Source organism: Propithecus coquereli, unplaced genomic scaffold (assembly GCF_000956105.1).
Source record: "Propithecus coquereli isolate 6110/MARCELLA unplaced genomic scaffold, Pcoq_1.0 Scaffold122, whole genome shotgun sequence".
Lineage (NCBI taxonomy): Eukaryota > Metazoa > Chordata > Mammalia > Primates > Indriidae > Propithecus > Propithecus coquereli.
In genome coordinates, this window is record NW_012136303.1 from 2286502 (window position 1) to 2408431 (window position 121930).

The following is a 121930-nucleotide window of genomic DNA, read 5'->3' on the forward strand; positions in this document are numbered from 1 at the left end:
ATATAGATGAAGCTTCGCTTGCTTGCCCGCCACCACCTCCTGCTGTGCGGCTGGTTCCTAACAGGCCATAGACTGGTATCGGTCTATAGCCCAGGGGTTGGGGACCTCAGTCTTAAGAGGATGCTTATTGTTTTTTAAATAATATTCTGCTCTCTTTAGTAACTTTCCTTTGAGTTTTTCTTTTCCATTTATATTTGATGCTGCCTTTCTTAGTGAAGGTTTACCTTCAATATCTGGTGATCCTTTGCTGTCCTTTTATATTTAAGAGTGAGTCACTAAATAGGTGTTTGGAAGCTCTGTGTTAACAGGAAGCTTGTCAGTTGGTGGGTCTCATTGTATCCACGATAAAGTGGATATCAAGCTGTTTTCTTGGGGAACCTTCAAGTATCAGTATCAATAGATCTTTCCTTTGGGTTTATTTAATTTTAACTTCCTCCCAAAATTAATTCTCCAATATCCTACCTGGAGAATATAAACCTTGCTGTTAGCACTCTTAGAGCAAAATTCAGCAGGACGGCTGGGTGAGTTTCATCATTCAGCATGTAGATGATTCATCTAATCTCTGTTTTCAGTCTAGTATCCTCCTAACCTCGTCTTCCCAGCTATTATCTTTAGCTGTGCCTGGTATCTCAGAGTCTGGAGCTTCTCTAGTTCAACTGTCACAGAATAAACCTGCAGGGTCTGTCAGAGAAATGGAAGGGAGTTATCTAAGTGAGCAGGATGTGGGAAGAGATCTGGTAGTTTAACTTCCTATGAAGACTTTCAGCTAATCCCCTTCTTTTCAGCCCCTCACATCGCCTCTGCTTCTGTACCATCTGTTCCCTCTAATTCCTGACATTCTAGTGTTCTGCAATATGAACCTGATTGTCTCTTGTTAGTATGTCCCTCTGCAAGCATTTAGAATTGTTTTCTCAGCTCAACTATGGCTTTCCACCTTCCAAAAATGTGTTGATATCATCTGCTACTGTCTTCTCTCTTATTCTCTTCATCCTAGTAGGCTGGTAAACCTAAAAATTTTAACTCACTGTCATTTTAGTAATTTGGGGGAATGAACAGGGATACATATTTGTGTTTAATCTGTCCATGCATAACCAGAAGTGCAAGAATGTCAAGATGTTCACTCTTTGCTCCTATAAAAAAAAAAAAAGTTAGAACCAAAAAATTCAGAGATAAAATTCTGCCCTCATTGGCCAAAGTGGAAAAAGCAGGAGTCTGAGAATTTTATACTGTGTTCGAGTTCTATTCTTATAATTTACTGGTTGTTTGATGTTAGGTAAGTTAAATTTTCTGACAACCTGTTTTCTCATCTCTAAAGTGGTGATAATTGTCCCTATACAGTCTATCTTACTTGTAATGACCAAGATAATTGATATAAATGCATATACATCATATATTATATATCATGAACTCTATTACTAATAGGCATAGTCAAATACATTTTGAAAGGCACTGTAACATAGTAGTAGAAAGAATATAAGCTTCATAGTCACACAGACTTGGGCTTGAATTCTCTGTCATTTATTGTGTTTTCTTGGATAAGTGACTTAAACTTTCTGAGTTTTATTTTCCCCATTTATAAAATGGGTATAATATTATTAACTTGACAAGACTGTTGTATTAAAAGAGATAAGGCATGTAACCTATCTGCTACAGGGCCTGACACTTACTAGGTACTCAATAGATGTTAATTCTTCCTCTTATCCTCCTAATTTGGGACCAGCTTTCTTACACTAACATGAGAATCCTGAGCTTGTATTTCCTCAGTAAATGCTAAACCACATTGATAATTAGCATCTTAGATCATCAACAATCCTCATAAAGGCTATTTATTTGCTGTTTTCCCGGAACCAAATTATAAGGTGAACAGCCCAAATTGAAAGGGTTCAGCATACCAAATCCCTTGAAGTGGTAACAGGTTACTACTGAGGCATCTTTAAGAACGTTTTGGTATGACATAAGACGCGAAACTTGTAATGAATATTAAGAGATGAGGGACACTAGAATACCAGGAAAAACTACTACTTAAAAAATTATCTTAATAGTTGTTTTTTGTTGTTGTTTTTATTTGATCCTCATACAAATCCAGAGCTTGCAGGCTTTATGACCCCATTTGAAGATGATGAAACAAATGAGCAAATTGTTTGAGATTCATCAGTCATCAAGAACCACCAAAAACTCCAACCTTGGTTTTTGACTCCCAATTCAGTGCTCTTTTTTAAAAATTTATGATAAAATACATATACCATAAAATTTACCATCTCAACCATTTTTTAAGTGTAAAGTTAAGTACATTCACATTGTTGTGCAACCAGCTCCCAGAACTCTTTTCATTTTGCAAAACTGAAACCCTACCCATTAAACAACTCCTTTCCCTTCCTCCTAGCCCCTGGCAACCACCATTCTACTTTCTGTTTCTATGAATTTGACCACTCTAGGTATCTCATACAAATGGGATAATATAGTATTTGTCTTTTCGTGGCTAGCTTATTTCACTTAGCATAATGTCCTCAAGGTTCATCCGTATTGTGGCATGTAAGAATTTCCTTTCTTTTTAAGGCTGAATGATATTCCATTATACATATATACCATATTTTGCTTATCTATTCATGTATCACTGGATACCTGTGATGCTTCCGCCTCTCAGCTATTGTGAACAATGGTACTAAGAACCTGGGTGTACAAGTATCTCTTTGAGACCCTGCTTTCAGGTTTTTGTTTTTGGGATTTTGTTTTTTGTTTTTTGTTTTTTTTTTTTATATTTACCCAGTAGTTGAATTGCTGGATCATGTGGTTATTCCTTTTAAAAATTTTTGAGGAACCACCATACTGTTTTCCTTAGTAGCTACACCATTTTACAGTTTTCCCACCAGTACACATGGGTTCCAATTTCTCTAACGTGGGTCATTTTCTGGAGTTTAAAAAAAATTTTTTTAAATAGCCATTCTAATGGGTGTGAGGTGGTATTTCATTGTGGTTTTCTTAAGAGTTTTGAAGTCTTCTGTACTGATGTCAAGTTACTAAGTAACTCTGGGTAACAACACCACAATTCATAGTATTAAGGGCCTATTAGATTTAAGATGCTGTAGGATGCATAGTTTTAACATATGGTTCTTGCTCTCAAGGATTTTATAATCTAGCTAGAAAAAAAGACATACGTATTTAAAAATAAATAACAATGCAAGACGGCAAAGTCTAAATGCTCATCAATGACATTATTGAGTATTACATGATGACAGAGAAGGGTAAAATTATAATAGGCTGGGTTAATTAGTAAAGGCTGTAACTGATACTTGAGGATTGACTCACAATAACCAAATTCATAAGAGACTGCAGTGTAAAGTATAACTCTAATTTACTAATACACATTCATTCATCAAATACTTACAAAGAATCTACTTTGTGCTAGGCATTCTTCTAATGAACTAGGGAAACAGCTGTGATTAACAATTTCCTGTCCTCACAGAGTTACATTCTCTGTGGAATATAATATAATGTAGAATGTATTTTTCCAGTGACTAAAATATTTGTGTTTGCTGTCCAGAGCATTTCCTTCTCAGTGTAAAGGTACGAAGGAATCTAAGTTGGTAATCAAAATATTGTTTGGTGAATGATCAGAAAAAGATGGTATTAAGATCCATTTCATTCAGGCGACAGGGAAAGCTTATATATGCCCTAGAGTAAGTTTACCTAATGACTAATTTAACAATGTTCTTTGAATTCATGATTTCTCTATCCCGAACAGTGCTGGATGGAAAAACAGATCCTGGCTTATTCCTCTTTCTGGGTTCCAGGTGAACCATTTCAATTCTAACATATTTTTTCAGACATACTACAATACAATTGATTTTAATTATGTTAGCTTTAGTCATTTTCACTATATATAAATAAATAAAGGCTCCAACTTCAACTATGTCACTGTAAGCAATAATGTTGTAATGTTGGATACTACTGGATTTTCCTCCATTAATTCAACAAATATTTACCAAATATTTATTAAGTTCTTATGATGAGCCAGGCACTCTGCTAGGTACTGGGAACATTGGAGTTAACAAAACAGATTTTTGTCCTTATCCTCAGGAAATGTACATATATTCTCGTAGTGAAGATTAAGAAAATCACACTAATTAGCCGGGCATGGTCATGCATGCCTGCAGTCCCAGCTACTCGGGAGGCTAAGGCAGAAGGATCGCTTGAGCCCAGGAGTTCGAGGTTGCTGTGAGCTATGATGAAGCCACGGCACTCTACCCTGGGCAACAGAGTGAGACTCTGTCTCAAAAAAAAACCCAAACAAACAAAAAAGAAAATCACACTAAGTGCAGTGGCTGTTAAAAACAAACAAAACAACAACAAAAACAACTAAGAAAATCACCAGTAAACAACAGACCAATAAACAAATTATGGTGTTATGAAGGGACAAGAGGAAAATGTTGAAGTATTCAAAAAAGAAATGACAATCACATGGACTATGCTAGTGGCAGTGGAGATGGAGATAAGTGGTTGAATTTGAGATCATTTTGCACAACCAATCAACAAGACTTAATAATGAGTTGGATGAAGAATGTGAGGGAAAGGAAGGAATCAGGAACTCCTGAGTTTCTAACTTAAGCAACTGGGTAGATAGCAGTGCCTTTCACTGAGATGAGGAAGACTTGCTGTAGGAAATAGAGTTCTGTTTTAGACACAAAAACTTTGAGATCTCTGTGAGACAAGCAAATGTGGAGAAGTAGGTACTTGGATATGGGCATCTGGAACGCAGAGAAGAGGCTTGGATTGGAAATACGGATTTGGAAATCATTGACATAACAATGCTATTAGAGAGAGTATTTCCTGGTCAACTTGCTTAGAATTAGTGATTTCTAAATTCCCCCATGCCACATTTAAAGATAACCTCTTAAGTCATTTCTACATATGATTCAAATTAATAATTAAGAATTAATTCTTGTGATGGTATTTGGAAGTTAAAAAAAAAAGGGAGGGGGGAGCATTAATTCCTACCAGTGTAGTTCTCAAAGGATGATCTCATGCCAGATTTCTTTAGGGGAGCCTCACTGTACCTTCTGTCTACTATATCAACCCAAAGATAAACTTAGGGTTACTAGATGCTTTTCATTAAAAAGAAGCTCAGTTACGTTTCTCTTTTCTTCACCAAACCTAACTCTTAAAGCCTTAAAGGGCCCATCTAATGAGGTACTCATAGACAAAAAGAGTTGAATAGGTCTGAATTTCTACATGGATTAGAACTCTATCTTAATTCTGTTTTCTGTAAAACATGGGTGTTAAATATCACCCATGAGGAGGTGTAGCCTTGCTTACCAAGTAAGAAAAGAACTGGACTAAGAATCATGACATCTGGGCTCTATTTCAAGTACTGTCATTATTTAACTTTAAGTCCTACTCTCTATAGACTTGCCATTTCATGGGTCAAGTAAAGACTTTGGAATATTTTAATGCCAATGAAAACATATAATTAAGCATACAATTGAAGCACTATCATCATTAGCTTACTGTTGGGCAGCTGGAGATCTGGGGTGGTGCTCTGCATAAAGAACGGCCCAGAGTGAAGATTCCAGTAGTCTGTTTCTAGATTTCTCACCATTTTTTGTGGACTCCATAATTTGGCTTCTGTATTAATAAAACAGTAAAATCACAGTTATTTCTCTTACACATATGAGAAGAAAATTAATAAATGTCTATATGTTTTGCAGATTCCTAGATGAAAGAAGTTATGAAAATATAAGTGATCATTTGTATTGATGCTAAGTAGGCTCTATCTCTTGGAAAACAAGGAAAAGCTTAGCTATCATTGCTTTGTGACTTTTGCCAGTTCCCCAGGGAATCTTGGCTTTCCCTGGAAAACAAACTACTACCTTGGAGGAAGCCTAAAATCTCTGAAGGAAGGCTTCTTGTAAGTAGCCAGTTCAGGAAGGTTATACCTGGTACCATGCTATAAAAGAAAAGAAATCTTTTCATCAAAGTGGTCAAGACTATTTGCTAAGCATACCAACATTTCCCAAACAGGGAATGGAGGTGCAAAAAGCCTTCATTAAGACTTTCTTAGTGTGACTTTGTTAGTGTGAACTGAGTAATTTAAGGGTGATTTCCTATGAGCTCCTTTTTTTTTTTTTTTTTACCTTTATCACTTCTCTTCTCCCTTTGTTTTTTTCTACTTCATTTGTTTTCCCTTTCTCTATCTTTATTTTCCTAGTTGAACAGGCTTTTTAAAAACTTAATCCACACTATTTCCCTCTATCCTCTTGGAGCCCTCCCCCCTTAATGCAATTTGAGCACGCCCCAAATGTTTGTTATCTCTCAAAGGTCCAAGAGGAGATAAATGGTGTATACCAGTGGTTCTCAACCAGGGGTGATTCGCACACACCACCCCCCTGCTCCGACCTGGGACATTTGGCAATGTCTGGAGACATTTTTGGTTGTCACAACTAGGGGGAGGGTACAATTGGCATCTAGTGGATAGAGGCCAGGGACACTGCTAAACATCTTACAATGAACAGAACAAAGCATGGCCCAATTTGTCAACAGTGCTGCTGTTGAGTAACTCTAGTATGCGCAGATATTGATAGCTGAAGATGACTGAGGTTTGGAGTTAGCAGTCCAGACTCCTTAGGGATTCAGATTCTCAAGGTGGTAAAGTGGCAGCTGCTGGCATCAGATCGTCTGAACTTGGTTAACCAAGTTCCCTGTTTTGCTGAATGTATATGACTTTGGATTAATTATTCAATACCACAAAAGCAGTTTCCTCATCTGGAAAAAGGGGCTAATAGAGTATTTATCTCACTAAAAATGTAAGCTCCTTGGAGGCAAGGACCTGCCATGCTTACTTAGGGACTAGTACCCAGTAGAGAACACTAAATATTTGTGGATTATCTTACGCAGTTGTTTTCAGGCCTAAAGCAGAGAATGTATATTAAGTAATACGGAGTACAGTGAGAAGAAATGCAGCCTCAGATAGCAGGGAGCTAGGCTGGCACTATCAACTAGGATGTGCTGCCTTATTGAACATAATCAGTTTCACAGGACATCAGCATTAGACAAGGCCACTCTGTGAACATGATAGGTCAAAACAAAAACCAAACCACTCCATAATGATGTCTGAATACAAACAAAAAAAGAGGAACATTGTCCCAACCACAAAAAATGACCAGATATCCCCCATCCCTAACCTTTTTTTAGCAATCACAGCTTTAGCCTCACTTGGTTCTTCCTTTTTATGTAAGAATTATTAAAATACCCTATCATAGAATTACTTCCACCTCCTGATAGCATCCAATCTAGAACCTTCCCCCAAATTACATAACAGAAGCCCAAACCCTATAAACTCTTTCCAACATTCTCTTTCTGAAATGTCCCGGGGCCCCCAGGATGTACCAGCCCCCGCAAGGAGCCCATAAGCCCAACTTTGTCCAACCATAGGAGTGTTCTCACGGTCTTTGGTTGGAGGACATTGGCAATAATGAGAGCTCCCTAAAGAGTAGCTGCTATTAGGCCTCAAGGGAAATTGCATGATGCACCGAGAGCATTCAATCAGACTTCATAAACCGGTATTTTGAGGCTTCTCTACAACAGACTGTCTCTTGCCCGGCCGTTTCTCCTCAGGGTACACCTTCTCTCCTCCTCAGTCTACCCCTGAGGGGAGACTGGGAGGACACTTTTGATTTCCCACTTCCTAAGTAGAAAGCCAGCATGTTAAATTTCACGAGAAGTAAAACCCCTTAGTGAGGTTCGCGCCTTCAGCTCCAACTTAAAATTTCCTCAAACAGAACACCCCAGCGGCATGCGGGAAAACTAAAGCTCTGACAAGTTCACATTACGGAATGTCTTACCCACTACCCTAACCCAGGAGGAATAGCCTCGAATTCACTTTACAAGCAACGCAAGACTCTCCGAAAGGCTGAGGCAACGGCCATGATCCGCAGCCGAACCTTCCGGCTGCCTCTCGTTTAGACGTCGAGCACAGGTCGCTGGGCAGCTACACGGCAAGTGCCCGCCTCTTCTAGACAGACTACAAGTCCCGGCATGCCTGGCGCCGCGGCGTCGCCTGGAAACTCGCGCCACACGAAGCGCGCTAGTTTGGCTCTTCTACGCGCCTGCGCCCTGGCGGGCTGTGCGCAGGCGCATTTCCAGCTCTTCGAGGAGAGGGCGGGGTGTCGTTCCCTTTCGCTGATGCAAGAGCCTAGTGCGGTGGTGGGAGAGGTATCGGCAGGATCCGCGCTGCCGCCGGGGCCTGGGGCTGACCCGTCCGACTTCCCGTCTGTGCCGGGCCCACTCGAGCCGCAGCCATGTCCGGGGACGAGGTGAGAGTCTGAGCCCGGCCCTAGGGCTAAGGACTGAGGCGAGAAGATGAACCCACCCCAGTGTGGGAGACCGGGCCTGCGGCCTACCAGCCGGCCGCCGCCATGTGGGGCAGCCGGGCCTAGGCAACCCGGAGCGGTAGAGCCGGCGAGCACTCCGGAGCCGCTGGCTTGGCCGCACCCCACTCACCTCACGGTGGCGGCTCTGAGGCGGACCTCGTACAGTGGCTGGCGTTTCCGGAATGGAGAGCACATGTTGGGTCTCCCTCCCTGAAGGGGCTTGAGTGCCCAGTTAATGCCCGGAACGAGATTGGGGCTGGCGACCGCTGCATTCCTTTCCGCTGGGCACTGCAACCCCAGCCCGCCTCCGTGGGTGCACGGGGTGCCGCGAGGGGCCTCCCTCGGCTCCGGTAGAGCACACCTTCCTTAAAAACTTTGTAGGCTGGCTTGTCCAGGCCGGTGTCCTTGCCCATGTTTTCCTCTCGAGCATTTTTTTTTTTTTTTTAAAGGACGAAAGGGTGAGAGAGAACAAGAGAAAAAGATCCTTCAGCCTCAAAAAGTGACTAACCTTCCTGGAAAGTTTCCGGGCAAGAGTTTCTGACCTTCCTTTAACAGAGTGCTCATAGCGATGTGAGCGGGAAGCCCGGGCTGCGAAGCTGGCTGGATCTTTTACTAACTACCGTGGTGATTGGATCTGAGCGAATTTCCTCAAATTATTTTTTCCCAGATTTGTTCTAGTTGATGTAAAATCAAACGACTTAAAATGAAGTTGATGTTAAGTGCTCTCAGGTATTGCTTAATATTGGGGGGTGGGGGGAGAGTTACAGCTTATTGGTGGGTTTTTCCCACCCCCAGAAAAGCTTATGAGGAACTTACAATTCACTTGTCCCATAGGGCCTTGGAAAGGAATAAGAGTAAGAATTCGAGGGTCTCTAGAGAGTTGTCTAAGTTATGAGAATGGCAGTGTTTCACGCTTTAAAAAAAAAACTAAAAAAACAGGGTCTGGCTCTGTCTCCTGTGCTTGAGTGCAGTGCTGCGGTCATAGCTCACTGTGATCCTGGGCTCAAGGGATCCCCTTGCCTCAGTCTCCCAAGTAGCTAGGAGTATAGACATGCACCACCATGCCCGGCTGATTTTTTAAAATTTTTTGTAGAGACGGGTCTTGCTGTGTTGCCCAGGCTGGTCTTGAACTCCTGGCCTCAAGTAATCTTCCTGCCTTGGCCTCCCAGTTTCACACTTGTTTTGTTTCTTCTTATTTTCCAAACTTTTCATAAGCTTTAGCAAATACAGTACTTAATGTAGGGCAAGATACTGTGAGGTGTTATTCTGTGTATGGTTTCTATGGTAAAGTGTTCACAGTGTAAGGTAAAAACTAGTCGCTGCAAGAGGTAGAAATAGGGCTATCAACATAGCGATTTGGGGGCTGGAGGGATCATTTTTAGAGGTGGGATCGGGCTTTGAAAGAAGTGGAATATGAATACACTACTGAAGGATGAACAGGATTTTGTTAAGCAGAGATGGCAGAACCAGCATTCCAGAAGAGGACTTTGGAAGCTAATGAAATATTAAGTAGCTTGACACTTAGGTATACCAGTGCAACTTCATTTTATATACAGGAAAGTAGGGCTCACCCAGGGAGGTTTAACTTGGCCAAGGTCATACAGCAAGTTACTGGACCTAGAATCCTGGCCTTTGGCTTCCACTATGTCAGGTGGAAGTTAGGGTTAGAGGGAGGGGTGCAGGTTCTGATTCCTCTCGTGCTCTCGACTGGTAGATAAGTGTTATTAGGCCGATCCCTTGCCTTCTGGCAACTTTACAGACTTGGAGGATCAAATGAGAATCTGTACTTGGAAATGATTTGTAAACTCCCAGGGACTTCCCAGAGGGAGGTTCATACTGCCCAGTCTCAGGATAGAGGATCAGAGACCCTACTATTAAAAAGTAATTTTTCCGTTTTTTTCACATTTCTTTTTCCTTTACACAGCTTGTTGATATATAATTGACAAAATAAACTGTACATATTTCTTTTTAAACCTGGTAATTAAGCCAAAAAATAACCCTTTTTAACTTAGTGGAACCATAATCTTTAAAAAGCAATATTCTAGAAAACGGGTGCTATCTGGTAAGGAAAAAGTCCTCTAATCTGTAGGCATTCAATATTTTTCAGACCATTTTAAAATTTTTTATTATTTTTAATTTTTTTTTTTTTGTCCTGAAAATTCCGAGCTTCAACAGACCTTTTTTTAAAAAGTTCTGTCAATATTTAAGACTTGCTTACTACCAGAACCCATTCACAAGGTGTCAGGACATTGGGTTTTCACACAATATGGTAAGATGTTTTTGAAAAAGCTTTAAAAATTTCTGATTAAGAATGGAATGTGTTTTGTGTGAAGTTTATGAAACACAGAAGAATACAAAGAAAAATATCTCCCAGAATCCAAGTTGGGCATGATGGCATTTGCCTGTAGTCCCAGCTACTCAAGAGGATGAGGTGGGAGGATCACTTGAGCCCAGGAGTTTGAGGCCAACCTGGGCAACATAGTGAGACCCCGTCTCTTAAATAAAAGTCCCAGAATCTTATCACCCAGAGATGACAACACTGTTAACATTTGTTCTGCTCATCTTTGAAAGGAACTTTAGATCAATGCCTTGCTTCTCTGTGGGCTCTTTGTGGACTCACACCTGCCTTCTGGGTGTAGACCATAAAGTTGATTTTATGGCTAAGGTATGATGAATGGGAGGAGGTTTCCAATTTGAGAAAGCACATCAGGGTAATTGTCGCTGATATCCCTTTTCCTTGCCTTCTCCAACCCAGCATGAGAAATTGAAAATAGAAACTTCATGCTTTTGAAGGCTTTGTTGTGAACTTAAAAAAAAAACTCAAGTCATTCTGTAGTTTTCCATAAGTGTACTGTCAGCAACTATTTGCTTCTCAAATCCAAACTAGTCTCGTAAAAAAAAAAATTGGGATGTCAACTGATAATTTAGAAGTCAGATAAGAAAACATTAAAAAGTCACGATTTAAAGACTGACATGGCCTTGTTCTTTGGGGAGGTCTCCTTTGGGTGCTGCTTTGAGATCCCTGGTTTCCTTATTTGTAAACCACTTTGCACGGTGGTATAAATAAAATGAGACATGAGTATAGGTTAAGTATCCAGAGACAGTAATTGAGAGAGATATTAATTATTTCAGTGTTACAATTCCTGCGTGTTTATTATCCTTTACAAGGCTGCAACCAAACTGTTTACCTGTAGACCTAAATAAGAATGTTTTTCAAAGGATAAGAAGGTTGTTGTGAGACTGTCCTCTGAATTCAGGATCCCTCCCATCTCTGGTGTGTTTCGCTAAATAATAGTAGAAAGGCAATTAATATTCCACAGAACCTGATGCTTGAAAAAATGCAAAAAATGGATTGTAAGCCCTGCCAGAACCAAATTTATAAGTCTCTGGAGTGCTGTCTGTTCTATTCCCAAGTCTCCCTATTTCAAGAATGAAGATAACTATAGGCTGGTCCGAAGGTAGTGAGTTATCTCACTTGATTGTTCACAGTCAGTTACAGATTGAACTCCTTGTTCTACTACTTAACCCCCCTCCTCACTACTGCACTTGACTAGTCTTAAAAAAAAAAAAAAGATGAACTATAGCTAGCTCCTTGTAACAGATTGTTGTACTGGATGTAAGGTGATCCAAGGCCCAGTAGTAGGTCAGCAGTGGGAGACTCCTTTCTCTTTGCTCCTCTATCTTGGAAGGAACATTTTAAGCTTGTCATGTATGTTCTTCAGATTGACTGCATTTCAGAATTATTTATACAGTTGGCTCCTTGTTAAGGGGGAAGAGAATAACTTTGAAATGAGGCTATATAAAAATTTCCAAGATGTTTTATAGGTACAGTGCTTCTCTATATTGGGTGAAGACAAAAACTACCCTCCCTTATTACAGACTGTAGCTTGGTTTCAGTTTAGCTTAGTTTCCTTAATATACTTGGGACATAAAAGAAATTTAAGTGAATTAGAATCAATTTTGGGAATTTTTTGAGTTTCATGATATGTTTGGGAAATTAGATCACTTAAGTTGAAATTTCAGTGATAGAAATCAAGAGATATCATTCTTTGTGAACTATAAAGCATTATATAAATTAAAATTGCCAATATTTACTGAGTACTTATGTGCCAGGCAGTATGCCAAGGGTTTTATATTTATTTACTCATTTAATCCTCCCAATAACCTTGTGTGGTTTTGTTTTAGTTCTACAACTTACTCCTTACCTCTCTCTCTCTCTCTTTTTTTTAAATATCTTCCCCTATACTTACCTCTGTTTTATAGATGAGGCATGGCGTAACAAAGGGATGAAACAGGATTTGAATCCAGATCCAGTCAGTTGGGCTCCAGACTTGTGCTTTTCTTTCTTTCTTTCTTTTTTTTTTTTTTTTTAGTTAAAGAGGTAGGATCTTGCTCTGTTACTCAGGGTGGAGTACAGCTATGGAGAGCATAGCTCACTGTGACCATGAACTCCTGGGCTCAAGTGATCCTCCTGCCTCAGCTTCCTAAATAGCTGGGGTTACAGGGTACCGGCGTGTGCCACAACATCCAGCTAATTTTTTATTTTTTTGTAGAAATGGGGTTTCAGTATGTTGCCCAGGCTGGTCTCAAACTCCTTGTGCTCCTTCCACCTTGGCCCCCCAAAGCGCTGGGATTATAGACATGAGCCACCACACCCAGCCATAAGACCTGTGTTTTAAAATATTTCATTATACTGTCCACAGCAGGAGCATGGTAGAATGTGGACAAGGATTGGTATGGAGTTCAGGAAAAAAATACTTGGGGTTTGAATCCAGTTCTGTTTGACTTCAAAGAACTTGATTTTTCTACACTGTCTGGTGTCTGCCCTGTATGTTGTCTAAAGTAACTACTTTTTTTTTCAACTGATCAGTGCGAGGAGGTAGTCTACAAGTTATAAATTAATTTCTCACTTACTCTGTAGTGGACATTTAGATAAAAATAACCTAAGAGAACTTTTAATATTCCACAAACAAAAAGCAGAGTAAAAGGTTGTATGGAAGTCTCTCTCAGATCTTTGCTGTATGAAGGGTTGCTGATGTAGTTCCTTAAAAGTTTGTCTGAAATTCAGGATAAAATTTTTAAAAAATTTTTTATCAGATCAAGTCTCAAGTATCCTGGCGTATCAACCCCAGGTTACTAACCTTGAATATAACATTCATAACCTGCTTAGGCATTGGTTTTCTCATCTGTAAAGTGAGGGGCATAGCATAGGTTATTGCTAAGGTCCCTTCCCTAAATTCCATAATTCATTCATAATGTCCAAATTTGTTCATGAAACTAAAAGTGAAGTTGCTGTATCTTGTGATACTTTACAAATTTAAAGATGTATACATGTGTCAGGACCCGTCCCCTCCTATGTTTAATAGTATAAAGAGGTTTGGATGGACACTTTATTTTATTTTTTGGTAAAATCCTTTTTGGTATTTTGCATCACATAGTCTTTTAAGAGTATGCTTTTTGATGATAAAGCATAGGGAATGTGAGCATCATTAAAAACAATCACTGGGTCTCTTTTTTCTTTTTAATTGTCTTTTAAACAGATGATTTTTGATCCTACTATGAGCAAGAAGAAAAAGAAGAAGAAGAAGCCCTTTATGTTAGATGAGGAAGGGGATGCCCAGACAGAAGAAACCCAGCCCTCAGAAACAAAAGAAGTGGAGCCAGAGCCAACTGAGGACAAAGATGTAGAAGCCGATGAAGAGGACAGCAGAAAAAAAGGTGAGTGGTTGATGTGAGAGAGTCACTGTTGTCCTAGGAGCCCTAGCTCCATCAGTGTTTTGTATTTTGTATATGCAGTGACTTCTCAGCCTTATAAGGCTGTTGCAGTGAATTAAAGGCCATCAGTAATCTGTGTGCACTGGACTTTTCCAGATTTCTGATAGGCTTGTTGCAGGGAAGTTTCCACTGAATTCACAAGTTGCAAAGATGATGAAACCTTCTTGTTCCAGAGCTGGTTTTCCAGTCTAACCTGTCAGATCTCTTCTCCAACTTTAATGGTAATCGTGTTTGAGTGTAGGCAGAAAGAAATAGAACCAAGATAGGCAGTTTGGTAATTTAACAAGTCTGAGAATGTATATGAGAGGTTAAAATTATAGCCTAAAATGTTTGGGGTTAGACCCCAGCTTTAGTTATTCACTCCTATGCTGTAACATAGACATAATTTGACTATTAGAAACAAACAATTCTGTAAATATTATTTGCATCTGTTGACTATAAGACTATGTCAGATAGGGAAAACTGACATTCATTGAACATCTACCCTGTGCCAAGTGTCTTGTACATGTTTAAAACAAACATGGAAAGTAAATTATTCCTGTGGTAATAAGACAAAATGAATTCATAAATAGCTCTTTGAAAAACTTTGTAGCAGAGGGGTCCTAAAATATTCCTGGTTTATAACACAGCAGAACAAATGGAAAGCTTACTGAAGAGAACCTGTTATTACTCATTAATGATCAATAAAATTTCATTGATATTTGTATTTACTGTGCAGCCTAGTTTTAAGGAATGTGAAATAATTTATAAGGCCTTTTGATGATTGATTGATTTTACAAAATGGTGAGCTGGGCACTAGAGTTTAGGTGAACAAGGCATAGCCCCTTAGGGAGATAGATAAGCAAGCTGGTAATAAATACCTCAGCTGGAGTAAGTGGACGGTACTATCTAAGCACCCTGGGGACACCTAACCCAGTAGAGGGGAAAGGATAGGCTTAGAAAAGGTTTCTTGGTAGAAGTAACTTCTAACCAAGATCCTATGAGATGGAGGTAAGAGCTGTGTGGGAGGACCCATGGGAAGGCTTGGAGGTGAGAGACCACAAATACACTGTACTAGGAACTGAAAGTAGTTCAGTAGGGCCGCAGCCAGGGATTGAGGTATGGGAAGTGAAGGGGTCAAGGCAAGTAGCAGAAGTGGGGAGATAAGGCTGGAGAGTCTTAGAAATTGTGTGAGGAATCTGACTTTGTCTTAGAAACAGTGAGGAATGATATGGTCAGGTTACTATTAATAAATAAATATCTTAACACAGTCCCCTAACCAGATTTTTCCTACTAAGCTTTGAGTTGACCTGCCATTGTTTTTTAGAATCACAATTTTTGTGGTTGTGGAGGGAGTAATGCGCTACTAATTAATACCCAATCTTTCTTTTCTGGTGATTTGATTAATTTATAACTGAAATGTGTTGGCTAATTCAAAATTTGATGCTTTGCCTTCTAGTTAATATTGTACCTCAATCTTTTTAGATACTTCTGATGATCTAGATGACTTGAACTTCTTTAATCAAAAGAAAAAGAAGAAAAAAACAAAAAAGATATTTGATATTGATGAAGCTGAAGAAGGTGTAAAGGTAGTATTGCTTTCTTGTTAAAGGTAAAATTTGACTTCTTGAAAGGTTGCTAATAGCTGATGTTTCTCCCCCTTTGTCTAATCTCTTACTAGCTTTGCTTTTGTTATTAGTGCTTAATTGCCACCGTTAAAGTCATTTTTGGGGAGTGTATCTGCTAGGTACCTTAAAGGGATTATAGTTCAAGGAATATAAATTTAGGTCTTACATATTATATTGTATTGTGTGCCATAAGATGATTACAAGATTCCCCTTGTCCTTAACCATACTGAGATTGTTTGGCTGAGAAGAGAAATCTCTGTAAGGAATCCTGTGGAGGAAATAGTCCTGTGGTTTCTTCTCTTAAACTTTTGGTAGCACGTTGAATATGCACAAGTTTTTGTGTGTATGTCTGAGCGGCAAATAAGAGCCCAGCAGTGGTGTCTTTGTAACTCACTACAACCTCAAACTCCTGGACTCAAGCAATCCTCCTGCCTCAGCCTCCCAAGTAACTGAGACTGCAGGTGCGCTCCACAACTCCTGGCTAATTTTTCTATTTTTAGTAGAGACAGGGTCTCACTTTTGCTCAGGCTGGTCTCGAACTCCTAAGCTTAAGCAATCCTCCCTCCTCAGCCTACCAGGGTGCTAGGATTACAGGTGTGAGCCACTGCGCCCACCCTCAAAATTCTTTTGAATAAAGAGTAGGTAGATAGGTGAGCAGGTAGATGAATAGGATGGTAGATGGATAAGGGGAAGGAAAGTCTGTTCTTCCCCCACTTAGAGCTATAACTTTTAAGACCCTGTCCAGGAGTCACTTTAGCAGAGCCCACACATCTATTTATAAAGCCCAGGATAACAGCAACTTTATATATATGCGCACACACACACACACACACACACACACACACACACAGTGAGTGCAACAATGAGAACACACATACCAAATATCCCATTTTGTGCCCTCCACCAAAATTTTTCTTTAATAAGTAGTTTATTTGCTCAAACTCAAGTAAATAAGGTGTATCCCACATGTAGCAGGACATATATACAGGAATTCATTGAATTTTAGAAACAATGTCATTAATTTTGATGACTTGATTAATTCTGTAAATATGTATTGGTGATTACAGTAAGTCCAGCATTGTGTGCAATTGCTAGGGTACTGAAATGAATAAGATATTTTTCTTGTTTTCAAAGATATTTTACCTCAAGGATAATTTTTTTTTTTAATTTTTCTTTGGCATTGTTGTTGCTGCCACTATTCCTACCCTCCCCAGACACAACCCAGCACCGCTCTAGTTCAGGGATAATTTAGAATTCTTTACCTGGATTCATCTTGTTCTCTCTCTGTTTGGGGATTCTCTTCTTTTCCTGCTACTATAGGGAAATTGCGAAAGAGAAATACTCTTATACCGAACAAATGGGATTTAACTATCTTGGGTAACGAGGTGACACACAGAGATGTACCACAGAAAGTCTTGGTTAATAAGGCTTTATTGGTTGATTCCTCCGGTGGCTTTTGTCCTGAAGAGTCACTGATAAGCTCTACTCTTAAGTTAAATGCTTGGGTACTTTTTTCTCTGCTATTGAAGTGATGACATAAGTGGGTGTTACAAGTATCCTGGTCATCAGGCAAGGCGTGGATGTTAAGCTTGAAGCTGAAGTATTTTTGAGGTCTTGGGTTACTCTTCCACCTGAATTTTTAGACCATTATAGGGCTTTTAAAAAGCCTTGAAAAACACTTTTTGCTATTCTCTGCCCTTTGCTCTCTTGGCCTCAGTTTGGAAGTAGATCTTATGGAATAAAACAAATAATAGTATAGGACTAGCAGTTGGCTAGTGTGTGCTAATTTATATTCAGCATTTCTAAGTTTTTGTTTATTGATGTAGAGAATAGGTCAATATCTGGTTTGCTGTTTGTATGATATCTAGTTAATACCATGGGCTAATTGGTCTTTGATGGCCAAATGTGGCACCAAGACTGTTAGAGTGGAAAGGCTAGCAGGTGCTCACGGCACAGGTGGAGAAAGATTTCTCACACAGAAATTAAGATATAAAAGTTAAAAAGTTGATTTTATCTTCTCAGAAGGATAGAATGAGAGAGTGAAAGAGAGAAGGGAAAGAGGGGTGGGGAGAGAGCAGGGCGATGATGTGGCATCCCAAAGAAAGAAAAGGGAGATGCCAGCAGCAAAGCCAAGTGGCTCACTGATTTCAAGGGGGATGAAGAGGAGAAAAATCTTGATGGCTGTCAGTTGGTCACAAAAGCGGCAGCAGGTAGATTAAAAAAAACCGCAAGGATGTCGAAGTCCAAGACTTATTACTGGGGATGTGACTCTGTCTTTGAGATATGGTTGAGGCTGTAGCTCATTCTCCTGCCATTTACTCAGGAACTCTGTAAAAGCAGATTCTCAACAAACCATTTTGAAAGAGATTTTCATCTTTTTTCCTTCCATTCAGCTCTTTTCACAAGGTGTGCAAAACAGAATGGCAGGGTGTCTGTTAGAGAACTCATAGGATTGATCTTTAACTGTTACTGGGGAAGTTTTAAGATTAGGTATTTTCCTGTTATTTTTTCAAGGCTGCCCCTTCCAGAGACTACACAGCTGGATTTGGGATTCCAAATCTGAGCTTCACTTACTCCCAGCTATTCCAACTTTTCTGCTGTTAAGATTTCTGAAATTATTGTAGCCGTTGTCACTGTCCATTTTGTAGGCACACAAAAAATAGCTATTAATTGATAAGTAATGCTGACAGCACACTTTAGGTTAGGGAGCTGGATCACTTGGTCAGAGGAGGGAGAAATTAAAAGGCTGGAAACTAAGACTGGCCCTTTTTGCTCTTCTGGAGTGTATATGGCTCATTTTTAGGCTTTTATATACCCTGTTTACATCCTGTAGCAACTAATCTTGGAGTCAAGCTTTACCTTGTCTCCATTCATCACTTGACCCTAATTCTGCATAGGTTCTGCCTTTCTGTCTTTCATAATATCATCTCTTAGAGTGATGCTCAAAACCCTCTCCACAGTCTGGTGCCAGACTGTGGTATAATAAAAAATAAATATTTGGTCTTTGTCCCTAGTTCCTGGCACACAACTCCTAAAACCCTTGGAGTCTTCAAAGTGGAAAATGTCTCTTGCATGCTAATGAGATGATTGGTGGCTAGGGATCCCTAGATAGCTTTAGGATGGGGGCTGGTAACCAGAAAGAGAAAACCCTGATTAGAGGATTGAAACTTTCAATGCCCACTGCCACCTCCAGAGTGGGAAGGAGGTCTAGAGATTCAGTTGAGTTATCTGAGGCTAATTTAATCAGTCGTGCCTGTGTAATGAGATCCCTAAACATGGGTTTGGAGAGCTTCCAGGTTAGTGAACACTTCAAGCTGCTAGGAGGGTTGCATGCCTGCAGACGACGTGGCAGCTCCACACCTCTCCACCCCGTCTGTCCCCCACCTTCATACTTTGTCCTGTGCATGGCTTCCATTTGGCTGTTTCTGAGTTGTATCCTTTATAATAAACTGGCAATAGTAAGGAAAGTGCTTCCCTAAGTTCTGTGAGTAATTTTAGCAAATTATCAACTCTTGGAGTAGGAGTGTGGGAACTTGCCACATTTTTAGCCAAATTGGACTAAAACGTGGGGAACCTATACTTGGCAACTGGCTGTTGAAGTAAGGTCAGTCTGGTGGGACTGAGCCCTGACTACAGGTAGTATGTGTCAGACTTGAATTGGAGGACACTTGGTTGGTATTGGAGAATTAGTGTGGAAAAACACTACATATTTGGTGTCAGCAGGAAAAACCTCTTCTAATAACTACATCAGAATCACTAGAAACTTCTTTAAAATACTCCTGAACCCTGTTCCTACTGAAGATTGTCAATCAAAAAATTCATACTTTTAAAATTTCCCAGATAATTCTGATAGTAGCCTGGTTTGGAAACATGGATAATAATTATAATAAAATTCCAAAGCTAAAGAGTGAAAACAAGGGATAAAAGGAGGGAAGATCCCATGGATGTGTCTTCAAGAATTCAAAGTTTAAATGGTAGTTTCTCTGAGCCAGTTTGACCCATCTGTGAGAGGCATTTCTTATCTGTGACTTCAGTTTTAAATATTTGATATTTTCCTCTCTCCAAAATGATGTCAGCCTGTATCATTTTTTAAAAAGAATAGTCCCAGTATCAAAATGTTGAGACTCGTCTCAATTTCTCAGGATCTAAAGATTGAAAGTGATGTTCAAGAACCAGCTGAACCAGAGGATGACCTTGACATTATGCTTGGCAATAAAAAGAAGAAAAAGAAGAATGGCAAGTTCCCAAATGAGGACAAAATACTAGAGAAAGATGAAGGTAATACTGGGGACTCAGCAGCCTGTTTCTGGGTTACACAAGCCTTCGGCCTTAGTCTTGATAGGGGGGTGAGAGGGGACTTCTTTTAAAAATTTTTTCCTGCCCCTTATTTTTCCCATTGCCTGATAACGGAAGCTGAAAGGAAATAATATCTAACTTGATAATGGCAGTTAGAGATTTCATGGGGGAAGAATTTGGCAATTGTGGCCGGGCGCGGTGGCTCACGCCTGTATCCTAGCACTCTGGGAGGCCGAGGCGGGCGGATTGTTTGAGCTCAGGAGTTCAAGACCAGCCTGGGCAAGAGCGAGACCCCGTCTCTACCAAAAATAGAAAGAAATTAATTGGACAGCTAAAAAATATATAGAAAAAATTAGCCAGGCATGGTGGCGCATGCCTGTAGTCTCAGCTACTTGGGAGGCTGAGGCAGTAGGATTGCTTGAGCCCAGGAGTTTGAGGTTGCTGTGAGCTAGGCTGACGCCACGGCACTCACTCTAGCCAGGGCAACAAAGTGAGACTCTGTCTCAAAAAAAAAGAATTTGGCAATTGTGATTACATTAAAAACATGCTGACTGAGGCTTGGGAAAACTTCTGTAGGTGATTTTTAAATAATGTTTAAAATGTGTTTTGTTTGGAGTTTTATTAGTTTCTAAATGCTATAGAGTCTTTAGAGAACTCTAGTAGAGTCAGCAGATGGGTTTTTATGGATGTGGATGTTTCTTAAGTGTTTCAAAACAGTTGGACTCTTCTTCCTCTAATTATTCTAATGCATTATTTTATCTTTTGTTAAGTCAAGAAATACTTTAGTGTGTTAGTACAAACTCCTAGTTGAAGAGGTCTCTGTTAAGGATTTTTTCTGAAAAAATCACAACATCTCTGTCTCAAAGCGTTGATTGTAAGCCTTGGTCCCTTTATGCTTGAGGCTGCTGTGAATGCAGTTGTGGAAAGGAAGACAAATGTCTTCGAAGCTTTCATTTTTCTAGATCTGCCCCCACCCCCTTTGTATTGTAGCAGGGCCTATCCCTCATTCTTACAGTCTTTGTTATCTGTAGCTCTAGAAGATGAAGACAGCAAAAAAGACGATGGTATCTCATTCAGTAACCAGACGGGCCCTGCTTGGGCAGGCTCAGAACGAGACTATACATATGAGGAGGTAAGACAAACTCCGTTGTGAAAAGGGGCTGAGCTGTTTATTAGAGCTCAAAGGCAAGATAAATGTTCCTTGAATTGGAAGGGCCATTGAGGTATAGATTGATGGTGAAACAGATGCAGAGAGGTCACTTAGCCAGTTCATAACATTTCCTGATGCCCACCTGTGGGGGAGCCTGCCCAGAGTATAGCAGTCGTTGTAGTACTCACTGCCCCTACCTGAATTCATGCAGCCCTCAGGAGTCAGGGGGACAGTGATGACAAAGTAGCTAATTTGGGGCCAGGGTAGTCTGGAGTTTGCTTGTTTGGGCTTTCCTGAATCTTTTCTATGTATCATATATTTTCCCATAGAAACAACAGAATTAAGAGAGACTTGTTCATTTAACTTTGAACAAGAATTGCTGAGCATCCATAATGGACTAAATCCTGGTCGGGGATTGCGTCCCTGCCCTCAAGGAGCTCCTAGACATGTAGTAATGCGTGTGTATATTTAGTAAAAAGTAAAGAATTCTCTGTTAAAGCAAGTGACTCAAATGGGAACTTTATATTCCTGCTATTACTAAGAATGTTCATGAATACCACTTTATAGTTACTGAATCGAGTGTTCAACATCATGAGGGAAAAGAATCCAGATATGGTTGCTGGAGAAAAAAGGAAATTCGTCATGAAACCTCCACAGGTCGTCCGAGTAGGAACCAAGAAAACTTCTTTTGTTAACTTCACAGATATCTGTAAACTGTAAGTTGGATAATGGAGAACCTTGATCCCAAATACCAGATTCTCAGTGAAGTTTTAAGGATGTTAAATGTCCTTATTGTGGACTTTGGTGTAGACAGAAAGAATGCACAGGTGTAGGAGTTAGGTTGAGGGAGGTCACAGTCAAGTTCATCAGTTCTTTCAAATCATAGGTCTCCAGGTTATTTTATCAGGGCATCCAAAGGTGAGAGGAGTCAACTCATGCAGACCCAGGAGGGTGGATCCTAACCAGATGGAGTGAAGAGTGGGGAGGCTGAGCCCAGGGTGTGGGAAGCCTCATCAGTCAGTCTGGGGTGGGCCTGCCAAGCAAGCAGTGAGCTCCTTGAAAGTGGCTGAATTTGGTGTGCCTCTTCCTTGGACAGGACACAATGAGATTTCAGTTTTTTCAACATCACATTCCATGCCAGTGTCAACCCCAGGTTACTGTCTGGGCCTGGCTTTTCTCAGAGCTTCTTGTCTACACATTTTCTGGCCACTAACCTTATCTACTATTTGTTCTTCAATTTGATGTAATATATGCTTGTTGCAGAAAAAATAGTAAACAAAAGGGACAATCACTCAAAATCCTACCTCCCAGGGATAATCACTTGTTTTTGTTACTTATATGTATTACTTAAAATATTTTAGACTTTTTTGCTAATGACAATAGTAGTATATGCTGATTTTAGAAAAATTAGAAAATAAAGACATGCTAAAGAAAATGAAAAATCATCTGAAAAGTCCACCATTAAGGAGTAGGTAACCATATTATTTTTATGTTTAGCCAGTTTTATGTACATATTTTAAAATAAACTGGTATACTGGTTCTTAACCTATTTTCTCAATATATTATGAAAGTTTTACTCACGTCATTAAATAGTCTTTGTGTTTTAAATAGCTACACAACATATTTTAACAGTTCCTTAAGTTAGATGTGGTTGATTCTAGGTTTTTATTATGAGAGGCAAAACTTCAGGGAACGTCTTTATACATGTATGTTTACAGTAGCTCAGAATAGAGCTTTAAGGGCAAAAATTTCTAAAATGAAATTACTGAAATTAAAAGGAATGGATATTTTTATGGTAAACATTGGCAGAGTGCTTTCCAGCAAGCATGTATCAGTTTATACTCCTACCAGCAATGCAGGAGCTTACTTGTTTTATTGTCTTTTCACCAACTCTCACCAACTGCATTTTGGGGGGAAAAAACTTAAAAAATTGTAATAGTATTAATAGTATCTACTTGTTGGAACAAGTTCAAATGGTGTCAGTGTACAGATTTTAAAAGTGAAAATATTCAATGTCATTGCTCTGTATTTGCATTTTTTATATTATGTGTATATGTACTTTTTTGAGGGGTATATAAAGCTGTTTTACTCCAAAAGCAGGATAATACACTATTGAATGGATGTACCATAGTTTAACCACTCCCCTGGTTGGTGAATATTTAAGTTGTTTCCATCTTTCTGCTGTTGTGCTACCATGGAATACTTCTCTTTATATATAGAGTTATATTTTTTTTAAATAAAAAGTTTTAAGTAGAACATATATATGGATTAACATAACAGATATCCAAGTATCTATCACCTAGGTTTGGTGACCTTTTGACACATTTACTTGAGGTCTTTTTACTTCTTTAAGAGGGTTTTACAGTTACAATTAAGGCTGCCTTTGTATCTCTTTCTGATTCATTTCTCCTTCCCAGAGGAAGATGTTACTGTCTAAGTTGGTGTTTACCTTTTCTATCCATGTTTCTAGACATTTATGTGTATATTCATAAAATGTAATACTGTCTTATAGGCACTGAAATGTAAATAAGTGGTATCATATATATCTTTATTTCAGAGTTTAAATAAACTGCAATGAAATTCATCTAATAGCTTAATAACCACAGATCAAAACAGTGAACAGGACGGTGTTTTAGAAATTTGGTCAAGATTTCCATGCAAGATAAAGTTTATATATGCGGTTTTCTTTTTAGATTACATCGTCAGCCCAAACATCTCCTTGCATTTTTATTGGCTGAATTGGGTACAAGGTAAGAAACTATATTCACATTTACATACAGTACTACTGGACATTTCATAAGAACCTCTCTTAACTTGAAAAGGTTATGTAACATGCTTAGAAAAAACATTCACCTGATTATTAGAGGACTTTTTAGGAGGAGTGAAGTCACTTCATTTCTGTGGGAGAGCGTGGCTGCTTAAAAATGGGGTACAGAGTGGACAGCTCCTCTGAACAGGCCTGCTGGTCTGCCAAAATGAATACCACAGTTCTGCCATGTTCAGAGTTTTCTGTGAGTAATTGAATTCTTGGGCCTTTTTATGGAGCAAATATTATATTTTAGAGGAAGCCGTTTTCTTAAGTCAGAATTTTTTTTCTAAATTGATAACAAGCTATTGAAGAAATACAGCTAGTAAGTTGATGAGTGGCATGGGGAAAACCATTGAAACAGGGATCCAGTTTGAAATAGCTACTTCCGTGTCTTCGGGGCTCACCTGTTGAAGGCACTGAGCCAGTCCATCTCCATTCAGGAGGCCAGGATCTCATGAGTTTGACTTCTCTAAGGGCAGGAAGCCAAATGTCCCTTTAAAAATAAGTAATGTAGACTTAGGTCATAATAATGATGACTAATGCATATTAAGCACCTATTGTATGCCAGGCACTGTGCCAGGTGTGTTTTTGGATGCCATCTCAATTAATTTTTACAACAGTTCTGTGAAGTATAAAGGAATATATCCCTGTCTCAAGATATGGAAACAGATTCAATAAAGTGAGGTTGTCACGTAGCTAGTGTCAGTCAAGATACAAGTCAGGTCTGCCTATCTCTGGAGCTTGAGCTCTTAAAAGGTTTAATAACTATGTCTCGCAGGCAGTACAGAATAATTAAGGTGTTCTGTTCTCTTCCTACTCTCTTAAAACTTAGTTTGTTGGAATTTGCTACACTTGGTGTGGGGTTAAGGAGTAGTTGACTTGACCATGGTGGATATGTAGGCTCTGTTGTAGAAGAATTGTATTTAAATATAAATTTGTTCTTCAGGTATAAACTCCAGGAAAAAAATAACATAAATATGTTACAATCATTGTTTATTTTTAACTTGCATAAACTAACGAAGGAGCAAAAGCAAAAAGCAAAAGCTTTCTACCTCAGAATAATCTACAGTTTTTGTAGAGGTGGGGTAAATTATAACAAGCTGTGACCAGTAAACTTATGGTCAGTGGGTTAAACATTATAGGGTTGATGAGAAAATTCAATTTCTTTTGACAGTGAATGAAAAAAATTTCTACATCAAGCATTGGAATCACCATAGCCTGGAGATTAAGGGTTACAGTCCATGGAGGAGGATATTAAACCTTATAGTTAAAGGAGAATCACAGGAAAGGTTCTTGCAAAAGTCAGTTTTATGATGACATACGGAACAAATACAAATTTAACTCTGCCTGACTGAATTTTATTGTTTTACTTTGTGATTTGTAATTTTTAACAAACGATAACATCTAATCCAGAGCTTTGTTTTGTCAAAAGTGCTTGTCAACAGCTTTTTCTCAAAAAGTGTATCATTAAGTACCATTGACAGTCTGTGGCCTGTGATTTCAACTGTACTTTTCTTTTTTTGGTAACAGCTTTATTGAGATACAACTCGTATGTTTAAAGTATACAATTCAATGGTTCTTAATATGTTCACATATTAAAATTAATATGCATAACTACCACCACAATCAATTTTAGTATATTTTCATCAACTATACTTTCACCCATGATTGAATCAAAAATGTTTGGTGCTTAGAATTTTAAAAAATATGTATGACTCCTTTCATATTTTTATATTTACAGCTCCCTCCCTGGCTTTGCCCAATTCAGTAAGAGTTTGTTTTCCTTTGTCGGATGAATGGACTGTCACACAATTAAGGAATCAGTTTGTTTTAGACTTCAAATCAATTTTAAATCTGATTGTTGTCACTGGAGATTTAATTGGTTGAAATTGGATTTAATGTTAGTATAGGTTAGGTCATCAGGCATCAATTACTTAATTAAAAATAAATTTTGAGAAACCAGGTTGTATAGTATATTCCTAGAATTTATCCTACACCATTGAATATATTTTGAATTCATTAAGTATAAAGGTGCTGGAATTTGGTTCCTTTAGTAAAAAAACAATAATAATGGAGATATTTTTATTTTCTCTCATAGTGGTTCTATAGATGGTAATAACCAGCTTGTAATCAAGGGAAGATTCCAACAGAAACAAATAGAAAATGTCTTGAGAAGATATATCAGTAAGTATATAATTTAATTTCATTACATCACTGGAATGTTCTCATCCAGCTGCAGTGTTTGGGGAGAACCTTTTGTTTGTAATGAGCCTGGCCTTCTAGAAAAATCAGGGAGAAAATGATAGTGAAGGGGCAATGGAGCAGAGAGAAGGAGTCTGGGAAGGGGGTTTGGATTTTTTAAGAAGGCCCAGCTGATTGAGGCTGCTGGTTGATTCTAGACCAAGTCAGAGAACCCTGCCTGTGATTCAGCCTGGCCCCAGCCCCGTTTTTTTACCCTCCTAATCATGAAACTGTTGTATCTGTTTATAACCTCTGAGTGGCTCTCCTGTAGGCAGAACCAAGAATAGGCAGCTGGGAAGCATCACAGCAGGCTGCTTGTGTTTTCTTACCCCTAGATTAGCTAAGCTTCCCTGATCTGGATGGGTGTTCAGGTAAAATGTTATCTCAGCCTGGGCTTGTGGAGTTCAATGTAGATGTGTTTCAGAGGGCAGAAACTTCTACCTTGCTGCGGCCATCAGGTGATGCTGTATGTTGCTTTATTTGCAGAGGAATACGTCACTTGTCATACATGCCGATCACCAGACACAATCCTGCAGAAGGACACCCGACTCTATTTCTTACAGTGCGAAACTTGTCATTCTCGATGCTCTGTGGCCAGTATCAAAACTGGCTTCCAGGCTGTCACGGGCAAGCGAGCACAGCTCCGTGCCAAAGCTAACTAATTTGCTAATCACCACCGATTTTGCAAAGTGTGTTGTGGAGATTTGGCTGGACGGTTTGCCATCAGAGTGGATATACCATTGTATTAAAAACAAGATAAAAAAGCTGCCAAGTTCTTTGGCGAGTGGTTGGTTGGTCTGAACTCCTTGCAAGATGCCGATTCTCAAGCTGTTGACATACTCATTGCCTACTTTAACACCTGTCAGAGAAACGTGATATGGGGTAAGGAGGTGCTTTTTTAAAATCGTTCATAGACTTCTGTAAAATGCAAGATAAATTAAAGTTATTATAACAGTGATTCTTTCAATTTGGTTTGTCCTTCAGTTTTCTTTTCTAGAGAAATTGTGCTTGGTGATTTCAGCAAAAAAAAAAAAAGTTTGTGCCTGGGCTCAGGTGAGGTCTCTGTATGCTTGTCCTGAGAAACTGGACACTTGCAGGCACTTAGCTGGGCAGCCATTTCGCTTCTCAGCTTCTCTTGGAATACATACAGTAGACACAGCTTCCCAGGAGAGTGTGGTGGGAACGTGAGATCCTGGAAGATCTGTTTTCACTGTCCAGGAAATGACTACATAGATCTGAATTGTTTTCCTTAGGTGAGGATTATTGCTACTACCTCACTGCCAAGTTCTCCTCCAGCTGTAACCACATGAGGGAATACAAGGTGCTAGGGACCGTCCCTCTTTACAATTTTCTTCCTTATCCGTCACTAAGAGGTCTTAGAAACATAGCCTCTAAGTGTGTCTTGTAACCGACATGCTAAGAAGAATCCTAGCTGGGCATCTCTGTTTGTGAGGAAGTGATGTGTGTGCACCACAGGGAATTCTGAGAGTCCAAGTGGTGATGCTAGAGAAAGCTTTTCTTTTCCTTGCCAACTTGTGTTCCTGGTTTGAAAAAGACCCACCACAAAATGCTTTTATATTTTCTGAAATAAAGGAGCTTTTGAATGTGACCATGAGAAACCAAGAGATGCTGCTTGTGTGGTGGTGTGCCTCCTGAGGATTTGGCCAGAAGGGTACTTCGTCACTGGCGCACGGGGCAGAAGGCCATCTCCCTGTTTGTGCTGTGATCTGCCCTGCTTGCACTTGCTGAGGGCATACATGCTAGCTACTCCTCGCTTTCTTGTTGCCAGACTGTTCGTATTAAAGTGGCCCAGGAGCAGTCACTAAGAATATCTTGACCATGTTGTTTTTAATCACTGTGACCCTTAAAGTACAGGCCAAGTGTTGTGAGTACCTTGGCTGTGAAGCGGTGGAGGGTGCTTTCCTTCCACCCAGTAGGTTCTCTTGAGGGGACCACACACTGGCTGAGCTGCCATCAACTGCCATGATGAAGCCAACTGCTGTTTATGACCCCATTTTCCTTTTTTTTTTGTATCTGTGCCCACACAATTCCCAATGGTGGATATTACTGTGTGAATAAAGCAAGGATCAGTGCCTCTTGTATAATTAGCGCTCTATTGTTTTTGTGTGTATGTATGTGTGTTTTGTTTATTTCTTTACTTAGTGGGACTCCTTAGGGGAAGGCATGATACTTTACAGTTTGACAGGTTGGCAAATAGTTACTATATTGATGATTTTAACCCCAAGTTTTAACATCATTCTCAAAGCAGACTCTCAGAACTGATCCTGCCTCTTTAAGATACTCCAGTTGAGACACTATTTGATTAAAATTGGATTGACTTTATACAGAGCCCATTGAAAATGATGGTTTGCCCTATATTATCCATAACAGTAGCATCAGCCCATTTTATCTCTACTGTCTCTTCCAACCATAGCTCGGCTGGAAGGAACCTGGGTGTGGTGTGACAAAGCAAAGGCAGTCAGGGGATTCTGATCAAGATCAAGAGCTACATGGGGGGGAGGGAAGGGCAACATACGTAACCTAAACATCTGTACCCCCATAATATGCCTTCTGGTTGTGAGAAGGGAACCAGATCATCATTTCCAAAGGGTCTTAGGAAACAAGTTGAGGACTGTTCCTAAATATGCAAAGACAATGGTAAAGAAAAGTTTGAGAATAAGTAAAAAGGTTTCATAACTACCTGAGGAAAGACTTTAGTATGGTGATGTGTATTTTGTATTTTCTTTTTCTTTTCTTTTAGAGACAGGGTCTTGCTCTGTTGCCCAGACTGGAGTGCCGTGGCATGATCCTAGCTCACTGCAGCCTTGAACTCCTGGGCTCAAGTGATCCTCCCACTTCAGCCTCTCAAGTAGCTGCAAATACAGGCACCTGGCTAATTTTTAAAAAATATTCTGTAGAGATGGGGTCTCACTATGTTGCCCAGGCTGGTCTCAAACTCCTGGCCTCAAGCGATCCTCCCACCTCAGCCCCCCAAAGTGCTGGGATTACAGGCATGAACCACCACACCCTGCCCCACTGATGTGTATTTTCATCATCACATGAAAACATACATTTATGGTTCTACGCTTTAGAAAACCTTCTTGATTCCATACCCCTTCACCCCTACCTACATAAAAGCTTAAAAAGCTTTTCCTGAGGTATCTACTTGGCTCACTCCCACACATCTTCAGGTCCCTCCCCACTGGATATGTAAGATACTGTTTCCTTCTAGCCCACTATAATATTAAGTGTTGAGAGCAGAGATTGTTTTGTTCACTCAAGTATCCCCAGTACTGAGAGCAAGCAGTACCTAGAATGTTGTAGGTATTGCATAAAAGTTTGAATGAGTTTTTTAAAAAGGTGTATAGAATACATAGAATTTTGTAGCCCTTCTCCTGTTGTCTGCCATACATCCTGTAGGATAAGTTCTTCAGAAAAAAGGTGGGGCTAGACAGCTTGGAAGAAGTGCTACTGTGGTGTGTGAGGATCTGGCTCTGTACCTGGGCTCTCTCATCCTGATCCTTTGCCCTGACAATGCTGAGGCTTTACAGTGGAACAGAACATTAGATTTTGTAACATGTTCTTAGAAGTTGGGCTTTGTAGAATGCAGTGTTTTTAATTGAGAAGATGAAATTATAATTAAAAATGTTAAATTCCCATAACCTACCTACCATGCAACCTTTTGGTATCAAGACATTTTTCCAAGTTAATACAGTCTTCATAATTTTAAAAGACTGCATAGGAGTCCATCCATGTTATGCCGTAGTTACCCTAGCAGGTGCTTGATAATTTTTTTTAGAGGCAGGATCTCCTTATGATACACAGGCTAGAATGCAGTAGCTATTCACAGGTGTGATCCTGGTGCACTGCAGCCTCAAACTCCTGGTGTTAAGCAATCCTCCCACCTCAGCCTCCCAAGTAGCTGGGACCACAGGTGCACACTACTGCCCCCACTTGATTGCTAATTCTTGATAATGCTATGAGTGTGGGCTTTGAACAGTCCGGAGTGCCCGGCAGTCCTCCTCTACCATTGATTATAATCCTGTATTCTCATCTATAGAATGGGAAAATGCCTACCTCAAAGAGGTAACGGTAAGACAATATATGTAAAGTGCTTAACCCAGGCCTGCATGGCACATAGAACTATTTTTCTTTTGTTGGGCTGAAATTCCGGGGTCAGAGGACAGGAAATTTTTTATGGCTGGTAGTACTTGTAACTGTATCCCTTTTCCCAAAGGGTGATACCAGTTGGCTCTGCCAAGGGTATGCTTTTCACACCAAATCTTGGGCACTGTAGATACTGCTTCTGTTTTTATGGTGATTATAGGATTAATGACTTCAGTTGAAGATTGCTCTTGGGGATTGTTGCCTATCTCAGTGATCCTAATAAACCCTGCCAACTTTGGCCATAGGGACACCAAACTCTTGCAATGATTTGCAACAGAGGTGTAGCCCTTGGACCTCTGTCTCCCTAACCATGGTGCTCTTGAGAAGAGGCCCAAACGCCCCTGTTGGGTCCTCTGTAGTTGCCATGGCTCCTGTCCTTTCAAATCTTTCCTGAATAATATGATACTCTAGAACCCTTATAAAATCATGTCCCTGACATTTAAACTTGGCTTCTGTTTTATTAACACATTTGAAACCATTGGAGGACCAGCTGATAAATATTAATGGATATTATTCATATTAAATAACACCATTTTGTCTGGGCATGGTGGCTCATACCTGTAATCTCAGTACTTTGGGAGGCCAAGCTGGGAGGACTGCTTGAGGCCAGGAGTTTGAGGTTGTGGTGAACTATAATACAACAGCACTCTAGCCTGGGCAACAAGTGAGACCCTGTCTCCAAAAACAAAACAAACTAAAAAACTCCACCATTTTCAGTTTTCAATGGACGTCTTCTAAAATTGTATTCATAAGCTATAGATCTTCATGAGCTTCTAAATGAGCCGGAAGCCAAATCAAAGCCAAATATCACACGAGAAGTTAGTCACATTTAATCATTTAAGTGGCAATAGCTTTAGTATCCTAACTATTTTGGCCTCCGTGAGGTAAGACTCATTTTCAGTCCCATATGTACCAGTGTACTATGACAGATGCCTCTGATATGGCCCAGAATCTGGGATATTCTTAATAATTTACATAAATAAGCCGCTAACACTGCCAAAGTCTTTACTATGTGCCAGGCCCTGTTCTGGGTGTATATACATGTGCACACATAGTCACACACCGCATAATGACATTTTGGTCAATGATAGGCTGCATATACGACGGTCCCGTAAGATTGTAGTGGAGCTGGAAAATTCCTATCACCTAGTGATGTAGCTGAACACAATGCATTACTCATGTGTTTGTGGTGATGCTGGTGTAAACAAACCTATCGCACTGCCAAAAGTATAGCACATACACTTATGTGCAGTACATAATACTTGATAAAAGACTGTTACTGGCTTATGTACATACTATACTTTTTATGGTTACTTTACAGTGGACTTCTACTTATTACAAAAGTTAACTGTAAAACAGCCTTGGGCAGGTCCTTCAGGAGGTCCTCCAAGAAGGCATTGTTAGAAGAGATGACAGTTCTATGCATGTTATTTTCCCTGAAGACTTTCCAGCGGGACAAGGTATGGAGGTAGAAGACAGTGATACTGATGATCCTGACCCTGTAGGCCTAGGCTAATGTGTGTTTGTGTCTTAGTTTTTAACAAAAAAAGTTAAGTTAAAAAAAGTCAGGCATGGTAGTGGACACCTGTAAGTCCTGGCTGCATCGCTTGAGCCCAGGAGTTCAAGTCCAGCCTGGACAACATAGCGAGTCTCCATCTGAAAACAAAAAAGTGAAAAAAAAAAAAAAAAAAAAGGTTACAGAGTAAGGATATAAAGAAAAAATATTTTTGTACAGCTGTCTAATGTGTGTTTAAAGCTAAGTGCTATTATAAGAGTCAGAAAGTCAAAAAATTAAAAAGCTCATTAAGTAAAAAGCTACAGCAGGCTGTTTATTACTGAAGAAAAAAATTTTTTTTAAATTTTAGTGTAGCCTAAGTGTACAGGGTTTATAAAGTTTACAATAGTGTACAGCAGTGTCCTAGGCCTTCCCATTGACTCACCAATCACTCACTGACTCACCCAGAGCAACTTCCAGTCCTACAAGCTTCATTCATGCTAATTGCCCTATACAGGTGTACCATTTTCTATCTTGCATACCACATTTTTACTCTACCTTTTCTGTGTTTAGATACACAAATACTACTGTGCTACAGTTGCCTACAGTATTCAGTACAGTAACATGCTGTACAGGTTTGTAGTCTAGGAGCAATAGGCCATATACTATAGAGCCGAGGTGTGTAGTAGGCTACACCATCTACGATTGTTTAAGTACACTGAGGCATTCGCACAAGGACAAAAGCCAAACGACGATCATTAAATCAGTAAGCAGTACATGGCTGTGTTAACTCATTTACTCTTCACAGCAACCCTTTGAAGTAGGTGTACTATTATCCCCATTTTACAGATGAAGAAATGGAGACTCGGTTTAAGTAACTCACCTAAGGTCACATGGCTGGTAAGTGGTGTAGCCAGGATACAGTTCCAGGCATTCAGGTTTCAGAGTCTGTGTTCTTAACCATTCTGCTATGCTGCCTCTCAGAGACGTCCAAAAGTAACATCTGAGTACCTGTAGCAAAAGGCAGTCCCTGCCTTCCAGGAGTTTACAATTTAGTGGAAACAGCAGGTAAGCAAACTATTGGTAAATATAATCTGGTAAAATCTGTGGTGGAAGTAGCACACAGCAGAGGCAGCTCTAATTTGGGTCAGGAAGGTGTCTTTGAGCAGATGACTTCCAAGCTGAGCTACAAAGGATAGCAAGGGTTAGCCAGTGGGAGAAAGCAAAGCATTCGCAGTAGAGGTAGCAGCACAGTTCTTCCTACCATTGGTTCTATGTAGTTTGAGACTAGGGGGCAGATTGCAATGAGCGGGGAGTTGAGCTAGAGAGGAAGGGGTCAGATCCTGGAGGTCCTGTATGTCATGCCAAGGGGTCTGGATTTTATTCAGTGAGCAGTGACTAACTGATGGTGGTACAGGGGAAAGACTGGTAGGAAGTAAGCAGCAGGGAGACTAGTTAGCTTAGTCCAAAAATCCAAGTAAGACATGAAAAGGGCCTAACCTAAGGCAATGGGATCAACAGGGCTTAGAGCCAAAACATCATGGAAAGGTTAACATGGCAACAATTAGGGAGGAGTGGAGGATGTTGACATGGACAATAGGGTGGGCAGTGGTGCCATTCCCCAAGATAAGGGATTCCTGAAGAAAAAGACTGGGGGCTGGACACGGCAGGGCTCGACTGAAGTTCTTGTGGACATCCAAGTGCACCTGTCAGATGGGCATCTGTGTTTATTCCCCTGGTGTTCTTGGGGAGGTGAGTTAGAGATGGAGATCATGGAGCCATGAGCGGAGTCTGAAGCCATGCATTAGGTCATCTAGGGAGTGAGTACAGAAAAAGAGGGTGGAGAGATGCAGGCATATGGCAAAGAGTCAGCAAAGGAAAGTGAGGCCCACATAGAGGAGAGTCAGGAGAGACTCGTCACAAAAACGGAGGGATTTCGAAGAGTCGTTTATGACGGGGTCGGGGAAAAGTTTGCATCCTGCCTCTACCTCCAAGTGACATGATCTTGGGCAAATTATTCAGCCTTAAGTCTCAGTTTCCCAGTGTGTAACATGGGATGAGTATGTCTACTCCTAGGGCATTACTGTGAGGGGTGAATAAGATAATGCAATCCGTGTAAAAAACTTAGCAAAGCACCCAGGAAATGCTGAACATATATATGGATATGTATCCCTCTTTCTATACAGCCAAATGCTGTAGAAGTGGAGTATAATTAACACAAAGGTAGATGCTGGATTGTTGCTATTTGCTATCTATTTATTATTATTGCCCACACTGCAGTTCCAAGCTCCGTAATTATTTAGTTGGCCAAGTCACACATTCATTTTTAAAGAATGTATGGGCAAGGATGAAAGATAGCCTCTGGCCTTAGGTAGCTTCACTGGGTGGTCAGGGAGATGGACATTGGGGTGGATAGGAGGTGGAGTATACACTGAAGGAGTTTGAGGGATGAGGGGGCTTATTGTTAGAAGGGACTGGAGGGTGAGAAAGAAAAGGGGTCCAGGTCATGGAAAATGGGTGGCCCTGCCAGTGTTTATTCAATTGTGCACCCAAAAGAGCCAAACCCATGCACGTGCCCAAACAAGTCCTGGTTACTGCACCTTCGTGTAGGACAGATGATCTGGGCTCCCCCAGGAGTTGAAGGGGGTAAGGTAGGGTGTGTGCCGGGACCCCACACATCAGAAAGAAGAGGGAGGTATCCATTCACTCAAGCATGGAGGGCCAGCTAGGCTCGCCCCACAGCTTTAGTGACCAACCGACACGCCAATCTTCACTACAAGAACTCAAAAGATGTTGGAACAGCCAAAAAAAGGTCTTGCCATTATCTTCCTTTACCTAATTTTTCTATAATAATATTTTATTCATTTTCTCTTTGTAAGATGCCTGAAATGTTTTCTGGAACATGGTGGGTATGAATAAGTAAGGAAAAAAAAGAGGAGAGGAAATTATGGTCTGTTACCTTTTAAGAGAAAAATCACCTGAATGGGGATTGGATGAGGTAACAGCAAATGCTCTCATTTATTGTCATAATAAGGATGTGCTCTTTTTTCTGTTTTTCAGATGAGGAAGATGAGGCTCAGAGAGGTTAAGTGACTTGCCTAAGTTCACACAATAAATAGTTTGGATAGGAGCTCAGTTCAACACAAATTCCATACTCTTAACTCAGCCCCCTAAAGTGGAGCAAGCTACTTAGCCTCTTTTGGTCTCATGTTCTATCTACCGATCACAACAAATCACTCCAAAACTTAGGGACTTAAAACAGTGATCAGTTTATTATCATCCTTCGTGGTGCTGGGCTTTGACTGGGGTTAGTGAGGCGGTTCTTACTCAGTTCTCAGTCAGACGGTGGCTGGGTGGTTGAGTGGCTGGAGTCGTCTCGAAGGCTTCCTCACTCATATGTCTGAGGGTTGATACTGCTGTCAGCTGAACATGTACACGTGGCCTCTCCATGTGGCCTGGGCTGCTTCACAGCATGGTGGCTGGGTCCCAAGAAACAAGAAGTAGAAGCTGCTAGTTCTTAAGTCCTAGACTGTGAGACTGGCATAGCATCACTACCACCATATTCTGTTGATCAGTCACAGAGTTCAGGTAAAGGGGAGAGGATAGACACCACCTCTCCATGGGGCCATGCTTTAAAACCTCCCATCTATAAAATTTACACAATGGGCATAAGCATACAATGAACGCCTGTTGTTTTTGTCAGCCAAGCCTTGTCTTCCTTAGGGTTCTCTCCTCTCCCCCTCCACCCTCACAGGCCCTATGGCCATGCTCTACCACCACTTAGAGCCTGCCTGAGAATCATCAGATTCCTGATGGCAGCTGTTAAACCAAATCCCCGTGTCTGAAGAGCTGCCCCTGGACTTAACAATTCACCAGCTAGTAAACTTCCTCCTGCTAAAGCAGGTCTTATTTCAGTTTCTATAACTTGAAACCAAAATCCTCACTGTCCACTAAGGGTTGGTTGCGGAGTTTCAAGTGTCAAACGTGCCTTTTAACAGCAGGTGTACAGGAAGTGGTTTATTATTATGAATCAATTTATTATGAAGAATTTGGCCACAGGTAGAGGGATTCTGATTTGCCCAAAGCCCCAGTGAACCAATGATCTGACTGGGATTCAGACCCAGGATGTCCGGCTCAGAATCTTTTGCCTTGCTCTGCCTTCTGTATTTCTGTGGTCTTGTCAGACAGGTGCACTACATATAATGTCCTTATGGGACAGGATGTGAGCTCATGGGTCATCTGGCTGGGATTGGCAAATACCTGACACATACTCACATTTAAATTCCTTGCCCATAAGAGACATTATGAAATTATCATGTTAGTATTTCCAAGTCGTCTAAAAATTGCTCCAAATCCTTAACAAGGACTACTCCAGGCAGCCACTAAATGTTCTGTGTTGGCAAGTGAAATGAGGCCTGAGGTAGATTAAAAACAAATTATGGCCATATTTTGAAGTTCCTCCTATTAGGAGGAATTTCGGCTTAGCCTTGTGACTTGTGTTGGCCAATGGAACCTTACAAGCATGACACAAGCAGGATCTTGAAAAGCACTTGTGTATTGGGGATGGTCCTTTCTTGTTGCTCTTGGAACCCAGTTGTGATGTGAACAATATGGGTCAGCCTGCTAGATGCTGAGACCCTGCAGCCCAGTTGCTCCTATTGCCCAGCCAACCACTTGACATGTGGATGAGGCCCTTTGAGACCAGCCAGCCCCCAGCTCATTCCAGCCACATGAGCCCAGATGAGATAAGAACCACCAAGCTGAGCACAGCCCAAATTGCCACGTCACAGAATCTGGCATTCATAAATGTTTATTAAAGCTACTAAATTTGGGGGTGGTTTGTCATACAACAGTCAGTAACTGATACAAGGCCCATTTGTTATCCCTGATCTAGACCAATCTCTCATTTTACAGCTGAGGAAACTTAAGATCTAGCAAGGAAACAGACATGCCTAGGGTCACCAGCCTGGTTGGCAGCAATAAAGAGGCCCAGGCCTCTTAGCTCACGATCCAATAAACCCACTGGCTGCTATATTCCTTCAAGATGGCTGTAAGGATCACAAATGAGGCTTTAAATCGTGAAAACATTTAGAGACAATTGGCCGTTTGGGTAGAATCTGGTATCATTTCTTCACCATCTCCTTTCAGAGTTTTCACAGGTTAGACAAATATGACAACTGTTGACCAGCAGAATGGGAGATGTCTGTTGCACCCAGGCTCAGAGAAGGAGGGCATGTGTACACAGGGCTTTGGATGCCAATTTTCCACTCGGGGACACAATTGTGAGTGTTCCGAAGAATTCAAGTAGTCCAGGGTCTTCTCTGGGGTGCAAGGATGGGACTCCCATTCTCCCTCTGCCCAGCACATGTCCCGGTGCCAGGGTGATTAAGCAGGGCCTTATGGGCAGAAGTGGGTAAGGACAGATACCTCCTGTTCTTAAAGGTGTCTCTCCTGCTCTTCTCATGGCCCTCCCAAGCTTGGCATACTAAGGAAGCCCACGGTCACTGGTTTACCTGCCCCCTAAACTCTGAAAAGTGAGTGTCTCAGTTGACACCAGGCTCTGGAGATACAGGGACACAATGCCTGGTGCTATATGCCTTCAGCGTAGGGTTCACTAGACTCCAAATCTTTGGATTTGGCCCACGTTCCAGTCCAGGGCAGCTGTTCCCCATGTTGTACGGATGGAGATATCAAGATCCAAGAACAGCTGTTACCTACCCAGTTTACAAGTGGGTCTGCTAGAGCTGGCTCTGGTCTTCTGGGAGTGGAGGAGTGTGTTCCAATGGACCTACCCCCTTCCACTGTACACCTTCTTCATCTCTCCAGATGGAAGCCTTTTGATTTGGCTAAGCTGGCTGGGCCAGGACCCGGCCCAGTTTCCAAGGGCCCATTTCTAACCCCACGCCTGGATCTCTCAGCCTGAAGGCCTCAGCTTCGGCCATGAGGTTCTTCACAAACCCCTACCTGCTCCATTGCTGTTGCCAGGGTCCCTTGGCAGACACATGGGGACTATGATCCCACTGGGCAGCTAACACTAAGAAGGGGCAGAAATACTCCTCCAAATCACACCAAGAGGCAATGCCAAGCAGGGATTGGGGCCTTTGGCTCAGGTGTGAAGCCTGAACTCTGGCTGCCTCAGAGCTGGCCTAGTGATGCCCCTGCCCGCAGAACTCAGGACTGCCTGAGCCCAGAGCCGCACTAGGGCTTCAGACTGCTGGCCTGCCAATGACAGCGGGCAGGAGGGCTGCCCAGTGAGGGAGACAAGAGACAACAAAGACTTCCCTGGGGAGCCTGAGCACTGTCCCAAGCTCAGCCTGCAACCTCCACTTCAACCTTGAGCCAAAGCCGAGGAGGAAGCTTTGGTGAAGGCTATGATATAGAACTGGTGGCCTGAGACGAGATGTTCAATAAGGATTACAGCAGGGCTGCAAACTGAGGGACATGTAAAGATGGAGGGAAAGAACCCAAACCCTTTCTGATGATGGAGTTGAATTCTGTGTGCTGGGGAATGCCTGCCCAGGAGGGGACGAGCAGGTACTGAAGAGCAGTCAGCTGCTCTGGGAGACTTCTCAGAGGTGCTGACACTAGAGCAGCAGCTTCATGCTGAGCAAGTATTTGCCAGGTGGAGAGAGTAGCAAGGGGAGCAGAGGAGTGTGTGCTGGCCTTAGAACAAAGTATGTTTCTGGGTGCTGCCGTCCCACAGCCCCACACCAATGAGACCAGCCTTTGTGGCCACATTTTATGTCCCAGTTCACTGGACCAGGATGGGAACTTGTAACCTATGAGTGACTCAAAAAAAATCTGCTGTGGCAGTTGATTCTCTCTTGGGAACCTGAATGTGGGGAAAACTTATCAATTCATTGTGGGGAATAAAAGGGAAGGGGGTGAGTTAGGAGGACATCATGGGCCATGTTGAGCTGTGAAGAAGTGGAAGTTAGAACGAACCTGGCCAGTTGTTTGAGTGCCGGCAAATGTCTAGACAAGTGGCCTAAGAGAGGGGCAGACAGTCCACATGAATCCTGACACAAACTTCCCACTGCTGGAGGTGGGATCTTTCCTTGCTCCCCAAACTGCCCGGAGTGAAGAACTTGTATGTTTTGTGAGACTGAGGTGCAGGGTCTGCGTGTGGGCAGCAAAGAAGGGTGCAGGCAGGAGACAGGAGAGGCCAGAGCAAGCAGGATCTCGGACCTCATACTCAGGAGGTGGGATTTGTTCTGATGATCAGGAGTCATTTAGTAAAGAGTTTTTACACAAGGAAGGGACATTTCAGTGGTGGGCAGTGGCTGCTGGGAAATGATGTAGGGGAGAAGCTGGAGACTGAGAGGCTGGTAAGAGGACAAAGTGAAAAAAACCACAGTGTCCTAAACCAGTATAGAGAAAGAGGAAGAAGTAGTGGATTCTAGAATCATTTTAAGAGCTGACTTAGTGAGAAGCTAAGGAAAGAGATGAGGCCTCGACTTAACTACTGAGTGACCAAGTGGGTCACACCTGCTTGACGTTTCAGCCAGCAAGGTGCTCATGGGCACCAGCATATCCGACCCTCCCCCAACAGCTCTACTGGCCATTTTTATCACGATTTTAGCTGAGGAAACTAAGGCCCAAGTGGATCAGTATTAAGCACCCTAGACAATGTTCCCTGGTAGGGAGGAGTGAAGGAGATGAGAACAGAAGGGGTACAGCAGACCAGCTTTCTGGAGAGCAGAAGGGCCAGGATACCTTCGTGAGGAAACACAAACCATCCCGTCTCAGAGCAGGTTGGGATCCAATCTCTTTATTGTCAGGGTCCCTCCCTGTGGGCCCCCCTCCAAATCTATAGAAAAACCCCAAGCCTAGGAGTGTCCTGGGGGGAAGGGAGGCAGAGTGTGGGGAGACACTTGTGCTCTGCCCTCTGGCCTGGACAGTGCACAAAGGGAGGGTGCACAGGGAAAGGGTAGGCTGGAAACTCCACCTGCAGAGGATGTGACATTGTCTGGGATGCATGGGGGAGGAGGTGCCTGCTGCCCGCTCTCCTCTGGTACCCGCTGGGGGGTGGCATCCAGGGCGGGTGCCCAGCTTGAGGCCTGGGACGGCGATGCCCTTCTCCTGCTGGTGGCCATTGCTCCTGTCAGGCTGAGAAAGAGAGAGGCACAGGACACTAAGGCTGAGAGGAAAAGCCCCTGGTGCTCCTGATATCAGGGGTAGGGAAGAGGAAAGGGTGGGGTGATGCCTGCAGACAGAGCTTTACCTACACTCTAGCTCTGGCCTCATAATCCTCTGGTCATGTGAACTTAGGCAAGTCTCACCTCCTTCCTGAACCTCCACTTCCTCACAAGAGCCTCTGTGACTCACCTGTGAACTAGCTTAACAAGGGAAAACTTAGCCTGTCAAGTAAAGCCATGAAGTTCCAAGAGAGACTACTTATGCAGAATTTTCTAAACTTAACTGTTCTAGAAGCTCCTGTTGGTGGGGCATTTTACAGCATGAATGTGTCCCATATGAAGACACCTCCCTGGGAGCACACCGGTGTTTGAGATCTTCCTCCACCCCAGCCTGTCTGACTGTGAACATGGCCCCAAGGGAACAGGTCAGAGAGTAGGCAGGGCTAGGTGTGGCCTGGCTTCCCTCCAGGGTAGAGCAGAGTAGTGTGGCAAACCGTGGCCAGAGAATGCGCTTTCAGGCCACACGCCATCAAATCTAGGCTCTACCAATTACTCCCTTGGGATCTTGTGAGACATGTGGTATCTCCCCACACCCTTCAGTTCCTCAGTTTCCACATCTGTTATGCTGGCACAATCATAACCTTGTAGGGTTGAAGGTGAAATCAAAAAAAGCAGGTGCAGCTCCTGCCACACAGGGTATTTCCTCCCCACAAAATGATGAAGTCTAAGCCCCTAAGCCTGGCATGTAATGCCCTTCACAATCATCACCCTCTGATGATGAGTGCATCCTCTCCCTGCCAAGGAGAGCTGGGGCTGCAGCAACAGGAGGCTCGTGGCCTCACCGCATACCAGGGACTGTCACAGCTCTGTGCCTGTGCTAAGGCTGCTCCCTCAACCAAGAGCAGGCTCAGCTACACACAATCTCTTTTACCACCTGGCCTCCTGTCTGCTGTCATCCTGCTCACGTTGGGTAGTTAACAGTTTGTGTCTTCCTCCACCAAAGAGCTCCTCAAGGGTGGAGACAGGTCACGTGGCTCAGAGTGTGCTGAAGGAGCCATTGCTGGGCAGGCCTGGCCAGTCTATCCATCACACCTGTTTTCTCAGCCTGCCAAGTCTCCGCCACAAAGGTGTGGCAGGATGGCTGGACATGGAAAGGGCTTCATTCCTGGGCACAGCGCTACCTTGCTAGGTCTGCTTCATGATACTTCCTGCCCAACCCAGGGAAGAGGCATGGCCTCTACTTCCTGCTTCTCTACCCCTGCCCCCCAGGACCCCATACCTGCTTACTGCAAGGCCCCATCCTCTGCATCTGTGTCCTGGCTGTGCTCCTGATAGGGAGAAGGCAAGAGACCACACATCACTCACTGCAAGCTCCAAATTCTGTCCTGGGCCATTTGTCTAGAAAGACCCCGGGGCCCAGAGCACACCCAGAGGACACAGTCAGAAATGGGGAGGGACAGCCAATGGCAATGCCTATGGGACCAGACAACAAGGGTGGGATAGGATCTTGAGAGAGTGGTCTGAGGGCCCCCCATAGGAGAAGTCAAGGAGTTCTGTAAGTGGCAGGGGGCACATTTCTGTGCATAGAAAGAATTTGTATTGGGGCAGCTGAGAGCTTTATAGATTGGTGAAAGGGTTAGGGCTTTTATGGAGACTACTATGCTCAAGAGAGTAAGATGAAGTATCAGGCTAGGTTCAAAGCAGGAGATGTGAGCTGGGCATGAGGAAGACCCCTTGACTGTCATGGCCATGAGCCCATCTCTTCTCATGCTGGAACCCAGCAGTGATGAAAAGGAGAACATTCCAAACCCAGTAAAGAAGTCTGGGCTACAATCCTGGCTCAGACCTTATTAACTACGAGGCCCTTAGCAAGCTACTCAATCCCTGTGAGCCTCAGTTTCCTTGTGGGCTGAAACGTGGGAACCATAATACTGTGCATGGTACAGGGCTGTTGTTAAGGTTAAATGAAGTTAGAACGTATGGACTGCAGGGCCTGGTGCTCAACGAACATTCTTTAAGTAAGCGAGTAGCAAGTAAACAACAGGTATTTTATAGACTCAGAGTCTGGTCTACCCTCCTTCTCAACAAAAGCTCCCTGTCAAATGGCCTCCCAGCCTCAGCCTGAATAATTCCACTTAGAGGCAGGGAGCTCACTCCCTCATGACATAGCTGCTTCGTGCTCGAGCAACAACGGCTCTTAGCAAATCTTCTGTGGAGGTTAACACCCACTTCCCCATGATTTCCCCAGGCAACCCCAGTCCTGCTCTCTGGAACTCTGCAGGCCATGTGCTCCCTTGTGTCCAATTCTCCCCTTTCTCCAACCCATGTGGAGAATGGAGGCCAGAATGAGCCCTGGACTTGGGTCTGCCCCAGTCCTTAGTTGGGCTTCTGACTGGTATCTGAAATAGGCAACTGCCCCCTGCTCTTTCTTCCCTCTTCTCTACAGGACTAGAAGCCCTGGGAGGACAGAGCTCACAGGGGAGCCAACCAGCTCAGAGGTTCTCCCTGCCCTATTGCCCTCCTGAGACAAGGAGTGCAAAGTCCAGTCCCAGCCCACCCTGCCGTGCCCCTGGCCAGGCCCTCACCAGCTCTTCCTCGCTATGTGCCAGCAATCCCTCTTCATCACCATCATCTCGAGCCTGTGCTTCTCCTTGGGGCGTGCCTACCCCGGAAGGCGTGTCCTCTTTGGGGGCTGGTGGCCGGCTGCTGCTGCCACTATTGCCACCGCCACCACCACTGCTGCTGCCAGCGCTGCTGTCACTCTTCTTCTTGCCATCTTGAGGAGGAAGGGGTGGATCAGGAGGAAATAAAACTCAGCTTGGGGCACTTTAGGAAAAGCTGGCCCTCCAGGTGGGCTGGGATCTGCAGGGCCACCCCAGCCCCTCTCCCCTGTGTACTATCCTCCCACCCTCTGCCCTATGCCTGGGCCACGGAGCTGGGTGAGGACCCTCAGAGGCTGACCTGGATTGGCTTTTTGCTCCTCAGCAATCTGCTCCAAGCGGCCCAGCAAGGCATCAACGTTGGACTTGATCTGCGTCAGCTCTGTCTTGATAGCCTGCAGCTCACTGCTCTTTACTGGGAGTGGAAGGGGGGGACAGGGCTGTCACCTAGGGGCTGAAGGCTTGACACACAAAACCTCAGCCCTATTCTGTCAACTAGGAATGGAGTTCCTTTTTGGTTCTTTCCCTGGTCAGGGAAAAGGCCTCCTCCTGAGACTTCCTGGAGGCCATCCCTACAGTGACCAGCCCACACTTCTGAATCCGGCTCTTTTCCCCAGAGCTCTCAATCCCGAAAGGGACTGAGGATGGACAGGAATGCAGGTGTACAGTGTGCTCTTCTGTGTGCACCTGAGCAAGAACATGTGTCTGCCTGTGTTATGGGATGGGGCCTGTCTTTCAAGGTATACAAATGTAGGTCTTTTGCAATCAGATTTCCTGGGTGCTTGACTGTGGTGTGTGTACACTGGAGTGAATGTGGAATAGTGGGCCTGTGTAGACCTGTCCTTGTCCTTACTAGAGAGGATAGATGCCATCTCCTATCTGGGCACCATGTCACAGCACTAATCTTTCTGTGCCCAACCCGCACCCCTCCTCCTCAAATGTCAGCCTTTTCCTCTTAGAAATGGATGAAAATACTCACTTGGTTGTGTTAGAGCTGCAGAGCTGTGGGAGATTTGTTCCTTTATCTATTTTCCAATGTAAAAAAATGTGATTCTATTATTTTGCTAATGATACGAATACAAATTATCTAGGAAGAAGATATAGTCACTCACACTTGATCTTGGCTGAGCTGGTGGTGACGGCTGTGGAGCGGGCAAAGAGCTTGACAGGTATGGTAGTTTTGACACGCCGGACCAAAGGGACTGTGACCCGGGGTCGCTTCACAGGGACCACCCTGGGCAATGGCACAGGCGACAGGCGGCCCCGATAGTCGAAGAGCCTGTAGGGCAAATGCGCCAGAGGCTACAGCATGGCCTGTGGCCACCAGGGAGCACTGTGGCTGGGAGGCCAGGACTACACACCTTGGCCGGCCCCCAACAAGCCCTGGGGTGAGAAGCAGGGCTTTGTGGACCCTGACTGCTCTTGGAGTCCTCACTACATCCACCTCTCCCACCAGCTAGGTGAGGTAAGGGCAGATGAGGCAGTAGGTGGTAGTGATTACATGCCATTCAACAGAGGAACAAAGTGAGACCAGCCCCACAAAGGTGCCTTTCCTAGTCACTCTGACACCCAGGCCAGCTCTATTCCATGACCTGGCTTCTGCCCAGTCAACTGCCACCCCAACCTCTGGTCAGAGTTCAGAAGTCTCAAAGTAGCACAAATCCCCAGCTGGAAATAGAGAGGTATGAGAGTGAGGGTCAACCCCTGAGCCTCAGTTTCCCCACATGCTTAATAAGGATGGCTACCCAAATTCAGTGTCTACCCAAGTCTTCTGTGAGGGTAGAGCATGAAAGAATGCAGCTAAAAATACACTTTAAAAGATGTGATTAGGTGAAAGGTTAGGGTACTGAGACTCTCAATGCATGAGCCCATAGCCTCAGAGATGTGAGGCTAGATGCTGAGCCCTTTCCTTGCTCTGGGCCTCCTTAATCACCCCACCCTTCCTGCCCCACTTCAGAGACAAAGGCCAGGAGCCCAGTGTGGGATGCTCAAGGCTGTACAGTTCAATCAAATCGGACCCCAGGGCTCCCAGACTGTGTGCTCCTTCCCACAGCCGTCACTCAGTCCTCTCCAGGGATTTGGGGGGTCTTTTCCTGCTGACCAGGCAGAAACACAGTAGGCTGAGAAGGGGTCTCCCCACCATCTGTTCCTACCATCTTTCTGCAGGGACCCACAGCCTTATTGGGTACACACTGGGACCACTTTCCTGATGACAGCCAGGAAAGCTGCCATCACTGGGCAGGCAGTTCAGTGCCCCATTCTTTGGTACTCCCTTGTTCAGGGAGCCTTGCCCTGGGGGTGGTGATGGCTGGAGATGGAGAGTCTCTGGGCAAGGATCCAATCCCAGACCCTGCATTTCTGCCCCCAAGGGGAGGGGGCGGCTCTGGCCTTGGTCAGAATCACTGAACCACAGAATCCCAGAGCTGGAGGAACCCTGAGAGATCACTTGGTGCAAGCACATTTCACAAACTTGGAAGGGGATTTGCCTAAAGTCACATAATCAATCCAGTGGCAGAGCTGAGATTAGCACCTAAATCTTCTGACTCGCAGGTTAGGGCACTTTCCAGTATACCACACTATCTCCTGAAACCATTCTTAGGTGAGAAAAACAAGGCTCAGAGAGGTCCTTCTACCTGGGCCCCTGGGGGTGTGCTGAGCTGGAGGTAGGGAGGGAAGCAGGGAGGAGGCGAGGTCTGGGCTGGTCCCCACTATGACTTCCACTTAAGAGTATGGCGGAGTGGGAGCCCACAGCCCACCAGACTAGTCAGGCCTCCAAATAGCTTCTGGCCTCGTGGCTATAAATATAAGGCCAAGGGGCTCAGTCTGAGCTCTGGAGTTCCTTCCCGCTGGTTGGCACTTCACACAAAGAAGGAAACTGAAAGGAGAAGTATGAGGCTCAGACTCCCTATAACCAGTGCCGTACCCTGTTGTGTATTCCAACTGGCTACGTTTATATAGCCATTGACTGTATCATCTCCTTGAGTCTTACCCCAGACTAGGAGGAAAAGGGCAGCCAGAGTGTCAGCGTGGTATGGTCGATGGGAGCTCAGGCCTGGGCACCTGCAGAACTGAACCCTACACCCAGCTCTGCCACTGACTTGTGAAGCAACCTTGGGCAAATGCCTGTCCACACCTCTGGGATTTGATTCGCATTTGGAGAACTGAGGGGGCTGCACCAACAATCTCTCAGAACCCTTCCAGCTTGGCTGTTTCACGCCTGGGCACGCCCCTCCCCTGCTCACCTGTCGTAGAAGTCGTCCCGGTAGTAATCATAGCCAAAGCTGTAGCCACTGGGGAAACAAAGGGGAGAGGGCCAGAGCTTAGGGACGGCCACTCAGCCCACTCTCCATAGGCCCTCATCTCCAAAGGCCTCCCCAAATTCTAGGCTCAGCACACCATCACATTAGCGTTTACTCCCTCTGTGGGAAGAGGGACCATCCCACCCAGACAGAGTGCCCCACCTGTATATGGCAGATGCTGCTCTCTTTAGCCCCTTGGGTCTGTTGGGCTTGGGCTCTCCAGCCATGTTGATGTCTGTGTGAAGGGAAGAGGCAGAGTCAGAATGCTGCGATGACAGCAAACAAACACATCCCCCTCATGTACACATGCAATTCACGTGAGCAATGATGGAAACATGGACTTTATTCACTGATGTAGCCAACAAAAGTCTTCATACATTAGACTCATACCCAGCTATCACATGGACATGCCTGTTTGTGTGTCCATATACAGACACATCCATGCATGCTCACAATGGTATCACTTACATACACAATCATGTACAACATACATATATGCATTCTCAAGTACATTCATGTAATCACATGTATCAGGTACACAAGAACATATACACAGATCCAGCCTCACACACAAATTCACATGTCCACATAAGAAAGTCACATACACAGATAACATATGTACTCTCAAGTACACTCAGACTTGGCTCCAACATCATATACATAACTGGCCATATGCAAACAAGCCAACGCACATTCACACGGACATTCTACTAAACATCTCAATGCCTAGAACGGTGCTTAGTACATGTTAGGATCTCAATAAATATTTAGTAAATGAGTATGTGTATATCTGTTTACACATGCCAGTATATTCTGACACATACACACACATACAGGTATGTGTTCACATATCTCCACATGTTCAGTCACATTCTTATTCAGAAATACATATATAGATATCCCTTCTCAAACATACACATATACACAGAATTACATGCACACACATGAACAATGCACACACTCCAAGGCATACCAGGATAGACCCCTCCTCCTAGCTCTCAGAAAGTGTTCTAAGTCATCTGTAGCCCAATATAAAAGGCTATTCTAGTCCACTCTGTTCCCTTTCTCAGGGGAATCTGCATTTTAACTGGAGCCCTAAAGCCTGTCATTAAGAAACACCAAGAAGGCAGGGACAGGACAGAACTGTTTTCTAGGAGCTTCTAAAATACTCCCCTCTAGGCATCAATTTTATGACTTGATTTATAACAAATACAGCTTATTTAATTTACAAAATCTCAGAGCAGTGGTAGTGGTGGGAGAAAGAGAGGAGGGGGCTAAGAGGGGAACTGGAGCATGAAGGAAGGATAGCAGCTACCCTGGGGAACACTAGGAGAATACTGTGGTGAGGCTTACCCAGGGTCTGCCCGGCCAGCACCCGCCCATTCTCTCCCAGCACAGCTGCCCGGGCATGGCGCTCGTTGGCGTACTGGACAAAGGCATAGCCCTTGTGCACAGAACAGCCGGCCACACGGCCATACTTGGAGAATATGGTCTCCACATCTGACTTCTTCACCACAGCTGTGTTGAGATTTCCGATGAAGACGCGAGAGTTGATGGATTTGGGGTCATTCTTATTGGTTACATTGCTTGTCTGGATCTTCAAGGACATGGTGGCCACCTGAAGAGAGAGAGCCTCTGTAAAGCTGGGACCATGGGCTGGGCTCAAGGGCTGCCCAAGGCCCACATTCTGGCTAACTAGGTGCTTCTTGCCATCCTACAAGCTTACACCCCTATAGCATCCAGCCTTCCTGTTTCTGCATCTTGTTTGTTATATTACTAACAGTTGTTACTTATTCTGTTGGTATTCACGTGGTAAGCAGAGCACAACACTTCATAAGGGAAGAATCTAACATTCAGAGAGGTCACAATGCTAGCGAATGGCAGTGCTAGGATTTGAACCCTGGACTGTTTGACTTCGATTCTTTTGAGTCCACTCCTTCTTCAATGCTCAGATCAAATATTACCCCATTCAGGATCTAAATGTGAAGATCTACAGCTTTTCTACTGTTCCTCCAATACAGAACCATAGCAAAGAGGTCCCATGGTAATTGCAAGTAATGCTTACTTTAGAACAATACCATATTATGAAAATTGCTCAGTCTGATCCAGACATGGACTTAGCTACTATGTGTTTATTGGTACCAGCCATTTTGGAAAAGGTATGCTAAGTCTCAGAGTGGTGTAAGCTTGGAGTGGCATACAATATTGGATAATCTCAAGACCCCACAACTGAGTGTTAATATTGTCATATTTTACCAGAAACTAAGTTCATTAACTTGCCAACACTGGACATTCAAACATAGGTCAGTCTGTCCCTAAAGCCAATTTCTTCCAACTTTATCACTGTTTCCTGGAGCTAAAACCAACTTAAATACTATAGTAAGTCAGTATATTTATCTGAGAATTGTTTTCAATAAATAAATTTTTTAAGAGTTACCCATTTCTATACCTACTCAAATTTTGTTCTGTTTGGCTTAGAGATGAGAGACTACACCTACTCTTTGCTCTCTATGCTCTGGTAATGTCTTTTACTCCAAAGAGCAGTATGGGGCCGGGCATGGTGGCTCACACCTGTAATCCTAGCACTCTGGGAGGCCGAGGCGGGAGGATCACTAAAGGTCAGGAGTTTGAGACCAGCCTGAGCAAGAGCAAGAGCAAGACCCCATCTCTACTAAAAATAGAAAGAAATTAGCTGGACAACTAAAAACATATAGAAAAAATTGGCCAGGCATGGTGGTGCATGCCTGTAGTCCCAGCTACTCAGGAGGCTGAGGCAGAAGGATTGCTTAAGCCCAGGAGTTTGAGGTTGCTGTGAGCTAGGCTGACGCCACGGCACTCTAGCCCGAGCAACAGAGCAAGACTCTGTTTCCAAAAAAAAAAAAAAAGCAGTACATATTTTTCCTACTCCATTCCTGGACAGGTTATACTTGGGCACAGGCTTCAAGGTGAATGAGGAGAGGCGGCTCAATTTCAGTAGAAAAGGCCTAAAGTTAAGCCTTGGTATTTATACTTTCTGGCCCAGTCTTCTGCTCATTGGCATGGGTTGGTGCAACTCCCTTTTAGGATCCTCCTACCTCAAAAACCTACCTTAGGTCCGTTTCAGAAGGTGCTAAAGGCCCCAAACAGCATGTATAAAACCTCTCATCAGCCTGCCAGCCTATTTACTAATATTTTTGGGCAGAAGGGGCTTCTTTTTAGTGAAATGGATAAGAGAAATCTGTACCCTTTGTCCCACTAAAAGGTAAGAGACCCTTTTCTCCTAGATCCTCCCAGCCTGGAAGTTGGTACATTCTGACCAGCAGATGGCACTGTTTACCAGGAACTCATAGGCTGCCCCTGAGAATGTGATTCTGGGGAAGATACTGCTCCTGGGTCTGGGCTTGCAGTAAGCCCATGGGACAAACTGGGGTCAGGAGTACACTATCCTAGACAAAGGAAGAGGGCTGAGAGGGTGCCATCACTCCTAATGATGAAGGAGCTGGTGCTAGCTACGGAACTGACTTGAAAGGGACAGATTCTTGTTACTCAGTTTATCTTTGCATCCAATCATTTATTAGATTGGTGCAAAAGTAATTGCAGTTTCAGACCGTGAATTTTAAATCTTTATAAATAGGCTCAAACATATCTTTATTAGCCAAAATAGGAACCATTACAACCAACAAATTTTTGCCAATGAGAAATAAGTTTGTTTATTCCTGTAGTGTAAAAATCTGTGCTTCGGGATTTGTGGAACTCTTGGGAAGCATTTTCTGCATCCTGCTGGTTGTGGAAGCATTTTCCCTGCAAAAAGTTGTCAAGACGCTTGAAGAAGTGGTAGTCAGTTGGCAAGAGGTCAGGTGAATACGGTGGATGATGCAAAACTTCATAGCCCAATTCATTCAACTTTTGAAGCCTTGGTTGTGTGATGTGCGGTCAGGTGTTGTTGGCCCTTTCTGTTGACCAATGCTGGCTATAGGCATTGTAGTTTTTGGTGCATCTCATAGATTTGCTGAGCATACTTCTCAGATGTAATGGTTTTGCTGGGATTCAGAAAGCTGTAGTGGATCAGACCAGCAGCAGACCACCAAACAGTCACCATGACCAGTTTTTGGTGCAAGTTTGGCTCTGGGAAGTGCATTGGAGCTTCTTCTCGGTCCAACCACTGAGCTAGTCATTGCCAGTTGTCGTATAAAATCCACTTTTTCTCACACATCACTATCCGATCAAGAAATGATTTATTTTTGTATACAAGAAGATGACACTTCAAAATGACGATTTTTTTTTTATTTTCAGTCAGCTCATGAGGCACCCACTTACCGAGCTTTTTCACCTTTCCAATTTGCTTCAAATGCCAAATGACCTTAGAATGGTCAACGTTGAGTTCTTCAGCAACTTCTTGTGTAGTTTAAGAGGATCAGCTTCAATGATTGCTCTCAATTTGTCACTGTCAGCTTCCGATGGCTGGCCACTGCGCTCCTCATCTTCAAGGCACTCGTCTCCTTTGCAAAACTTCTTGAACCACCACTGCACTATACATGCAGTGTTCATTAGCAGTTCTGGGGCCAAAAGCATTGTTGATGTTGTGTGTTGTCTTTGCTGCTTTATGACCCACTTTGAACTCAAATAAGAAAACTGCCTGAATTTGTTTTTTGTTTAATCATCATTTCCATAGTCTAAAATAAATATAAACGGCAAGTAGTAAGTCATTAGCAAAAAAACATAAAGCGAGAAATGCACATTAAAATGAGGTATGACATAACCATATTTATTTAAGAATGTATTCCAATATCAAATGGCAAATTTTAATAATGCTGAAACCGCAATTACTTTTGCACCAACCTAATACTAAGCACTGAGGGACATAAAGGAGGTTACCTCTGAAAACACCTAACACACTGTCCACGTGCAGCAGAAATGCTCAATGCACATTGGTCTTCTTGGGTGCCCCATTCCTCACAGTTTCGACAGTCCCTCTCCTACCTGGATGACAAGCCATTCAAGGGTTAATTCCTTGTCTATTCATAGGTATCCAAGAAGTTTATGGGGCTGCTGTGTGAGCATCAGGAGATTCTCTCCTGGGTGGTTCAGCTCAAAGTTATCAAGTTTTGGCTCAGAAAGAAGCCACCTGCTTTGGCTAGAGGGAGTCAGTCAAGCCTGGATGGTGGACAGAGATAGCAAGAGTGAGGAAAAATGGTTCAGAGATCTGCTGATGACTGCTAGCTCTGCCACTAACCTGGCAGAGACACGACAGTTGTGGGTTCCCTCAGGCCTCTGCCAGAAGCCTCTAACACACTGAGCAGGAAGCATTTGTTGAGTACCTATGGTTGGTACTGTGATGAGATCAGCACTTGACTAGTAATAAGAAAAGTCTTTCAGGTTTGGCTCTACCAGTCTCTTCTCTCATCACCTGGGAATAGGGACAATGTACATAAAAGGACTTTGCAAACTGTAAAGCCCTTTACAAGATCTAGTAACCTCTCCAGATACAAGTACTCAAACATTGCCATTTGTGAACCCATTCTAGACGAAGATTCAAGGTCAAACTGGAGCACATTCTGTATGATGCCAGGGAGGGGCAGCCAGAAACCATGGCGTGTGAGGATCAGTTTTCTGATCTGTAAAGAAGAGACTTAGCAAGTGTATGTGGCTGCTCTGGGTGAGAAACCTGCAGTATGGAGGAGAAACGCCCACCTAGAGCTCCTTGTCTAAACAAACCCAGACCCACTTTTCAAGGCCTGCACACTCCTCTGGAGGGAAGGCTGTGCTGCTGTTGTATGGACTCACGAAGCCCAAGGGGATAGTTATCTGTGGGGATGTGGAAAGGCTTGAGTGATGGACATACATCTTCATGAGGCTCCTCAAAGTGAGGGATGGAGCCAAAGGTGAGAAATGAAAAGGAGGCGGGCCCTGACTAGGTCTCCCTGAATTGCCAGGCTCAGGTACGAATCCCAAAGGGTTCAATCAAGAATTCTAAATTCAGGCCAGGCGAGGTGGCTCACACCTGTAATCCTAGCACTCTGGGAGGCCGAGGCAGCAGATTTACTTGAGCTCAGGAGTTCGAGACCAGCATAAACAAGAGCAAGACCCCGTCTCTACTAAAAATAGAAAAATTAGCCAGGCGTCATGGCATGTACCTGTAGTCCCAGCTACTCGGGAGGCTGAGGCAGGAGGATCACTTGAGCTCCAAAGTTTAAGACTGCAGTGAGCTATGATGACACCACTGCACTCTACCCAGGGCAACTGAGCAAGACCCTGCCTCAAAAAAAAAAAAAAAAAGAATTCTAAATCCCAGACATGGTATTACAACATCACAATTTGTTAGCTTTACTTGTAACTTTCAAATATTTAGACATATGGTACATGGGTCTCCATGTGTACTCTCAACTCTGCCCTGCAAATGTTAGAGGGCAGGCCTGACAAAACCTGGGGCACAGAAAATGGTCAGTGTTAGGAAGGAAGTGGTAAGGATATGTCCCAGGAGATGGGGCAAGGTCTAGCTGTGCTCTGGCTTAAGTGGTGGGGACCACAGAGGGCAGAGATCCTGGGTACCTTTTTCTAATCTCTGACCCAAACATCCACCTCCACAGACCAACCATCAATCCTTTCTACCCAATTCTTTCTAGCTTTTCAAGGTTTCCCCTAGCTTAGAGTGGGAGCCCTAGAAAATACTGGCATCCTGTTCAGTAGAAGCTCCTTGACTTGATAAGCTATTTCCGCTCACTGGCCAAACTCTGCCTCACAGATTAGCTGTGTAATTGAGAGCATGGTATCTGCAGCCCCGGGAGGCTGAGTTTAGCAATGAGTTGAGGAGAGGTGGGTAGAGGGATTGTTCTCAGTGGTGGAGGTGAGGGGAGGGAGAGAGAACTAGATTTGCCCCTAGAGGCTTCTGCAATGTGAGATTAGCAGGGACCTTAAGTGAGCACGGAGCTTATATACCCTCACTCTGAGGAACAGAAGGTAAGGGATTTGGCCAGGATGCCACAGGTAGTGAGTAACAGAGTCAAGATTACCCATGGGTCCTCTGACTCTAAGTCTAGGGTTCTTTATTATTATTGTTGTTGTTGTTTTACTTATTTTTTGTTTTGTTTTTGAGACAGAGTCTCGCTTTATCACCTGGGGCTACAGTGCCGTGGCATCAGCCTAGCTCACAGCAACCTCAAACTCTTGGGCTCAAGCGAGCCTCCTGCCTCAGCCTCCTGAGCAGATGGGACTACAGGCATGCGCCACCACACCTGGCTAATTTTTTCTATTTTTAGTTGTCTGGCTAATATTTTCTATTTTTAGTACACACAGGGTCTCACTCTTGCTCAGGCTGGTCTCGAACTCCTAACCTCAAGCAACCCTCCCACTTTGGGCTCCCAGAATGCTAGGATTACAGGCGTGAGTCACCACGCCCAGCCAAGTCTAGGGTTCTTACATTCCATTTTCCTTTTGCTCTGTGAGAGACAGGTCTCCAGGACAGTGAGATATGGGAGAGCACACAGTATCTCAGAAAAATGCTAGGTTTGAGAAAACTGGAGACTAGGTCCCAAATAAATGTCTTCACCTTGCCTACAAGAGAAACAATTGCTGCATAAAAGCCGAGTTCTTAAGCTAATGAAAACCCACCAAAGACACAGGTTTTGAAATGCAATTTACAGCTCAAAGGGATGGGCTTGCTTCTCCAGGCTAATAAGAACAGAAGAAATTTGGCAAAAACAAATTTGCTTTTCCCAGTTGAAATATTTCAGATGGAAAGTGTTTTGGACCACAGGAGCCAAGCCTGAACATGTAGAAAAGTGACAAGGCTTTGCAAAGGTAAAAAGGCCCTAAAATGTACCTCCACCCATGAACTTGGGGTAAATGAGACCCCAAGGCAGACACCACAGTAAGAACAGCCCCTAATTACTGAATGCCAACCATGTGTCAGAGACTATACATACTTCACATATCCTCACAATAGCCCTGTGAGGAGGTATTTTAGATAGGGAAACTCTGGCAGGCTCAGAGAGGCAAAGTAATTGGTTAACAGAGCAAAGCCAGAAGTGGAACCCAGGTCTGTTTGATGCCCCAAACAGGAAAACAGGAAGGGGCAAGACTGCATATGCACACAGATGACTTGGGTACTGATTTCCGTGGTGAGAATAAGTTACCCAGAGTCAGCCATGCTCTCTCCTTGGTCCTTGCCCTTCCCTTTTTCTGCTACAGTTCCTTAAAGGAGCACAGAATTTCAGGGAACAAAGCCAGTTTATATCTATTATGGTCTGAAGGTACCCGCTCCCCCAAATCCATATGTTGAAACCTAATTCCCAATGTATTAGGAGGTGGGACCTTTGGGAGTGATTAGGTCATGAGGGCTCTGCCCTCGTGAATGGGTTTAATGTCCTTATATTAATAAAAGAGGCCCCAGAGGCTGCCTTGCCCCTTCTACCATGTGAGGACACTGTGAAAAGATCATGAGCCAAGAAGGCCCTCACCAGACACCAGATTTTCCAGTTCCTTGATACTGAACTTCCTAGCCTCCAGAACTGTGAGAAATAAATTTCTGTTGTTTAAAAACCACCCAGTTTATGGTATTTTGTTACAGCAGTCCAAATAGACTAAGACAATATCCTTTATCCTGACACTGTTAGTCCCATTTCATAAATGAAAACAGCTGAAGATCAGTAATAACTCACTTAAAGGCAAATAGCTAGTGAGGGGAATAGCTAGGGGACCTGAATCCAAGCTTCTCATTCAACACCGTACATGCCACTCTCTCAACAACTGTCCTAAGCCTCTGACTATGCCATGTCACCCCTCAAGGCACTCCCAATCCTGCCTATCATCAAACCTAATATTCAGCCTGAACTCTCAGGCACTCAACTATAAGAAAAGGCCCACTCTCCTGACTCCGTAAATCCTCCCCAGCAGTGGACCTTTCCTCTTGAAATGCTCGTTTCAAAAGAGGAGGTGCTGCTTTTGGTCTTCACGCTCCCATGCCATTTAGAGCCTCTGTGTTGGCCAATACTGCTGGATATCTCTGGCCTTGTTCTCCTGCATGGGTATGAGGGTCACAGCAGCCTGTGTCTGGCTCTCTGCCCTTGGATAACCCTGGAGACATCTGGGTGGTTTCACAGGAAAATAGCTACCAGTGATGGGAAGATTATTTCTGGAGAAAGCCAAGCAATTAGACTGATCAGTGTCCAGAGCCTCCTTGGTCCAGAGGCTCCTGGTTACTAGGTGGCCAGAAATGACAGAACATCCATTACTCTCATTAAACTTACCATGCCCTGGCTCATTATCATTGCCCAAATGATCATTACTGGCCAGACAGGACTAATTTCCCAAGGGGGTGCTCTTTAATTCCTGACCATTCTCCCTCCTGTGAGAAATCCCAGCTCCCAGCATGCTGAACATGGAAGGCTCCTGGATGAGTGGAAGTGTAATGGGTGCACGCTATAGGTCCAGAAGGCTTGGCCTTGGCTCTGCTGTTCTTAGTCATGTGACCTGCAACAAATCATGGAATTTCCCTGACCCTTATCATCCTTACTCTGAAAACAGAAATAATCACTTCCCTGATCTCAGATCTGACACAAGAATCCAACAGGCTAACTGATATGAAACTGTCCTGTCATATCCGTAACATACTATAAAAGGATATGGGATTATACCTATTTCTGTTATTACCCAATCCTGCCCGCTTCATTCATTCAATACATTTTTTTTTCAGATAGAGTCTCACTCTGTCGCCTTGGCTAGATTGCAGTGGTGTGATCATAGCTCACCGCAACCTCAAATTCCTGGCCTCAAGTGATTCTCCTGCCTCAGCCTCCCAAGTAGCTGGGACTACAGGTGTGCGCCATGACACCCAGCTAATTTTTTCTATTTTTAGTAGAGATGGGGTCTTGCTGTTACTCAGGCTGGTCTCAAACTCCTGACCTCAAGTGATCCTCCCTCCTTGGCCTCCCAGAGCACTAGGATGACAGGCTTGAGCCACTGCACCTGGCCAACACACATTTCTTGAGTATTCTCCTCTGTGTGGGCACTGTGGAGGGGCTGGGAAACAGAGCACTCAACAGTCTTGTGCTCTACTTACTTCTCAAGCAGCCCTCTCTCCAGGAACCTCTTTTTTGATCATTTCCTAATAACAAAGGAAAAAGGCACATAAAATAGCAAACACAGCACAGGCTCTGAAGTCAGATAGGACTAGCTCTAATTCAGCCCTATCACTTATGACTGTAATCACGCCATGTTCCTTAACCTCACCTCAAACTCCTTCAACTGCAAAATAGCAATTATACACACCAATCCTGGGATTAGGGTAAGGACTGGAGATAGTATGTGTAAAGTGTTCAGTATGATGGCTGGCACCAGTAGGTATTTAGAAATTAAGAAAATGGATAACTCAAATGCCCTATGAAAGCAAAAGAATCTAGCCTGGCACTCTAGGTCCACCACATTCCAGCTCTAGTGTTCTTTACCCATCTCATCTCCTCGGGCTCCACACTTTGCCTAAAAATAAGGGAGTCAGGGGTAGGGAGGCTGTGCATGCTCTCCCTTGTTCCCAGTATCTGGAACCAAACCTAGAAACTTCATAAAGGTGTCTCCTCCCCATGCTTGTCAGACCACTACTGAATGGGGCTGGGGGAAGAAAGAACACTGGCCAGGAGGCGTTCCAGGCCTTGCTGAACCACTGTCACCCCTCAACTGTACCATGAGGTCTCTAGTCCTATACTGTAGCATTGCTAGGCCCTGAAGGGACCCCAAAGCAGAAACAGGTGGCAGGGTTGGGCCTCAGACATCTCTTCCCACAGTGTGATCTGGTTATAGTCCCTACTTTCCCTGCATCTTGTACACTAACCCCACTCTTGTCTGTAGCCTTAAGCTGAGACTCAGCATCTGGGTGACAAGCTCCCCTTCATAGCTACGGGGAGAAAGGTAACAAAGGGTGGGTAGGTGACAACCTTAGGCTTACAATCTCTGACACTGAGTTAGAGTTAGGGACCTACAAATGACTGTCGACCTCTTTATTTTTGCCAAAGAAGTCATCCAAACACCCCTCTATCCAAACAATCACAATTATAAATATTCAAATATTTAGCTAACTATGGGTCAGGTATGAACAAATGAATCATTCATTTATTGATTTAGCAATTGGTCTGGGACCTGATCTCAACTAACTCCCAAATCCAGCAGGGGACATCCACCCCTGCCACAAAGCACATGTGCCTTGGGATGGAGTCCACTGCCCCAGAAGCAATTAAAGCAAAGCAGTCTGGGAAATCTCACAAGGGATAGGAGAATCACAGAAGGCTCCACCAAAGAGAGTTTAAGATGAATTCCCACTGGGTGGTGACACAGGGCAGGAAGAACTACAGGAACAATGTACAAAATGTGTCCCTCTCTCCTCTTTGATCACCCTATTCTCCCCTTCCTCCCGTAAGCAGGGCTGGAAATGGACATTTGAAACAGGAGAACATCATTGCTGTCTCTTGTTCCCTTGATAGATGCATATTTATTCTTGCCTTGAGAGAGAATAAAAAGGAAACATATGATTTAATATGCAGTTACTTTATACCAGGCACTGTTGGAAGTGTTACAGGTATAATCCCTCATAATCCTAGTCACAACCTAATGAGATAAGTAGTATCATCTGCACTGTACAGATGAAGAAACTGAGATTCAGAAAAAGCTTAAATAATTTGTCCACAGTCGCAGTAGGCAGCATGATTAGAAATGAAAGACCCTATGCTTTTCTAATTCTAAAGCCTGTGTTCTTTCCATTCTACTAGATTGTTCCCATTGACCCCGCCACCCACAGGAAGAATGGTCCTGGCTTTGCTGATGTGCCACATGACATTAGGTTTTGAACCACGTCACCACAAAAGGCCCTTCCAGGGCTAAATGTGTGATCATGATGACAATCATCACCAACATTTGCTGAGTACTCACTACGTACCAGAAACTGCACTAAGCCTTCAGCCATGAGACAGGTGATGAGATGTACTGTGACTATCGCACGTACGAGGAAACTAAGGCTTGGTGCTTAGTCCTACTCAAGCCAGGAAATGGCAGAGCTGGGACAATTACGTGTGAGACCAGGGCTGGTCCTCTTAACCTTGGCTCAGAATGGCTTTGATGCTGAGTGTGCCCTGTATTTGCCTGGAGGTGAGTTTCTTCCTCTACCTCCTAACACTGATCCTCTGGCACAAACTCATGGGGCCTTGCTGAAGGCATGCGCTCAAGTCTAAAAGCCAATCAGCACTTGCTGTGAGCTTGGGGGATGCCCCCTTACTCTCAACGCCTTATGGGGCTGGCTCCTCGCAGTGATAATGTGGCAAGATTAGTCACTGCTTACTGTTGGTTGATTATAGCTATTCTTTTCTGTAAATGAAGTTTAAAAGTCATCAAAGGGTTTGTCAGCTGTGACTGATGAGCCTCTTTCCCGCAGGGAAGTTGGACAGTGACAAATGCCTCTCTTGTTCTGCCATCCATTACAAGCTGGAAGGTGCCATGTTCCAATTACTGGAGACCCCGATGGAGCTCATAGAAAACCCTGCTCCAGGCTGCAGCTATTACTCAGGCCTGGCAGGGCTGCCAGCAGAGCTGCCCTAGGCCCAGGCCCAGTTGGGTAGGAATGGAATAAGAATGTTTTCTGACTTAGTGAGCAGGCCCTTTTTACCCTTTAACTTGTGTTATCCCTAGTGGTTTATCCTAGACACACGTCACAGACAAGTAAAAACACAGACACTATGTGGGCTGTCTCAAAGTACTCAGCATCAAGACTCCTAAGACAAACAGATATGAGGAAATAAGGTCATATTGTCAGGTAGACAAGGTAAGAAATATGACACTCAGGAAGGGGAAACAGTCAATAAAGTACCTAGGATGTTTAGAGAAAGAAGAGCTTGAAAGGACCCTCAGAGACCCACTAGTGTAATCAATGGCCTCAGTATTGAATACCCATTACATACCAGGCCTGTTTAGCTAGATGCTGTGGAACAAAAGATCAATAAAATATAGTCCTCCCCCTGCCACTGAGGGTAGACGAGAAAATTAAGATCCAGAGAAAGTGACGTACCCAAGGTCAAAAAACATGTTAGGGAATTAGAATGCAGATCTCTACCTCTAGTGACAAGGGAGCCTTCCTGTGTGCCAGGCTCCTTACGTAGAACATGCTACATACCTAGCTCCCACCCAATCCCACCTACGTATTTATTGCATGTTTAACTTCTGGCAAGTCTTACAACCTATCCAAAGTCTCAGAAAAATGAGGATGATAAAACTTACCATAGCATTGTGGTGAGTATTAAATAATACACATACAATGCACAGTGGTAGGCACATATTAAATACTAAAAATATTATTTACCGTCAAATAGTCCCCAAAATAACTCCTTGAAGCAGGTATCATTAATCTCATTTTATAGACAAGACCGAGGAGGCTCTTTTTCACATTGTCACACAAACTAAATAATGAATAAGCCAGTGCTTCTCAAAACTATTGTGGTGAAGGACCATGTTTTTGTTTTGTTTGGCTTTTTAAACTTCACTTTTGAGTAGCACGGCTCTAACCCACTCTGGCCCAATCCTGTCAACTTCTATGAAACCAAAGCAAAGAAAGCATGAAGTTTATTTCACTTCTTTCAAGTTCTTTAGCCTGATTTCTTTTAGACTTTGGTATTAGACTAATTTACAAAAACTATCCTAATTTTTTTCCTTTCCTTTTCTCTCTCTCAAGAGAGAAGAGGGTAGACAGACCAAGGATTTGCCACTGAACACTTCTTGTGGTGATTTATCTTGGTCATCTGCTCTAGGTCATGCTATATCCTGCAAGGGAAGATGATCTAGGCTTAATGGGGACTGGAACAACTTTCCTGGGGTCTGAGGGGTGTGAAAAGAAGGTCCATTCCTGAAGAAGCTGGTACTCTCAGACGTTCTCTTCCTACACTAAAGAACATGATAAAACCAGCCAGGAAGGGGAAAGCCATGTTTTAACTTTTCTTCTGGTCTAATCTTCAGTCTTGTATCATGGCTGTTTACAAATCAGTCTTCTCTCTCCATTTAAGGAGTTGAGAACAAAATGGATACCAGATTCATTCCCAGATGCTACTGTACATCTATGAGCATGACTGGCTGGGCAAATGAGTAGCTCTTAACCAGCATTCAAAGACACAGTAGTGTACTTTGAATCTTCTAGGTGCATGGCCGAATTTTTAGCAGTGTATAAAACTTCTTTTTCACTCTGAGCCTATACAGTGTTATCCTTTAGCACGACTCAGAGCTGAGTGGATCATATGACACAGTGCAGAGAGGGATACAACTTACTGTAGCAGAAGTTGAACACATGGCCCGCCATCAAGTGGGAGCCAAAACGAGAATCTACTCTCATGTGAGAGGCCATGGAAGGTGGTCAAGAGAGTAATTTCTGAAATCAAAATGCTTTCATTCTCCTACTGAACTGGCTGTGTGACATGACCCTCGCGAAGTGTCTTACGTTCTTTGTGCTTTAGTTGTCTCACCTGTAAAGTGAGGATAGCAATATATGTCTCTACAGTTGCTAGAGGATAATTTAATTCAATGTAAGCATTCAGAACAAGGTCTGGTACATTAGAAAGCATGCAAATATATTAGTTCCTGCTGCTACTACATGTTGAGTATCCCTTATCCAGAAGCTTGGGACCAGAAGTGTTTTGGATTTCAGATTTTGGAATATTTGCAGATACTTAACTGATTGAGCATCCCTAATCCAAAAATCCCAAATCCAAAATGCTCCAACGGGCATTTCCTTTGAGCATCATGTTGGCACTCAGAAAGTTTCAGATTTTGTAGCATTCTGGATTTCAGATTTTTGAATTAGGGATGCTCAATCTGTATTATCATTATTTTTATTATTTTTTTATTTTTTTTGAGACAGAGTCTCACTCTGTCGCCCTGGATAGAGTGCAGTGGTGTCATCACAGCTCACTGCAACTTCAAACTCCTGGGCTCAAGCAATCCTCTTGCCTCAGCCTCCCAGGTAACTGGGACTACAGGCGCACACCACTACACCCAGCTAATTTTTCTATTTTTAGTAGAGACGGGGGGGGGGTTTCACTCTTGTTCAGGCTGGTCTCGAACTCCTGAGCTCAAGCAACCCTCTCGCCGTGGCCTCCCAGAGTGCTAGGATTACAGGCATGAGCCACTGCACCTGGCCTCAATCTATATTATTACTGTTGTAGTAAAACCTGTAAGAATTTTTCCTTGTGAGTATAAAGGGAAAGGTGGTCAATTCTACTGGAACATTAACCTAGAACTGAACTGTAATCAAGAAAAGACTACTATCACTAGAGAGATACAATAAAGTCTCTTCAAGTGTGTCACTAAAATTCTAGTATTTGGAAATGTGCCTTGAACATAAAAGGAATCACAGGAATAGGCACTCATGAAGTGGTGAATGAATAAACAGATGAGTATCTGGAGTAAAACAGCCACCAGAGCCCAGAAAGATACACTTGAGAAGTGAGGCAGTAAGAGGCCCCGAAGCAAAGGTTCCCAGAAAGTCCTCTTTGTACCTTGAGGACCCCTGCAGACAGACTGAGCTTCCCTTCTGGGCAACAGGAACCCAGGGGTTGCTTAACCCCACTTGCTTAATGTTCTGTGTCTCTGATGGAACCTCTACATTCTGTGGGTGCTCTAGTAGTCTGAGTAAGGCTGCAGAAGGCTACATCACGGTAGAGCACATGTTCCCATTTCCTAGTCTATATTAAAGGAAGTAAGGGACTCTGAGGAATACAGAGAAGGAGGCCTAACCCCTCCCAACAACAGGATTAGCCCTAAGTTAAAATAGTAATAGTGGCTTATTAGCTTTGGATTCCTCCTTGCCTGTGAAGCCCTAGGATCTGAATCCATCTACTGCTGTGTAACCCTGGAAAGGCACTTCACTGCTCAGAGGTTCAAGGTTCCCGACCTGTGAAATGGGGATAAAAATCCCTGCCCTATCCACCTACAGCACAGGTTGTTGTGAGGGACAAAGGAGATAACATACTACATTATCTGCGTTGTGCTACATAAATTTAGACAGGAATATTCCCTGGATACAGCTGCTGCAGTTCTTCCTGGACAGAGGCACGCAGGCAGAAAGTCAGTAGGCTGGAAGGCGCACAACTTGGCACTGCAGCCAAGCGCTGTGCCCCTCAGGTGCAAGGGCAGTTAATTAAAACCCTTTCATGTGGAATCAGTATTTTCCTCATTATAAAAATCCTTCTTGAAAACACTGAATGCCACCCCTCACACCTCCCTACAGACAGTATATACATTGGCATATGTTTTATTTCTCACATTCAGGAAGGAGAGCCGACCTCTCTCTCCAGGGTGCTGATTCAAACTTAGACCTCTAAACATTGTCCCACAGTGGCACATTTTTGGTCCAAAGAGGACCGCTAAGAATGACGCCATAGTCACAGCCACTCTGCCTTTGTCTCTCTGGCAACAACATTAACTCCACAAATATTACTAAGCATCTGCCTGTTGTGTGATCAAGGAAGTGTGCCCCTGCTGCCTCTTTTTTTTTGAGACAGAGTCTTGCTCTGTTGCCCAGGCTGGAGTGCAGTGGCATCATCATAGCTCATTGCAACCTCAAACTCCTAGGCTCAAGTGATTCTCCTGCCTCAACCTCCTGAGTAGCTGGGACTACAGATACATGCCACTATAATGGGCTATTTTTTTTTTAATCTTCGTAGAAATGAGGGTCTTACTATGTTGCCTAGGCTGGTCTTCAACTCCTGGCCTCAAGTGATCCTCCTACCTCAGTCTCTCAAAGTGGTGGGATTACGGGCGTGAGCCACTGTGCCTAGCCCTGTGAAGATCCCTCAGGGCCTTGCCCCTACCAAGAATCAAGTCCAAAACCTTTAACCTGACTTACAAGCCCCTTCATTAGTTAAGGCCACCAAATCCATACATAGTAATCCTCTAAGTGGACATATGTCACTCACTTTATAAATGAGTAAACCCTAGTGTAGAGAAGCAAAGTCAGTTGTCCGAGGTCATACGATGAACAAGTCAGTATGAATTAGATTCATACTGAAGGGATGGGTATCATACTTCAAAGTGTAGACTTACATAAAAAAACAAAACAACAAAAAAACACTTTTTCTTAGATTAGTCTATGTGAGGCAGGTATGGGAAGAGGGCATTGTATGGTTCGGGTGAACCCTTCCTTTCACAGAACAGCTTAGACACCATCCCTTCTTTGAGGTTACTTGATGCCTCTCACTCCCACAGCTGCAGCATCATGAATAAACGTGGCTTAATGACCAAAATGTTCATTTGCATGTGCTATGGTATACCTATGCATATACCCAAGTTCAAGAGGCCCTACAACCATGAGCATCAAATAAAAGCCAACCAATGAACCACTACAACTTCTCTCTCTTTCTCTCTCTTACACACACACACACACACACACACACACACACACACACACACACACACACACACACACACACACACTAGCCCCCAAGACAACAAGCATAACATACCCAATGGCTGTGGATTTCTAAACCAATCAATTCAACTGATTATGGCAAAAGCAGCTGTGGTACCCACAGTCTTCCCCCATCATTGTCTTAGGAAAAATTAACTAACCCTTTCTGGTCCCCTCTCCCCACACAAAGAAGATACTACACTAAACAAGCTTTTACACTGCAACAACCGGTTTTTTAAAAAGTTCCCCCCAGATTGTAACAGGTGTCTCAGCTGTAAGAGAAAGGGCACGGCTTTGGACAGAGACAGACCAGGGTTTAACCCCAGGATCAGCCACTTACTCACTAGCTTTGTGACCTTGGATATGTCATTATACTCATTAAGACAATATTCTCTAGTAGGCGTATACTTTCCCCTCGCAGACTGAGTCAATCACCAAGCCCTGCTGATTTGGCCTCCTAAGTATTTTTAGAATATATCCCTCTCTCTCTATTCCCATTACCACTTTTTAATTTCATCCTCTACTGTCACTAGAGTAATATCACCACCTCACTTCTTTGCTTAAAACTAGAATTAAGATCAGGTTTGCTAGGCCGGGCGCGGTGGCTCACGCCTGTAGTCCTAGCACTCTGGGAGGCCGAGGCGGGCGGATTGTTTGAGCTCAGGAGTTCGAGACCAGCCTTGAGCGAGACCCCCGTCTCTACTAAAAAATAGAAAGAAATGATCTGGACAACTAAAAATATATATAAAAAATTAGCCGGGCATGGTGGCGCATGCCTGTAGTCCCAGCTACTCGGGAGGCTGAGGCAGTAGGATTGCTTGAGCCCAGGAGTGTGAGGTTGCTGTGAGCTAGGCTGACGCCACGGCACTTACTCTAGGCCGGCAAACAAAGACACACTCTCAAAAAAAAAAAAAAAAAGATCAGGTTTGCTTTATTATTTTAAAATTCTTAATCAATAATTTGAGTAAGAATTTGTACTATTTAGTGTGTTTATTATTTGAAATTACCATACAAAATCACCTAAACTTCCACCCTTCTATAGGACATAACTGCTAGCATCTTAGTGTATTTCCCTCCAATGTTTTTTCTTGTGTATTATGTTCAGATTACATTCATTCAATTCTGTAACCTATTTTTTCAATTAGTATTATAACACATATATCATATTTGTCCTTATAGCTGCATAGTTTTCAAAAAGCATCATTTTTATAACTACTGTTTTAATAGCTCAAAGTTTTCCCTGAGTATATTTATCATAGTTTAGATTGGTGGTAATTTAGGCTTCCCTCAACTTCTCACTATTATAAATAATAGCTTATTGTATATATTGGATTATTTCCTTAGGACAGACTCTTAAGAAGTGGAATTACTGGTCAAAATATATGAACATTTTTACGGCTCGAGATACATTGTCTAATTATTTTCCAAAGAGTTGTACCAATTCACATTGCTCTTCGTGGCAACCTCAACAGGATCATGTCTCATCAGATGGGGGAGAGGGGTTAAATTAGCAGGGAAAAAACAAATCCTCATTGCTGTTTTTACATGTATGTGAAGCTGGATAGTCTCCTGTGTTTGTTTACTGGTTTGCAGAGTTTGCAGAGTTTTGAATGCCACAAAGAAGCTACTGCAGGTTCCCAGGCAGAGGAGTAACATGCTAAAAAGATTTAGTTATTTACTCATTTATCAAGAAATCACTTATTGAGCACCTATTACTGCCAGACAGACACTGTACAAGTACAGAGATTAAAAAAGAACAACCCCTGCCCTGGAGGAATTCACAGTCCAGTCACTGGTAGAGATCTCATGAAAACCAGAACCTATGTTTTATCTTGATAAGAGCTAAGACAGGAACAACTGTGAACTCAGAGTCATGTCACTTACCCAAGGGTCAGAAAGGAAAGGAGAACAGAAAGTCAGAGAAGAGTCAACAAGAAGTTCTGATCTTGTCCTGAAGAATAAGTTCAAGTTAGCCCACACACACGTGACGGAGAACATTTAGGAAAAAAGAAACAGCATAAGCAAAGTTATGGAAGCTTAACAGAGCTTCCATATTTAGTGAATAATAATATGTACTGTGGTTTGGCCAGAGTCTAAGATATAAGACTAAATGTTGCAGATGATACCAGAGAGCCCGGGAGAGATCAGATCAGAAAAGGCTTTGGGGCCATTGAAGAGCCTGAACTTCATGCAAGCCAACAACCACTCCTATGTCATATGCAGCACAGTGCTCAGTTAAGGAGGCACTCGTTAAGTCCCTACAGCTTCACTCTATGGCTCTGGGTAGAGTAGAGTAGCGTCATCCTAGCTCACTGTAAGCTCAAACTCCTGGGCTCAACCAATCCTCTTGCCTCAGCCTCCCAGGTAGCTGGGATTACAGGTGTGCACACGACTGTTCTATTTTTAGTAGAGACGGGGTCTTGCTCTTGCTCAGGCTGGTCTTGAACTCCTGAGCTCAAGGGATCCTCCCACCTCGGCCTCCCAAAGTGCTATGATTACAGGCGTGAGCCATGGTGCCTGGCCCCTACAGCTCTTGAGAGTGTGAACCACCAATCCAACCCCTAAGCAGAGCATCTCATCTTGTGCCAGCTCCTTTTTGTCTCATGTGTTAGTCTTCTCTTGTTAAGCTGCACAGAGCTTTTTTTGGTATTTTCCACATTACCTAGCACATTGCTAGGCACATGACAGGAGTTCCAATAATGCTCATGGATCAATTAATTGGAGGTATCTCATGCAATAATACATATATTCATGAAACCCTAGCTGCCCTGGCCCTGCCTACCTCAGCAGCTGCTCAGTCACTGCCTCTCTTGCAGATGTCTTGCCTCAGAAAGCTACCTCCCCCTTCTTGCTTATTCTGCAAAATAAAAAAAAACTGTGCCTGGGTACAAGAAGCTATAAAGTATGTGATAACTAAGGAGCACATCAGGTGGCCAGGAGGGAAGCCTGGATGGACATAAATCCTTCTCCACAGTACATGCTGTAAGCCAGGGACTCCCTCAGCCTTACCAGCAGTTTTGGAACACTGCCACCTCCCTCCACCCCCTAAAAATAAAATAGGTTTTTCCGATTGAGCATGTCAAAAGTCTCTTTTGAGTAGCTGCTGGCTTTCTCTAAGGTATTATTACTTTCTACATTAGTAAGAGCTGCTTTAATTATGTCAAGGATATTAACAAGATGATTATTTTAACAATATAATAGCAAGGCGTCCTTGCCCTGCTAGTTGTAGTATGAGCCATGGACAGTAGGGGTTGATGGGCTGGCTAAAATCCACCTGAAGAGACTGTATTAAAATAATCTGTTTCAGTGTCATCTCTGCTCCTAGATAGCAGGAACCACAATCTACTTCATCTTGGCATCCCCATTGCCTTTCAGGGTGCATCCCAGCCCAGAAGGGGTTCTCAGGGACTACCTGCTGGATTGAACTCCAGCTGAGCCACATAATACTGCCCACCCCCTACCCTGCCCCATGCCTCACCCATGAGGTTTAAGAAACAAAGAAGCAGGCTGCACAGATGCTAAAGCCAGGAGAGGTTGGGGAGAGACAGGAAGGAGATACCTTTGCAGAGGCCCAATCCACCCCAACCTTAGGAAAGGCTATTTTGTAATACAAATGATTGCTATAATTTATTAATTGCTTATTATGTGGTAGATGCATTACTAAGTGTTTCACTTCTAATCCTTAACAACTCTTTGAGGTAAGAAAACCTTTTCAGAGAATGACTCTGGATTCAGACTACCTGGGTTCAAAATCCCAGCTCTGCCATGCATCAGCTGTATGATTTTAGGTAAATATTTTAACCTCTCTGTGCCTAGTTTTCTCATTTGTAAAATGGGAATAATATTATAGTACCTTTCCCGTGAGGTTGTTATCAGAATTCAATGAGATAACGTATCAGCAAGCACTCAGAAATTTTCTAAATGACAATGGTATTAACTACTATTGCCCCCATTTAATAGATGACTCCAAATATCATACTCTTAACATTGTATAAGGTAGATAGAGAGACCACTTCATCAATGAAGCAGGACTGGAACCAATTTTTGATTTGGTGATGGAAGCTGGGGCCAGCAGTTTTCTGAGTACAAGTGTGCTGATGTGATGCCCCTGATGGAAACTCTTCAGGAAAGCCTTTGTTTCCCACCCCCTTTCCAGTCACTGAGGTAATTACCTGACCCCTGGTCCTTCAACTGTTTGGAAACATTTGGTGGCCATTAAGCCTGTTATTTCCTCATTTTCCTGCTTACTGGAATAAATACACACCAAAACAGTAAGCTTAATGCTATAATAATACTCTCTGATTAGTGGTTTGCAGAATCCTCTGTAATTTTAGGATTTGCTGGCTAAAAAAGGAAGAATGGTAGAGTGTAAATAATGGCATGGCACAAGAAGGAGTCAGGCACCCTGAGATTTAGACTGGGTTCTGCCATGGGCTAGCTCTGTAAACTTGGTTTCAGACCTTACGTGTCTCATTTAGAAAGTGGAAGAACTGAGGCCAGGTGCCATGGCTTGCACCTGTAATCCCAGCAATTTGGGGGGTCAAGGTGGGAGGACCGTTTGTGCCCAGGAGTTTGAGATCGGCCTGGATAACATAGCGAGACCCTGTCTCTACAAAAAATTTAAAAATTAGTTGGTGTGGTAGCATGTGCCTGTAGTCCCATCTACTCAGGAGGCTGAGGCAGGAGGATCACTTGAGCCCAGGAGTTCAAAGTTACAGTGAACTATGATGGGGCCACTGCACTCTAGCCTGGGCAACATAGTGAGACCCTGTCTAAAAAACAAACAAACAAGAAAATGGAAAAACTGGACCAGATTAGGGTTGTAGGAACTCTTTTGTGGAAGACCAATATTCCTCAAGATGTTAATGAGAGTTCCTCATAAAAGGGGCTCCAGGCCTGGCGCGGTGGCTCACGCCTGTAATCCTAGCTCTCTGGGAGGCCGAGGCGGGTGGATTGTTTGAGCGCAGGAGTTCGAGACCAGCCTGAGCAAGAGCCGAGACCCCGTCTATACTAATAGAAAGAAATTAATTGGACAACTAAAAAAAGACATAGAAAAAAAATTAGCCGGGCATGGTGGCACATGCCTGTAGTCGCTGAGGCAGAAGGATTGCTTGAGCCCAGGAGTTTGAGGTTGCTGTGAGCTAGGATGACACCACGGCACTCTAGCCCGGGCAACACAGTGAGACTCTGATTCAAAAAAAAGGGGGGGGGCGGGCTCCAAGGTCAAATAAGAATAGAAAATTTGGCATATTCCACAACCAGCCCCTCTCAAGAGTCACATGCACAGACAGTAAGGCTCTGAGAAGTCAGCAGTAAAGAAACGTACTTAGCATTATTCAATCTGACATTTCCCAAATTATTAAATCTCTTCTGAGAAAGACACAGTTTGAGGGAGACACACTGGGACAGATCTCTAGAGTCCCTATCAGCTCTAATCTACTGTGATTTGCATCAGAAGTACTTAGCCAGTGCCTGGAGCACCCTGCTTCCCTCTTATGTACTTCTCTTAACCCAGTGAGGCACTTAAATGATACTCTGGGTTAATGGAATTTATTATATGTAGTTCATTTTACCATAGTGAGAGTACCAATTTTCAAAGACTCAGAATATAACACACTTAAAACACTGAAATGGGAAACCTGCAGTTACTGAGCTCCTAATACTTGCTCTGCACTGTGCCAGCATTTTCGATATATTATATCATTTAATCCTTATACAACCATAAAAGGTAGATATTGTTATCCTCATGTTACAGAGAAGGAAACTGAGGCTCAGAGACGGTAAGTAACTTGCCCAAGGTCACACAATCTGGTGGTGAGCACCAGATTTCAAATCTAGGACCATTTGTCTCCCAACTCTTGGTTCTATTTTGGGTTCTGCCACCATAATTATCAGATGGTCCCTAACCCTCCTTGGGCCTTAGTCTCCTACACTGTCAAGTGGGAAGAGTAATCCTTACACTGCTTCCTTCACAAAGTTGCTCAAAGGCAGTAACGGGTATGAAAGGGCTCTGTAATGTATAAATGTATGATTATTAGGAGCATTTGAAACATCATGAATAAATGTTGTTATTTCTGTTCATGGTTTCGAAGGTGCTCGAGGTTCTTGCAGAGTTCCCAGTCATCACCGCCCCCTTCCCCCGATAGTGCTCCTTAAAATTTTCCAGTTAGGATTTTGGATAAACAGGAAACACATCAATTTCTCTCAGTATTAATTACTCTTTAGGAGTCACATTAAGTTGCCAATCTGCTTCTTAAGGAGTCAGGAGTAAAAACAGCAGAGTGAGTGGGAACCCAGTAGCCAGGAGTTTCTAGATAGAGGAGATGCCAGATTGGCTGTGGGGCTAGACTCCTTAACCTCATCTTGGAACATGCCTATGAAGCAGGGCCAAAGGGTCATCTGGACAGCGGATCCTAGCAGCCTCTGTATGAGATCTGTCCAGGAAACTAAGACGAGTATATGGGGTGGTGACAGGGGGAAGGTGCAAAGGCAGGTGACTGGAGATGAGAGATGGGAAATGGGACTGGCTTAGCTAGCTTCACTTTGCTTTGGGATGGAGACTACCTTGGCAGGGGCCTAGGCACAGAAAATAGCAGTGGTTGGATGCAGGGCTCTCAAATCACCCTCTAGCCCTGCCTGGGATCACATCCTCGTGACTCATATTGCTGTAGCCATCTGCTCTCTCCAGCTTCTGGCAGACTAAGACCAAAACAACAGCAAAGCATTTTTGGATCTAGGCTCTGGCTGGAGACAAAAAAGTAAATAACACAAGTCCCTGCTCTTAAGTAAGGCACTGCACCAAGATGGTCTGAGCCTAACTAGAGGCTCTTTTGCATAGCAAAGTCCCTGGCACATGGAGTATACTCAAGAATTGTTTAAACTGAATTGAATCTAAGGAGCCTACATTCTGTGACTTGAGAGTACCTGTTTGGTGTCAGGAGTCCTAGATTTCAATCCTGGTTCTGGCATGAATAATTCAGTAACTGGACCTCAGTTTACCCATCTACAAAGTTGCTATGAGTAGCCAGTGAGATAATGGCCAAGACAGTGCTCTGTAAATGGCAGGAGCTGATGGGAGCTCTGGGGCACATGGTCTTAAAAGTTCAGAGTCCAGCCTGGGGAAGACCTAAAATAAGCTCCCTTTCTTTCTCCCCAGCCAGTATAGGTCTGCTTTTCACACACAGTAGACATTCTTTGCATTTCTAGTGACTCTGAAAGAGGGAGGAAGGAAACAATTTGCCACTCAAGTAGGGAACAGAAAGAAAGGTTGCCATCTTTCTACTTTTCAAACTTTGTTCAATCCACCGCACTGCAAACTAGAACACAGGATTTGGATTTATAATCCTAACTTTTGTTAATCAAAAGCTATAAAACCATGAACAAGCCTAAACCTCTCTGACTTCTAGTTTCCTCCTCTGTTAACTAGGGAGAAATTTGCTAAGTCATCAGATTATAGTTAAGATTCAGTGAATTAACGTGAAAAGTGTTTTGTAACCCACAAAATGCCAAACAAATACCAGTCATTACAAAGTTGTCTTCCCATCAGCTTATGAGCTACGCTGGACAGTGGCTATTTACCACCTGACAGGTGAGATCATCAAAGCCCAGAGAAAATGCTGAAAATAACACACAGCTCAACTCTGACTTCCTCCAGCAGAGGTAACTGTTCCTTTCATTTATTACAGGGGTTATCAGTCTGCTTGCCTCATTAAACTGACCAATCTCACCTCTTAGGGAGGTGACTACATACCTCTTACGTACTTTTGTACCCCGATGCCCAGCATGGCACACCTAAAAAATGTGAAATAAATGTTACCGGAATGATGATTAACATACTGGAAGCAGAAACACATCTAAAACCCAGGACTCCTAATCCCAGGTCCAAGGTTTATAACCATAAAGTAGCCCAAACTCCACAGATTTTACCTGCCTCAATTTCTCAACTCTTCCTCAATTCCTCCACTCTAGCAAGACTCAACTTTCCCTTCTGAGTCTCTGGCCTTTGTAGGCACTGGTTCCCCAGCCTTAACATTCTTCACCTACCTCTTTGCTGGGCTAATACCTGCTCAGCCCTCAGACTTGGAGACCTTTCCAATCTACCCTAATACTGGGTCAGGTATTTACTCCTCCCACATGTCTGTTTTGTTTATCACAGAATCCTGGCACACAGTATCAAAAATATCTGTTGAAGGCTGAATTAATGAAATACTGGGTCTAGAAATCCAAAAGTGATGCAGGGGAAATAATCCCGTCCCAGAAGTCAGGCTGCCTGCCTGATTCTAATTCTAGCTCTACCACTAATGGGCTTGGTGATCTTGGGCAAGCACCAGTTCTTTGGACCATTCATAAATGAGCTTCATCTATGAATAATCTCAGAAGGTCCTTCTAGTGTTAACAGTATATGAGACTTAGACTCATTCAAAATCCTAGGGGTGAAGAGCTTTTGAAGCCAGCTGTATGCTCCATAGTACAGAAGGCTCAACACCACCATCCCCCCGCAGTACCTGGCACATAGGACTCTGCTGTCAGCAGCCTCCCAGCCCATTGGTTTACTTAATTCCTCCTGATGAAGTGCCAAGAATAAATCGTAGGTGAGCAGCAGAGCATTTTAATGAGTCCAGAGCCTAATGTTCTTTTCCTTCCTCTGTCAATTAGAATTTCAAAGCTAGGATCCCCAAGGACCAATTTATTGGGAACAGAGAGGAGCTTTTTGTTCATCAGCTGCTGCCTGAGATACCTGCCCTGCCCCTGTGTATCTGCCATGTAACAATCCTGCTTACTCAGATGTAACACCTAGTAGGGTAGAGCCTGGCCAGGGAGGCTCCATCTTGCCCAACATTTTTGGAGCCTGCATTTGAGGAAGGAAAGGAGGGGTCCAGGGCATTTCTGAGGGTGGGGGTAGGGTTGGTCAGGGAATCAGAGCAGCCCTGACTTTATTGCTGTCTCCTAGGGATACTAGTCTTCAAATAGCTAATAGTAACAGATCAACTTGCCATTTCCCCAGCTGAGTATCAAGTATTGTACGACATCTATTTACCTTATTCTGAATCCTCACAACCTCAAAAATAGGTATCAACAGCACTATTTTACAGAAAGGGAAACGGGCTCTGAGAGGAAAAGTACGAATTAGCCTAAGGAACACAATTAGTAATTGGCAGGCAGGGATTTGAACTCAGGTCTATGCAATTCTAAACACTAGGCTCTTTCTATCAAACCATAACAGCCTTGTCCAGGGGCCAGCAGATGGTCCTGAATGGCAGACATGGCCTGTGGGCAGACACAGTCATGTTAGACACTTGCCACCAACACACTATGTTTTGCCCAGGCACAAGCAAGGGTGGCTGTACATTGCTGGTCCTGCCATTCAACAGAGTTGGCAATCATCCATCCCTAAAAGATAATCCAAGTAGAGTCACCATGAACACTACCCCCAGCTTCTACCCCAGAAATCTTTTGATGTATTTGGTTTGTGAAGAATTTCCAATCCTTGATCTGATGGCTCGCACACACCCAGTTCTCTGCCTCCTGTACTGTCTTAAGTCACACAGGGTCAGCTGGGTTACTACTGCTTTATCAAACAGAGACACATTTTCCAAGGTGAGCATATAAGCAAGTCGGGTTTCCAAATGGTTACAGGGTTGAGTTTTAGTGCTCTGGTGGGAAAAATACCTAAAAGTGAGGTCAAGAGGCTTGTCTAAGTTTACACAGCTAGAAAATCAAACAGCAACAACTAGAACACAGGTATATACTGAATTCTAACCTGGCTTCTATCTACATACAACAAGAATAACACAAATATATAAAAAATAAGACCAATGCTTTTAAAACTTTTTTAACTTTATATTTTGAGACAATTATAGATTCACTTGCAGTGCTAACTGCTTTTTCGGTTGGTTTGTTTTGGAGACAGAGTCTTACTCTGTTGTCCAGGCTGGAGTACAGTGGCACAATCATAGCTCACTGCAGCCTTGAACTCCCGGGCTCAAGCAATCCTCCTGTCTCAGCCTCCCAAGTAGCTAGGACTATAGGTATATGCCACCACACTCAGCTAACTTTATTTTTTGTAGAAACAGGGTCTCACTATGTTGCCCAGGCTGGTCTTGAACTCCTGGCCTCCAGCAATCCTCCTGCCTCGGCCTCCCAAAATGGTAGAATTACAAGCATAAGCCACCATGCCCAGCCCTAAGTGCGTTTTAAAAGCACTGGACAATTAACATAGTGCCTGGCACATAGAAACCCTCCTATGAAATGATAGCTATTAGACAATTAGGAAAAAGGGAGAGGGCTTTCAGGAGGGGCATTTAAGGAGAAGTAAATCCAAGTTTCTCTTTACAGAATGCTTAAAGTGTGTATACATACAATACCTTAAATAATCCTTCCAATGACCCCATGAAGCAGTTAATAACAGCCCCATTTATAGATGAGAAAACTGCTCACAGAAGTAACTTGTCCAAGATTACTGTGGCCCCAATATGTGCCAAAGTTGGGATTCGAATCCAAATATATCCAACTCCAAACTTTATCCTCTTCCGCATTGCTTCTCTGGGGCTAAGACTGGTGCTAGGCTTCAAAGACAAGCCTGGATATAGACCGGTGGTTAAGAGCAGGCTGCCAGTTCAGGTGTGGGGGTAGCATGAAAAAGGACGCAGAAGTAGCAACCCACTATCTTTCCAGAGGGTGGTAGTTCAAAGACACTGGCCCAAATAAAACAGTAAATTCAGATGACAAAAACCAAATAAAAAGCTAAAGTAAGGGCAGGAGGCAGAAGGCCCTGGAATGCTAGCTGCTCTTGCCAAATATGTGGGTCACAATTTGACTCCCTTCCACTGGAAACTAAAGAAAGGGAGGCAGCATGTAGAAAACGAAGAGCCAGACATAAGGAGGCAGGAGAACTGGGGAAAGGAACTCAAATTCTGCCAGTAACTATTAATAGATAGGTGGCCTTAGGCAAGTCAATTGCTCTCTCTGGGTTTCTAAAACCAGGGCTTGAACTCAAAGATGTCCAAGGACCTCTCTATCCTTAATTGTCTAGGAATCACTCTATTGCCAGGTCATGTGAGCAAATGTGGGTCTAAGAAATGCTGGAAAAGAGGGCTGAGTGAGGTAGGTGAGAAGGTATTCAATGGGATTCAAGTTAATCTTGGGCAAAAGATAGAAAATGGCAGGGAGCAAAGGAAAGGAGGCTGAACCAGAATGGTACCAATCCTGGCCTTGCTCTTAACTTGCTATGTGGCCCTGGCTACATGCCAGCCTCATTTCCTCATCAGCCAAATGGATCCCAGGGCCCTGTACGGTCTGGCCTCAGCTGCCCACTCTCCAACCTTATCTCCTGCCTCTTTCAGCCACAATGGCTGCCTTCTAGTTACTCTACAAACATGCTCTGCCTCAGGGCCTTTTCACCTGCTCTTTTCTCAGCTAGAAATGATCTTCTTGCTTGTAGAGGCCATCTCTGGCCACTTCATCTTTGCTTGTCTTTCTTCATAACACATATGAAATTATGTAATGATTGATGACTCATTTTCTGTCTCCTCCATTAAAACAAGTTCCATGAAGGTAGTCCTTGTTTTGTTTGTTACTGTATCCCAGCTATAAGAGCAACATCAGGCATTTGTTGAACGGATAACTGAAAAGCTATATGTATAAACTACTGGTCCCTAAGGTCTCTTCCAATGCTGTTACTCTGTACTAACTTATGGGCTTGTGGAACTGGTGAACATCTCAAGTTCCAAGCCCGGGTGAGCTAGGTCTAATTTGTCCATCTGGCTCCAATTTTTGATATTTGCCTTGTCTCAATGGTTCTTCAAATGTAACACACATCCTACCATAGCTATATACATGTACAAATAGGCAAATATATATCGCTTAATTCATGAATCATTATTGTATGCTATGTGTGAAACACAGTATATATATGAGAGCCTGGAACATTGGGTACTTCAGAGTTTGGTCCCAACTTACTTTAGGAACTTTAACCCTTACCACACTCCTATTCCTGAAATCCTTATACTCTGGCTACACTGGACTGTTTTCCCTTCTATGAAACACCTATGTAAGGCTTTGTGCCTTTATCCTCACTGGTCTCTTTGCTGGGAAGCTACAGTCTCCCCTCTGCAATTGCCAAATACCTCATCTTTGAAGTCCAACTCAAGTATCACCTCTTCTGTGAAGCCTTGCTTGATCTCTCAGTTAGTGTTCCTTCCTCCAAGCTCCTAAAGCACTCCACATGCTTCCATTAATAGTGATCACCACTATAGTCTACTTACTTTACCTGCCTGTCCTTCTTAATCAACTGTGGGTTCCAAAGGCTTTAACCATGTGATTGGCTTCTTCTTATCCCTAAGGACGTATTCTTGTGCCTGGCACAAATGTTTATCAAATTGTATCTTAACATGGCTCCAAAACAAAGAATGTTTCCTGACCTTCATTGGCAGACTTGATCAGTAAGTTCTTCCTTCACACTGTCCAAAAGTTGGTTTCCCTAATATTCCTACCTACTATGAACCCTCATGGAACAGAGAGCATGAAGAAAAGGAGACTGGAAAGAAAGTGGAGTGTAGTTTTTGCAGAGCCTTGAATGTCATGCTAAGAAGATTAGATTTATTTTAGAGGTTTCATGAGCAGGGAAGTGATAGGAATTAGATCTGTGCCTTAAAACTAGGGAGAGAGAAAGGAGGTTATATTTCAGGGACCAAGGCTAGACAGAGAGGCAAGTGAACTGATAATTAAAATAGTCCCAGCGACAGATAATTAAGATCTCACCTTGGGTAGTAGCAATGGGGATGGGAAGATGGGCAAAATCTGTTCAGAGAGACCACCACACAATGAAAATCAGATGCCTACTTTACTATGAGTAGAACTGGCTCTGTGTGCAAAATAAACTTCCTCCAGGTGGAACTCTGTAACCTCTTTGCATTCATAATAGCCCCAACGGCAACTGTGGGCAAGTAAAGAGCCCCCTGACCACAGGAAGGGGAAGAAACAAGTCTAGGATGAGCAAAGGCCAAAAGCCCCCGTGAGAGAACTCAAGATCTTGCTGACAGCTGCTACCCACAGAAACTTCAGTAAAGAGGTCACGTCTACGCCCTGAGCAGAAAGGTGCCTTTCTTGGGTTGGGGTGGCTCTAGCTGGCTTTAATACAAATAGTTCTCATTATTTTCAGTGGCTGTGTGTTAAGGAAAATTATCCAAACTTAGAAATAAGGCAAAAAGATGACTGTGTCACTCTTAAAGTCATGTTAGAACACTATTTATTATGCATCTGAGAGTCATCTGACACTCTTGGAGAATGGAATCTTGTATGACTTATTCTTTATAAATAATTAGGGCTCAAATGTTTAAAACTTTGCAAAGTTAGAAGTTAATATGTAAGAAACTGAAAGGAATTTTTTAAGCAGAGAAAATAATTCCCAAGGTTAATTTTCATTAGGATATTAACCAATTTTGGATCGAATTTAGCAATCTTATTTCAGCAATCCTTCTTCTAGTAATAACCTAAATCCAGTTTCTCAGCTACTTTTTTTCTGCTGGTTTCCACACCAATCAGTTAAACAAAACTTGACACATGATTGCTAAATGTATGAGAATTATGCCCTGATACACATCCACAGGCCTGCCTACCTCACAGGAACCAGATGTAAAGAGGCAAGAGAAGCCTGACACCTAGGCACAAGATGCCAGTAAAGTATTATAGGCAGTCACTTAAAAAATGACATAAAGTTCAGTGTAGTAGAAAGGACACTAGGCTGAGAGTCAAGGCACCTGCTACTAATTCACTGTGTGACCTTAGGCACATTACTTACTCTCCTTTTTTGGACCTCAATTTCACAATTACAAAATGGGAAAGTTGGTCCAGGTCAGTGCTGTTTGACAAACAGTGATCCTGAGAACCCTGCAGGTTTAAGCAGATGCCTCAGGGGCTGTCTTTGGTAAGGGAAGTGGGGAGGCTGAGCCACTAGGCCTCCTGCTGCTGCTTCAACCAAAGCAGCTGTTTTAGATGTTGTTTAAATAAAAGGTTCCTTGGTAAATTTGATTGTTAAGGGCCCTTCCCACTCTGATATCCTAAAATTTCATGATTTTATGGCAAATGGTCCTAGGGAAAATGCAGAGACAAAAACAACTCCTCCTACCCTATGCCTAAACATACCTCTCATTAGAAGGGGTCTCATTAAGAAGTCTCCAGCAGTTGAGGATGAATCAGGGAGGAGGGGGACAACTGGATAGGAGAGGGCTCAGAACAGACAGAGACTAAGGGTCTGCCCCTTTTGCAACTGAAGGTTGGGTAAGCCCAAGGCCAGGAACAGAACCCTCTCAGGGAGGACTCAGACTCACCAGCAATATTAAGACTAAGGATTTGGGATTCTAGCCCCTGATTCTGCTACATAAAGGCAGATTCCTTTAGTTTCCTCACAGTATTATTTCTGAAGGTAAAGTGCTTTCAAACTGAAAAGTGAGTACAGATTTGAAAACCTATCAGAACAATCTTATACCTAAAATCTTGTATGTATGTATATCTCCTCTCCTGTTAGGTCCCTGGAGGAGGCTGATCAAGGTTGAAGTGTACAGACCCTTTCTCTTTCCTTCCTTGCACTTCAGAGTTAGGCGTACAAGTAGGGGCTTATTGCTTGAGATACTCTCCCCACTCAACATTGAAAATGACAAGTATGCTTTTTACTAGGGACTCTGTTCCATGTTGAAGATGGAAACCTGGCCTGTTAGTGCTTGGATCTCTGGGCTCCACACCTGAGTTCTGGAGAAGTTGGTTTGAGGCCAGCAGAGCAGAAACTCTTGGGAAAATGCACTAAAGGAATGAAAGATATTCCCATCATACCTAGGCCACCAAATGCCTCTTCTTGGGCACTCCTGAACACTCTACCCTCCTGGATGGGCTGTGGCCAGAGGCCAGGGAGGCAGTATGGTATTTACGGTACTCATGAAAGAGCTTAGTTTATGGGGTCAGAACCTGAGTTCAAACTCCAGCTCTTTCACAGACTAGATGTGACCTCAGTAAATTCACTGACTGCACTGAGCCTCAGCTTTCCCCTCTCAAGCTATTAATAGTTTAATGAGTTATAAAGATTAAGAGAGATAATCTATTTAAAGTACCTATCACAATACCTGCCACATAGTATGCACACAGTAAATGTTAAATAAATGTTACTTCTATTCAAGAGGGAAAGGGCAAAAGCAAAAGACGACTAAAGGTGATTTATATGACAGGTAGGGAAGACTTGGGGACAAACCATAGCCAGCAGCAGATCAGAGCTGTGAGTGGCTCAGAATGGGAATGGGCTGATTTGGAAAGTCTGTTGTGCTATTCTAAGAGCATCTGTATCCTGTACCAGCCAAAGCAAATCAAACAGGAGTGCTTATGGAGCACTTGTTTCTAAAACAAGTACGGGCTGTGTTATTGACACACGCCACAGGGGAATTGAGAAGGCAGTTGGCAGAGATGTTAAGAAAGCTGACAGGCTTTCAGTTCCAATCTTTGCTACTACATAATATAGGCACAACTGACCTTGGCTCTAGAAGAGAAGAACACCCTGGTATGAGACACAAGAGACCTGGATTCTGGTCTGAGCCTGAACCCGAGCAGGTGACTTCACCTCTCGGGCCTGTTTTTTCTTTCCTCTTCTGCATAATAATTTTGTATGTGCCTACTCTATTATCACTACTGCCACTTTCAGATGATGATGCTATGGTCCAGAAAGATTATGCTAGTACTGGCAGGAATCTGAATTCAGGGTCTGCTGTCAAATACTGTAGTCTTTCTACTTTGCTGCATTCTCTTTCAGGATCAGGTGGACCAAGGCATTTCTAGATTTGAAAACTGAATGGTTCTTAGTGGCCTAAAAATATAGTTTCAAGAGCATTCAAAATACTTTAGGGTCAGACAAAGCCTGGCTGGCGGAAAAGCCTTCTCATATAAATGAAATCCTCAATACCAAGGGCAAAAGCTGGGGTACAAACACAACTTAAGAACCAGAAGGAAGTGGATAGTAAAATTTCAGAAAATCATCCCTGGAGAGGACCTTGGAGAATACACTGCCTAATTCATCTTCATAGATGGGATACAGAGGATGCAAAAAGAGAAACAGCTTGATTGGGAACACCCAGTAATATGGAGCACAAACTAGGTCCTATGCCTCATGGTCCTTCTCACACTTGCTAACTACTCAGTTTCCAACCTTCCAAGCCATTATGATCTTCTCTTGGATATTTCTTTTCCAAACGCTGGGTGGCAGGCAGGTCACTGCCCCTGCAGCAGACTTCTAGCCACTTCTAACACCTTCTTACTGTAGATGATGGCTCTTTCTTTTTAACTGTCCCTGCTGCAGCCTTAAGCAGCACTGAAGTTGAGGCTTCTCCTTAGGTCCCTCTTGACTCTTTAATCCCTTTGGCCCACAGAGCAATGTGCCTTTGGAGGCACAGAATAGGAAGAGACATTAGCAATTGCAGATCAACTTTCTACATCATTCCCTCTTTGCAGAACTGAGGAAACTGAGGCTCAAGGATAAAATGCTTTCCCAAGGTTGAGAGATAATGGAACACGGTTAAAAGCCTGGGTTACCATACTCTCCTACTTCAATCTGACAATGAACACATTAGTATCAGAATTTATTCCAATTGCTAGTGGTTGAACACCAATACAGGACAGGCGGTTTTTTCATCATATCCTATTAGCAACACAATAACCATATAAAGTAAGCATTATTATTCCCATTCTGCAGATGAGGAAACTACAACTCAGAGAAGTTAGTCACACAGAAAATAAATGTCAGAGCAAAGACCCAAATCTTAGTAAATGTGGCTTTAAAACCTCCTCTCTTTCCCCAACATCATATGCCCTAAGGTTTTAAAGAATATACAAAAATGGTGGGAAAGATATAGCTAATTAATCTTCCCAAAGACCAGTTACACCACAGGTATCTTTAGTCTCTTGCCCTATGCACTTAGTATAGTAACTCTTGACAAAGTGGGGGTATAAAGGGTGGCAATGAGGGGAGGGGTAGACAGTGGAGACTCAGATAATTGCAAAGAAGCAATTTCTGCTTTGTGTTAATGAGGTCTTTCATAAAACGGGTGTGTCCCCCCCGTATCTGCCCCATTTGATGATAAGTCCCTTTTATTCATTTCTTACTCATCTCAGGGTTCTAGCACCATAGTTGCTCACGGACTTTGGTTTCCTTATCCATTGTTTCCCACCTTAGATTTTGATCTCTTGGTCGTATTCTTAAGCTCAGGATCCTGTCTCACTGCCACAGCCAACATCCCTAGAAGTGCCCTCTAGCTGATCTGATCTGTTAGAACCTGTCAGTCCCTCTTCTGTTTGGCTGATCAATTGCTCTGGCCTGCTGCTCCAGTGGGACAGAAAGATCCTCTCTAGTTTTAATGGAAACTGGGGAAGGAAGCAGGGGGACCCAGAACTCAATAGTGCCCAGAGCTCTTCGCACACTATTCTTTTCCCCTAAGCAAGCTGGACCTTATTGCTTTGCTGTGGCAGCAACCCTCAAGAAAGCCAGCTGTTTCTGGAACCAAAGTAATAAAATATGGCCAAAATCCCTATGTGGGGAGTGAATAGCGACAGGTGCTTCTTTCTGGGGGCCTCCCTCAAATTCCACCCCCACACACAAAATCCTCTAGGAGCCATACGATGATTACACTGGCAGATAATGAGCCTTCCGACCTTCTAAGCTACCAGATCCACCCTGGTCAGACATTCATCCCTGTACCCTGAAGAATGATGATGTACTGCCACTGCTCCTGGACCTTCTCAGACTCTGTCCCAGGTCCCTATCACTATAATTACTAACATTAATAGTCCCTTAAATTTGTACAGTACCTAATGGCTTTATATAGCACTTATTTGAAATGTGCCTTATACAGTAGACTGGGTAAAAGCTATTATTCTTTGTTTATAGATGAGGAAACTAAAGGCTGCAAGTGTGTGCCCAGCAAGCCCAGGCATTGCTCCCACCTCAATGTTACCTATGGGACCTGCATTTTAAGCTTTATTTAATGGAATCAAATCTCTGCTTAGAATCCCATGGGCAACAAAGGTGTTCAGTAAGGCACCCAAAGTCATCTTTTGAAGCCTCTGAAGTCCATGGGCAGCAGTCTCCTCCAGATCTGTATCATGCAACCTTCCTCAGAAGCCTGGGGAGTTCTGGCTTGCTGTGTGTTACCTGACTTCCTGCCACACCACCCCCTATCTCATATTCGAAGCTCAGGCCTGCCTCATTGCCTGTCCAGTGCTGACTTAAGGGCAGGCAAGATCCCAGCTGCCCAGAGCTACAGGTCTAGCTCTAGCCCCCTTTCTGTTGGTAACACACATATACTGTAGACCACTTGTCTCCCCTATTGTTTCAGAATTAGGCCATGAAGCTCCAGATACTTCACCAGAGACTACTACATCAGAAGGAGTAAACTGATAGCCCCCAGGTGTAGTCAAGCCTGAAAAGAGTTTGGTTTAGGCTGCACAGTGCCTCAAAAGTGAATAACCTAATACTTAAGAATCTAGAAAAAAGGCAAACTAAACTCATAACAAGCAGAAATTAGGAAATAATAAAGATTAAGGTAAAAAATCAATGGAATAGAAAAACAATGAAACCAAAAGTTGGTTCTTTGAAAACATCAACCAAATTTACAAACCTTTAGCTAGACTAAAGAAAAAGAAAGAAGACAAATTACCAACAAATTAAACAATTTGGATGAAATGGACAAATTCCTAGAAAGACAGAAATTATCAAAAGAAGAAATTATCAAAAAAGAAACAGAAAATCTAAGTAGACCTATAACAAGAAAAAAAACTGAATTAGTAATTTTTAAATCTCCCCAAAAAGCCCAGGCCCACATGGCTTCACTGGCGAATTCTATGAAACATTTAAAGAAGAAATAATACCAATCCCCCGAACTCTTCCAGAAGACAGAGGAGGAATGAACACTCAAATTCATTCTATGAGGCCACAATTGCCCTGATACCAAAAGCAGACAAAGATAACAAGAAAACTATTGACTAATATCCCTCAGCAAATCAAGGCCAACACCATATAAAATAATTATATACTACAATCAAGTGGGATTTGTTCTAGGAATGCAAGGTTGGTTTAATATCTGAAAATAAATAAATGTAATACCATCTTAAAAGAATAAAGGACAAAAAACCATACAATCAACAAAATCCTACACCCATTCATAATAAAACCTCTCAATAAACTAGAAATAAAAGGCAACTTCCTTGGTCTGATAAAAGTCATTCTCTCTCTCTCTCTCTCTCTCTCTCTCACACACACACACACACACACACACACACAAACCTACAGCTAACACCACACTTAACGGTGAAAGACAGAATATTTTCCTCCTAAAATTGGGAACAAGGTAAAGTCATCTACCTTCACCAATGCTATTCAACATTGTTTTAGAAATCCTAGCTGTGCAATCAGGCAGAGAGATTTTTTTATAATTGATGTTAGATTATGTCATTCCTCTACTCAAAACTCTACAGTGGCTTCCTAGTTCACTCAGAATAAAGCCCCATATGATCTGGTCCCTATCTACCCTTGTGACTTCTCCACATTCCACTCTCCCCCTTGCTTTACTTCATCTGTAGCGACACTGGCCTGCTTTTGTTCCTCAAACACAATGAACACATGCCTGTTTCAGGGCCTCTAACCTGCTGAACTCTGCATGCCTGGAATGTTATTCCCCCAAGATATAACTCATAGCTTACTATTTCAGTTCCTGCATATTTCTGCACGGATTTTATTTTCTCAGAGAGGCCTTCTATGATAATCCAGTCTCTCCCTATTCCCTTATCCTGCTTTATTTTTCTTCGTATTTATTCATTTGTTTACCGGCTTTCCTTCACTAGAATTTAAACTAACAAGAGAGAAAACCTATTTTATGCACTGCTGTATCTCAAACACTTGAAACCGTGCCTGGTACATGCTAGAGGCTCAAATACTCAATGAACTAATGTCTCCAAAAAGAAAAATTTATATAGGAGAATGAGTTTAAAAGGGAGTGGGGGAGATAATACTGGCCCAAGAGGCTGAGAAGGACCAGTGCTTTAAGTCATAGGGAAAGAGCCAATGTAAGATAATAGAAAAAACTTGGTTCTCTGGAGCCAGATTCTTCTGGGTTCTAAGCTTAGCTCTTCCAATCACTGCCTACACATCCCTCTCTAAGTCTCAAATAATTTATAAAACAAGAATATCACCACCTACCTCCCAAGTTGCTATGAAAATGAAATAAATTTAAGTAGAGCATTCGGCATAGTGCTTGATAATATTAATATATTAATAGCAGAGACTATCATCAATTTAACATTTTCTGATAACTTTGGCCTTCAAGAGGATCTAGAACCACAGAAATTACCTAGCCCCACCCCCACCTTACTAAAGCACATAGATGTTTGTAGGGCTATTGCTCCTAAATTAAATGGCCTCCAGACTGCTGTCTTAACTTCTCATCATTCTTCTTTCACCCCTCCCCTTACTGTCAGCTTTCACCTCTCACATCTAGCTGCTATTAATGTAGCAGCTCCTCTTCCTTTTTTTACGTGCTGTGCTGCTTTTAATCTTACGGAGGGTTAGAAACCAGAATGCTAAACTTGTTACAACAACATGTAAAAATAAGAATAAATTAGCAGTGTACCAGGGCTTAAGGATGACAATACTTTGCTATCCTTTTGTTTTTTAGTTCAGCTCTGGAAAAATGAGGCTGTTAGATTAAAAAGCTATTATATAGAAACCTGTATATTATACACTTATTTGCATTTACATGGAACCATTCATATTTTAAAACAGTCAATACTGGAACTTTTCCACAGGGCAGTTGTTACAGGAAAAATAAGATCCAAGCTTGGCACCAAGGCCAGGGAAAGGCCAAAAGCTACAGAACTTTAGATTAATTAAGACAAAAAGAGGTGGCAGCAAAAGCCTGGAGTAGGAGGGAAGGTTGGAGCTGGCCAATGTGGAGCCCAAGATTACCAGATGAGTGCCAAACACCTCTGTGCACTCTCTGGCAGACAGAGGGAAGAATAGACTGTTGTTAGAGTATGAAGAAAATGGCCCACATATCACTGGCCAAGGGAGAAAGCGAGATGGTACGAAAACCGCAACGACCATGGCCTCCATTAACATATAAGGCTACAGTGTAAGTGCCTTTCCCGCTAGCAGTCAGAGGGACAGGCAGGGAACCTAGGGCCAAAATAGGAATAGCCTTCCTCTTCTGAGATGACAGCAGGGAACAAGGTAACATCTCAGTGGAACTAGTCATTGAGTGACGACTCATGTTGGGAATGGCTCTTGAAAACTCCTTTAATATCTATGCCAGCAGTAGTCTTGCTGCCAGGGTTTATGAATGCACTTAAACCTGCACCCTGCAAATTATGGATGCTAATGCTGTCTGGCTTTGTCATCTATGCCCCAGAATCCTTTTCCTTGTGGAAAGACTGAGCTATGGGTAGGGCCTGCAGAAGGAGAGGAGAAGGGCATGGGAGAAGATTTATGGTGCAAATTTTAAAAGAAAAATTCTCCCTTTTACCTTTGGGAATGAGGTGCCTCAATACTACTATAGTTTGGATGTTTGACCCCTCCAAACCTTTTGTAAAAATTTTATCTCCAATCTTTGAAGTGGGGCCTAATGGGAGGTATTTAGGTCGTTGGGGGCAGATCCCTCATTAATAGATGAATGCCCTCCCTGGGAGGGTAGTGGAGGGGAGTAAGTTCTCACTATTAGTTCTCGGGAGAGCTGACTGTTAAAAAGAGCTTGGCCCCTCCCCTCTCTTGCTTATTTTCTTGCCATGTGATCTCTGCGCATGCTGAGATCACATGCTGGCTTCCCTTTACCTTCCATCAGAAGTGGGAGCAGCCTGAGGTCCTCACCAGACGCAGATGCCCAATCTTGAACTTTTCCAGACATCAGAAAATAAACCTTGTCTTCTATATAAATTACCCAGACTCAGGGATTCCTTAACAGCCACACAAAATGAACTCAGACATATTTCTAATGCTTTCTTCTCACTTTCCTGTTTCGTTCATGCTGCTTTACAATTTGTGAAGACTCTCAGCGTGCATTTCTCACTTGATTACCTATAACATCCCTGCATGGTTGATACACACACAATAGACATGTAGGGGGACAGGGAGGCACCCCAGTTGTACAAATAGGGAAATAAGGATTGTCTGAGGGCACACGTGGAGAGAAAAGATTAAAACCAGTTTTCCTAACTTCAACCCAGCTTTCCAGGTCCCTATCTTGTATTAGACCAAGTGTTTATGGGACTCCATGTGTTACAGACATTTTCTTCTCCTTCCAGTCACAGCAGCCTCTGCCTGCTTGAAGGTTCTTCCTATCTTTCAGACTATTAGCCCTCTCAGAAATACCATTGCTCAGAGGGACCCCCCAACTCCTACCTATTCTGCTGGGTCCCTCAACTGAATCTCCTTCCTCAATCTCTAAGGAGGTTTGTCTTCTATAACTCTGTAAGAAAAATCAGAATTACAGGGAGATTAGCAGCCCAAGGAAAGCCTGCCAAGTCAGGAAGAACAACGCTTTGTGAATTCCCAGGCGTGAACCTTGGGCAAATTATTTCAGATTCCTAAGCCTCAATTTCCTCATCTATAAAATGGGGTTTTAGAGCCAGGTGCGGTGGCACATAGCTGTAATACCAGCTACTCAGGAGGATCACTTGCCCAGGAGTTCAAGACCAGCCTGGGCAACAAAGCAAGATCTCATCTAAAAAAAAAAAGAGGGGGAGGGGTTGTCTAGATTAAATGAGATCCATAACACAGCAAGTTCTTAATGTATTGATTTTCCTTCCCTTCTCACCATCTGTGGTATTCCCTTTGAGCTTCCCCTGACCTTCCCCTTCATTCAGCCCTACTCTATCACTCCATCCTCTTCACTTTTCATGATCACATTTTGCAGGATTGAGAAAACTACAGGATTTCCTGAAACTGACGTATGGGCTTGATAGGTCACAGTAGAAACCAAAGTCAGGAAAGTCTCTAGGGGCTGTGAAACCACATTAAAGAGCTTAAGGGAGGACAGGTATAGCTGTCAGGTCCCCAGATAACCTCTAGCAAAAGCAAGGAGGAAGCAAGCCAACTCTGCCTTATTCACGGCAAATGATGCCAGACATTCCCATGGTGGTTCTAGGAAAGGAATCTCAACCATTCTCCCAGTTCAGGACGTTGCCTAAGCCAACATCCAATCTCTCAGACATGGAGTAGGAAAGTAATCACCTGTAAGTTATCTGTACTAAAGGAAAAGCTAATCCCCAAACTAGTTACCCTCTATCTTGGCCCAAGCTTGTCCAGAGTTTTCCCAGGCACCCCCACTCACCAGTACCAAGGCTGTGCTTAGCCAGCTATTTTCTCCTTTGGGTTACAGGGTCAGCACCAGCTGCCTCTGGGAACAAGGCTCACCTACAACAGAGAGAGAAGACCATTAGGTGTCCTGCTGAGAACAGGCATGAACTCAGGGCAGTGTGGGCATTCAAAGTTCCTGCCCTCACACATTTTACATCCTAGTAAAGTCAGATTAATTATTTTAAGTATATAATTTCAAGTAGCGCTAATAAGTGCTATAAAATAAAGCAAGGTAAGGGGAGAAAGAATAACAAGGGTTAAAGCAGAATCTACTTTTAGATGAAATGGTCAGGGAAGTCCCTTCTCCAAAGGGTGACATCTGGACAGAAACAGAATAAAGTGAGGGTGTAATATATGCAAAGATCCGAGGAAAGAGCGTTCCAGAGAAAGAGAATAGCAAGTGCAAAGGCTCTGTGGCATAATACTTAGGCAAGAATAAGCTTGGTATGTTTAAGGAACAAGACGACCAATACAGCTAGAATGGAGTGATAGAGAGAATGATACTAGGTACACAAGGAGGAACTACTTATGTTCTCTATTTTACATATGAGGTAACGAAGGCTCAAAGGTCAGGTGACTTGCCCAAGATCAAAGTTAAATCAGTGGTAAAACTGGGAGTGGAACTCAGGTCTTCTAGACAATTCTACTCTGACTCCCTCCTGGGTCAGGTTCCTCCAGACTTAGATAACCTGGACCCTAGCTGAGACAAATTTTCAAGCACTCAGATTGCTTCAGGTTTCTGTGCTCACCTCCCTCCTCTGCTGGGTGAAGATAGTGAAAAACAGAGAACCTCTATATATTCTCAGAAATGTGGGGTAGAGGGGACTCTGGAATGAGGAGAAGAGTAGCACATATCAGGCACTCTTCTAAACCTTTTACTGGTATTAACTCATTTAATCTTTACAACAATCTTGGAAGGTTGGCGTGTTATTATTTTACTAATGGGGAAACTGAGGCACAGAAGTTAAGTAAATTTGCCCAATTCATACAGCTAACAGATGGTGGAGCTGGGACTTGAACGCAGAAGTTTAAATCCAGGGCTTGCCCTCTAAACCACACACTGTACCACTTCTCAAAAAGAGAAGGCAGAAAATGTGTTCTCTAGTTCTAGCTGACATAGGTGAGAGAGCCCCCACCCATTTATACCCAAGCCTGACATCCTCTTCCATTTACTTGTAGTCCAGGCTTTACACTGAATACAAGCTGAATGACTCCAGAGTCCTTCAGCCATTTGGTTCCAAAGGCTCTTCTAATCTCTAGCTACTGTGATCTCAAAGTTACAATGATAACAACAGCCATTTAATAGCCTTTTACTGCACACTTGGAAACAGACTGAGTATTGGGCTAAGCACTGTCTTATTTCAGAGAGGGAGTAGGAGCTGCTCCAAGACATCAGTGGAAGGATCATGGGGGCTCCAGGCCTGGAACAATGCGGCAAACACATGGAACTGAAGGATCTTTCAGCTCCAGGTCAAAGGACAAGGCAGAGGCACCAGTGGGTGGGTGGTAAGGGGACTGGACTATCAACACCTCCAACTCAGCCAGTCAAACTGAACTCATGTCCTACTTCTCAGCCTCCATGGCTCAGCAAATTATATAGCCATTCTCCCAGGTACTTAGACTCTAAATGCTCATGCTCTAAACCCCTCCTTCCCACAATTGCCAAATCCTTCTGGGATATTTCTTTTCTTTTTTTTTTTTTTTTGCTCTAAGAACCCTATATCCAAACCATTCTTCTTAATTCCCTACAGGGTCGACTTCTTCTTGGTTCAGGATCACATTATCTCTTGCCTGCACTGCTGGGATATTTCTTAAAATTTATTGACATTACAAGGACAGAAGGTTATATACAGTAGTCTCTCCTCACCCTCCTGCTCCAATCCATTGGACCCACACTGCCAGACTAATGGTCCTAATGCCACTCTCCTGCTCAAAAATGGCTCCCAATCATCTCAGTCTTGCTCTCTAGGTATGCCATGATCTAGTCATCACCTGCCTCACCTCTACTGTGGGCTTTCCAGCTCCCATACTTTCATCCATGATGTTCTCTCACGGGAATGCCCTTCTTCATTGTACATATACAAACCCTTCTTAATCTTCAAGGCCTAATTAATTAATCTATGAATTTATCCTGAACCCATTCTCACCATTTTCTCTGCCCTGTTCTTGAAACATCTCTAGCTTGTGGCTACATTCAGTTTCAGCCTCACCATCAGCTAAGGCCTCAGGAATACAGCTCCTCTGTTCCCCTTCTTCCCTGTAGAGATTCCTACTGCTTTCCAAGTATGGAGACCTGGTCAGTTCTAAGATTTCTGTTCCCATTCCTCCTACTCTTATCTCAGTCTGGATCTAAGAGACAAGAGACCTGGGTTCTAACCTGCACTTCAGATTCCTCATCTGCAAAATGGGGATATAATTTCCACACTACCGATATAGGGCTTCTGTGAGAATCGATGTTATAACAGGTGAGAAAAGGGTAAGAGTTAGGATGGGAGTCTCCCAGCCAGGTCTTTAACAACTCTGTCAGTTGAAAAACAGTGAGTACATACATGAGTCTTCTATCCAACCAGTCAAAAAATATTTCCTGATATTGGCCTTACTGTGTAAAGAGCTCTGAGTTAGGTGTTATGGAGGATGCAGGGATGATTGAGAACAGTCCTTATCCTTAGGCACTCTGCAGTCATAGTGGAACTGTATCAACTTCCTGAACAGGACTACTAAGAATATCAGGCAGGCTCTAACAGTTCAGGTGTTATGAAAACTATAAAAGTAGAGAAAGCAATGAGTGTGACCTGGGGTGGACCTCAGAAGCTCACAGAAGGAGCAAAGATTTACACCAGTCCTTGATTTAGGTGACAGAAAGACAAGGGCTGCTACTATACCCTACTCAGGCACTAGGCTAGGTGTTAAACTGTTAATCTTCATTAATACCCTGTGAAGTAGGTGATGGCATGCCCATTTTACAACCAAAGTAACTGAAGACAGGCAGGATAAGTGTACCATTCAAGGTCAAACAGCTAGTAAGCAGCAGAGCTAGAATTTGAACCTAGGTCTGCTTTACTTTACTCCATAGTCTATGTGCTTTCCCTTACTTTATGGTCTGCCTTACTTCATTACATGGCAACATGAAAGAAGAGCAGAAACCCTAAAGTTCTTTCTACCTCAAAATTCAGTGATTTGATTTGGGGGGTGGTTACTACTGTATCTTCCCCGTAAGACTGTGATTAGGGTCTCATCACTGTGACAGCATAAGTATCTAACATAGAGGAGCCTGGCAGGTAGGAGATACTAAGTATTCGGGGAACATGTGAGTGGATAAATGAATTTACAAACAACTGCCCCATCAACTCTTATTCTGAGGACTAAAAAGTTAGGTCCAAAATCTCAAGCTCTATGTTCTGAGTCTCAGCCCCTGTAGCTACATAAATCACACACTACTAATCTGTTGGCTAAGGTGTCCTTTCCTACTGTTGTTTTCATGAGTTAGGGGAGAAGTAAAGAGAGAAAGGCTAAGAAGAGATCGTTGGACAGGGAACAGAGGAAATGGAAGGAGAGAAAGGTGGTTGAAGGAGAGCAGGTAAGGAAGGAGAAGCTTGGGCAGGAGTGAAAGGTCTGAGGCCTAGACTTTGGAAAACGTTTCTTTTTCCTTCCGGTTCCAAAACCAAGGACTTTTTTTTTTTTTTTTAAAGAGCAGTAGTAGGAATTTCTCTTCATGAATTTTAAATGAAGGAAATTTGCTTGTCCAAATCCTGGACTGTGAGCAGGATATGAAGTGAGGCACTTAAGGACAAGCTCCTCAGGGCTTCCATCCTCAGTCCTCACTAAGATCCTGTCCCAGCCCAACATCTGCCTGCTTGAGGCTGAAACCTGCAGAGATCAGAAGACAAGCAGGTTCTTCCTCTTGCCACTGCTTCCTCCCTACCAGCATTACTCCAGGCTAATAAGCCCTAGGAGTCTATCCTTCCTCATGGATAAGGGGATACTGACATCCTCTAGATCCTTCCCCACAGCTCCCTGTCATGAAAGCTGCGTTGAGTTCTAAAGGAAGGTGTTTCTCCCTTTCTGCTAAATTCCCCAAATGTGGAATGCACCTGGGGTGAAGATGTGGATGGAGGCGGCAAGGTCCCTTCAGAATCCTCTAGATCTACAGTTCAGCTCTCTTTAGGTCTGATCTGCACATTATACGCATGTATCTCTCTTTCTTACTAAATTAGAGAGAATACTAGGCTGAGAGTCAGAAAACCTAAGGATTAGCTCCAGCTCTGCCTCTAATTCACTGTGTGATCTTGAACAATTCATTTCACCTTCCTGGACCTTAGTTTTCAGATCTGTAAAATGAGGATGCTCGTATATGCTCTTGTGAAGGATTTTCTGAAGGTGGATCAAACAAAACTGACAATAACAGGTTAACTGTTTAAATCTATGACTGTTGACTGGTTTGATATGAAGCAGTAATGAAGGAATAAGGGGATGTCTCTTTAAAAAACAGTGAACTGCTAACTCTCTGGGAGGCCGAGGCGGGCGGATTGTTTGAGCTCGGAGTTCGAAACCAGCCTGAGCAAGAGCAAGACCCCATCTCTACTAAAAATAGAAAGAAATTAATCGGACAACTAAAAATATATAGAAAAAATTAGCTGGGCATGGTGGCGCATGCCTGTAGTCCCAGCTACTCGGGAGGCTGAGGCAGAAGGATTGCTTGAGCCCAGGAATTTGAGGTTGCTGTGAGCTAGGATGACGCCACGGCACTCTAGCCCGGGCAAAAGAGTGAGACTCTGTCTCAAAAAAAAAAACAAAAAACAAAAAACAAAAAACAGTGAGCTGTACTATCTTTTCAGTTAAAGTGATCTGCCCTGAGTGAAAGAATTAGCAAGAGCTGTGGCAGACACAATGTCACACTGTCTGTACCTTCATCAAAAGACAGTTAGGCACCAACCAAGACTAGATAAAGTTCAAAAACTACATGCACGCAAATCCCAACAGGTGCAAGTAGACACCAAGAACCACTACAAGTCAAATACTGCTTAGAGAAAGTAACGGTAAGGTAATTTAGTGGCAAAGAGCGCTAGAATCAGAGACACATGGGTTTGAATTCTAGCTCTGCATCACTAGATTTGTCACCTTAGGCAATGTACTTACCTTCTATGCCTCAGTTTCCTACATTTGTTTTAAAAGGTTCCTGCTTCATAAATAGGTTATTGAGAGAAATAAATGGGACAGCATGCTATAGGAATACTTCAGAAACCAGGAATCTATAGCTAGAGGCTAAGGAAAGGAGCCAGGAAGTGAATTAAGAGAGAAAATTATGGTAAGCCTGGGGCCTGAACATCAAAAGTTAATCAAAAGGCCTGGGACAAGAGAAAGGGAGTATTTCAGGGGGCAGAAGAAGAAAGATTTTGACAGAAGAAATCCTCTCCTATATTTGTAAAACAAATTTTTTAAAAATAGCATGTCCCTATAGAACCCTTGCTGTTTAAAATAAGCAAGCCCCATGGTCTGCAGGAAGACTGGTTCAAAGAGGTGTTGCTGAAGTGGTATCTTCCTCTGGGGGTTGGGGGGAGGAAAGGGCAAGCTGGGTTCTCTAGGCCTCTGGGGTGGCAACCAAGGCAGGAGTGAGCAGCCAGGAGATAATTAGAGCTAACAGCTCCAGGCTCCCTCAGGCAGGGCTCACCTGAAAGCGGCCTCCAACCCACTTCTGCTACAGTCAGTCAGCACTTGAGGGCTCACGACTGCCCACAAACAGAGAGGAAAAGACTGGCACAGGACAAATGGTCCTTGTCCCACGAGCCAAGCTTGCCAATCTACTTGCTAGCTCTGTTCTGGCTGCTCCTAACCTCTCAGCCTCAGAACTGCCTCAATCCTTCTGGTAAGGCTTGCTTATCCCAGCCTTGATCAAACCCCATGGTCTTGCAGTTCTACTGGACTCCTCCCCACTCACAAGGATATCTGACCTTGACTCTTGTGACTGGCTCTACTATATGGATGCCTATGCCCCAGCATAATAAACCAACTGGCTATGTTGCTGTGGGGGTTAAAAAGATGACCTCACAACATAATAAAAATGTAGCCAGGACACAAGATGGTTCAGTAAAACCCTCCCCTAACTCCCCACAAAAGACAGGTGTCAGGATGCCCAGCATATCAAAAAGGAGGCCCTAGAGGGCAGCTGGTTTCTCAATGACAGGTGACATTAGGGTTCTTGAGCCCAACCCATGTCCTTGTATAAGAACATAATACATGCCATACATAGATGAAACTCAATCTAGGCAGTTTCCAGGCTGCTTGGAGGAAGGTTCACAGACTATAACAGACATGCAAGACAATCATTCTTCCCTCTGCATTTTCTGGGCAGCTAACCGCATTTCTCCTTCCTCAGCTGAAGCTGTCTCAGGTTTTTTCCCCTCCTCCTTCCATAGAACAACCAACCCTGCAGGAATTATCAAGGGAGGCACAAGTAATTACTGTTTTCTTTTCTCCATGCTAATGAGACAGTTGGATGGTTCCCCTTCCCCCTCTTGAGCTGCAAGCGAGAATCTAAGGCTTTATAATCAGTAACCAACACACCAAAGCTTGGGCCAGACAGTGCTCTGTGCAACTGAGACTGTACAGAAGATGGCTTTCATGCCCCTAATGAGACCAGAACTGGAAGGGCCCCACCTTTATAGAAAAGGAGGTAAGATAGAGCAGGGAGATCTGTCCAAAGTCACAGAGGGAAGTCAGTGGCAGGGCCAGGACCAATCTTCTTACTCCTAACCAGGATACATCTCACATCCCCCAGACTTCACACAGTACAGAATGACTTTGGAGGTATCCTTGATGTGGAGGCTGGAACTGCAAATTTCAAACTTCCATATCAGTTTTTGAATAGGTATTCAAAAAGCAATGACAATGCTTTGCAAATGCAAACTTGGCCCCAAAACCCCAGTTCTACGGTGAAAGGCCAAGACCTGAGAGATGACGCCAATTTTACCCAAAAATTAAAATGGCAAAGCAGATGACCAGGCAAAAAAAAAAAATCTGTGAATTTTAGCTGGGATTCAGCTAAGTGAAAACTGTAGGTAAAAGGGTGGGGTTTGGAGTTTTTCCTAAGAATGAACTTCAGGTCTGGTGGATAAAAGAGCTCTTGAGTATAGAACATTAGGGCCTCAGTCTGTTAGTTCAATCCCCTTACTTCAAAGATAAAGAAAGTAAACCTAGCACTATCAGGAGCTTTACAGAAGAGGGCCCAAGGTGATGCAGGAGGACTGAAGGATGCTATAGCCCAGAGCTAGCCATGGCATGCCTGGCTAGCCATGATCAGAGGAAAAGGAGCCAGCATTTGCAAATGGTTCAAGTTTTTAAGCTGAAGTAACTTGTAGATCTAATAAGGCTTATTTTTTTAACCTAAAGATTAGCTTCTGTCAGCCTCTAAAGTCCCTTGCCTTACCTTGCCTCTTATTGCCTATCCTAGCTCTGTCATTTCAGATGGGATTCAGCAATTCAAATCCAAATCTCAGACCAATTCTGACTCTCTCACCCATAAGGCCTGGATATCAACCCTTCCTATTATTCTCATACCATAGCTAACTGTAGGGCTCTGATGGTATTCCAGGATATGGTCAGTGCTGACCACCAAGGCTTCACCCTCTAGAGGGAACAAAATCAGGTGCTTTATTCTATAAATAGGCCCACATCCATGTGAGAGCCCCTGCCTTGGTCACCTGCCTAAGCTCTCAGGACCCTCCTAAGACTATAAAGCCCAGCTCTGAATCCAAGGCCAGCCCTCCCCACCAATGGCCATTCTCCAGAGGTTGCCTGCCAGCCTAGACTTCCACTTGTGCTTGCTGCTCTCCCTAGCCTTCTGCAAGGCAGACAGCATGGTTTAGTAGAAACAACATGCAGACAGACCTGGGTTTGAGCCCTGGCTCTGCCACCAAAACTGGATAGCCTTAGTGCTTTGATCACTGTGTTTACTTGTCTGCCTCTTCTACCACTCTTCCCTTCTTGGGAGTAAGGAATATTTAGTTGTATCCTCAATGAGTCAGTCACTGTCAATTGAATGGTACTCTCTAAAACTTAACATCTCACATCTGTAAAATGTTAAAGTCACCTACCTCAGAGTTGTGAGGATAAATGGGGGAAAGAAAGTATGTCAACTGCCTAGCTCAGTGCCTGGCCCTTCTTCCTCTACTGTATCTTGGATGCCCAGGGCCAAATGTTTGCCTGTACTAAACCAGACTGACCATCTTGGAGACATCATATCTTGCTGAATCTCTGGGGTCAGGTGGACCTGACCCCCAGGGTCTGTCTACTCTAATAATCACATTAATTGCCAGTTCTTAGAACCAATAAAAACAGCTAGAGAAATGACTACTCTCCTCACAGGTGAAGGCAGTGAATTTGACACTAATGATGTGTGGGCATATACTAATATTCTAGATTGAAAGAAGGGGGAAGCTCTGGGGGAACAGATACAAGGAAAAAGGCTGTGCCATGAAGTTTGGGCCCTAGAGAAGAAATCCCAAATCAAAAAAGTAGCTGAAGATATCTGCACTGGAGCTTACAGAAGGGCTAGAGACATGAAATGAATTGGCTGAGGTCACACAGTAAACTGAAGGCAGAAATGAGCTTGGATCCCATCACTGCAGTCTCTGTATACAGTGTTTTTTCCAACCTACAGGGCAGATGCACAGAGCTGTAGGAAAAATGGAGTGAGACATACGGGGCTCAGGATAGTGGCACTGAGAAGCACGCAGGAATGTCAAGTGGCACTTACGCAGTTTCTGGCTAGAAAAGGAAACTGAGCAATAAATCCATGCTTCAGTTCTGTAGGGGTCTTATGTGCTCTGTCAGTTTAAGGGCAAAAATAAACTCAGTCTGGCCAGAACGAGTGTCAGCAGTTATGGTGGGGAAGGGTACAGGGTATCATTAAAATATCATGAGCTTCTTGCCCCAACATCAGCTACTTTGTGTGATCTACTTTGGGTAGATTTTGCCCATCCATCCCCAACTTCTCAACTCAAACTATGTTCCAGGTTTTCTAGGATATCTGCCTTTTCTACCAGAGGGGCTTCAGACTTATAAACTAGAGGTGAGGTATACGGTATAGAGAAGAGGTAGAATAAAATCTCTGTCTCATGAGGAAGATCTGATTGATGAATCGTCTCTTTACTCATCAGATTCACCTGAACTTCTGAGAAGTGAAGTGACTGGCCCAAGGTCAAACAGCTAATAAAAGCAAATCAGGATTTGCCTATGTATCGAGTGTCCCTTGGCCATGGTGACCATGGTTTGTATGTGTCCCCTAAAGTGCCTGTGTTGGAAACTTAACACCCAGCATAATATTAATAGTTTAAGAGGTGATTAGGTCATGAGGGCTCTGCTTTTATGGATAGATTAATGTTATTGCAGGAGTGGGTTCGTTATCTCAAGAGTGGGTTTGTTATAAAAGCAAGTTTGGCCCTCTTGCACACATTCTCTCTTACCATTTGATGCCTTTCACTACATTATGACGCAGCAAGAATGCCCTTACCCGATGCGGCCCCTAGATCTTGGACTTTTCAACCTCCAGAACCATAGTCAAATAAACTTCTATTGTTTGTAAATTTCCCAGTCTAGGGTATTCTGTTACAGCAGCACAAAACAGACTAAGACAGTGACGTTCAACAAATTCGGCCTTTACAAGTTTTGAGAGGTAGGTAGGTAGAACAGGTATTCTCTGCTAAATCATGTTGTCCCTTCTTCTGGAGTTTCATTTAACACCTTCAATCCATTTTAGGCCTAGTACTGACATTTATCTTCTCTTACAGACTTGTATAACTACCTTCTAGCTCAGAGGTCAGCAAACTTTTTCTGTATAGGGCTAGAAAGTAAGTATTTTAGGATTGGTGGGCTACAGTATTCCTGTAGTATTCAACTCTACCACTGTAGTGCAAAAGCAATCATAGATGAACAAATGAGTGAGGCTGTGTTCCAGTAAAAATTTACAAAAAGAAGCAGTGAGGGCCGGGCGCGGTGGCTCACGCCTGTAATCCCAGCACTCTGGGAGGCCGAGGCAGGTGGATCGCTCAAGGTCAGGAGTTCTAGACCAGCCTGAGCAACAGCGAGACCCCGTCTCTACTAAAAATAGAAAGAAATTATCTGGACAACTAAATATATATATAGAAAAAATTAGCCGGGCATGGTGGCGCATGCCTGTAGTCCCGGCTACTCGGGAGGCTAAGGCAGAAGGATCGCTTGAGTCCAGGAGTTTGAGATTGCTGTGAGCTAGGCTGACGCCACGGTACTCTAGCCCAGGCAACAGAGCAAGACTCTGTCTCAAAAAAAAAAAAAAAAAAAAAAAGAAGCAGTGAGCTAGATTTGGCCCACAGGTCATAGTTTTCTGACACCTGTTCTAACGATTTAATCTGTCTCCCATAACCTCTGTATCCCAATCCATCATACATAACTCCTATTATAGCCTTGCAACCTCCTCAATGGATCTCCTTGGCCTACAGGATAGTTTAAATTCTACCCGCGTTCTCCCCCATATCCTTTTCCTGCACACTGTACTCCAATCACACCAGGCTGTCACCTGGCAGTTCCTAGCATTCCCTGTGCTGTTCCCTAACGCCTGCAATGACCTTCTTCATTCCTCTGCCAATATTACCTGTTCAGGGACAAGTCCAAATACCTCAGGGGCAGGGAATGGTCTTATTCAACTCTGTGTCCCTTGCAGCACCCAACATAGCACCCAGTGTTTGCTGACTGAACAGGCCTCTAGGCTGAGAGTAGACTACTAGAACATGGAATCTTTGGTTCTAGCAGAACCCTGAGATGACTCACGACATCAACGGATTCTTCATTTTCTTCAAGGGCTTGCTCCCACCCTCCACCACATCATGTTTTTTGGGTCTAGCCAGGTAACTAGTTAAAGCAGGGGCTAAGACCAGGCATCTCACTAAGTGGCTCTAGACTGTACTGAAAAGGAAGTGGAGATAGGTGAAGAGAAGAGGGATCCTATTTTCAGACCTCCTTGTCCCTGACCTCAAACTATATCCTTGATACTAGTCATAAACTGACCACTGATCCATATTTAGCACTAGGCCAGCAGACAGCCTTCTAACAAGTACAGATCCTGGGTCCCCCAAGGTAGGGGATTTCACTGACGGAAAGGCTGCAGTCTGACCTCAATTGAAGAAAAAACTTGAGAGTGTGTGGTAAGAATCATCAGTAGCATCACTTTTGGGTGCAAAAGGATAGCCATTGAGATCAAGGGTCCTAGGCAGGCCTGTAGCCCACAGGTATAGCTATCTCAGCTTGGGGAATTTGTGGGGCCAAAGACTAAACTGTTGTGGGGGGGGCACGGGGAAACACACCAAAGGATTTTTCTCCTAAGCCCAGAACAGAACAACATTCCATCTGGCTAAGTGAGCTTGTCACAGGCATGGGGTACTTAGCATATCTGCCATTCCAGGATTACGGCTGTCAAGTTTTAATTAGGGTAATTAGAGTTAAAATTTAATTTCATTTCAGGGGTATTTTGAACAGATTCAATTAATTTTTTTTTTTTTTTTTTTTAAAGAATACAGAAAGGAGGCGCAGGCTGTGTGGAGCAAATAGAGGATTTTGCCATAAGAGAAGCAAAGCCATTTTCCTGGGCCTGGCAAACCTTTGAACCGCTGCCAAGAACCCACTGTACCTCTGCAAGCTCAGCCCAGAGGACAGAGGGCTGCTGGTTTGCAGCTTTCCTCCCTTCTCCCCAACAGAATTCTAGAAATAAGTTTCAGTCGGCACCTGTTAATATATCTACCTTCCCCTTCCCACCTGCTGCTCCTGTATTACTGCCATGCAATGCCTACTACTACAGCCCTAAATCTGGCAAAAGACAAAGGCTCAGGGCAGTCAAAGTGTTTTGCCATATGTTAGGGACTGCTTTAATAACCACTCCCTTATCAAGAGTCACTAGACACACCATTATGCTTTTGTTTGTGCCAGTTCCCTGGTTGAGTGCCCTCCTCGCCTTAAACTCTTACTCTTCCTTCAAAACACAGATCGGTTATGTCCCCCAGCAAAGCCCTCCATCATGCCTCTGTAATCCCAGGGTCCCTTGTACGCTCTTCTGGTAAGGCACACACATTATACTGTGGTTTGTATCCTTGTCTGACTCTAATGCTAGACTGTTAGGTCATCTAGGGATCCTTAACACTAGCACAAGGAGATACTCAACAAATATTTATTGAACGACCACGTATTATGGGTGGATTTTGGTCTGACCACACTGATTGCCGAGCATGTTAAGCCTTCAGGTTCTCCAATGCCCAGGAATATCCAGTCATGAGTCCCTTTCCCCTCCTGCACAGGGCCAGTTCAGAAACCTGACTCTGCACTCCACACAGGAGAAAGCCCTCCCATTGATCCCAAATGATGACTGATCTCTCCCATTAGTGCCTGCTCATTCCTCAAGGACCTGGAAAGGCAATGAGAAAGCAAAAGCAAGCAGAGCATCTCTCCCCACCCCATGCACCTCCCTTACCACTGGTTTTAAATAATTTCCTCCAGTTCAGTCTATAGAAGGGTAAGAGAGGGCCCTGGTAGAAAACACTTTTTCAGCTCGGAATCAGTATTGCAAATGCTCAGAAACGTAGTACAGTCCAACAGAGACTTTTCTGAGCTTCAGTATCCTTTGCCAACCTTCCAATAGGTTGTTAGGAGAAATAAACACAAAAGGCTTAACCCAGTATGTAACATTTAGTAGCTATTCAGTAAGTGCTATTTCCATCTGAGGACAGGGCCTGAACAATGTACCTAGCACCACATTATAAAGAGTTTATAAAGGTGAGGAAAACATATTAAAGGGGGATACAAGTTAACCACTTCCCCATTTACCCAGGGCAGCCCTGTCTACTGGGCCCAGGGGAGGACGGCTATACCAGCAGAACTGTTGTGTTGACAAGTGTAACCAGATCCATTTCACGGTAATCAGATTCTCCCTAGCTAGGAGCATTCGCTCCTCCAGCCTCCTCCCAGGCTCCCCAGGCCTGGCTGCAGGCCCATATTGATCCATTTCTAATTAGGAGCAGTGGCAGTGCTTCTGACAGAAGTTCAGGGTCTAGGCTTCCTCTGCTGGCATCTGGCCAAATGCCCTGAAACGCCCAGCCCAGGGCAGACCCAGAGAACACTGTGAGGTAGAAAAAGATCCCAGACTAAATTCACCATAACGCAGCATGAAATTTTAGAACTGAAAGGTTCCTTTATAAGCACAGGTTTTATTGTATTTCAGTTGAGAAAGCTGAGGTCTAGAAAAGATACTTGTCCAAGGTGATATAAGAAGATAATGCAGATCTTCTTACTTCTAGTTCTTACCTCTAGATAAGTGTTTCCCAACCTGGCTACACAACAGAAGGACTCAGGGAACTTTCAGTTTCTAGGCCCCACCCCAGAGATTCTGATGTGGAACACATGCAGTGGCTCTGGCTCTCTTTTGCTAAGCATGTGATCATCTTCCAAAAGAAATCTAAAAGCACAAGATCTAGTTTGGACCTAGGTTCAAACTCACCTTGGATCATAACAATAACATTTAGTAGCAGCCCACTATTGTCTGATCCAGTCCTCCCCCACCCCCATCATAAAAGGGTTATTTAGGGGCCTGAGTCCAAAGGATCTATCATAAATGGTTCAGACTTCCTAACATGGTCTGCTAGCTTGGCTGCCAGCAAAGACATTTCCTTTCAAAACTAGTCTGAAACTAAAATGTCTGTTACGAAGATACAGAAACTGAAGGAGGGGGATAGTAGTAGCACCTGGGTATAAGGAATATGGGGGAGATGCTATGGTACTGAGTGTGTGGCATCTGGGGCATAGGCAAAGATGTCAGTGTATGCACAGTCATGTGTGGAGGGAAGGACTTGTGTATGTTTATGTAAGGAAGTGGACAGTGTGCTGTCTGTGAGACAGGCTTGCAGATACTTTTGTAGCACACACAATTCTGGGTATCTGGGTAGAAGACAGCGGGATGAGAAGTGTAAACAGGTAAATGTGTGCATATATAGGAGGAGGGGGAAACATGACTTGAAAGTGTAAGGGAGATAGCACAGATGTATATAGAAGAGAAGAAATGTATCACATTCGTGACTCAATTGTGTGTGTGTGCACGTGTTGCAAGGCATATGAGCTTGCAGGGATGGGAAGCAGTGTGTGTGTATATCTGTGTGGCCTACACATCTGTATGTGTGAGAAAACAGATCCACTAACATTTCTGATTCATCCAGCCCTGGCTTTGCCTAAAGGCTCATACCACTCAAGGGCAGGCCCATCTACAGAAATTTCTCACTAAAATCGACATTTTGACAACTACTAAAAAATAGAATGATAACAACACCCCCAGCATCGTGGGAGGTTAAAAAAAAGTCAGTGCCAATAAAACACAAGAGACAGATGAGAAGCAATTATGCCACAATTCCTTCTCACCTTCACAAGGGAGGTGTTATTTGGAGTTAAATATTGTATGGCTGATTCACATCTCCACCCAAAAGCCTGGGTTTCTTGGGTTACCTAGGAAGAGGGCAAGAAAAAAGAAAGTAGATAGAGAAAGGTAAATAATAAACAAAACAAAAAAAGGACTGGAGAAAAGGGAATATGAAAGAAAGGGAAAGAGTTGAGAAGAAATCAAAAATAAAAGGCAATGGTATCAAGAGGTAGGGAGAAGGGAAGAAAAGAATAGGAAGAGGAATTTCCCAGAGAGTTAGCACACATTTTAGCAGGAATTCTGGATGAGGGGATGGGTAGATTAGTAAGTGGGGTCTGACCTCTGTACTTCCTCATTACTCCAACTATTCTCTCCATCTGGAATGTTTCTTCCCACCATCTTTGCCAACAGAACTTCTTCTGAATGTTTAAGGACATACCCAAATGCTACCAGCTTCTAGAAGCTTCCAAGATTTCTCACAGTTAGAAGTTATTTCTCAAGAATTCCAGTAAACTTCCAGAGCACTCTTGTCATATTTCACCTGTAGCACTTAATGTCCAGCTTTACACTATAGGTATCAGTACATATGCATTTCTGTCATTCAATTTGCAAGTAATATTTGTGCAAGGCCTATTACAGAGATGCAAGGGAAATAGAGTTAAGTAGCACACTGTCCTCTGGCCTATAAGGTCTCAATCTTATGAATGATGGAGGATTTGGGTATGATAAAGCACTAGAGTGCCACTATAGAAGCAAAGTGCACAAAGGATCAAAATTCATTCTGTTTGTGTAGTGATCAGGGAAAGTGTCACTGAGGAGGTAGCATGGGAACTGGCAGGGAAAGACGAATAGTAGTTTAACAGGTAAAGGGGGCTGGGAGATGAGGGGCTTTGTACTTACAGGAACTACAGATGCTCCTTGACTTAGGATGGGGTTACACGCTGATAAACCCATCATAAATCGAAAATATCTTAAGTTGAAAATGTATTTAATACATCTAATCTACCGAACATCCCAGCTTAGCCTAGCATACCTTAAATGTGCTCAGAATACTTAAACTAGCCCACAGTTGGACAAAATCATCTAACACAAAGCCTATTTTATAATGAAGTGTTGAATATCTCATGTAATTTATTGAATACTATACTGAAAGTGAAAAAACAGAATGGTTGTATCGGTACTGAAGGACGGTTTCTACTGAATGCTTATCACTTTCACACCATCATGAAGTCAAAAAATTGTTAAGTCAAACTGCAAGTTGGGGACCATCTATAGTCAAAACAAAGTCAGGACAGAGCCTCACACATCCAGCGAACCTTCTACTGAGCAGAAGTACAGGGCAACAGTAGGTGGTAAGCACTGTGCTGCTGACAGAAGGTAGCAAAGTGACACAGCACCAGACTGTATGAGCCTCGGCCAAGGCCAGAGCTTAGATTTTATCCTTTACAACTTGGGGTGGGGGTGGAGAAGACAAGGGGGGACAGTTTAAAGTCCAATCTCCCATATTTAGTTGCCCTACTTTTTAGTGCAAGTTTCCTTAAAAAACATGGAAAACAGGTTCAATCTCAGGCTCTGCCTATTGCAGCGGTACTATAAGAATTTCCCAAGGATAAGGGCAACAGTGAGAGAAAAACAAAGGATAGAGGGGAAAGTGGGGGAGAATGTAGAAGTGGGGGTAGTAGGAAGGAGGTAGAGAGAAGGAAACAAAAGACAAGGGGCAAGGAAAGCAAAAGGAGAGACAGCTCTATCTCAGCTCTGAGGCTCCTTGTTGCTGAGTTGTCTTCTACATCTTTCTAGGTAAAAAAAATAAAATAAGGTCAATCTGATGCTAGTGACAGAAATAGACCCTCTACACCAAGAGGAAGCTGAGCACATTACCAACTGCCATCTCAACCCTCCCCCACTTCAGGATGATGGGGATGCACCAAGAAGTGGAGTTAGCCCAGCTCTACCAACCCAAAGTATGCCAGCAGCCCCTTGCCCCATGCCCTAAGAGTGTGTGAGGCAGGAGCACCCAAAAAAGTCTGGAGTTTGAAGTGGGGCCTGTCCAGGACCTATGGCTGCTTCTTAGGGTCCCAGAGGAAAGCTTGGGTTCCTTCTGGGACCTCAGTTTCATTGCAAAAGAAGAGTAGTAAACGAGAAGGACTAAGCCTGTGAGTTACAGACACTGCTTCCCACAGAGGGTGGTGTTTAATGTGGGAATTTGTCCTAATCTATCAAGTCTCTTGGTTCATTCTTTCCACTCCCAGCTATGGCCAGTTTGAAGCCTAGTAAGAGCCAGACCCAGAATAGCAGCCATTCCTGACACCACCACCTATTTGGCCCCATCCAAAGTCTAGCTCCTGCCCAGACCAGTATTTTATGTCACAAGTCACAAACAGATACTCAGGCCTAAGGATGTGTTTTGTCTGATCTGCCCAAATTTGTTTTAAAATCTGAGTTAACTGCCAACATTCCAAATCAGATCTCACTTTTTAAAAAATGAGATTTCTAGCTGCTCTTAAAAATGTCAGAGGGCCAGGCACAGTGGCTTATGCCTGTAATCCTAGCACTCTGGGAGGCTGAGGCGGGTGGATCGCTCAAGGTCAGGAGTTCTAGACCAGCCTGAGCAAGAGTGAGACCCCGTCTCTACCAAAAAATAGAAAGAAATTATCTGGACAACTAAAAATATATAGAGAGAGAAAAAATTAGCCGGGCATGGTGGCACATGCCTGTAGTCCCAGCTACTCAGGAGGCTGAGGCAGAAGGATTGCTTGAGCCTAGGAGTTTGAGGTTGCTGTGAGCTAGGATGACGCCACGGCACTCACTCTAGCTAGGGCAACAAAGCGAGACTCTGTCTCAAAAAAAAAAAAATGTCAGAGATCTGGCAACACTAGACCCCTGGGGCAGGGGTCAAGGGGCCTGCTATAATCCTGTAATTTGTTTGATACCTTCTCATTTTATCTCAAAAATTCATATTAATTTATCATCCATTCCATAATATGATTTAATGATTACCGTTAAATTACCAGTTACAATATTTAAACTGATCCAACTACAAAAAAACCTGAGTACGCTAACACTACAGGAAGATACATGTTTTATCCTTTGATTTCATGTATCATCCAATATGCAACCATGTGTCCCAGTTTGAGAAGAAACTCTAACATAGTTTATTTATTCACTCAAAAAATACTTAGATCCTGTACTTAGATCCTTACAAAAACATTAACAAGACAGACATGATTCCTACCTTCATGGAGCTCACAGTTAGCCGGGATATAATGGAAAGAAGTCTTACAGAATAGGAGGCACAAAGAGATACTAGGCTGAAGATTTAGAGTTTATTCCACAAACAGTAAAGTGATCCCTTAGGCAAGTTGCTTAACCTCTCTGGACCTGTTCCCTCCTCTATAAAAGGAAAAGGTTTAATTAGGAAGTTGCTGCTTTCAGTTTGAAATTTTACTAGCATCACAAGAACTTAGCCGGATACCTTTTAAAGTTCCTAACACTTATTAGCTTCCTCTCTTTATCTGGGAAATCGCAATTAGTTGTCATGGAAATTACCATGGTGCTCCACATACTTGATGACGATGTTACAGTAATTACAAGAAGCCAAAGGGAACAGGCAGGGAGAAGAGTCACTTACTCAGAAAGTCACCTACTTTCCACACATAGGAGCTGATGCACATTGCAGCTGGGAGGAAAAAAGACCAGGTACTAACTCATAAGTAAAACAGTTTTGATTCGAATTAGATATCATGGTTTCTTTCATGAGGCATCAGACTCACTTCACCTCAGCTTGCAAGTACATATTAGAGACTGCCAAAGATGCCAACTTTGACAAGGACATGGTCCACTGAGACTTGACTAGTTTGCTGTCCTTGTGCAGTCCTAAGACAGGCCAGGAGACAGATTTACTAGCCAACAGGGGCACAAAAGTTCCAAGTAAAATAAAGATAATTCACTTAGCCCAGGGGATTTACCAGCACTTTAACTGGGTAGTGTCTTCAATAACAGAGAGTTCCATCTAGAGCTGGGTTGGCACTGCCTAGCACCCAAGGGCCAACCCAGTAGCAAAAAATGAGTTAATCAAATGTTTCAAAGAAAAAAGTGCTAGGCTGGTGATACACGGATAAATGGCACTGGGTATGGGTATCAGAGAGACAACAGGAAATGGTGTGGCTTTGAAAAACTTAAGAACAAATATGCTGTCTAAAGGAGCCAGTCAATAAGGGAGCAGTAACTGGAAAAAGTAGAGAAATGAAGAATGTGATATCGTAAACTCAAGGCTTCTGCCAAGTTGGGCTGGTGCTTCAAGGGGTTGCCCAAAGATCAGAGGTATATCTCTTTGTCTCAGAGTTCCCAAAAATACAGGCTGCAAGCTTCTTAAGCATGTACAAGCCAGTGTAAGCCAGTGCACAAGGAGTCATAACACAAGATAGCCCTGGTAGAGAACCCAAGGAGTGAAGCCTTCCACACAACAGCTGGGGCCTATTCCTACTCCAATAAATAGGAAAAGTGTTCATGGTCAGCAACAGGCTCTAGCTCTGCTACTTCCTCAAAAATCCTCTTCCCTCTTCATGTAAAATCAGTCACCCTTACAGCCCACATGCTGGGACCTCTGACCTCATACACACTATATCTCTACTGAAAGGTAGCCTAATCTCCCCAGGCTGGGATTCAACTCAAAATAAAAACACTGCAAGCCACCAGGCACAATGGCTCACACTAGTAAGTAATCCCGGCAACTCAGAAGGCTGAGGCGGGAGGACTGCTTGAGCCCAGGAGTGTGAGACCAGCCTGGGCAACACAGCAAGACCCTGTCTCTAAAAAAATTAAAATTAAAATAAATTAGGCAGGCATGGTGGCACATGCTTGTAGTCCCAGCTACTCAGGACGCTGAGGCAAGAGGATCACTTGAGTCCAGGAGTTCAAGGCTGCTGATTGTGCCACTGCACTCCAGCCGAGGCAAAAGCAAGACTCACCTCTTAATAAAACACTGCAGGCCAAACCAAATATGTATGTAGGCCAGACACAACCCAAGGGGCTCCCAGTTTGCCACCTCAGAAGGTAAGACTCTGAACAGACCTGGAACAGAAAAGGGTTTAAAAGTCCCCTGAGGACTCCTCAATGAGCTGAAGGTTCAGTAGCTTGGATCCCCCAAAAGGAATACCTTTAAGACTATTGCCCCACCTTCGCAACTAAAAGTTCCTTTCCTCTGCAAAACAATAAAATTGCCCCATTACAGTCAGATGCCCTTGGCAGTGAAGAGAACAATGCTAAATGTATCCCCCCTGAAGCAGGATGGCATTCCCCGTGCTTCGTTCCATCATTGTATCATCTCAAGATTCCTTCAGCATCTACATAAAGGCAGTAACACTCTTGCCAAACAGAATAGAAAAAAGACTAGCTGCCCTTGAAACAGTAACTCCAAAGAGGGAAGGTTTATTGCTGGAAAAACTTTGTTTCTTTATTTACCAAGTCTTCCATACCAGATTTATGGGCGAGGGAAACACAACAGAAATGGTTTTTAGTAAAAGGCACCTGGCAGTAGTGAGCAGCATGACACAGAAGAAGGCAAGACTGGATGGCAGGAAGGCTGGTTAGGAAGCTCTTACAGAAGATTAAGGATTTCATAGCCCCATGATGACTGTGTCTGAAATGGGGTATGGTCTTACAGTCCTTGACTGACTGCATGCACCTTGCAGACAGTCTTACCCAAGCATATCACCCACAGCATGTAAGACCGTACCGTAACGGAGCAGGCACTCAAATGGTCATAGATACACAGAATACTCCTGTAAGAGACCTTAGATCACAAAGAAACACATCAAAGAAACTAATGTCCAGAGAACATAAAATGATTTGCTTAAGCTCACAGAGTGGATTAGTGGTGAAAAGGAAGGAGCAAAAGTTTTGGAGGCAAGTAGATCCTATGTTCAAATCCAGGTGTGGCCTTGGGCAAGCCACTCAACACTTTGTCAATCTGTTTTCTCATCTACAAAATATTAATAAGCTAATACTTATTTTTACAGTGTTGCCATGAGGTTTAAAAGATATTGTCTTCTGGATACAACCACCAATTTACGGGAAATACAGAGGACAGAGAAACATATCAAACACACTGAAAGGATATAATGAGCAAAATTCAGAACATGAAAAACTCCACAGGAAAAATCCAGTTTCTTCAACAAATAACGAGGTAAAAACTACAGTCATGCATTACTTACTTAACAACAGGGATACTTTCTGAGATATGTGTCGTTAGGCAATTTTGTCCTTGTGAGAACATCATAGAGTGTACTTACACCATCCTAGATGGCATAGCCTCCCACACATCTAGGCTACATGGTATTGCCTACTGTTCCTAGGCTACAAACCTGTACAGCACGTTACTGTACTGAATACTGTAGGCAATTGTAACACAATGGCAAGTGTTTGTGTATCTAAACGTATCTAAACATAGAAAAGGTACAGTAAAAATATGATTATGGTATTATAATCTTACGGGACCACCACCACATATGCGGTCCATCATTGACTGAAATGTCGTTACACAGCACATGACTGTAGAAGGGACTATAAAAACTAAATGAGACCTGAAAGACATAACAACCAATTACAATGTGTGGACCTTATGTGAATCCTGAATCAAACAAACTATAAAAATAAGATTGTGACATTTATGAGACAACCGGAAATTTGAACACAATCTGGATTTTGACGGTATTAAGGAACTGCTAAATTCTGTAAGGTGTGTAATAATGGCATAATTGTGTTTTTAAAAAATCATCTTTTAGGGATACACAGTGAAATATTTAAGGACAAAATATGATAGCTGAGAATTTCCTCAAAGCACAGAATGAGGAAAAGTAGGTAAGCATATAAATGAAATAAGACCGATCATGAATTGAAAATTGTTGAAGCTGAGTGATGGGTACATCATATTTCATTAACCTCCTCTGTGAACTTTGTATTTAATATATGTTTCCATATTAAAAATAATTGTTTAGATTTAAATCTCATCAATGTCAAATTTACTCTAGCAGTGTTACCTGGGCATATTCCTTAACCTCCCTGTGTCTCAAAATTTCCTGTTTGTATGATGAGGACCAACAGAATCTACTTCTTAGGGTTGAGGTGAGAAATAAGATATCTATAAAAGGCTTAGCACATAGTAACCTTCAGTAAATATTAGCTCTATTAGTATGAACGCAAGGTACCAAGTGTGGTATCTCGACACAGTGGACACCCAATTCATGGTAGCTATTAATATTACTAATATGAAAGACAGAATTGGGTTTAGAACCCAGGTCAGATTTTTAATCAAGTACTTGACTAGTCTCCTTGACAGCATGCCTGGAAACTCTCAGTGAATGTCCCTAATGGCAGCTCTAGCCCTCTCAATCTCTCTTGACAAACATCCCAGGTCTTGACACAGGATCAGGAGCTGACTAATGTTCATCATGAAACTGCCGCTGCCATCTTATTTCCCCCAACCAGGTAATTTAAGGTACATTTTCTAATATTTGCTGACAGAACAAAGAGGAAAGGCTCTAAGATATGATCACTGTTCATGCCAGCCTTCAAAGTGATTTGGTGAAACTACAGAAAATAAACACCCAGCTAGGGTCCACCAGCAGGATAAAAGCTGACAAAGAAATGGCAATTTTCCCCCGAGCAAATATACAAGTAATAGATTTGCTCTGAGAGCCTTTAGCTTTTGGTATTCCTTTTTCTTCCCCTCTATTTAAAATGAAGACAAACTCTCTTTCAACACACTTCAAATATGATTGTTTGCTGGATTAATTTCTTCCCTGAAATGATGTAATTATAGGCAAAGAATCATTGTCATCCTTCTATCCAGTTTAAATACAAATTGGCTTCATAACGACATGACCTTTTCCACCTGCTCTGAAAGGCTATGTATGAGAAGGTATCATCCACCTCCAAGTAAAGGACACCACCCCCGATCCCCTAAATCATTGGCAGGAATATGGATGCTACTTGGCGTGGATACTCATCTGTGTCTCTGCTCAAGCTGTTCCCACTGCACAGAATGTCCTCTATCTCTGCAGCCTAAATCACCTGTAGCCATACTTTCTGGAAAAGGGAGGAGGGAAGAGAGCAGCATATAAACTGAGAAAAGCTATCTCGGTATTGTTTCTGAATAGTCTGGGAGGTACAGTACAGACATGGAAATATTGGCATGTCATAATTTATCAGTACAATCAGACAGAATATTAGAAATTAGGATGCTCCTGGACAACATATAATCACTATCCTTATCCCACAAGGCCCAGCTCAAATGCTCACTCCTCCATAAATGTTTCATAGGCACTGCCCCCCTCCAACAGGAAGCAATCTCTCCCCCCACTGAACTTCCCAATCACTTTACCCCTTTATGGTACTTGCTACATTCATATTATGATTCTTAAAATTCATATCTCTAATTACCAACCAAAATGGCTTCAGATGAAAAAAACAGGCCACGCCAAGTGTCGACAAAGACATGGAGCAACAGAAACTCTCTCATACACCACCGATGACAGTGTGATCTGGTATGCCTTTGAAAACTATTTGGCAGTAACTACTAAAACTAAACATATGCCTAACCTATTACATCAATATGAGGTTTGAGAACACTCACTACCCCCGCAAAACAGTTTGCCTACAGTCTTTTGCTCCATCACTGCCTAAATGCTAAATCACACTTTCTCCCAATCCTAGAGACTACTTCGGGCCATTCTTCCTGATCACTACAAAAAGATCGCCCCTTCTATGGAAAATCCTGTCACTTATCTATCACCTCTGACAAATGACTCATGGATTCTTCCCATATAAATTGCTTCATCTGATTTTACGATGTACTTTTAGTAACATAATCTAATTTGCTCCTCGCAATGTTATTGTGAAGAAGGCAAAATACAGAGTATTAACTCTACAAATGATAAAATGGAGGTTCAGAGAGAGAAAATGACTTCTTCAGTTTACCTGGCCTTATTAGTGCCAGAGAACAAGAGCATACCTTAGTCATCTGAACCAAGCTCTCTACTTATTATCAGCTACATTTTCATGATTTTATTATCTTATCTCCCCCAAAGAGACCATAAAGTCCCTGAACATCAGAGTGTGCTTAACACATTTCTATTCCTCCAAGAACCAAGTAAGGCACTCAAGTGGTTTCCAGTTTGGCGAGCTGATTTCAACATTGTACCTAACCTTCAAGGACTGACACAGGCATACTTTCCTCTTCTTCTAGACCCCATAGGCAACGCTAAACTTGTTGGAAGAAATCATGAAAACAACACAGCATCCCAAATAACATTTCTCTTTTGGGGAGAGAGGAGGGAAGAGGAAAAGCCCTTCAAGATCAGGGGATCCTCAATATGCCCTCCATTTCCACTTGCTAGGGCTCCACGCTGTAAAGTGTTCAAAGAAGGCTGGCCAAGGCAGTGGCAACGGACTGCGAGAACCACAATTTAATCACAATTATTAAGTCACAATTGATCAAATGCCAGAAACCATACCTCAACTAATTCCACTTGCAAACAAAATAGAGAGCTATTTTATTTCAAAATGGAGTATAATAAAACTTAAAATAATTTAATATCAAACTTAATTTTCTTCATTCCTAAATAAGAAGCTAGACAATACTCAATCTTTCTGGAAGCCAGCCAGAGAACTGATAGGAGGAGAATAGGGAAGGCACTAGGCAGATGTCTGGATACCCAAAACCTGAAGGACAATGTTGCCCCCCCCTTCCCTAACATTCTTAACTTTATACACTGGGTGTTGGACACCTTAGCAATGGAGGATAAATCTGGGTAACGGAGAGGAGAAAGGAATGCCGAAAATAAATCTACACACTGGAAGTCAGATAATCAAAGAGGTCTCTTTGCCTAGTCATACATCCATCAATTATGCTATTTCCAGTTTGAACTCTCAACCCAAGTATCTGAGCCAGGGCAGCAGGGCTAGGATTTGTTTTACTTATTTGTCTCCCTCTCAAGACTGAAAGCAATTTGAGGGCAGGAATCATGTCTTGCTTAGTTTTTATGTTCTCCACAGGGAGAACACTCAGTAGGTATTCCAAGCCCCTGGAATAAATGGTTGAGATTAAGGATGGAAGGCTGCTGGACTTCAAAGCATAAACAATCATGTCAAAGCAGCTAGGTAACCTACTTAGCATGGTAACTCTGCCCCAAACTCTAATTTTAGTAAGGGTTGATTTTAATTGGTACGAAAACAATTTAAAGTGAGTCCTTAAGGTCTGAAGAAAAGTTATTCTTGTGTACAATTGATTCATGGCAGCCCTCATTACTGTATTGACAGCACCATTTCTCAGTATCACCTTACAGCTATCTGCAAAAACAAAATCCCAAAGCCTTAAAATGGTCTGTGTAAGCAGGAAACATTTGACTTCTCAGTATAGCGTTATCATACTTTCACGAAGAAAACCCAGATATAGATAAATGATGAGTTATGGAAATGACCCTTTTAAATCTACACCTGGGCTTGCTTTCATGAGCACAAAGAATTACAAAGGAAACTAGACAAACAGATCAACAGACACCATGCAAACAGTACCTTTAACAAAGCTTACTAAAATGCTTAATAAAACAAATAAACAGAAGACAGCTAAATACCAGATAAATGCCTCTGGAATAAAGAAAACCTGGCTAACAATATTAAGCTTCTAAAAGAGAATACTTACTTGGAACAAAGCAATATTACTTGACAAATAAACAGAATTGTCCAGTCTCTACAGATGGCATTTCAAGGGCCCAGGTAACCTCAATAGAGGTATCTACCTCATAAGGATAAAGCTCCAAGGAAATGAAGGTTTCTGGTCCAGTGTTTTTTCCATTCCTACTACTATGTGAAAATCCTAAAGTGTTTTTGATTTTTCCCCTTATTATGTGATTTTAAACAGTTTGCTACATATTTAAATATCATTTTTTTACAGTCTTGGACTCCAAGTCTGTCCCACGGACTACAGCTCCAAGTTTATAATAAAATTCAGCAATTTGATAAATTCAACTCATAAGCAATTTTTCAGCAATCTGTCCATTCTAAAAAGCAATATCCATCTGTTTATATACTGAAAGGTATCTTCTTTGAATCCAGAATTTAACCCTCTAATTCTCAATGCACTAGCAAAGCCATTTCTCCTTCCAGAAATAAATTCTTAAGCCACTACCATAAAACCGTGAAGAGGTAGAAATATCATTCATGATTATCTAGTTCAACCCCCTTGTTTTAGACAGGAAGACCGAGACCCCAGAGAATATTAGGTAATTACAATTAGTTTGGCAAGCATCAAAAGCCCACTGAATGCTATTTCCCTCAGTGGAACTCACTGGATGTGTTGGGAGGACAGCCAGATGTGCACTTTAGTAAGAAAAGCACTCCCAATGCATGTGCCCTCTAGGAAACCCGAGTATTCAGCCACAACCGCCCATCCCTACCCTAGCACAGAGAGCAGGGGGCAGTGGACAGCTTGAATGGCTCTTCTGGAGATGGAGACCAGAGCCCAGGGACAATATCCCGTCCGTCCTTCCTCCCAGGAAGCACGGCACACTTATTACCATGAAGGCCATTATGAAATGACAGAAGACACTAACACTGAGGAAACAGGAAGGGCTTTGGAAACAGAAAAGATGACAATGATACTTGGACAGATAACCATTTCTATTCGTTCATTTAAGAGGAGGAGGAGGTGAGTAGAGAGTCACCTCCAATCGTTTTTCTGTCTCTACCTCCCCATTCCACTCTGGGCATTTATAGAGTTTCAGGGAACTCCCCAATTATTTTATGAGGAAAAAGGGCCAGAGGAGGAAATGGGCTTGGTCAAGCCCACACATTGACCAAATAAATGATCCTGAGGTTAGTGACTAGACTTCCAATTTATCCCACTGCCCAATATCTTAAGTCCTAAGGGTCTGTGAGCTGCACCCTGAGCACAGGTCTGAAACTTTACTTACGATACCCAGTAAGTAAGACAAGCAGGCTAACATTACTGCTGTCATTTTTTCCCCTCCAGTTATATATTTTATATACAAAGCTAAAATTGAACCAGGTTTTTATAGACACTCATATGAAAACCCTCTTGCTGTCTCCACCCCACCCCCTCTATTATCATAAAATGTTAGAAAGGACCCTGGGGGTCATCTAGTCATTATTTCCCTTCGTTATTTAGATGAATAAACCTGAACATTTGCCACCTGACAAAAAGACTGGAGCACAGAGTGGGGTCTCCTGACTCCCAGCCCCGATAAAAATCCCTCCTGAGCCCTTCCCATCCTGTCCCACCCTACCCTCTCCCTACTCCACACTGTATCTAAGCTACTGAGATCTCTGCCCTTCTGGAAGGTGAGCCCCTCAGGCTACGTTTTACTCATCTTTGTTTTCCTAGTGCCTAGCCGACAGTAAGCAGAGAAGTGACTTAGACTTAAAGGGAGACACACAGGTACATGGAAAGAGCAGCGCCAAAGATGTTGCCTGGAGAAAACTTAAGCTTTTCTTGGCTTAACGTAAAGTCTTCTGGGCTGCACAGGGCCTGGATGTCTAGGATCTAATGTATTTCCTCCTTTCCAAAACTAGTGTTTGTATTATCCAGTTTAGCCAGGGATAGTGACCAGATTTCTTGTGCCATACTCTCACTCCCTCCCCTCCAGATATGACATGAAGAACTAGGATCCCTAACTAGAAGTAAATGAAAGTATGTGTAAGGAGATTCTGCATGAGAAACCCTCCTCCCTCATGTGCTCCTTCTTCTCCTGTGTCCCCACCTCAATAAACAGCATCTACACAACTGCACCATGTAGAAACCCAGATGTCACCATGATTCCTTCCTTATCCTCCACACCAATCTTTGTCTTATCACTCAATTCCACCTTTTTTCTACCTTCATTTGAAACACTATCACCTCTTGCCTGTATTACTGCACCAGCCTCCTAACTGGTCTCTTTACCCATGGTGCTCTAGCTCTCTCCAGTCTATTCCCCAAACATGTAACTGGCGATATCTTTCTGAAATGCACACAGAATCCTGGCCCCCTAACCTCAGGATGAAGTCCAAACTCCTCAACATAGGCAACAAGGCCCTTTCCTGACTTGGCCTCTGCTATGCCTCCCTTGCCAGTCTCCTCCCTTGCCACACTCGCCCACCTCATGCTTTATGCTCCACCTGGGCCTGTTTGTTCAACTACAGAATGGGAGTAATGATAGCAGCTACCTGTCAGTGTTTATGGAAAGCAATGAGTTAACGCATGTTGAATTCTTAGAATAGCACCTGACAGATACAGTAAATAGCCAAAAGTCTTACCTATTAGCATCACCATCGCTGAACTTGCTGTTCCTTCCATCTAGAACAGTCTTATCTCTGCTTCCTCCCTGACTCCCCAAATCTCTTTTTTTTCCCCTGGCTTGTGCCGATTTTTTCTTGAGGTCTAGGGTTAGCCAACTTCTCCAAGGAAGGCTTTCCAAACCCTCCAATGCTGGGTTAGATACCATTCCACTGTGCTCTCATGACGTCTGTCCATCACAACACTTCTCACGTTGTCTGTTTTCCCCACGAGGCTATATGCACCCAAATCCCCAAGCTTACAACTATGCCTGGCAGATGCCTAGTAACTGTTCAGTGAATGAAAAACTTTTCAGTAATTAAGTGTCCAATGAAACAGAATCTCAACAAGTAACGAATTCAAATGTTGGCCAGGTGGCTCATCTAAACGATTTAAGACTCCTCAACTACAGGATTCTATCCAATAAACAATTCAACACACTCTGAACTCACTGGTCACACTGGTTTGAACTTTAATATGTAAGCAATATTGGGCCATCAGATTTTTAAGGAGACCATGACATGACCATACATATGATCATGTTATTTGTTACCCTATTACCCATTTCTAGAACACCCCCTACCCCAACTCCCTGGTGGTATCAAAACAAAATTCCAACCACCTTTCATAAACACCACCGCTTCCAAATAGAAAGACACAGAAACAGTCAAATCAAAGGGAATTTTGAAAGGCTAAATGCAGCATCTAACTCCATCTTAACCACCTGCAAGCAGTGAGGATACATAAACACCCTCTAGGAACCCAAAAGCTAATCCCTCCTGTGTGCTTTTATGGAAAGAGGGGGGAGGAGAGAGGGAGCATTTCATAAAGGTAATCCATTTAATCGTCCTCTGAGTAGTTTTGATCCAAGCTGCTGTCACAGCACTGTTATTCCTGATCACTGCAGTCCCAGATCCTCAAACTCCGGATGGTCAGAAAGTAAGTACAAACAAGGTGAAGCTAGAGAGTTGTCTGGGTTCTATTTCAAGGGTGTAAGGCTTATGAAGATACAGAGTGGGCCAGCAGAGATCCAAAAAAGACTTCAGTGATAAGGAACTCCAATCCATGGGGGGCGGGGTGTTGGGGGGGAGATTCAACCAAAGGTATGACCACCAGGCCTTGGTTCCTGCTCTGGGATTGCATGCCACATCCCTGCTGCAGATGAGGACTAACAATCATTTTGCATTTACACAAAGCACACTGAGATTAAGGAAAGCACTAAGTGTGACAGCTTTGCCAGTCACAAAGGGACAAATACTGTATGATTCCACTTACATGAGGTTTCTAGAGTAGTCAAATTCATAGACTGAAAGTGGTTGCCAGGGACCTGGGGGGAGGAGGGAATAAGGAGGGTACAGAGTTTCAGTTGAGGAAGACAAAAAGTACTAGAGATGGATGGTGGTGATGGTTGCACAGCAATGTGAATGTACTTAATGCTACTATACATTTAAAACCGGTTAAAGTGGTAAATTTCATGTTATATATATTTCACCACAATTTTTTAAAAAGCATGCCAGCTTTAAAGTTACACTGTCTGCAGTTAATCCTGGCTTGGCCACTTACTAGTTATATGACTCTAAGCAAGTCATGTAACTTCTCTAAGCCTGTTTCTTCTTTTGTAAAACAGGGATAATAATAGTACCTAATTCATAGGTTACTCTGAGGATTATATGACATATGCCTCAGAAAGACCTTAGTCTGGTGACTCATGGTACATGTTAACTACTTAAAAAATATTAGCCATTATTACTACCAATAACAAAGCATTTTCAGAGCCATTTTCTCATAATCTCCGCAACAACCCTCTGAGCATTTACAGATAAGGAAACTGAAGCTCAGAGAGCCACAATCAGTTGCTCAGTTTATGAAGTCATGTCAAATCCTCTGCCCATGTTGTGTCCTCATCACTTGTTAATTCTTTGATTTAAGGCAAGTGCCCTCATCTTGCTATATCTTCATTCCCTTATAGTGAAAAGGAGGCAAGTTCTGCAAACTCCCTCACAGAACTGCATTAGAAATGAAATCATATAATGGTTACAGAAGAATACTATAAACCATATATAAAATAATATAAAACAAAACTGGCAACTTAGGAGAACTGGTAACACCTGTGTGCAAAACCAGGTCTCCTCGTAACACTAGGAGGAGGCACAGAGAGTGGCAGAGACTACACAACCTCCTTGGGATTTCCAATTACTCAGGATTCCTGACCTTCAAGGCCTGAATAAGTAGTTTAATGCCCTCTTGCGAGGTGGCAAGGTATGGGAGAAATAAAAATATTACTGGACTGAGAAGAAGATGACTTGGAATTCCAGTTCTGATTCTGTCACTAAGGCAGTCTGTGAATTAAACAACTTACTTTCCCCTTTCCAAGGTTCAGTTAATAGGGAAGAGAAGAAAGGCAGGTATGAAAGTTGGACCAGATGGTCTGTAAGACACCTTCCAGCTCCTACATACCATGACCACTAAATCCAAATCTTTTTGTGTGTTGGGGGGGCGAGGGGGAGACCAACAGACCTACCAGACTCCAAAGAACTAATGCAAACATCAGGAGCCTAGTCTTAAAACCTGGCCTAGAAACTCCCCTGCCTGATTTTAAACACTCCCCCAAACCAGTATCAAAGAAATCGGAAAACTGGGCCTTATCTGAAAATAGGAGAAATCTGAGCAGAGTTGAAGCAGATGACTTGAGCTACCCATCTCCTCCTCAAACTAGGATCAATAAAGCTAAACAACATAGAGAACATGCAAAGTTTGGGGGAGAAACATGCCATAAACAAAAAATGGACCTCACTGTTTTTACAGTCTTAAGCCTTCCTGCAACCAAAACCCCAGGGAACTTCAGTTGTGTTTGAGATCTGGAGTCCTTCCAACCATCAACTTCTAACGGCAATATTAGTAAGAAATTCATCCTAACCTCCCTTCTCTCGGTGCTATGGTAACCCCAGAATGGGATTTCATCCATTGTATCGTGGACAATGGCCCAGAACTCAGGGAGAACCCGGAGTTTTATCTCTAACTAAATGGTGTGACCGAGGGTAAGTCAAAATCCCCTTTGCACGAAGAGATGATACACGCTCACACCAGAAAATAAATAACAGGTACTAGCACCACTGCTTTACACTTCCGTGGCTATTAACTGTGACTTGAGCAAATTATTTAACCTCTCTGCGCCTTGATTTCTGCTTCTGTAAATGGGGATACCCCAGAAGGTCGTTGTGAGCATTAAACGAAATAAAGCAAGAAGCCCCTGAGTCAAGTCTCATTAAACGTTACCTGCTGGTATTTAAATACTTCTCTCACATATTATAATAGTTTCCTCTCTGAATCCACGAACAAGTTTGTCTTTCCCCATTTCACGGAGGGGCAAACTAAGGCTCGGCCGCAAAGGGGGCTTCGTGAAAGGCGGAACAGGGCCCCAGCTCGAGGGCCTGTTGTTCCTCTCCGAGGCCGAGGTGTGCAACGAGCCCAGGACCGGCAGAGGTGGGAGCGCGGTGCTCAAGCCCGCGAGGAGCGAGGCAGGGCCAGTTTCGCGCGCCTCCGGGAGCCCGCAGACCCAGCCCCGGCGGGAAAGCCGGAAGATGCCCCGGGCTGGGGCCAGAGCCAGGGCCCGGCCCGCCCGAGGCCTCCCCCGCACGGCCTCCGCTCCCCTCCCTCCTCCCCTCGCCGGGCGGGGCGGGGCACGAGCACAAAAGACTCCAACTTCCGAGCGGGCGCGGGCCCACCCAGCCAACTCCTGGCCCAGGCTCCGCCAGCGGGGAGGAAGCGGGCAGTGAGTGCCAGGGCGGCCGGGAGCGGGCGCGGACAGACCGGAGCCAGAGACCTAGGGCGGCGGGTCCGGGTGGGAGAAAGGAGCAGGAAGAGGGGGCCTGGAGTTACTGTGGCTCCCGGGACTCCCCGAATGGCCGAAATAAGAGTTTCTAAAAATAGGCAGTGGCCCGCCTGAAGAAGTAGGCGAATGAAAAGGCACAAGGTACACCCCCCCGCACCCCTAAGGAAACGCCCGCGGCCCCCACTCACCCGCACCTAGAGGTCTGGAGAAAGCTGCGCGGCGCGGAAGGAGGCGGTGCCCCCGCACCTGGGGTCGCAAGGAAGGGAGGAGAAAGGCAGCCGCGGCGTGAGAAGGCTGAGCACAAGCGCGGGAATCGCCGCCGCCGCTACAGCCCCCTCAGCTTCTCTCAGGTCTGCCGCCCCGCGCCCGCGCCGATCGCGCGCCCAGCCGCACTGACAGCGGCGCGAGCCCCGCAGCCGCGAGCCCTTCCCTCGGCCGGCACCACTGAGGCGCGCGGGGGTGGGGGCACCCGGAGAGGCTTCCCTCGGCTCTGCTCCGCCCGCTGCTCTGGCCCTGAACCCTGCCTTTCCCTCCTCCTCTTCTCTGTCTCTGGGAAAGGACACGGTGACACGAGCACGAGGAGTCCGCAGCCCCGCCCTGACACAGCCCGACTCCCCAGGCGCATGGGCTTTCCCCACCTCCTCAGCCTGGCTTTGGAAAGGTCCAGGGCTTGGGCGGGGAGGGGAAGAAGGCGGGGCCGGGGCGGGGCCTGACAGGGAGGACGGACTGAGATGGGGGCCTGGAGGCGGGGCCAAAGCGGGAAGAGCAAGCCGCTTACACCAGTTTGCAGCCGAAGGCGGGCGGGGCCGAGAAGGTGGTGAAGCCCTGGGATGACCGGCAAGACAGGTAGGGAAGGTCGTGGAGGCCTCGGAGAGCCGGGAGCCAGGGAGTGCTGGAAAGAGGGGCCGTGGGAGGGGCCAAAGGGGGACTGCCCAGAGGAGGAGTCACGGGTGGAGGGAAGCGTGGGCAAGGCTGGAAAGAAGCGGGGCCTTAAGAAGCGAAGAGGGTGAAGGCGGGGCTGAAGAGAAGCCCAGGAGGGGCAAGATAGGAGCTGGCCTGAAGTAGGCGGGCCCGGAAGCAGAGCGGGGAGGCGGGAGCTCAGGCGTGGCCACTCTAGGAGGAGCCGGAAGGAGGCGTGCCCTAAAGGAGCGCCGAGTGGGCGGTGCTTGGGTGGGCGTGGCCTGGAGTTGGGTCCCAAATCAGTCGGCTGGGGGCGGTGCCCTAGGGATCCGGGAGAGACGAAGTAGGAAGAAACACCTGGTCCTTTCACTTTCTAGGAACCTGGCCACGTGGTCTCGGTGAAGCTCGCTCCTCGCCAGCCAGGCTAGGATTGTACGGAGAGGCCGCGGTGAGGGTGGTCTGTGGAGGAGGTGCTATCACCCCCTAAAAAGGTTAAATCAAGTACCTTTACGCTTCTGGAGTGCAGATGTTTTGTAACTTGATTCAGGTAGTGGTCCTCCCTCCTACACGGTTCTCCTGTCGGGATCTCTCACTTGAATGAGAGTTCCAGCCTCCAGGGCCTCCCACCCCCAACCTCCAGCCTCCACAGCACAGCCAGAGGGGTCTTGTGAGACACAAGAGGACCGTTGTCTTTCAGTCCGCAGCTATAGACTTTCCTCAAAGGCTGGGAGCTGACCAAACAAATTCTCCGTGCCTCTTCCTACCTGTGATTTTACAATTGTATTTTTCGTGTTGCCTCCACAGAACCTGCCTAAGATACGAGATTCCTGAGAGCGGAGCAGAGTTTGAATTCAGAGTACCGGCTTTGCCAGGCCAACAGTTACAACTGTCCTTCTGTTGTTTGACCTCCGTGCCCTCTTGAAAAGGAAGAGAAATAAAATTAGAGAATTGGTGACCCGGAGAGCAAGGTCTGGGATGTTCTGCCCCTAACTCTCTACTTAAATATCACCTTCTCAGAGAGGTCTTCCCTGAATACCTTGTCTAAATGTGTTCTCTAATTTGTCCTGTTGTTCTGTTATTTGTCTGTTCATGTGTTTTTGACTGTTGTGTACATCACTGTGTTCCCAGACTTAGTGCAAGGTCTGGCACACACCAAGTGCTCAATAAACACTTGAATCAATCAATGGATCAATGAATCCAGCCCCTCCCAACTTCCTCTGCTTTGTTTCTGGCCACTTCTGGGGTTCCTCACCTCCCTCCTTATGCATTAGCCTTACCATATTTGCTTGAATACACCACAGTCTCTGAGCACTCTCTGCTGAGCATTTTCACTACTTAGCTTGCTCCTCTCCTTCTGTCCAGATGCCTCTAGTTCTTCCTTCAATGCTCAATTCAGTAGCCACCCCTTCTGAGAAGCTTTCTCAGACCTCCCTTCAGTCCCCCTAGACAAGTTGAGGCTCTCACTCCTCTCTATCCATGGCCTCGGTTATAAAACTTAACTCTGTAGATGATGTCCTATTCCCTGCTGACAGGTCCTGTGTGACGTGCCTCCCTCCTGCTGACCTTCTGACCTCATCCCCTAATGCTCTCATCCCTCTCATTGTGTTCCAGCCACACATTGACCTCTTTCTTGTTCTTCCAATATGCCAAGCATATTGCTGCCTCAGGACCTTTGCACATGCTATCATGACTGCCTCAAATGCTCTTCTCCCAGATATCGGTATGGCTCACTCACCTTCTTCAAGTTTCCACTCAAATGTCACTTCTTCAAAGAGCCTTTCCCTTGCCCACATTTAGAATATAATACCCCACTCCTTTGCACTTCCTCATACTCATTCCTGCTGGATTTTTCAACATAGCACTTATCAACACCTGAAATATTATATTTTTTTTATTGTTTCTCTCCCATTCCTGCCTTCCACTACAGTGTGATCTTCACAAGGACAGGATATTATGTTTTGCTCATTCCCCAGTGCTTAGAACAATTGGTCCTGATTTAATATTTGTTGAATGAGTGACTACAAATTCAACAGAGAAATGTCAGGAAGACTCTCAGTGTTGACCAGAAGAATGTGAAAATTACAGTATGAAGGGAGATGTTTCTAAGGAAATATGCTGGCAACACTAGCTAACATTTATGGAGCATTTACTAATTGCCAGACAGTCTGCTAAGTGCTTATTTAATTCCTACAACAGCCCTATGAGATAGGTACTATTATTATCCCTATTGTACAGATGAGGAAACTGTGGCGCAAAGAGGTTAACTTTCCCAATATCACAGAGCTAGTAAATGATGGAGTCCAGCTTTAAAGCCTACGTACTGAATCACTACACTATCCTACCTCCTGATTATTAAGGACATAGGGTCGTTGGTCCAATAAAGGTGATGGATGAGGGAGGAACATTCTTTTGCCTTCTGGGTAGTGTGATATAGGGTATGATGTAGCAGATTTTTATTTTAGCCACCATGAGGGAAGCCAGCCAGAAGACAAAACCATCACATAGAGGAAGGCAGGACCAAGAAAATATTGCAGAAAAATTGAGCCAGAGACCTGATGAAGACATTCCTGAAAGCTTGACTCACCTCTGGACTTCAGCATGAACCAATACATCTCTATAGTTTAAATAGTTTGAGTTGGGTTTTTTTTTTTGTTTTTTTTTTTTT

At 43.5% G+C, this 121930-nt stretch overlaps 2 protein-coding genes and 1 long non-coding RNA gene across 8 annotated transcripts; 2 read left to right on the forward strand and 1 right to left on the reverse strand.

The window, feature by feature from the left end:
• Positions 1-8072: 8072 nt before the first annotated feature.
• On the forward strand, positions 8073-27211 carry EIF2S2 (eukaryotic translation initiation factor 2, subunit 2 beta, 38kDa). The gene is made up of 9 exons (XM_012665803.1): positions 8073-8309; positions 13907-14084; positions 15606-15709; positions 19891-20026; positions 21076-21176; positions 21762-21910; positions 23888-23944; positions 26102-26187; positions 26731-27211. Exons 1-9 carry the CDS (start codon positions 8295-8297, stop codon positions 26904-26906), a joined length of 1002 nt encoding a protein of 333 aa, XP_012521257.1. The 5' UTR covers positions 8073-8294; the 3' UTR covers positions 26907-27211.
• Positions 27212-39661: 12450 nt separating this feature from the next.
• RALY (RALY heterogeneous nuclear ribonucleoprotein) lies at positions 39662-119034 on the reverse strand. Of its 5 annotated transcripts, XM_012665806.1 has the most exons (11): positions 118554-119034; positions 86756-86838; positions 71158-71198; positions 47357-47621; positions 46166-46238; positions 45947-45994; positions 43817-43983; positions 43006-43119; positions 42630-42820; positions 41324-41372; positions 39662-40015 (listed from the first exon to the last, which is right to left on the reverse strand). In XM_012665806.1, exons 4-10 carry the CDS (start codon positions 47610-47612, stop codon positions 41328-41330), a joined length of 894 nt encoding a protein of 297 aa, XP_012521260.1. In that variant the 5' UTR covers positions 47613-47621; positions 71158-71198; positions 86756-86838; positions 118554-119034; the 3' UTR covers positions 39662-40015; positions 41324-41327. The 5 variants fall into 5 exon arrangements, with proteins under 5 accessions (XP_012521260.1, XP_012521259.1, XP_012521258.1 ...); XM_012665805.1 differs by lacking the exon at positions 71158-71198 and having other exon boundaries at positions 118560-119034; XM_012665804.1 differs by lacking the exon at positions 71158-71198.
• A 113-nt stretch (positions 119035-119147) lies between these two features.
• Positions 119148-120232, forward strand: LOC105827601. 2 transcript variants are annotated; one of them, XR_001138369.1, is made up of 3 exons: positions 119148-119211; positions 119643-119812; positions 120070-120232. It is a non-coding gene; the product is annotated as an uncharacterized LOC105827601 (long non-coding RNA). The 2 variants fall into 2 exon arrangements; XR_001138370.1 differs by having other exon boundaries at positions 119643-119756.
• The last annotated feature ends 1698 nt before the right edge of the window (positions 120233-121930 follow it).

Excerpts from the sequence above, each read along its gene's own strand:
- EIF2S2 (XM_012665803.1), top strand. Across the intron at positions 21,177-21,761 it reads GAGACTATACATATGAGGAG|TTACTGAATCGAGTGTTCAA; the intron begins GTAAGACAAACT and ends ACCACTTTATAG. Across the intron at positions 21,911-23,887 it reads TTCACAGATATCTGTAAACT|ATTACATCGTCAGCCCAAAC; the intron begins GTAAGTTGGATA and ends TTTTCTTTTTAG.
- RALY (XM_012665805.1), bottom strand. The coding sequence starts at position 47,612 with ATGTCCTTGAAGATCCAGACAAGCAATGTAACCAATAAGAATGACCCC. Across the intron at positions 43,120-43,816 it reads CAGCTCAGCCAAGATCAAGT|TAAAGAGCAGTGAGCTGCAG; the intron begins GTGAGTGACTAT and ends TTCCACTCCCAG. Across the intron at positions 42,821-43,005 it reads GGAGCAAAAAGCCAATCCAG|ATGGCAAGAAGAAGAGTGAC; the intron begins GTCAGCCTCTGA and ends TTCCTCCTCAAG.